Genomic DNA, 144,179 nt, shown 5'->3' with positions numbered 1-144,179 from the left:
CCCAATAATCTTTTTAAAACTTTTTTCATGTGGCAAACCTTTCTGTCTTTGAGTTTCACGTGTCTCTAATGGTTTCAGTTCCCTGAGAGATGAGCAGACAGGCAGGCAGGAGAGAAGATGCTCTCTGTTCATGAGCACATGGCATTCTGCCCTCAAATCCCCTTTGTTGGGAGTTCAAATTCAGAAAAAACTCCCAAGTTGACCAGCAGGCTAGTCATGTGACTAGCTCCTTATATGGAACAGTCTCTTCAAAAATCCTTTGTGGGAAGTGCAAATTATCTGCAACAGCCATAGTCATGTGACTAAACCTGATCTGACCACTTCTGTGCATTGGGACGCAACTGCTGGGGCCCCCATTTGTTTCAACATTGTCTGGTATTATGCAAATGGCCTTCCACTCAGAGCTTGCAATTTTAAGTTTCTGTTCATGCGGCAAAATAATGTTTGCCTCAGCCATGGCAGGTGGGGGTTTGCCTGACAAAGAGTAAAAAAAACAGTTAAGGCTAGAGGTTACAAAAACAATGAAAGGACAGAACTAAAGGCTCTGTATCTGAATGCACGTAGCATTCAAAACAAAACAGATGAAATGAGAGCACAAATAGAAATAAATAAGTATGATCTGATAGCCATTACAGAGACATGGCTGCAGGACAACTTAGATTGGAACCTGAATATTGAAGGGTACATGGCATTTAGGAAGGACATAAAGCTAGGAAAAGGTGGAGGGGTAGCTCTGTTAATGATGGTATTATCACAATAGAGAGGGATGACCTAAGTTCAGGAGACCAGGATATAGAAGCTGTTTGGGTAGAGATGAGAAATCAGAAAGGCAAGAAGTCACTTGTGGGAGTGGTGTACAGGCCACCTAACATTAACCACATGGTAGGACAGGATATAAAGGAAGAAATAATAGCAGCTTGTCAAAAAGGTACAGAGATAATTATGGGGGATTTTAAACTACATATAGACTGGAAAAATCAGATGGGGAGAGGTAGTCGAGATGAGGAGTAGATAGAATGCTTTCGGGATAATTTCTTGGAACAATACGTTCTGGAACCAACCAGAGAGCAGGCTATACTAGACCTGGTATTGTGCTGCAAGATAGGATTAATTAATGACTTCATAGTTAAGGCACCCCGAGGTAGCAGCGATCATAATATGATTGAAATTTAGATTCAGTTTGAGGGAGAAAAGATTGAGTCCAAGACTAGTATTTTAAACTTAAATAAGGGCAATTGTGAGGGCATGAAAGCAGAGCTAGCTGCAGTGAACTGGCAAATCAGGTTCAGGGATATGTCAATAGAGATGCAGTGGCAGACATTTAAGGGGATATTTCAGAATACACAGAATAGATGCATTTCAATGAGAAAGAAAAATTCCAAGTGCAGGACCCACCATCCGTGGTTAACTAAAGAAGTTAAAGGTAGTATCAAACTTAAAGAAGGAGTCTATCATTGCACAAAGATGGGAAGCAGGTCAGAAGATTGGACAGAATATAAAAAAACAACAAAGAAGCAAAAGATTTTCCTGCCTGGAAATGCTGAAAGGCAGCTTTCAGAACCCATTCTTGCATACGAACATATGCACATAAGAACTAGGAGCAGGTGTTCTGTGTGCAGTTTTGACCTCCTTATTTAAGGAAGGATGTAAATGTGTTGGAGGCAGTTCAGAGGAGATTTACTAGATTGATACCTGGAATGAGTGAGTTTTCTTATGAGGAAAGGTTGGACAGACTGGGCTTGTTTTCACTGGAGTTTAGAAGAGTGAGGGGAGACTTGATTGAAGCATATAAGATCGTGAACAGTCTTGACAAGGTGGATGTGGAAAGGATGATTCCTCATGTGGGGGAGTCCAGAACTAAGGAGCACTGTTTTAAAATTAGGGGTCCCCGTTTTAAGACAGAGATGAGGAGAAATGTTTTCTCTGAGAGGGTTGTGCGACTTTGGAACTCTCCGCCTCAGAGGGTGGTGGAGGTGCAGTCATTAAATAATTTTAAGACGGGGATAGATGGATGCTTGTTAGGCAAGGGAATCAAAGGTTATCGGGGGTAGATGGGAGTGTGGAATTCAACGCACAAACAGATCAGCCATGATCTTATTGAATGGCGGAGCAGGTTCTTCTGCTCCTAATTCATATGTTTATATGTAGTAGGTCATTCTGCATTTTGAGGAAAAGAGTTCCAAAGACTCACGACCCGCAGAGAAAAAATTTCTCCTCATCTCTGTCTTAAATCGGTGACCCCTTATTTTTAAATAGTGACCCCTAGTTCTAGATTCTCCCACAAGAGGAAACATCCTTTCCACACCCACCCTGTCAAGACCCCTCAGGATCTTATATGTTTCAATCAAGTCGCCCCTTACTCTTCTAAACTCCAGATGATACAACCCTAGCCTGTCTAATCTTTCCTCATAAGACAGCCCGCACATTCCAGGTATTAGTCTAGTAAACCTTCTGTGAACTTCTTCCAATGCATTTACATCCTTTCTTAAATAAGGAGACCAATACTGTACACAGTACTCCAGTTGTGGTCTCACCATTACCCTGTGTAATTGAAGCATAACCTCCCTACTTCTGTATTCCATTCCCCTTGCAATAAACAATAACATTCTATTAGCTTTCCTAATTACTTGCTTTACCTGCATACTAACTGTTTGCAATTCTGCACTAGGACACCCAGATCCCTATGCACCTCAGAGCTCTGCAATCTCTCACTATTTAGATAATACGCTTCATTTTAAATCTTCCTGCCAAAATGGCACGTTATACTCAATTTGCCAGATCTTTTCCCATTCACTTAACCTACCTATATCCCTTTGTAGCCTCCTTATGTCCTCTTCACAACTTACTTTCCTACCTATCTTTGTGTCATCAGCAAATTTAGTAACCATGCCTTCGGTCTCTTCATCTAAGTCATTTATATAAATTGTAAAACGTTGGAGCCCCATCACTGATCCCTGCGACACACCACTCATTACATCTTGCCAACCAGAAAATGACCCATTTATGTCTACTCTCTGTTTCTTGTTAGTTAGCCAATCTTCTATCCATGTCAATATGTTACCCCTTACACCATGAGTTTTTATTTTCCACAATAACCTTTGATGTAGCACCTTATCAAATGCCTTCTGGAAATCTAAGTACAGTACATCCACTGGTTCCCCTCTATCTACAGCACATGTTACTTCTTCAAAGAACTCCAATAAATTGGTTAAACATGACTTCCCTTTCACAAAACCATCTTGACTCTGCCTGATTACCTTGAATTTTTCTAAGCACCCTACTATGATGTCTTTAATAATATCTTCTAACATTTTCCCTAAGACAGATGTTAAGCTAACTGGCCTGTAGTTTCCTGCTTTCTATCTCCCTCCCTTTTTGAATAAAGGAGTTACATTTGCAATTTTCCAATCTAATGGAACCTTCCCCGAAAGTAGGGAATTTTGGAAAATTAAAACCAACTCATCAACTATCTCTCACTAGCCACTTCTTTTAAGACCCTAGAATGAAGTCCATCAGAAGCCGAGGACTTGCCAGCCTGCAGCTCCAACAATTTGCTCAGTACCTCCCTGGTGATTGTAATTTTCTAGACTTCCTCTGTCCCTTCCATTTCCTGATTTATAGCAATTATGGGATGTTATTTGCATCCGCTACAGTGAAGTCCGATGCAAAAAACCTGTTCAATTCATCTGCCGTCTCCTTATTTTCCCTTATTAATTCCCCAGACTCACTTTCTATAGGACCAACGCTCACTTTGTTAACTCTTCTCTTTTTTAAATATCTATAGAAACTCTTACTATCTATTTTTATATTTCTAGCTAGCTTTCTCTCAAACTCTAATTTTACCTTCTTTATCAATATTTTAGTCATTCTTTGCTGTTTTGTATATTCTGTCCAATCTTCTGACCTGCCATCAATCTTTGTGCAATTATATGCTTTTTTCTTTAACTTTGATACTATCTTAACTTTTTTAGTTAACCACAGATAGTGGGTCCTCCCCTTGGAATTTTTCTTTGTCGTTGGAATATATATCCCCTTAAATGTCTGCCACTACATCGCTATGAACCTATCGTTTAACCTGATTTGCTGGTTCACTTTGGCGAGCTCTGCTTTCATGCCCACATAACTGCCCTTATTTAAGTTTAAAATACTAGTCTTAGACCCATTACTCTCAAACTGAATGCAAAATTCAATCATATTATGATCGCTGCTACCTAGGAGCACCTTCGCTATGAGGACATCAATTAATTATATCTCATTGCACAATACCATGTCTAGTATAGCCTGCTCTCTGGTTGGCTCCAGATGTGCTGTTCTAAGAAACTATCCCAAAAACATTCAATGAACTCCTCATGTAGGCTACCTTTGCCCGTCTGATTTTTCCAGTCTATATACAAATTAAAATCCCCAACGATTATCGCTGTACCTTTCTGAAAAGCTCCTATTATTTCTTCCTTTATATTCTGTCCTACCGTGTGGTTACTGTTAGGGGCCTGTACACCACTCCCACAAGTGACTTCTTGTCTTTATTGTTTCACACCTCGACCCAAACTGCTTCGACATCCTGGTCTCCTGAACTTAGGTCATCCCTCTCTATTGCGCTAATACCATCATTAATTAACAGAGCTACCCCTGCACCTTTTCCTAGCTTCTTGCCCTTCCTAAATGTCCTGTACCCTTCAATATTCAGGTCCCAATCTATGTCATCCTGCAGCCGTGTCTCTGTAATGGCTATCAGATCATACTTACTATTTCTATTTGCGCTATCAGTTCATCTGTTTTGTTTTGAATGCTAAGTGCATTCAGATACAGAGCCTTTAGTTTTGTCCTTTTATTATTTTTGTAATGTCTACTGTTGATTTACTCTTAGATTTGTACTCTCTATCCCTTCCTGTCACGGTCTGTTTATCATTTCCTGTATTAATAACTTTCTCTCTTGCCTTGTCTCTACTCTTTGATTTACCACGTCTTCCCAAATTTGATCCCTTGCCCCCACTATTTAGTTTAAAACCCTCACTACTTCCCTAGTTATGCGGCTTACTAGAACACCAGCCCCAGCACGGTTCAGGTGTAGAGCATCTCAATGGTATAGCCCCCACTTTTCCCAGTACTGCTGCCTGTGCCCCACAAATGGGAATCCACGTCTACTGCACCATTCTTTGAGCCACGCATTCATTTCTTTAATCTTATTTGTCCTATGCCAATTTGCACATGGCTCAGGTAATAATCTGCTTCTTAATTTGGTGCCTAGCTCCTCATACTGACTATGCAGAACCTCCTTCCTTGTCCTGCCTATGTCATTGGTACCTACATGGTCCATGATGACTGGATCCTCCCCCTCCCACTCTAAATTCCACTCCAGCCCGGAGCAGATGTCCTGAACCTTGGCACTGGACAGGCAACACAGCCTTCTGGACTCTCGCTCTTTGCTGCAGAAAACAGTGTCAATCCTCCTCACTATACGGTCCCCTACTACCACTACATTCCTTTTTGCTCCCCCCACTTGAATGGTTTCCTGTACCATGATGCCATGGTCAGTTATCTCATCCACCCTGCAGGCACCACTCTCATCCAAACAAGCTGAAAGAACCTCAAACTTGTTGGACAATTGCATAGGCTGAGGCTCCTGCACTCCTGCCCTCTGGGTCCCCTTACTTGCCTCAACTGCAGCCACACTCTCCTGTCCCTGACCATTGACCAAATCATAAGACCCTATCCTAAGGGGTGTGACTGCCTTCTGGTACAAAATGTCCAGGTACCTTTCCCCCTCCCTGATGTCCGTGTCTGCAGCTCAGCCTCCAACTCAATGACTCTCAGCCGAAGCTCCTCGAGCTGCAAACAATTACTGCAGACATGTTTGCCATGGATCACACTGGCATTCAGGAGTTCCCACATGCTGCAGCCATGACACATCATCTGTCCTGCCATCTTTAATGTGTTTTCATTAACTACTTAATCCTTTTGTTCAATTATTTATGTTCCTTTTTTATATATTTTGTTAACCTTACCACCAGTTCCTGTACTATTTTAAACCTTAGGAATGGCATAGACCTTAACCACCTACCAGATACTCACCAAACAGTTAGCTTCTTCCCCTGTTGCACAGTAAGAACCAATTTCAACAGGGTGAAAAAGTTAGAAAAAACAAAGGAGCACCTCCTTCCCAACTCACCGAACTCCCAGCACACTGTTCAAGTCGCACTCAGTGCTAAGTCACACTGAGATGTATTTATATGTTCTGAAACTAAGGAGATTAGCTGAGCCCCAGGTACAGAAAAAACAGTTCAAGCTAGTTCCCTTAATTAAGTAACTACAGCTGCTCCCCAGTGGATAGCTTGTATAACCCTGCTTAGGCCTCTGATGAAATTTAGAATTTAAACAGTAACTATTAATTAAATATAAACAAAATTAATTTTTTTTAAAAGATTACAATTCCGTCAACTTACCGAACTCCCAGCACTCTGTTCAAGTCGCATTCAGTAGCACAGCTGAGAAAAGAATTTACAACCAACATCATCACAAACAGATCAGCTATATTTATGTAATTAAATTATCCTGGTCAACAAAAGAGATGAGATATATCCCAAAACTAAAGGAAAGGGCTTATGCAAATGCAAAGAACAGTAGAGATTTGACTGGGAGAGATTTCAAGAACAGCAAAGGGATACTAAGAAAATGGTAACAGTTGCAAAAAGGAAGTATGAGGAAAAATTGTAAGGGATATCATGGACAGCACTAAAGGTTTTTACAAATACATTAAGGGAAAAAGGGTGGCCAAGAGTAACAGGGGCCTCTTAATGACAGATGCAGGTTATATTGCAACTGAAAATCAGGAAATGGCAGACATACCAAATATTTGCTTAGTAGCAGTTTCAGAGTAGCGGAGGAAAATAAAATACACGAGATATAAAGAAAACTAAAAATAAATCAAGGGTAGGACCCTACTTGACCTAATAAAAGTAAAAATAGAGAAAATAATGAGAATACAGATAAATGAATCTCCAGGGTAATAACAGAAGTAGGTGAGAAATTTGTAGATGCTCTAGCCATGATCTTCTAAAATTGTCTTGATTCAGGAATTGTCCTCTTGAATTGGAAAATTGCCAATGTCGCTCCATTATTTTAGAAGGCTAGGAGAGATAAACAAGGAAATTATAGACTGATTAGCCTTATGTCTATTGTGGAGCTGTTACTAGAATCTGTTATTAGGAACAAAGCGATAGAAAGCTTGTACAAATATAAACTGATTAGATAGAACCAGCATAGATTTGTAATGGCATGTCAAATGAACCTAGTTGATTTTTTTGAGGAGGTAACTAAAGTTGCAAGTTCCACATCAGGCATTTATATATAATGTTTTCAGGATAGCCCCAGCACTTTATAAGCAATAAGTTGCTTTTGAAGTGGCTGCTACATTGGCAAACATAACAGCCAGTCTGCAATTGGTTCCAGAAGCAGCAGACTGAATGACCAATCAGTCTGTTGATGGTGTCGGTTGAAGAATGTATGTTGGCCAGGGCCTGATGGGCTTCATCTTAGGATCTTAAAAGAGGTGGCTAATGAGGTAGTAGATGCGTTGGTGTTAATTTTTCAAAATTCACCAGATTCTGGAAAGGTTCCATTAGATTGGAAAGTAGCAAATATAAGAGGCAGAAAACAGGTGAGTATAGGCCAGTTAGCGTGACATCTATCATGGGAAAGGTATTAGAATCGATCAATTAAGGAGTCTATAGCTTAGAAAAACTCAAGGTAATAGGGAATAGTCAGCATGGTTTTGTGAAAGGGAAATCATGTTTAACCAATTAATTGGAGTTCTTTGAAGGAGTAACATGCACTGTGGATAAAGGGGAACCCGTTGACGTACTGTACTTGGATTTCCAGAAGGCATTTGACAATGTGCCACAGAAAAGGTTACTGCACAAAGTAGAAGCTCACGGTGTAGGGGGTAACATATTAGCATGGATAGAAGATTAACTGGCTGGCAGAAAACAGAGAGTATGCATAAATGGGTCATTTTCTGATTGGCAGGATGTGACGAATGAAGTTCTGCAGGGGCCTCACCTTTTTACAATTTATATCAATGACTTAGATGAGGGGAGCGATGCGATGGTAGCTAAATTTGCAGATGACACAAAGATAGGGAGGATAGCATGTTGTGAAGAGGACATAAGGAGGGTGCAGACCAATATGGATAAGTTGAGTGAATGGGCAAAAAATCTGGCAGATGGAGTATCATGTGGAAAAATATGATGTTGTTCACTTTGGCAGGAAGAATAAAAAAGCAGAGTATTACTGAAACGGAGATGACTGCAAAATTCCGAGGTGCAGAGGGATCTAGGTGTTCTAGTGCATGAGTCGCAAAATGTTAGTATGCAGGTACAGCAAGTCATAAAGGAGGCTAATGGAATGCTATGCTTTATTGTGAGAGAAATTGAAAATGAAAGCAAGGATGTTATGCTTCAGTTATAGAGGGCATTGGTGAGACCACATCTCTAATACTGTGTGCAATTTTGGTCTCCTTATTTAAGGAAGGATGTAAATGCATTGCAGGCAGTTCAGAGGAGGTTTACTAGATCTGAAATGAGTGGGTTGTCTTATGAGGAAAGATAGGACAGACTGGACTATTTTTCACTGGAATTTAGAAGAGCGAGGGAAGACTTGACTGAAGTATAGAAGATCCTGAACGGTCTTGACAAGGTCAATGTGGAAAGGATGTTTCCTCTTGTGGGGGAGACCAGACTAGGGGAGCATTGTTTTAAAACTAGGGGTCCCCCTTTTAAGACAGAGATCAGGAGAAATTTTTTTCTCTCTGAGGGTTGTGCAACTTTGGAAATCTCTGCCTCAGAAGGGGGTGGAGGTGGGATCATTGAATATTTTTAAGGCAGAGGTAGATAGATTCTTGTTAGGCAAGGGAATCAAAAGTTACCGGGTGTGGAATTCGAGATACAAACAGATCAGCCATGATCTTATTGAATGGCGGAGCCGGCTCGAGGGGCTGAATGGCCTACTTCTGCTCCTAATTCATATGTTTGTGTCTATGCTGATAGGGCACCAGGAGAATTTCTTGTTCACCTTTAAATAGTGTCATAGGTTTTCTTTTATTTGTACCTAAACAAGACCAGGTTTAACATCTCAAAGACAGCACCTCCAACAATGCAGCACGCCCTCAGTATCGCACTGAAATATCAGCCCTATATGCTCTTTAGGCTGCCTTCTCTAATTATTTTCCCCTAAAGGCATTACTGTTTTCCTTTTTGATATTGACACTACTTCCCAAGCCAACCATAGCACTCTGCACAAATGGAATCAGTGTCAAAAGATTTCAGCAACTGTAAACGTATTGATTCTAAGGATGAGTTATCTTCACTCATCCAGACAATTTTAGAATCCCATCCCACCTTGCTATATGCTATGAAGGGATGCGTAGACGTATAGGAACATAGGAGCAGGATTAGGTCATTTAGCCCCTCGAGCCTGTCCCATCATTTAATGAGGTCATGGCTGATCTGCGACCTAACTCCATATACCCACCTTTGCCACATATCATTTAACACCTTTGCTTAAAAAATCTAACAATCTCAAATTTAAAATTAACAATTGATCTAGCATCAATTACCATTTTGGGAAGATAGTTCCAAACTTCCACCAACCTTTGTGAGTAGAAGTGTTTCCTAATTTCACTCCTGAAAGGTCTGGCTCTAATTTTTTGACTATGCCCCCTCGTCCTAGACTTCCCAAGCAGCGGAGATAGTGTCTGTCCACCTACTCTATCTGTTTGCCTTTATATCTTGAAAACTTCAATCAGATCACCCCTTAACCATCTACATTCCAGGAAATTCAACCCTATTTTGTGTAATCTCTTCTCATAATTTTACCCAGGTATCATGCTGGTAAATCTATGCTATACTCCCTCCAATATATCCTTCCTAAGATGTGGTGCCCAGAAGTGCTCGCAGTACTCCAGGTGTGCTCTAACCAGGGCTTTATATAGTTGAATTTAGGATGCACAGGACTAGAGAAGACTACTACTGTCCATCAGTTTACCCTAAAGTCTAGAAAATGGTACCTATCGCTATATTTCTCATCTCAATCACTATGCTCATCAAATATCCATCTAGCTCCCTCTTAAATTTACCATTTACCTGCAAGTTCCCCTCCAAGCCACATACCATCCTGACTTGGAACTATATCGCCATTCCTTCACTGTCGCTGAGTGAAAAGCCTAGAACACCCTTCCTAACAGGTGTACCTACCCCACATGGACTGCAGCGGTTCAAGAAGGCAGCTCACCACCACCTTCTCAAGGGCAATTAGGGATGGGCAATAAATGCTGGTCTAGCCAGCGATGCCCACATCCCATGAACGAATAAAAACAAAATCATAAACCACCTCTGTTGCCTCACCAGACAGTTCATTGCAAACATTTGTCACTTTCTCTGGGTAAAATAATTATTTAACTGCCTGCACATCATTCTCCTAGCACAGACTGAAACCAGCCACTAAGAGGTACAAAATGCAGCTTGACATGATGATTGATCCCCACCCCAATATTTTCCTCTTTCCCTGTGGGAAAGTCCCAAACCATCACCAAATGCTTCCACAGGGGGCAAAATCAGAAAAAAGGTTGCTGGGTAGAACTAGGTAGGGATGTTTTTATTTCATTTATTTAGAGATACAGCACTGAAACAGGCCCTTCGGCCCATCGAGTCTGTGCCGACCATCAACCACCCATTTATATTAATCCTACATTAATCCCAAATTCCTACCCCATCCCCACCTTTCCTCAATTCTCCTCCCACCTACCTATACTAGGGGCAATTTATAATGGCCAATTGACCTGCAAGTCTTTGGCTGTGTGAGGAAACCGGAGCACCCAGCGAAAACCCACGCAGTCACAGGGAGAACTTGCAAACTCCACACAGGCACTACCCAGAATTGAATCCGGGTCACTGGAGCTGTGAGGCTGCGGTGCTAACCACTGCGCCACGTTGCCACCCATATGTCCAGAATTGAAGTATCAATATATGGATTATAAGCCAACCCAACCCCTGTTTAGTTGAACTTAAATGATCCCATGGTACTATTCAACAACAGATATTAAAATAGTAACATTTAAAGGAAGTTACTTAGATGAGCAGAAGCTGGGAAGTGGTGCTCCACAGAGATCAGTGCTAGGGCTACTGTTTTTCAGCATTTCAATAAATGATTTGGAGTTGGGAATTGGAAGGACAATTTCAAACTTTGTGGATGACCCCAAATTGGGAGATAGAGTTTATACTGAGAAAGACAGACAAAATACAAGTCATTAACAAATTTGCAGAATGGGGACATAGACAGCAAATGAATTTCAATATATATAGAGGTGGTGCATTTGGTAGGAGGATTAAGGAAGCCAGTTATTCCTTGTGAAATAAGAGTCTAATCGGAGTAGACGAACAATGGGATCTAAGGGTAGAGACTCACAAATTATTAAAACTAGAAAAACAGGTTAATAACACCATAATTACAGGGCGGCATAGTGGTGCAGTGGCTAGCATGGCAGCTTCACAGCTCCAGCAACCCGGGTCCGGTTCTGGGTACTGCCTGTGCGGAGTTTGCAAGTTCTCCCTGTGACTGCATGGGTTTCTGTTGGGTTCTCCGGTTTCCTCCCACAGCCAAAGACTTGCAGGTTGATAGGTAAATTGTCCCTAGTGTAGGTAGGTGGTAGGATAATGGTGGGGATGTGGTAGGGAATATGGGATTAATGTGGGATTAGGATAAATGGGTGGCTGTTGGTAGGCCAAAGGGCCTGTTTCAGTGCTGTATCTCTCTATGACTCTAATTATTGCAAAACAAAATGTGCTGGGGTTCATTTCTAGAGGAATAGAATTGAAATGAAAAGCAGAGAAGTCATGTTAAACTTATCTAGAACCTTAGCTTGACTACACTTGGAGTGCTGATCTCAGTTCTGGTCAAGAGGATATAGAGGCACTGGACAAGGTACAAAAAAGATTTACAAGAGGATACCAAAACTGAGAGGTTAAAACTATCAGGAAAGACTGAAGAGGCTGGGCTCTTTTCTCTAGAAAAGAGAATGCTAAGAGGTGACCTGATAGAGGTCTTTAAGATTATGAAAGGGTACAATAGATATAGACAAGATGCTTCTACTTGTGGAATAGTCCAAAACTAGGTGCTATAAATATGATGATGATGGCTAGTTCTTTGCAGACGAAGAAGATCAAGGGAAGATTTGGCTCTATTAGTGTTCGTTTGTTCGCTGGTGGCTAAACAGTCTAATTCTAGATCTGCAGGCTCTTGAGCATTTGGGACACAGTAATTCTTGACCTGGGGAAGCCCAGGCAGAAGCAACTTCCTTCAGTTTTCAACATTTCTTTCCTACAGCTTCAAGTTTTAAGGACTTAAACCTGTGCGTAGCATTCCTGATTTTTGAGTGCCAATTGTTCCCGTTGTGATGGAAACCACACCTGCCAGATGGAAATATATTAATTTCGTCATATGGAACATTATTTGAATGCTTACTGGACGTTGAACATAACTTGTATTAAAAAGACCACAGAACAGTGACTGAAAACATGGCTGCATATTTGCATTCTAAAAGGCAGTTGCATGGAGAGACAAAGGGAATATTCCCTGATCCAATTAGCCTGATGGGTTTTGTCTTTAGTGATGATCAAGAGACATTGAGAGTCATTGAATATGTAACAGCCAGCATTCCACCCTTCCCACTGAGAGTGTCTGGTAAGCTGTGAGGGATCCACAAACCTTGCAGGCGAGGCTGTTTCAAGCAAAAAACTGGTCATATGACTAACCTGCTGGCCAACCTGGAGTTAATTGAATCGTGCTCACAGAACAGTTTTGGAAAAGACTGCGATTGAACTTCAAGAAGAGAGTACCTCTCTCTCTCTTTCTTTCTCTCACGCAAAGTTCCAGGGACCCACAGAAGTAACTCAAGCCTCAAGATAGAAGACTTCTGCAGCCTTCTGATACCAGCTAAATAAGTTTGAAAGTATGCACTGGGCCCCAACGAGAACTGCAAGACTTAACTTCAATCAAAGACTTTATATCCAACCCAAAACCAGTAACTGAACTCAAACCTTTCCCCTCTAATTCTTTCTCCTCCTCTGTCTCTATTTGCACGTGTGTTTATCGCATATGCATGCTAGCGTGGTCGCGTTGCTTATTTTTAGTAGTTTTAACTGAGTTAGAGTTTTAAGGTTAATAAACTTACACCTTTTGCCTTTAAATCCGAGAAAACCGGTCTGGTTGATTTCTTTGCAATTACAATTAGAGAGCAGTGAGCAAGGACTCACTGAGGGGTAGCTAAAAACACTGTGTTTTAAAAGTTAAACCTTATTACAGCCAAACCAGAAAAAGGCTGAGAGGGGAGCCCTAGACCCCTTCCTCACCTGGTTGTAACATTGTCAGCAGCTTCCTGCCCCCACATCCGTTGTTCGATGTCAGCCATATATAGAAGATAGTCACTAATAAATCCAATAAGGAATTCAGGAGAGCTTTCTTTACTCAGTCAGTGTTTGGAATGTGGAACGTGCTAACGCTTGGAGTAGTTGAGGCATTTAAGAGGAAGATAGATAGTAACTTGGGGAAGAAAGGCATAGAATGATTTGTCGATAGGATGAGACGCAATAAGGTAGGAGGTGGCTCATGTGGAGCATAAACACTAGCATGGACCTATTGGGCCAAATGCCGTTTCTGTGCTGTCAATTCTATGTAATTCTAATTTATTTTATTGCTGTTTGCACGACATAGTTGCCTATATAACAACAATGATTACAGATCAAGGTAACTCATTGGCTGTGGAGCACTTTTGCATGATCCAAGGATGTGAAAGGTGCTATATAAATGCATGTTCTTTCTCCTTCTCTTACATATTGCACCACTGTGTCATTGCACACTCTGTCACCTGAAATGAAAGCATACTTAGGAGTAAGTTCACCTCTCACAGAAAAAAGGGATAGTATTATTGCACAGTGATCCTCTCAATGCTGTCAACATGAGTTCTGATTAAATGAAAGGTTAGAAAAGAATCTAATTGCAATAATTGTGCCAATTAATCCACTCCATTCATTGCTGGAAGCAACTGATTTGAGCCTTCTCGGCCCACATTGACCAGCAGTTGATCACGCAAGCCTGAAGAATTCATTTAGTTTGTCATGTGGAATTATACTGACATTTGAATGGATCCTGCATTAGCACCAGGTCAGCAATTGTTTACAATGGAACATAGCTATTTAATTTGTGTATATTTATTTCTGAACTGGCATTTAATCTTTCCTTGGAATAACAACACAGAACTGTAAAAGTCTCTTTCCTCCTATCTGACACATAGACGTACATTTTGCCAAACATTATAAATCCTTAAAAAGAACACTGAGCACTTTCAAACGGCTGACTAAAAACTAATCCATAGGGAAAAAAAAGCAAGGCAGGGAAGTAATGTGATACAGTAATAGTGCCACTGAGAAGTTATACATTTAGCTGCAATACAATGGCTAGGTGCTGTTACTTCAGTTAATAGTGGAAACCATGGCTTACCATTCACTTCCTCATCAAACACCAAGCATGTCTGCCAGAAAATTTCAAATACATTCAACATGATCCTGATGTGAGTCCATTTTACCACTCGCATTGAGCTTCCCTACTGACTGCCTTGAAATTAGGCTTTTCATAGGAACACTTTACTACCTCTGTATTAGATTTCTTTGTCTGAAGTGTTAATGGAATCAACATTTAAAATAAATGTGTTATTGCCTCCATTTCAATAGTGGACATGTTTTCCGCAAACATCTTAAGTGTTGACATTGTAATATTTGAAGAGCCCAATTTTAATGCAAAATAGATTTGGCTGTGCCAACTGACAAAAAGAAAATATGTAACAGAGCAAAAATATCTGTGTTGTATAAGTTAATTACAGTGCAGCCCCATCTTTCTCTCCAGTATTCCCAGAACTCTCACTTTATATAACGACTGTGATGTTGCTGCATCATTAACTTAAATCACTGGTCTTAAGGGATAGGTAGATTAAAACAATATACTTGCTCACTTGTTACCATTCAGCCCAGACTGCCAATAGTAATAGCTCTATGTGAAATGTGTTTAGGAAAATATTGATCACCAATGGAAAAGTGGAATCACTGGTCATCCTATTGTTACGACCAGGTAAGAAAGGTGTCTAGGGATCTTTTTCAGCCTTCACCTGGTCTTATTGTAACAGGATTTAATATTTAATTTGAACTCCCTCTTGGTGAATCCTTGTTCACCGCTTTCCAATTGTAAGGCAAATAAATGAGCACAAGCAGGCCTTCTTAGGTTTAAAGAAGAAAAGTGAAATTTATTAACACTTAGACTTAAACTCTAATTCAGTTAACGCCTACAGATACACACCGCGCCCCATGCTGGCATGCATACGCGATATGCATATGCAAATAGAATAGAAAAGAGAAGAAAAAATAAAGTAGAGAGGTTTGAGGCAATATCAGAAGAGTTTCTTGTTTTTTCATTCATTCATGGGATGTGGGCATCGCTGGCTGGGCCAGCACTTATTGCCCATCACTAATTGCCCTTGAGAAGGTGGTGGTGAGCTGCCTTCTTGAACCGCTGCAGCCCATGTGGGTTAGATGCACCCACAGTGCTGTTAGAAAGGGAGTTACAGGATTTTGACCCTGCAACAGTGAAAGAATGGCAATATCGTTCCAAGTCAGGATGTTGTGTGGCTTGAAGGAGAACTTGCAGGTGGTGATGTTCCCATGCATTTGCTGCCCTTGTCCTTCTAGGTGGTTGAGGGTTTGGGAGGTGCTCTCTTTCCATTTTTCTTACGCCCTATTAAGGTATTTATTTTATTTCGAAGGTCTCAGTGAATGAAGCTGGGAATACGGGCCTGAGTCAAAGACTGCAGTGGAAAATAATAGTAACGTGGAGAACAATAAGAGAGCCTCAGATCCACTGATAATCAGTCACCTGCAGATAGATCCTATAAATAGAACAGATAAGGATATTGATGAGTCGGTGTGAAATTGGGAGTAGGCAACCAGATATAAATTTGAAAAAATTGTTGGAAGTATTTTACTGTGCTTCGAGCTCACTGTAGTCCTTTTGAAGGTAGTTCTTGCTTGTAGGTAATTCCTGCTTTTTGTTGGGGCCCAGTATTCTTCTTAAACCTTGTTCACTGTCAGAGACTTTTCTCTCTTAGGGTTCCTGTGTCTTCAATGGATCCCAAAGCTGGTAAGAAACAGATGTGCAGACAGGAGAGAGGTCTTTTCAGTCCAGGAACAAACAGCTTTCTGAGTTCAAATTCTGTTTTCCAATTTAAAACTCCCCTAGTTGGCCAGCAGGTGGTCACATGACTGACTGATTTGACCAGGTTTTTTCTGTGTATTGGGGCAGGGACTGGTTCCTTTGTTCCAACACTCTCTGCTAATGTGAAAAAAATGTTTTTCCAGCCAGGGGCTTGGCAACACCTTGTAATAGGCCTTCTTTTCTTCCCAGCAACTATTTGAAAATTTAATGTCCATGTGGCGAAATATACATGCCTCACAGCCAGGAAAATGAAATGTGATTTGGAAAAAAACCAGTGCATTTCATTAAAAGGTTTGAGAGAAATATAAGATAAAGAAAGAAAAACCATGCATTTCTCTCATTCATTTCCATTCATTCATCAATCTTAAGGCCGATTAAAATTGTCTTTTCTGGGTGCCAGTGCTGCTTTAACTTCCCCTTTTTTGGCATCCCAGTAGCCATGTGGTTCTTTGGGGAAGCTTTTCTTCAGTTTGCCCATTGCCATGACTGCCCAGGGTTTTGTTCCTGTTGAGGTAATGTTTTTTCCAGGAGAGTTAGTAGTGGGCGGGTCTATCCTGAACTCTCTTTCAGTGCTTTGCTGAGTCAAGCAAAGGCTTTTGCCTTCAGGGGATGGGTGGTTCCCTTTTCCTCTGACTGTGGGGGAGTATTCTTTGTTACTCTCCCCTTTGTTCTCTGGGACATTCCTGCCTGTAGGTATTTGTGCAGAGTTGACTGCACTCTCCTGTGGCACATTGACTAGGTGAGGCATCACCCTCACGATTTCTGTGCCCCGTAGAGGTCGCTCTTTGTCTCTGCAATTTCCTGTAAATGCTGTTAGCAACTCTGGGGGGGAGAGGGGTGCTTCTAGTGTCTGCATTTACATAGGAGGATGTGGGGTCTAACTTTTCACATTTTTCGGGGTTGGTTGACTGGACAATAGGAGTTTTCATCCGGGATTCCTCCCAGACTTCCTTTAACCTGCCCTCTTGGTCACTTTTTCCTCTTCTCTTTCTACACTTTTGCCAACCATATGCCTGCCTGTCCCCTTTTTTTCTCAGCAGGGGTCCTTTACACTTCACTAGCCCTCTGCTTGAGGGTCCTCCTAACACTGGAACAGGACTAAGGGGTGCTGGTTTCACTGTGGGTTGGGGTTTCCCCTCAACCTGGCATATGTGGCAATTCCTGCAGTACTCCACCGCATCTTTGTGGAGTTTTGGCCAGTCAAACTGCTGTCTTTTGCAGGCTTTGGTCTTTCGTATACCGGCATGTACAGCCACTGTAGTCTCGTGGACCCTTCTTAATATTTCTCTCCGGTACCTCTATGGCACCACTAACTGGTGAACTACTGTCCACTCCTTGCCCTCAGGTCTGTGAGGAGAACTCCATTTCCTCATCAGTACCTCATTCTTTAAATAGTAGCAATCAGGGACTCCCTGTGCTTTACTTTAAGACTGGGAAGCCTGTGCTAACTCTCACAATACTGGGTCGGCTCGCTGAGCCTCAGCTAGGAAAAGTCCATTTAATTCATTCCTTGGGTCTCCTAACTTTCTCAAGAAAGTCGCGGACAGGCAGACCGCATGGTCATCTGCCTGCAGTGCCAATGCATTCTCCTCTGGGGAAGCTGGTTTGATCATGGCCTGATCCACTACATATTCAGGGAAACTGCAGGGGTCCGTCTCCCACCACTGCCCTGTCTCTCTGACCTCTTGCGGTCTTTCGTTCACTGCTGGGGAAGCTACCACCTTCACCCCTGCCAGATCATTACCTAGGAGCAGGTCAACCCCATCCACAGGCAAACTAGGGACAATCCCTACGGCCACCAGTCCCAAAACTAGGTCGCACTCCAGGTGCACCTGGTGTACAGGTACAGGCATACACTGCCCTCCAATACCATTCACCACCATTTTGGTATTCACTGCACTCTCTGGTCAGGCCTTTTCCCAGTAAAAGGGATCTAGTGGCCTCTGCGTCCCAGAGAATCTCTATGGACTTACTTACCCCACTTGAGGGGTATGGGGTTACTTTCCCGTCGGACACAAAACCCTGATAACTTTCAGGAATCCTATTAAATTTTTCTGTACTGGCCGTAGTAAGCTTCCTGGGTTGCACTCTTACTACAGTTAAAGCCACAGCTTCTTCTGCTGGGCTTTCCATCAGGGTCCCATCTTCACTGAGCAGGTGTGCTTTGATTAACCCTTTCAGTTTTCCCTTTAGTTTCCAGCCCTGCTTTATTACAATGGAAGCACACGGGTCTCCGGGTCTCACTCTTTCTCACAGCAGCTTCCTTTTTGGCTGGAGGAGGGTCCCCTGTGTCCCCTGCTTTCCTTTCTCTCCCAGGACAGCCTGGGCGGATATCACCTTCCTACCCTTTGTCCTTTTCGGATTTGTAGGGGTGATTAAGAAAGGTTTTCCCCATGGAAACCGATTTACAAATTAAAGCAAACTCATTGGCCAGAACAGCCGCTTGCCAGGCTCCCTGAAACCACTGCTCCTCTACATGCATCTTTATTGAGAGTGGGAGAGAGTTTTTAAATTCCTCGAACAGAATTACTTCTTTGAGAGTCTCATAGCTGAGCTGTATTTTAAGAGCCCTCAGCCACTGGTCAAAAGGCAGCTGCTTACTTCTTTCCAACTCCAGATAAGTTTAATTGGCTTGCTTCTTGAGGGCTCTAAATTTTTGGCAATAAGCTTCACGTACTAATTCATATGCCCCAAGGATAGCATTTTTGATCAGTTCATAATTTGATGAACTCTCATCTGGCAACAAGGAATAAACCTCATGGGCTTTTCCAATGAGCTTGCTTTGTATTAAAAGAGACCAGGTCTCAGCTGGCCATTTTAGCTGCCTTGCCAGTTTCTCAAAAGACACAAAAAACACTTCCACATCTTCCTCATTGAATTTTGGAATTAGTTGGGTGAGTTTTAGCAATTTTGTATGCAGCCCTGAATTATGCTCCTCCCTATTGGCCATGTTTTCACTGGGGTTACTCTGTCGCCGCCTAGTTAACTCAAGCTGCTTCAGCTCTCTTTCTTCGGATTCTTTCTGGAATATTCTTTCTCTCTCTCTCTCTCCTGCCTCTCTCTTTCGTTCTCCTGTCTTTCAGTTTCTTCACGTTCCTATTATTTACAAAAACTGCTCTACTTTCCAAACCATAAGGGGAGGTGAAATTGGTCTTAAGCAGCAGCGCAAAATAGGCAATTGCAATTTGGCAGCCTGTCTTATAACCTGCTCGATTTTCTTTTTCACACTCACACCTCGAGGATTTTTAAATGTAATACCATCCTCTTGCACTGATGGGCCACATGTTTTTTTGGAGGGTGTTCAATTGCCAATGTAACAGGCAATTGTGCCATTCACCCATGAGAAAAAAGCAGCAATGAGTGTCTGTGTGATCTTGGGGTAATGGCTGTTTGATGCTTATTGGTAACACACTGACAGAAACTGCCATGGAATTAATTCCATTGAGAAAGAAAGACACTATGAGAAGGATGTACCATCTGTGGCTAACCAGGGAAGTTACAATGGTAACAAATTGAAAGAAAAGGTGTACAATGCTGCAAAGATTAGTGGTAGGCCAGAAGATTGGGAAAAATTCAGAAACCAGCAGAGGATGACTTAAAAAAAAGAGGGAGAAATTAGAGTAAACTAGCAAGAAATATAAAAACAGACATAAAAGCTTCTACAAATATGTAAAAAGGAAGAGAGTAGCTAAAGTAATTGTTGGTCCATTAGAGGATAAGACTGGGGAATTAATAATGAGAAACAAGGAAATGGCAGAGACTTTGAACAAATATTTTGTATCTGTCTTCACAGTAGAAGGTACAAAAAGCATCTCAACAATAGCAGAAAATCAAACTGCAAAAGGGAGGAACTTAAAGCAATCACTATCACTAAAGAAAAAGTAATGAGAAAACTAATGGGACTAACAGCTGACAAGTTCCCTGGATCTGATGGCCTACATCATGGTCTTAAAAGAAGTGGCTGCAGAGATAGTGGATGCATTGATTGTAATCTTCCAAAATTCCCTAGATTCTGGAAAAGTCCCAGCAGATTGGAAAACTACAAATGTAACACTTCTATTCAAGAAAGGGGAGCGTCAGAAAGCAGTAAACAATAGGCCGGTTAGCCGAATAGCTGTCATTGGGAAAATGCTAGAATCCATTATTAAAGAAGTAGTAGCAGGACATTTACAAAATAATAATGCAATCAGGCAGAGTCAACATGGTTTCTTGAAATGGAAATCGTTTTTCACAAATTTATTAGCGCTCTTAGAGGGTGTGTAACAAGCAGGGTGGATAAAGGGAAACGAGTAGATGTAGCATATTTAGATTTCCAAAAGGCATTTGATAAGGTGCCCCATAAAAGGTTGCTACACAAGAAAAGAGCTCACCTTGTTGGGGGTAATATATTAGCATGAAAAGAGGATTGGCTAACTAACAGGAAACAGCGAGTTGGGATAAATGGGGAATTTTCAGGTTGGCAAACTGTAACTAGTGAGGTGCCACAGGGATCAGTGCTGGGGCCTCAACTATTTACAATCTATATTAATAACCTGGATGAAAGGACCAAGTGTATTGTAGCCAAATTTGTGGATGATAGAAAGATAGGTAGGAAGCAAGTTGTGAGGACACAAAGTGTCTGCAAAGAGATATAGATAGGTTCTGTCAATGGGCAAAAATGAGCAGATGGAGTATAATGTGGGCAAATGTGAGGTTTTCCGCTTTGGCAGGAAGAATAAAAAAGCAGAATATTATTTACATGGAGAGAGACTGCAGAATGCTGTGGTACAGAAAGATCTGGGTGTCCTCAAGTAATTAGGAAGGTAAATGAAATGTTGGCCTTTATTGCAAGGGGTATGGAGTATAAAAGTACGGAAGTTTTGCTACAACTGTATTGGCTGCACCTAGAGTATTGCATATGGTTTTGGTCTCATCACTTAAGGAGGGATATACGTGCATTGGAAGCAATTCAGAGAAGGTTCTCTAGGCTGATTCCTGGGATGAAGGGGTCACCTTAGAAGGAAAGATTGAGCAGGTTGGGCCTTTACTCATTGGAGTTTAGAAGAATGAGAGGTGATCTTGTTGAATTATATAAGATTCTGAGGGGGCTTGACAGGGTAGATGCTGAGAGGATATTGCCCCTCATGGGGAATCTAGAACTGGGCGCATAGTTTCAAAATAAGGGATCTCCCTTTTAAGACAATGAGGAGGAATTTCTTCTCTCAGAGGGTCGTTAATCTTTAGAATTCTCTTCCCCAAAGAGTAGTGAAGGCTGGATCATTGAATACATTCAAGCCTGAATTAGAGAGATTTTTGATGTACAAGGGAGTGAAGGGTTATGAGGGGGCAGCAGGAAAGTGCAGTTAAGGCCACAATCAGATCAGCCATGATCTTATTGAATGGGGAACAGGCTCGAGGGGTTGAATGGCCTACTCCTGCTCCTATATTTTATGTTCCTATGTTGCTTTGTGTGTGTAGCTGTCACAGTGGGCGACAATGTCACATCGAAATCTGCAATTAGTTGTCATGGACTTAATTCCTTTTTTTCACGCTTCACTGGGTCTCCCGTTCATGTAGAACACTGTAATTAACCATTAGGCAACATTATGGAATTGCAATATGTGTCAAAGTGGATGCCTGCTACATAAAACATGGTCATTAACCATTCTGGAAAACGGTTTCAAAGGATAACATTTGTCACTTTAAAAGAATAAGTGAGCTGCCTGCACAGACTCAGGTCAATTTATCAAGAAGTTCATGCTACTGGACTGACCTCCAGTTGCTTTCAAATTATGTTTGAAAATCTGGGTTGCCAACCCTCCAGGATTGTTTTGGAGTTTCCAGGAATTATAAGTTAATCTCCTGGACACCAGTGGGGAGAAAAACCTTGGGGCACAAGGACTGTGTGTTTTTTGTTTCATTTTCTTTACACGCCTGTTTACTAATCATAAAAAATATTGGAGATGGATGAAAAAGCTGTTTGACTAGACAGGACAGTTCAAGGCAGTAGGTCATGTGATGAAACCTCCAGGAATATGTCAACCAAGTTGGCAATTCTATTAACAAGTGAGTCTTTAAATGATTTGGCTTGCACTTGTTTTGCTTGCTAATCCCTCAATTGAAATGCAACTGTTCAATCTATTCCAATTGGTAGATTGCCCTCTCTCTTTGGCCTCCTTGTCTCGAGAGACAATGGGTAAGCGCCTAGAGGTGGTCAGTGGTTTGTGGAGCAGCACCTGGAGTGGCTATAAAGGCCAATTCTAGAGTGACAGACTCTTCCACAGGCGCTGCAGATAAAACTGGTTGTCGGGGCTGTTACACAGTTGGCTCTCTCCTTGCACTTCTGTCTTTTTTCCTGCCAACTGCTAAGTCTCTTCAACTCGCCACTCTTTAGCCCCGTCTTTATGGCTGTCCGCCAGCTCTGGCGATCACTGGCAACTGACTCCCACGACCTGTGGTCAATGTCACAGGACTTCATGTCACGTTTGCAGACGTCTTTAAAGCGGAGACATGGACGGCAGGTGGGTCTGATACCAGTGACGAGCTCACTGTACAATGTGTCCTTGGGGTTCCTGCCATCTTCCATGCGGCTCACATGGCCAGGCCATCTCAAGCGCCGCTGGCTCAGTAGGGTGTAAATGCTGGGAATGTTGGCCGCCTCGAGGACTTCTGTGTTGGAGATACAGTCCTGCCACCTGATGCCAAGGATTCTCCGGAGGCAGCGAAGTTGGAATGAGTTGAGACATCGCTCTTGGCTGACATATGTTGTCCAGGCCTCGCTGCCATAGAGCAAGGTACTGAGGACACAAGCTTGAAACACTCAGACTTTTGTGTTCCGTGTCAGTGCACCATTTTCTCACACCCTCTTGGCCAGTCTGGACATAGCAGCGGATGCCTTTCCCATGCACTTGTTGATTTCTGCATCGAGAGACAGGTTACTGGTGATAGTTGAGCCTAGGTAGGTGAACTCTTGAACCACTTCCAGAGCGTGGTCGCTGATATTGATGGATGGAGCATTTCTGATGTCCTGTCCCATGATGTTTGTTTTCTTGAAACTGATGGTAAGGCCAAATTAATAGCAGGCAGCCGCAAGCCTGTCGATGACTCTCTGCAGACACTCTTCCGTGTGGGATGTTAAAGCAGTATCGTCAGCAAAGAGGAGTTCCCTGATGAGGACTTTCCGTACTTTGGTCGTCACTCTAAGACGGGCAAGGTTGAACAATCTGCCATTTGATCTTGTGTGGAGGAAAATTCCTTCTTCTGAAGACTTGAACACAAGAGAGAACAGCAGGGAGAAGAAGATCCCAAACAGTGTGGGTGTGAGAACACAGCCCTGTTTCACGCCACTCAGGATAGGAAAGGGGTCTGATGAGGCACCGTTATGCCTTTCATATTGTCATGGAACAAGGTGATGATACTTAGTAGCTTTGGTAGACAACTGATCTTTGCTAATAGTGTGAAGGGACCACGTCTGCTGACGAGGTCAAAGGCTTTGGTGAGATCTATGAAAGCAATGTAGAGGGGCATCTGTTGTTCGCGGCATTTCTGCTATAGCTGGCAAAGGGAGAACAGCATGTCAATGGTGGATCTCTCTGCTCAAAAGCTGAATGTGCCTCAGGGTAGACACGCTCAGCCAGCTTCTGGAGTCTGTTTAAAACGACTTGAGTGAAGGCTTTCCCCACTATGCTGAGCAGGGAGATTCCACTGTCGTTGTTGCAGTCACCGCGGTCACCCTTGTTCTTATAGAGGGTGATGATATTTGCATCGCGCATGTCCTGTGGTACTGCTCCCTCATCCCAGCACAGGCAAAGCAGTTCATGGAGTGCTGTGAGTATAGCAGGCTTGGCACTCTTGATTATTTCAGGGGTAATGCCGTCCTTTCCAGGGGCTTTTCCACTGGCTAGAGAATCAATGGCATCACTGTGTTCCGATTTTGTTGGCTGTTCGTCCAGCTCATCCATGACTGGCAGAGACTGGGCTGCATTGAGGGTGGTATCAGTGACAACGTTTTCCCTGGAGTACAGTTCTAGGTAGTGCTCCACCCAGCGGTCCATTTGCTTGTGTTGGTCAGTGATTGTGTCCCCTGATTTAGACTTGAGGGTGGCGATCTTCTTGATGGTTGGCCCAAAAGCTCTCTTAATGCCATCATACATTCCTCTGAGGTTTCTGGTGTCGGAGGCCAGCTGAATACGACTGCATAGGTGTTGCAAGTAATCAATTGCACAGTGCCTGGCTGTTCTTTGTGCAGTGCTTCTGGCTACTTTAAGTGCTACGGATGTTACCTCGCTGGGGGCTTTCTGGTAGTTCAACAATGCAGTGCGCTTAGCGGCTATGACAGGTTCCAGCTCTTCAAAGTGAGATTGAAACCAGTCTGCATTCTGCTTCACACGTTTGCCAAAGGTGGTCATTGCTGAGTCATAGATGGTGTCTCTGATGTGGGCCCACTTCATTTCTGCATCCCCTGCAGGAGTGTTTTGAAGGGCTTTTTCAAGTGAATTTAGAAACTTATGTAACAGCTGTGGATAAGATATTCTGTTAGTGTTGATGCTTGGGCAACCCTTCTGCTTGGAGTGATGCAGCCTCTTTGGTTTGAGTCTAACTTTTCTGCACACCAGAGAGTGGTCGGTGTCGCAGTCCACATTGTGGAAGCTGCATGTGATTTGGACACTGTTTATGGAGGCTCGCCTTGTGACGATGAGGTCCAGCTGGTGCCAACGATGTGATCTTGGGTGTCTCCATGAAACCTGGTGACAGGGTTTAGTATGAAAGAACGAGTTGGTGATGCAGAGGTTGTGATAGGTACACAACTCCAGCAGTCTCTGTCCATTCTCATTCATTCTTCCAATGCCATAGTGCTCAAGGCAGGAGGGCAATGAATCATGGTCGGCCCCAACTGTTAAAGTCCCCCAGCACGAACAAATGTTCGGTATCAGGAATGCTGCTAATGATATAATGGAGTTCCTCGTAGAACTGGTCTTTAACTTCAGTTGGGGAGCAGAGTGTTGGAGCATAGATTGCCCTACAGACACAAAATTATAATGAGGAGGTGGCCATTTCACTGAATGGCAATGCTCTAAGAGCAAGTTTGATTGAAAAGAAAGCTACAACTGTTTTGAGATAACCGCCTTTCATTTTTTGGGTTCCAATTTTTTTCTCTACTTGTCTGATTCTTCCTTAAGGGGCTGTAACTTGCCTGGTGAGCATTGTTCACTTTGGAAATTGAACTTTATCCAGTCACCAACTGATATCCTGACACAAGCACTTCCTGACAGGGAGGAGCCATCACTGGATAACAATCAGGAATGGAATCCATAGATTGTTGCTGCTCTGCACTCCTGATATGTCACAGAAGAAGGCCATTCATCCCATCGTGCCTGTGCCAGCTCTTTGAAAGAACTATCCAATTAGTCCAGCCGTGCTGCTGTTTCCCCATAGCCTTGCAATTTTTTCCTTTATAAATACATATCCAATTTTCTTTTTAAAGTTGTTATTGGATCTGCTTCCACCATCCTTTCAGACAGTGCATTCCAGATCATAACAACTCACTGAGTGAAAAACAAATTCTCTTCATCTCACCCTGGAGTTTTTGCCAAATATTTTAAACGAGTGCCCTCTGGTTACCAACCCTACTGCCAGTGGAAACAGTTCCTCCCTGATCGACTCTATCACACAAAAGAATATCAGAACATCAAATCCGGCTTTACTACTTCAAAAAGCAGTCTAATGATGGGTCAGGGGAGTGGGTTCTATGTGGGTCCTTCAATCAGCCCCAGTTTTAGGCAATAGGGGGAAAGAAGAGGGTTAAAAATCCAGCAAAGAACAAAGAACAAAGATAATTACAGCACAGGAACAGGCCCTTCGGCCCTCCAAGCCTGCGCCGATCCAGATCCTCTCTCTAAACATGTCGCCTATTTTCTAAGGTTCTGTATCTCTTTTCTTCCTGCCCATTCATGTATCTGTCTAGATACATCTTAAAAGAATCCATCATGCCCGCATCTACCACCTCCGCTGGCAATGCGTTCCAGGTGCCCACCACCCTCTGCGTAAAGAACTTTCCACGCATATCCCCCCTAAACTTTTCCCCTTTCACTTTGAACTCGTGTCCTCTAGTAATTGAAACCCCCACCCTGGGAAAAAGCCTCTTGCTATCCACCCTGTCTATACCTCTCATGATTTTGTACACCTCAATCAGGTCCCCCCTCAACCTCCGTCTTTCTAATGAAAATAATCCTAATCTGCTCAACCAGCAGTAACCAGTTTCACCAGATACTCACACAGCTACAGCCCTACTCGATACTCAAGGTGAGCCTGGGGTGGTGGGCTTTTGAAGTTCCCACCCAAAGCTGGCAGGAGCTTCATTAGCGAATAAAAATGGAGAGGAAGGGCTCTGTAACATTTGGCTCTAATTGTGCTGAACCCTGAGTCTCCAGGACACCAGTGAAATGTGGCAGGGGACAAGGCCTGAAGCAGACCTCAAAATGGGAGGGCTTTTAAAGGCATACACACTTTCAAAATAAGTGCATTTGGCCTTTTAATGGTCCTTCTTGTAGTTTTTGCTGTGCTCTCAACTGGCACTTGGGCATTCATAAGCCTCAGAGCCTGGCATGGTTATTTATTTTTTCCCAAGTTCCCTCTATTGGTACCAGAAAATGTGCCATTGGGTATCCTTCAAGCAACATGTTTGGAGTAAAAGTGGGTCGATGAAGGATGCCAGGCAGTTCAAGAGGTGCTCTGGACCTTCCCACCTTTAGCCACACACCAACATCTTCAGAGAGATGTGGTAAACCTCCCTTTAGCAGACATTATTGGTTGGAGTTCCTCGTCCCAATCACAACTATCCCAGAATACCCCAAGTGACATGACATTGAGTTTTGAAAGGTTCTTCAGAAGCTTGCTAATCACAGTGAATCATACTTTACATCGCATTGCATGAAAGGAAACTCGGCAGGGTAATCAGTAGCTGGTATTGTCTGTTTGGCCGCAACTGCCAAGATGTTACCAACCATTTCTGTAGGCCCTGGAAACTCCAACAAGTAATAACTGTGGTAATCGGTCTGCTCAGTATCTGGATCAGAGAGTGGGGGAGATGCTGAGCTCTGCCATCTACTGCAAGGATACCACCAGCTACCATGCAGTACAGGGATGGCTCAAGTGCAGGGACAGCAACAGTCAGCTGTAGACTGAAACTCAGTTGTACCTTCTTGTGGGCATGCTGTAGTGCTATGGATCTGTACAGTGAAGTGCACAGAGGAAAATCATCCTTGCAAGCCTCTGCTGCGGCACCACCTCAACTCCAGCAGCCATCAAAGAGTGCTGGTTGTACTGGCATGTGCCTGCACCAATAGGTCCCTTTCCCTTCATCCAGACCTTTATATCATGGCCCTTCATCCCTAGTAAAAGCTGCTGACAGTTTGAGATGCCTTCTAAATTTTGTCTGCCAGCTGTGATGCTTCCCTTTAATTGTCCTCATCCTTTCAAATTTGACTTGCATGCTTACTTTGTCTATTATCAATGGTGCAATCACTAGAAAAGCAGGGTTTGCACATGAAGTGGGGGAACCAACACGAGAGAAGAACATACTTGACCTCGTCCTTACCAATCTGCCTGCCGCGGATGCATCTGTCCATGACAGTATTGGTAGGAGTGACCACCGCACAGTACTTGTGGAGACGAAGTCCCGCCTTCACATTGAGGATACCGTCCATCGTGTTGTGTGGCACTATCACCGTGCTGAATGGGATAGATTTCGAACAGATCTAGCAATGCAAAACTGGGCATCTATGAGGCGCTGTGGGCCATCAGCAGCAGCAGAATTGTACTCAACCACAATCTGTAACCTCATGGCCCGGCATATCCCCCACTCTACCATTACCATCAAGCCAGGAGACCAACCCTGGTTCAATGAAGAGTGCAGGAGGGCATGCCAGGAGCAGCACCAGGCATACCTCAAAATGAGGTGTCAACCTGGTGAAGCTACAACCCAGGACTACTTGCATGCCAAACTGCGTAAGCAGCGTGCGATAGACAGAGCTAAGCGATCCTGTAACCAACGGATCAGATCTAAGCTCTGTAGTCCTGCCACATCCAGCCGTGAATGGTGGTGGACAATTAAACAACTAACTGGAGAAGGAGGCTCCACAAATATCCCCATCCTCAATGATGGGGGAGCCCAGCACATCAGTGCGAAAGATAAGGCTGAAGCATTTGCAACAATCTTCAGCCAAAAGTGCCGGGTTGATGATCCATCTCGGCCTCCTCCTGAAGTCCCAAGCATCACAGATGCCAGACTTCAGCCAATTTGATTCACTCCACGTGATATCAAGAAATGACTGAAGGCACTGGATACTGCAAAAGCTACGGGCCCTGACAATATTCCGGCAATAGTACTGAAGACCTGTGCTCCAGAACTTGCAGCGCCCCTAGCCAAGCTGCTCCAGTACAGCTACAACACTGGCATCTACCCTGCAATGTGGAAAATTGCCCAGGTATGTCCTGTACACAAAAAGCAGGACAAATCCAACCCGACCAACTACCGCCCCATTAGCCTACTCTCAATCATCAGTAAAGTGATGGAAGGTGTCATCAACAGTGCCATCAAGCGGCACTTGCTTAGCAACAACCTGCTCAGTGATGCTCAGTTTGGGTTCCGCTAGGGCCACTCAGCTCCTGACCTCATTACAGCCTTGGTTCAAACATGGACAAAAGAGCTGAACTCAAGAGGTGAGGTGAGAGTGACTGCCCTTGACATCAAGGCAGCATTTGACCGAGTATGGCATCAAGGAGCCCTAGCAAAACTGAGCTCAATGGGAATCGGGGGAAAACCCTCCGCTGGCTGGAGTCATAACTTGCGCAAAGGAAGATGGTTGTGGTTGTTGGAGGTCAATCATCTGAGCTCCAGGACATCACTGCAGGAGTACCTCAGGGTAGTGTCCTAGGCCCAACCATCTTCAGCTGCTTCATCAATGACCTTCCTTCAATCATAAGGTCAGAAGTGGGGATGTTCGCTGATGATTGCACAATGTTCAGCACCATTCGCAACTCCTCAGATACTGAAGCAGTCCATGTAGAAATGCAGAAGACCTGGACAATATCCAGGCTTGGGCTGATAAGTGGCAAGTAACATTCGCGCCACACAAGTGCCAGGCAATAACCATCTCCAACAAAAGAGAATCTAACCATCTCCCCTTGACATTCAATGGCATTACCATCGCTGAATCCCACACTATCAACATCCGAGGGGTTACCATTGACCGAAAACTGAACTGGAGTAGCCATATAAATACCGTGGCTACAAGAGCAGGTCAGAGGCTAGGAATCTTGAGGCAAGTAACTCACCTCCTGACTCCCCAAAGCCTGTCCACAATCTACAAGGCACAAGTCAGGAGTGTGATGGAATACTCTCCACTTGCCTGGATGGGTGCAGCTCCAACAACACTCAAGAAGCTCGACACCATCCAGGACAAAGCAGCCCACTTGATTGGCACCCCATCTACAAACATTCACTCCCTCCACCACCGACACACAGTGGCAGCAGTGTGTACCATCTACAAGATGCACTGCAGCAATGCACCAAGGCTCCTTCGACAGCACCTTCCAAACCCGCGACCTCTACCAACTAAAAGGACAAGGGCAGCAAATACATGGGAACACCACCACCTGCAAGTTCCCCTCCAAGTCACACACCATCCTGACTTGGAACTATATCACCGTTCCTTCACTGTCTCTGGGTCAATATCCTGGAACTCCCTTCCTAACAGCACTGTGGGTGTACCTACCCCACATGGACTGCAGCGGTTCAAGAAGGCAGCTCACCACCACCTTCTCAAGGGCAATTAGGGATGGGCAATAAATGCTGGCCTGGCCAGCGATGCCCACATCCCATGAATGAATTAAAAAAAAAAGTTGGGAAATGTTGTGCAAATAAACTTGCTGGAGTTTTTTGAAGAGGTAACAGAGAGGGTTGATGAGGGCAATGCTGTTGACGGGGTGTACATGGAATTCCAAAAGGCATTTGATACAGTTCCACACAACGGACTTGTGACCAAAGCTGTAGCTCATGGAATAAAAGGAACATTGGTAGCATGGATACGGAATTGGCTGAGGGACAGGAAACAGAGAGTAGTGGTTAATGGATGTTTTTCAGACTGGAGGAAGCTTTGTAGTGGAGTTCCCCAGGGGTCAGTGTCGGGACCCTTACTCTTTATGATATATATTAATGACTTAAACTTTGGTGCACAGGGTACAATGTCAAAATTCGCAGATGATACGAAACTTGGAACAATTGTAAACTGTGAGGAGGATAGTGTAGAACTTCAAAAGGACATAGACAAGTTGGTGGAATGGGCAGACAAGTGGCAGATGAAGTTTAATGCGCAGAAAAGTTGTGATTCATTTTGGTAGGAAGAACATAGAACCATAGAACAATTATGGCACAGAAGGATGCCATTCAGCCCATCGTGTCTGTGGCAGCCGAAAAAACTAGCTGCCCCATCTAATCCCACCTTCCAGCACCTGGTCCATAGCCTTGCCGGTTACAGCACTTCAGGTACATGTCCAGGTACCTTTTAAAAGAATTGAGGGTTTCTGCCTCCACCACCATTCCTGGCAGTGAATTCCAGACACCCACCACCCTCTGGGTGAAAAAGTTTCTCCTCATGTCCCCTCTAATCCTTCTACCAGTCACCTTAAATCTGTGACCCTTGGTAACTGACCTCCTCGCCAGGGGAAACAGGTCCTTCCTGTCCACTCTATCTAGGCCATTCATAATTTTGTACACCTCAATTAAGTCTCCCCTCAGCCTCCTCAGTTCCAGTCTATCCAATCTTTCCTCATAACTGCAACTTTCAAGCCCTGGCAACATGGCAGATGGAGTATAATGTGGGAAAATGCGAAGTTATCTATTTTGGCAGGAAGAATAACAAAGAAGCATATTATCTAAATAGCGAGAGATTGTGGAGCTCTGAGGTGCAGAGGGATCTGGGTGTCCGACTGCATGAATCGCAAAAGGTTAGTATGCAGGTACAGCACGTAATTTAAAAAGCTAATAGAATGTTATTGTTTATCACAAGGAGAATTGAATACAAAAGTAGGGAAGTTATGCTTCAGTTATACAGGGCATTGGTGAGACCACATCTGGAGTACTGTGTACAGTATTGTTCTCCTTATTGGAAGGATGTAAATGGGTGGGCTATCTTATGAGGAAAGATTGGACAGGCTAGGCTTGTTCCGCTGGAACTTAGAAGAGTAACAGGCGACTTGATTGAAACATATAAGATCCTGAGGAGTCTTGACAGGGTGGATATGGAAAGGATGTTTCCCCTTGTGGGAGAATCTAGAACTAGGGGGTCACTGTTTAAAAATAAGGGGTCGCCCATTTAAGACAGAGATGAGAATTTCTTTCTCTCAGAGGGTCGTGAGTCTTTGGAACATTTTTCCTCAAAAGGCAGTGGAAGCAGAGTCTTTGAATATGTTTAAGGCAGAGGTAGATAGATTCTTGATAAGCAAGGGGGTGAAAGGTTATTGTGGGTAGTAATGTGTGGAGAAATCAGTTCAGCCACGAACATATTGAATGGCGGAGCAGGCTCGAGGGGCTGAGTGGCCTAATCCTGCTCCTACTTCGTATGTTTGTAACATGCTTGTAAATCTCCTCTATACTCTCTCCAGAGCAATTATGTCCTTTCTGTAATGTGGTGACCAGAACTGTACGCAATACTCCAGCTGTGGCCGAACCAGCGTTTTATACTGTTCCAGCATTACATCCCTGCTTTTGAATTCTATACCTTGGCCAATAAAGGAAAGCATTCCATATGCCTTCTTCATCACTCTGTCTACCTGTCCTGCCACCTTCAGGGACCTGTGGACATGCACTCCGAGGTCTCTCACTTCTTCTACCCCTCTCAATATCCTCCCGTTTATTGTGTATTCCCTCACTTTATTTGCCCTCCCCAAATGCATTACCTCACACTTCTCTGGATTGAATTCCATTTGCCACTTTCCCGCCCACTCAACCAAACCATTGATATCAGTCTGGAGTCTGTGACTTTCCTCTTCACTATTAACTACACAGCCAATTTTTGTGTCATCAGCAAATTTCCCAATCTTGCCTCCCACATTTAAGTCCAAATCATTAATATATACCACAAACAGCAATGGACCCAACACTGAGCCCGGTGGAACGCCACTGGAAACAGCTTTCCATTCGCAAAAACATCCGTCGACTACTAACCTTTGTTTCCTCTCCCTGAGCCAATTCTGGATCCAACCTGCCACATTCCCCTGTATTCCATGGGCTTTCGTTCTACTGACCAGTCTGCCATGTGGGACCTTGTCAAATGTCTTACTAAAATCCATGTAGACCACATCCACTGCACTACCCTCATCAATCCTCCCCGTCGCTTCCTCCAAAAACTCAATCGAGTTAGTAAGACATGGCCTTCCCCTAACAAATCCATGCTGACTATCTCTGATTAATCCGTGACTTTCTGAGTGGCAGTTTATCCTGTCCCTCAGAATTGATTCTAACAATTTACCCACCATCGCGCTCAGACTGACTGGCCTATAATTATTTGACCTATCCCTCGCACCCTTTATAAACAATGGTACAACGTTCGCAGACCTCCAATCATCTGGTACCTCGCCTGTATCTAGTGAGGATTTGAAGATGATCCTCAGTGCATCCTTTGTTTCCTCCCTAGCTTCCTTTAACAACCTGAGATGCAATCCATCCGGTCCTGGCAATTTATCCACTTTCAAGGCTGTCAGACCCGCTAGTACTTCCTCTCTCGTTATGCTTATCGTATCTAATATTTCACACTCCTCCTCTTTAACTACAATGTCTGTATCAACCCCCTCCTTTGTGAAGACAGAGACAAAAAACTCATTAAGAACCCTGCCCACATCTTCTGCATCCATGCATAAGTTCCTTTGTATGTCTCTGATTGGCCCTACCCTTTCCTTAGTTATCCTCTTACTCTTAATGTACTGATTAAACATCTTTGGGTTTTCCTTGATTTTACCTGTCAATTTTTCATGTCCTCTCTGTGCTTTTCTAATTTCCTTTTTAACTTCACCCCAGCACTTTCTATACTCCTCTAGACTTTCTAAAGTATTAAGATATTTGTGATTGGCATAAGCTTTCTTTTTCTGCTTTAACTTACCCTGTAAGCTTCTAGATAACCAGGGGGCTCTCGATTTTGCAGTACCACCCTTTATCTTTATGGGGACATACCTACACTGTGCCTGTAGTATCTCACTTTTGAATGCCTCCCACTGGTTTGTCACTGATTTTCCTTCAAGTAGCTGTATCCAGTCCACGTTCACCAGGTCACCTCTCAGTTTCGTAAAATTTGCCTTCCCCCAGTTTCGAACCTTTACTCCAATTTTATCTTTGTCCTTTTCCATGATTATGCTAAAAATAACTGTATTAACTATCTCCAAAGTGGTCACCCACTGTTACTTCATTCACTTGCCCAGCTTCATTACCGAAAACTAAATCTAGAATTGCTCCCCCTCTCGTTGGGCTTGTTACATGCTGGCTAAAAAAGTTTTCAAACACAGTTCAAGAATTTCATCCCTTCTGTGCCCTTCACACTATTTGTATCCCAGTTGATATTGGGGTGTTAAAATTCCCAACTATTATTCTCCTATATTTTTTGCACTCAGAAATTTGCCTGCATATGTTCTTGGGGGTATATAGTACACTCCACGTAATGTGACTGCCCCTTTTTTATTTCTGAGCTCCACCCATATGGCCTCGTTTGATGATTCTTCTGGCATATCATCTCTCCTCAAAACTGTATTGATTCCTTAACTAATAATGCTTCTCCCCCTCCTTTTTTATCTCCCTCTCTATCCCGCTTCAAAACTCTATATCCAGAGATGTTAAGCTGCCATTCTTGCACCTCCTTAAGCCAAGTTTCCATTATAGCAACGATATCGTGTTGCCATGTGTCAATCTGTGCCCTCAACTCATCGGCTTTATTTACTATACTCCTTGCATTTAAATAAATACCCCTTAACACTGCCAAATTCCTATGCTGCACACTTTTTAACCTTTGCTTCTTCTGTCTTTCAGAGTCACTCGTTAATTTTCTGCATCCTGTTCCCTGCCCTGAAATTGTCCTACCTAAGACTGCGCTTAGGTTCCCATCCACCTGCCAAACTAGTTTAAACCATCCACAACAGCACTAACAAACCTTCCTGCAAGGATATTTGTCCCAGTCCTGTTCAGATGCACACCGTCTGGCTTGAACAGGTCCCACCTTCCCCAGAACCGGTCCCAATACAAGAAATCTGAAGCCCTCCCTCCTGCACCATCTCTCCAGCCACGCATTCATCTGTTGTGTTTCCCTATTTCTATACTCAACTAGCACATGGCCTTGGGAGTAATCCGGAGACTACCTTGAGGTCCGACTTAGTAATCTCATTCCTAACTCCCTAAACTCAGCCTGCAGGACCTCATCCCTCTTTCTTCCTATATCGTTGGTACCAATGAGCCTTGCACCGGGGAGGCAACATACCATCCTGGAATCATGTCTGCGACCACAGAAATGCCTATCTGTTCCTCTAACTATAGAATCCCCTACCACTATTGCTCTCTTGTCCTTTCTCCTCCCTCCCTGCACAGCTGAGCCACCCACGCTGCTCGGGTCATGACTCTCACTGCACTCTCCAGAGGAACCCTCTTTCCCATCGGTACTCAGTATTGAATAGCAGTTAGAAAGTGGGATGCCATCCGGGGACACCTGCACTACCTGCCTTGACCTTCTTGTCTGTCTGGCAGCCACCCAGTCCTTCTTTGCCTGTGCTCGCTTGAGCTCCAGGCTGACTACCTCCTGAAAAGTGCTACCCACATAGTTCTCGGCCTCACGGATGCGCCATATTGACTCCAGCCACCGCTTGAGTTCCGAATATGGAGAGACAATATAAAATAAAGGGTACAATTCTAAAGGGGCTGCAAGAGCAGAGGAACCTGGGGGTATATGTGCATAAGTCATTGAAGGTGGCAGGACAGGTTGAGAGAGCAGTTAATAAAGCACACAGTATCCTAGGTGGCACAGTGGCGCAATGGTTAGCACTGCAGCCTCACAGCTCCAGCAACCCGGGTTTGGTTCTGGGTACTGCCTGTGCGGAGTTTGCAAGTTCTCCCTGTGACCGCGTGGGTTTCCTCCAGGTACTCCGGTTTCCTCCCACATGCCAAAGACTTGTGGGTTGATAGGTAAATTGGTCATTATAAAAAATTGCCCCTAGTGTACCTAGGTGGTAGGAGAATTGAGGGGAAAAGTGGGGGTGTGAGAGGGAAAATGGGATTAATGTAGGATTAGTATAAATTGATGGTCGGCATGGACTTGGTGGGCCGAAGGGCCTGTTTCGGTGCTGTATCTCTCTATGACTCTAATAGGGGCGTATAGCAGAAGGGCACTAGTTCGGCACCAGCTGGAGCATTGCATCCAGTTCTGTGAGCTGCACTTTAGGAAAGATGTGAAGGAATTGGAGAGATAACAGAAAAGATTATGAGAATGGTTCCAGGGATGAGGAACTTCAATTATGAAGATAGACTGGAGAAGTGTGTACTCTCTACAGGACATACTGCAGACCACACCAAGGCTCCTTCAACGGCATCTTCCAAACCCATGATCTCTACCACCTAGAAGGGCAAGATGCTTGGGAACACCACCACCTGCAAGTTCCCCTCCAAGCAACACACCATCCTGACTTGGAACTCTATAGCCATTCCTCTAATCGAAACATTCAAAAGGGAATTAGACTATTATCTGAAACGGAAGAATGTGCAGGGTTATGGGGAGAAGGCGGGGCATAGCATTAGGTGAATTGCTCATTCAGACAGCCAGTGTGGGTACGATGGGCCAAATGGCCTCCTTCTGTGCTGTAACAATTCTGTGATTCTGTGAAGGTTAGACATATAAATTGTGTACTGATAGGACTTGGGATTCTGGTTGGTCTTCAAGCAGTGCAAAACAAGAATTGAACCGTTTTATACCTGAAGACGAACATCACCCCATCAAATTATCTGTCCTTACCAGAGATGCTGATGGACCTGCTGAGTGTTTTCTGCTTTTTACGTTTCTATCTTCAATACTTCCTTTTGATGTTTTTGAGGTTACTGAATCAATTTAGGTCACATATCTTCAAACACTCAATCAAATATATCCCCCACCCGTAAGTCACTCACTTTGATCTTTGATTTGCATCAATGGCTTTGTTATGCCAATATGTTTTGTTGAATGATAATTTCCTTTGATCCACTGGCAGGAGATCTGAATTTGTATCTTTTTTTAAAAGACATTTTTAAAAGATAAGCTGCCAGCAAAGTCATCCTTTCAGCTTAAGATGATCACCTAGTTCGCTACATTGTATTCTCCATTGCAGAGGACTTTTTTTTAAATTCATTCATGGGATGTGAGCAACGCGGGCCAGCCCAGCATTTATTACCCATCCCTAATTGCCCTTGAGAAGGTGGTGGTGAGCTGCCTTCTTGAACTGCTGCAGTTCATGTGGGGTAGATACACCCACAGTGCTGTTAGGAAGGGAGTTCCAGGATTTTGACCCAGCGACAGTGGAGGAACAGCGATATAGTTCCAAGTCAGGATGGTATGTGACTTGGAGGGGAACTTGCAGGTGGTGGTGTTCCCATGCATTTGCTGCCCTTGTCCTTCGAGGTGGTAGAGCTCGGGGTTTGGAAGGTGCTGTCTAAGGAGCCTTGGTGCATTGCTGCAGTGCATCTTGTAGATGGTACACACTGCTGCCACTGTGCGTCAGTGGTGGAGGGAGTGAATGTTTGTAGATGGGGTGCCAATCAAGTGGGCTGCTTTGTCCTGGATGGTGTCGAGCTTCTTGAGTGTTGTTGGAGCTGCACCCATCCAGCAAGTGGAGATTATTCCATCACACTCCTGACTTGTGTTTTGTAGATAGTGGACAGGCTTTGGGGAGTCAGGAGGTGAGTTACTCGCCGCAGGACTCCTAGCCTCTGACCTGCTCTTGTAGCCACCGTATTTATATGGCTCCTCCAGTTCAGTTTCTGGTCAGTGGTAGCCCCTAAGATGTTGATAGTGGAGGATTCAGCAATGGTAATTCCATTGAATGTCAAAGGGAGATGGTTAGATTCTCTCTTGTTGGAGATGGTCATTGCCTTTCACTTGTGTGGCGCGAATGTTACTTGCCACTTATCAGCCCAAGCCTGGATATTGTCCAGGTCTTGCTGCATTTCTACAAGGACTGTTTCAGTATCTGAGGAGTCACGAATGGTGCTGAACATTGTGCGATCATCAGCGAACATTCCCATTACTGACCTTATGATTGAAGGAAGGTCATTGATGAAGCAGCTGAAGATGGTGGGGCCCAGAACACTACCCTGAGGAACTCCTGCAGTGATGTCCTGGAGCTCAGATGATTGACCTCCAACAACCACAACCATCTTCCTTTGCGCAAGTTATGACTCCAGCCAGCGGAGGGTTTGCCCCCTGATTCCCATTGAGCTCAGTTTTGCTAGGGCTCCTTGATGCCATACTCGGTCAAATGCTGCCTTGATGTCAAGGGCAGTCACTCTCACCTCACCTCTTGAGTTCAGCTCTTTTGTCCATGTTTGAACCAAGGCTGTAATGAGGTCAGGAGCTGAGTGGCCCTAGCAGAACCCAAACTGAGCGTCACTGAGCAGGTTATTGCTAAGCAAGTGCCGCTTTTTGGCACTGTTGATGACACCTTCCATCACTTTACTGATGATTGAGAGTAGGCTGATGGGGCAGTAATTGGCTGGGTTGGACCTGTCCTGCTTTTTGTGTATAGGACATACCTGGGCAATTTTCCACATTGCAGGGTAGATGCCAGTGTTGTAGCTGTACTGGAACAGCTTGGCTAGGGGCGAAGAAAGTTCTGGAGCACAGGTCTTCAGTACTATTGCTGGAATATTGTCAGGGCCCATAGCCTTTGCAGTATCCAGTGCCTTCAGTCATTTCTTGATATCACGCGGAGTGAATCAAATTGGCTGAAGTCTGGCATCTGTGATGCTTGGGACTTCAGGAGGAGGCCGAAATGGATCATCAACTCGGCTCCTCTGGCTGAAGATTGTTGCAAATGCGTCAGCCTTATCTTTCAAATGCTTTCAGACTTATCTGTGAGGAGGGAGACGAAATGACTGCACATCTCCTAGCAAGAATCAAGACCCAGGAAGTTTAAAGGAACTACCTGTTCTCTTAGCAAGCAGAGAAATACTGCTAACTGCTGTGTTTGAATGACTGAGTGACTGTCATGTGACACATCTGTGTTTTTTTTTAAGCTGGTGCTTTTCTCTGCAGCAGAGGAGAAGCAACTGGACTCTGACATGAGTAGACCCTAAGTGGGGGTACCTCTCTCTCCATTCCAGCTCGAAATCTTTCAAATCCTGCCTGTTGACTGACCACCTTTGCCTACTCTGGCGACAATCCAAAATCCCACTGAAGGAAATCATCCACATCGCTGTCTCCAAGACACCCACCACACCAGTCATCCACCTCTTCAAACCAAAAGCCTCAGGACCGCCAAATTCAGTTTGAAGCCAGCTGAATCCCCAAACGCCATATACTGTATACCCCTTTTTTCTATGGACTCTAACACAATCAACCTACCTTTCCCCACTCTGTAACTTATTTGTGTGTGTGTAAACCTCTAGTGTGTGTGTGAGAGAGTGAACGTTGCCGCGTTGTTTATTGTTTTATTAGTTCGGTTTAGGTACAATAAAGTTAACCTCTTTCTTTGTTAACTCAAGGAAACCTGTCCGATCGGTCTTTGTGGATAGGTTGAGTGAGTGGACTAAAATCTGTCAGATGGAGCATAATGTGGAAAAATGTGAAGTTGTTCACTTTGGCAGAAAGAATAAAAAAGCAGAGTATTACTTAAATGGAGAATGACTGCAGAATTCCGAGGTGCAGAGGAATCTGGGTGTTCTAGTGCATGAGTCACAAAAAGTTAGTATGCAGGTACAGCAAGCCATAAAGAAGGCTAATGGAATGATATCCTTTATTAAGAGAGGAATTGAAAATAAAAGTAAGGTGTGATGCTTCAGTTATACAGGGCATTGGTGAGACCGCATCTCCAATACTGTGTGCAGTTTTGGTCTCCTTATTTAAGGAAGGATGTAAATGCGTTGGAGGCGGTTCAGAGGAGGTTTACTGGATTAATACCTAGAGTGAGTGGGTTGTCTTATGAGGAAAGGTTGGACAGACTGGGCTTATTTTCACTGGAGTTTAGAAGAGTGAGGGGAGACTTGATTGAAGTATATAAGATCCTGACAGGTCTTGACAAGGTGGATGTGGAAAGGATGTTTTCTCTTGTGGGGGAGTCCAGAAGTAGGGGGCACTGTTTTAAAATTAGGGGTCGCCCCTTTTAGGACAGAGATTAGCGGAAACTTTTTTCTCTCGGAGGGTCGTGTGACTTTGGAACTCTCTGCCTCAGAAGGTGGTGGAGGCGGGGTCATTGAATATTTTTAAGGCGGAGGTAGATAGATTCTTGTTAGGCAAGGGAATCATAGCTTATCGGGGGGTAGATGCGAGTGTGGAATTCGAGACAAGCAGATCAGCCATGATCTTATTGAATGGCGGAGCAGGCTCGAGGGGCCGAATGGCCGCCTTCTGCTTCTAATACGTATGTTCATATACAGAAAGTAAGTAAGCAAATACCTATTGCTTTGGCCAGTACATTCACTTTAAGAAAGAAATAAACCTGTTGTGGTCAAACAAGGAGAGAGAAAAGAGGGAAGCCCTTCAACTCCTCCTCACTTTACCCTAACAATATATATATATATGTGTCACACATGAAAGCCTCCAAGTCACCCCAATGACCGTAGATGAAGGTTTTGAAATTACTCTGCTAGCTGTTGTGTCTATTTGGACAACCATTGCTTCGTTACACCAATCCCTTAGCCCCCCAACCCCACTGTGGAATGTTTTCTAATTTCACCTCACAAACCAATTCTCTTGTCCCTTCCCCCTCCTCTTCCGCAGACTGGACACATTAGGTTACCTTATGAATGAGATAGTATCAACCTGTTACTGTCTTACATTGTGTGCACTTGGTGAACCAATATCCTGTCTTCATGATAGAAGAACCCTGTGGACATAAAGTCTTACAGCACAGAAGGAGGTCATCGTGCCATCGAGCTATCCAATTAGTTCCACTTCCCTGCTCTTTTCCCATAGCCCTGCAATTGTTTCTTTCCTTTTCAAGTATGTATCAGATTTCCTTTTGAAAGTTACTTTTGCATTTGGGTTGGACTTTACTGCAAGTCACTGTGCTCTGCCTGTCTCCACACAGTCTCCAGTGCTAGAACTGGATATTTAACATTTTTAAAAGATGTATGCATAAAATATAAACACATGTAATAGCACACAAATTATATTTTCTTCACAAACTTCACCAGTGGTTATTATATAAAATTGAAAAGAAACAATAACATAATATTCAACAGTCCAAAGATCTCTTTAGCAATTCCCCCCGTAACTTAAGTGGTCTCCTGGAATCATTCATCCTTATCAATCTTCTCTTTTCTGGTAAGAATAATCTAAATTTCCTAATCCTACCTTTCTGATATGTGCAAAATAATAGCTAGTTTGGAGGGCTGTAATTAATCATGGCCTTTGTTGATAATCATAATTCATAAACCATGACAGCCAATTCAAGCAGCTTATGAATATTAGCATGACTGCAAGACTGAATCACAGCCTCATTACCCTCGCCACCGTTTATTTTAGTCTACAACATAAAAGTGCCTCAGCTTCCCATATTAGGTTTAAGGACCATGGTCTACTTACTGTAGAGTAGCATAGACTTAGAGGCCACCAGATAGAGGTCTACAAAATAATTAAAGGGCTAAGTAGCATGCCTATTGATAGATTATTCCAGTTTAACTGACTGGGGAGGATCAGGGGGAATGAGTTTAAACTAAATAAGAGTAGGAATGGACTGGATGTTAGGTAATTCTTCATTACCCAGAGAAAAGTGAGCCCCTGGAATGCACTGTCAGCTAGTGGATGCTGACTCTCCAAGAGGGAGCTGGACTGGTTCTTGACTGGGGAAAATATCTTATCATATAGAAGATAACTGTCTCTTGGACTGATTTTGATCACCTGAGAGAGCCGGAGAAGAATTTTCAAGAGTACTTTCACTTTTGTTGACCATAGTTTTATGAAAATTATTTTTGCCTTTCCCAGGAGATTACAATGGCTATGGGGGTGGGGGTGGGAGTGGGTTCAATAGTGTCTAGTTTATTCAAAATTCCCCCAAAACGTGGTTCTGCTCATTAGACTCAGAAGTCTTGATAACATGTAGTGCATCGATAGTTTGCTGGTGAATTCTGGGTGTTTTGTCTCGCGTTATGGTGTGGATGATGCTAAAAAGCTTTTCTTTTCATACTTTTTTTTTCCCAATTCAATCTCAGGAGGTGGACATCATGGGCAAGGCCAGCATTTAGTGTGAATCCTCAGTTGCTTTTGAGAAGCTAGTGGTGGGCAGCCTTCTTGACAGTGATGTCAGGTAGGGAGTTCTGGGATTTAAATCTAATGGCAAGGACACCTAATTGTTAGTTTTAATACATCATTAGTAGTGTTTAACTTGTAGTTTTTATTCCTTTTTTTAGTATATTCCCTAGCTGTTCAGTTGCAATTTGTTGCTGCTTAATGAATATGAAATATGAGCCAAACATAAGTGTTACATGAAAATTTCCATGAAAAACAAGTGTGATGCCCAAAGTGTGGCAGACACAGCTGATCAAATTGAGCCTGGTAATGCCCATTTTTTAGGCACTATGCAGCCTCCTGAGCCAGCAGAATGGCATGCTGGAAGCATGCGCACAATTGGGAAATGTGCTGTCCACCATATTGGGTAAAGGTAAACCAGTGGCATCCTTCAGCCATGCCTGAAACACATATTAGACAATTTGAATATGCAGGTACCGGGCCTGACACCTGCTTCAAGTCTCTACTATCACTTTGGTTTACACCAAGGCAACCAGCTACAGAAAAACCAATGCTAAACACCATGTAAGTAAAAAACAGTTAAGGATGACCACAATCGCTGCTGTCCAAAATGGACCCGACCAAATTTAACCACCTCAATGTACATTAGAGAAAAACAGACAATATATGGTTTATAGCATGTACGTAATGGGATTGCATTATCTGGTATGAATTAGAGTTTAATGAGGTTGGTTCACACAACTAGTGAATAAATCATGGAAATTCATCAAAATTATAAAGCAATGCTAATAGATTCTGCCACAATCTAGTTCAAGTGCAGAGAACACTGCTCACAAAAGCAGCAGTTATAAACCTTTTCCCTGTAAACATTTCTCACAAATAGCTTAGATCCCACAGCTTTCAATCACAAGAAAGCCAGATATATGTTCCAAACTGCATGAATCCAGCCAAACTCTAGAACCATACCTGTTGAAGGGAAACACTTTTTTTAAAAGACAACATCAATTAGTGCAACTGGGTTTTTAAGTGCTCTAAAATAACATCTATGTAAAATAAAAACAAAATAATTTGGTAATTCTAGTACATGGTTCACACAGAACAGGTTCAATCACTGGTCTGTGTTGACCTCAGCAAGATGGTCACAGGCAGCTTTTTAAAAAAACATTCTTGAGATGTGGGCATCTTTGGCAAGGCTGGCATTTATTGCCATTCCAAGTTGCCCTGGGAAGGTGCTGGTGGGCTTTAATCTTGAACCACTAAATTGGTTTGACTAAGTGGCTTGCTAGGCCACTTTAGATGGTAGTTAATTGTCAAACATGGGACAGGATTTTCCATTTGGGGTCAGAACCCTCATGTCGGTACTATTTCTGGGTCCCGACCCCGCTCCAAGGGGAAAGCAGTCATCGGATGCAATTTTCCTGGAGGTCAGCCCTAATTGTCTGGAGGGCAAGTTTGGCAGCCAATTAGAGGCAGCAGGCGCAGGAAGGAGGCAGGAGGCTGAAAGTGTGGACCCAATTTAAAGGGATGATGGCAGCCATTATTGTGGCTGCTGTCTTGCAACAAAATGGCAGGGAGAAGCAAGGAGGAGGAGAGGCAAAGGCCAGGCACCCATGGCAGAACAACCCCAAGGTTTAGTGATGTTGCCTTTGAGGCGATGCTGAGGGTGGTGCAAGAAAAGCAAGGTATCTTGTTCCCAGAGAATGGCAAGAGAAGGCCACCCAGTCAAACCAAGCAGGGCTGCTGGAGATGGAAGAGCATGTGAGCAGCTGCAGTATCGTGAGGGCGACCTGGGTACAGTACCATAAGAGGTTGCATGACCTTCTTCATTCTGGCAAGGTGAGCACAACGCGACATCCAGATGACAGGCCTCTAGGTCTGCAGCCACCAGCAGTCACACCAGTTGAGGAGCCTGAGGGTGCATGGTGCTCCTGAACCTGGGAGAGATGTATGCCCAGGATAATTACTGGCCTGTGAGGAAGGCTCAAATCCCTATTGAGGAGTTGGCAGCACTGATAAATGCAGCATCTCATTTAAATAATCCGCTGGAATGGGCAAGTGAGACCAGCATTGCTTTCTCTCTCTCTCTCTCTTTTGTCCTTGCAGGAGAAGAGGGTGTACAATGCTAGGGAGAGGCCTCACACAGGAGGAGGAGTGCCCCAGCTTGCCATTCATATTGCATTGGAGGAGGTGGAACTTAACATCATAAGGGTGGTGTTGCATGAGGATGTGGGCAATAAAGATATGAGACTACCTAAAGGACAGGGCAAAAAGATATTGAATTCTGTAGATGAAGGTGATAAAGTGCACTCCTCCCTGTCTGACAGTATGTCAAAACTTCAACTGCATTGGAAGCCTCAGCACTGCAGAGGCATCTGCTGTTAGAGGAGAGTTCTCACGATCGCCTTCTTTTGTCTCCCACAGGGCCAGTGTTGAAGTGGAGCATGTCAGTGCTACAGCAATATCATTGGGGTCCTCAGACAAGATGGAAGCCACAGAGCCAGCATCATCATATCATTCAAGTGCTTCCTGCACCAGAGCAGATACACTTTCGGTGGGTCTTCAAGCAGGGTGGCACTGGGTGAAGAGCATGTCACAAGTGAGCAGCAGGAGGTGAGAGAGGCAGAGGCAGTTGTGGGCAGTCCCCCTCAGAGGATGGAGGACAGACACAGCCATGCTCAGATGGGTGCAGATGCACAGCCTTAGGATTCACAAGCAAGGTGGCTCTACTTTGACCAGCAGCGTCAGATGTGTACCCACATGTCGGAGTTCCCTGAAGCAGTCCAGAGACAAGGGCTGAGAATGGAGGAGTCCATTGAGCTCACGTGCACCAACATAGCTCAGGGTTTTGAATACATGTGCTCTTCCATTGAGAGAGTGCCCAATCTCATGGACAGCCACAAGTGGCAGCACTCTGAGTGGATGTAGAAATATCGCACTGACATGCACTGTATGCAACGTTCTATAGTATTGATCGGTCAGTGACGCTGATAGCGTAAAGATGCATGGAGTGGATGGCAGGTGTGGCCCAGCTGGTGGTCCCCTCTAGCAATCCAGAGCGCCATCAAAGGGACCCATGATGTAAAGGTCTGCAAAGGAAACCCGACCCGAGCTCGAATGCCGGACCCAGAAGCACAACCCGACCCAACCCGAACCCGACACACGTCGCTGGGTCCCGTCAGGGTCGGGTAACAGGCCTTTACCCATGTACTGATGTAAAGGCCTGCTACCCTACCCGACCCCGAGGGGACCCGACAACATGTGTCGGGTTTGGGTCGGGTCACACTTCTGGGTCTGGCAATCAAGCGCAGGTCGGGTTTCCTTTGCAGACCTTCACCGTGATGGCGGCTGCCCCTGCATTGACGCCAGTGCGACAGCCTCTGGAGGTGCCTCCATTGGCATCTTCACAATGAGACCAACCACCATGGGCATCTGAGCTGCAAGCAGACACATGCGAGTAAGCTGCCTCCACCTCATCTGAGGCCACAAGAGCGAAGGCCACCGCATCATTCGTTGCACTATGCATTGTCAGTAAAAATGGAACTAATCAAGGTTGTGTGTTTAATGGATGTGTTCTCACAGGCAGAGAACAATGAGTGCCAGAGCATGCAGTCCTGCTGCATGATGGTGAAACATGCCTGGACCAGATGTGCCCTGGCAACCATGCTATCCTGATGAGTGCTTTGACTCCTAAGACAGCCCTGGCCACTTCCCTGAACAATATGGGCACCGTTCTACTCTGTATCTTCCTCCTCCTCCTCCTCCAATGAACTGTGTCGATCTAGCACTTCACCCTTTTCAAGGTTCACAACTCTCAGGAGGGCCATTTTATGGAGAGCACAACAGATTACCACACTGCACAAGACCCTTGCAGATGTGTACTGTAGGGCACCACCTGACTGGCCCAGGCACCAGAACCACATCTTCAGAAACCCGATGGGCTGCGCAATGGTGGTCCATTTGAGCAGATGGACTTCAGTTGTAGCACCTCTGTGCTTCTGTCTCGAGGTCACATAAAGGTGCGAGTAGCCATCTCTTCAAGGGATATCCTTTGTCCCCTAAAAGCCATTCACGGAGTTTTGGTGGTAACATGAAAAGCAGTGGCACCTTGTTCTGCTCGAAGATGAAGGCATCATGGCAGCTGCCAGGATAGTGAGCACACACATGCATAAAGCACTTGTGTGGTCGCATACCAGCTGAACTTTTAGGGAGTGGAAGCCCTTCCTGTTGATGAATCTCATTGGATACTTACTCGGCGCCTTGGGTGCAATTGCTGATGTGGGAATCCAGCGATGGAGGTAAATCTAACTGGGAGGCCCCATCTTTTTGAAATTGTGGATCCTGCCAGCTTTCACAAATAGGGCATCTGTGACCTGCGAGATGGAATGTGTGCTGCAGCTTCAGAGATACCACCAAGGTCGCTGCTGATCCATGGAAGAAGCCAGTGGTGAAGAAGTTCATGGCCACAGGTACACTTAAGCCTACTGGCAGGGCATGGCGAGCAATGCTGCGAGATGTGCGGTCTTCCTCAACGAGGGCACAAATCTCAGATACCATCTTCCTGAATAGGTGCAGTCTCCTGCAGCGCTGATTTTCTGACATGTCCAGGCAGCTTCTTTTTCAGGGGTACACTCGATGCTGAAGACATGACCTTTGTTGCCTTCCTGCCCCTCGTTCCTCACCTCTGCCCTCCCCATGCCTGGGGCTCTGCATCTGAGGATGTTGATCCTCATTGCTACTCATCCCAATGTCCAAGTACCTGATCCCATGTCCAGCTGCTGCCTTGCTTGCAGTCAGCTGCACTCACAATGCTTACTGTACTTCCCTCTTATGGCCCTACGATCCCTGGAGGGTCACGACCCCCTCAACTGACCAAGCATTCACTTGCTCCACTGACTCTGCTCACCTGATGGCAACTGATGGCCAATGGCTGAGTACCCCTCTCAACGTGCACTCTTTTTTGAGTCCATCTATTGAATAGCGTAGCCATGAGAGGTTCCCTACTGCATTGCCAGCTCCTTGTACTTGACTTGCTCCGGATCGAATGTGGATCCCGTGCCTTCCCTCAAAAATTGCAGAGTAGGCCTTAACGAGCTGATAACAAGATCATTAACAGGTTTAATCAGTCAGTGATCAGAATCAGGCAGATTGCCAGGTCCTGCCTTCCCCCCTCGTCACAAAAGTCGCTGACTGTTGGAACGGCATCAAGAAACCGGCACAATGGCCGGTGTCAGGATATTACTTGCCCGCCTCAGTTCCCATCCCCATTTGGCCACCAAAATCATGCCCATATCATCACATGTGGACCAGACCGAGTAAGCACAACCCATTAGTGAACCAGTTGGGTTTCTTTCTTAGAATCTCATGTATATGAACCATTTTTTCCAGGATTTTTAAACTGAATTCAAATTCATAGCAAGATTTGAACTCACGTTCTCTGGATTATTAGTTCAGGTCTCTGAATTACTATTCCAGTAAAATTACCATGAAGCTACCGTACCCATATCCAAAAAGAAAAAAGTTTTGGCACATAATGTCGAAGACCAGTCTTACTGTCAATAATGATTAAAAGCAATTTGGATTTATATTTCCCCTACCAGCTCCAAAATGCAATGTTGTTCATTATACACAGAAGGAGGTCAGCCTTAATCTATGTTCTTGGAATTGTTGTCCACAGAGTGCATTCACAGAATTGTGCTGGTGAATACTGGCAGGTTTGTCTCTTGGTGTATGTAAGGTTAGAAACATTAGTTCCAGTGCTACATTCTCAGCTTAGCGAGGAAACAGGCTGTCTGTCAGAAAGAATTTCAAAAGATACTTTGAGCAGCTTCACGCCATTGTCCTTCTTCTTATTATGTTTTAGGTAGCTTACTGATACTTTTGATAGGTATTTTCCATGAGTCCTAATTGTTAGGCTTAGTAGTGCAAATCTTTAGTAGTGCTTGGTTTGTAGTTTTGGATCCTATGTCCCCAAACTGTTATGATTTGCTGCTGTTTTATGAAGATGAAATTTAAGCCAAACAGATTGAGCTGTAAAATCCTGGTCTAGTGAATGAGAAATCAGTTAGGACCCCTTTTCCTGATTGTTTCCCACTGACCCTTAATGCAGATGGACATAATTGAGGAGTGAATTGAGCTGCACTGTGATGCTTTCCTGATAGTCACTTCAATGAAATTAAAGAAAAATGAACTTTTTTTTTACGTTTTCTCTCTGATTTTCTCGCCTTTCTGAAGACATTGATTTCCTCAAGGGGCACAGTTCCTCAGAGAGCAACATGCTCTCCAGGACTCAACCAACTGGCCATGGTTCACATTCAAGCCATGGTGGTGAGTGCCAGCAGACTATCAAATAGAGATCCTGTCCTCACCCAGTACCCACACTTCTGCTGGGCATCACTGCACACCATTCAGGCACCCTGACCCATTTTCTTCTGCCTAACCCAGGAGACACAATGGCCGATAATAAAGTCCCTTACTAGTGCACCCACCTGAGATCAACTGATGCAGCGCTGACCAGGCAGTAAACTAAGGGGACCTTTCAGGTATATATAGCTCAGAGACAGAAAGGTGAATTTTCACTTTTACCACCAGGCGATAGTGGATCGGCCTCCGTTGAAGTCAATGGAAATGAAAATCGAACGGAGGTTGTAAAACAGGAGGCCAATCTGCCATTGCATAGGGGTAAAAATGAAATCCCAGAGACTTTACCTTGTAACCATTCCGCAGCTCCTATAAACTGGTCTAATCCTACCCTTGTCTATGCCATGGACAGAAACAAACACAGGACAAACTTCTGCCAATCAAAATGGAAATTTTAACTGTGGCCAATGCACCAGTTTCCAAATGAGCTGGATTGGACTTTTTAAAAAATTATTATTCCATAAATATTTGTGGTGCCTTTAAAAAATGTAACCACATACAAAAAAAATCTTAAACATTAACAGATACATTCTTTATACTGCTGTGGGACAGATGTCAACATCGAGTGTTTTCAGAAACACAATTATGAGTTGGACTTGTTTCTAAGTAAAGCCTTGGAATAACAACAGTATAAGGCATTCATGAAGAATGTTTAGTAGTTTTAATGTGGGAAAGCCCTCTTGCGTTAATTTCAAGGATCACAGTTCATATTACTAACTGGAAAATCCGTGACATCACATATAGTAACATTTTCAGTTGAAAAGTAATAGTATTTCTTCTATAACCATCAAATTAACTCAGTGTTTCCTGGCACAATCGGTGTAGTGTTTCTTCAGAATCAATGAGTTACTCGAGCTGGCTGCTTTTTGCGCCCTAGAATCCCAATAGGTCTTTCACCAGCTGGATGAAGTAAAGAAAACAATTATGTAACTGCACTCGGAGAAGGAAATAAAACAAAGCATAGTGGCCTGCTTTCAGCTCCTGTCAGTGCGGTAGGAAAAGCAGGTTACCGAGAGGGCTCTCCAGTAAAACTCATTCTTCCAGTAACCGGCATTCCAAAACAACAAAATATCATCTCCACAGTTGTGTATGTGTGTATGAAGTGAAAAACATGTCAGCAGAGAACAGAGATTTCCAGTTGGATATTAAAGTCTATTGAAGAGCTAAACATGGGGTGGCAAATCAGTGGCAATCATTAATGACCATCCTTTCGTACGTTCTGTAAGGACAGGGATACAAAAAATAAAGCACCACAGCCTTTAGACTGAAGCTATGAAAATTTAGTAGACCAGTACATGTGAAGGAGCAAGGCCTCTGTTCAAACCTGTTAGACAAAGATTAAACTGTATAGAATTCAATAAATGATTTCCCATTACCCACAAAATAAGTTTTCCCAATATAGACCATTAACAGATTTCTCTTACGAAACAAGCACAAATAGAAATTCTCATGATTTTATGATTGGACAATGTTTATGATTAAATGAAAAGGATTTTTATTAGGTTAGAAGTTCCAAAATGTTTAATGCTATAAGTTCATTCAGCTGCTCTCCTATATTGTACATTGTACAACATGATATAGTATTGTATGGTTTGGTGTGTGGTATGGGTGTGTTGTATTGTAATGCACTGTGGTCCAATGTGTTGTGTGCTACAGTACTATGATGTGTGTTGTAGTATTGTGAGATGTATTATTCATGACCCTGTGTAGTTTATAGTTGTTTAATACAGAAGTGTCGCATGGTATACTGCGGTGCACTGTATCGTGTGGTACAGTCCCACATCGTGTACCATGGATTATGTAGTGACATGGTAAAATATATGACGTAATACAGTGTGGTGCCATTGTGTTGTACATTTTTGCATGCTATTTTTGTACGATATTTTTGCATTGTGAGTGTTGCTTGCAAGGCTGGTTGCCCTGAGAAGGTGATGGTGGGCTTTCTTGTTGAAGTACTGGTTTGATACAACTGAGCGGCTTGCTAGGCCACCTCAGAAATCAATTTTGGTGCCACGTTGGTTTGGGGCTGGAGTCACATATAGGTTACAGCAGGTGAAAGTGACAGGCCTTCTTCTCTGAAGGAAATTAGTGAGTAAGTCGAGTTTTATGACAATCCGATACCAGAACTTTATTTTCAGATTTGCTTTAAATTAAACATTTGAATTCATGTTTTCTGAATTATTAATCCAGGCCTCTGGATTTCTAGTCCAGTAATGTAACCACTACACGACCATATTCCCATGATATGCTGGATTGTGTCATAGCAGTGTGATGAGGCATGGTACAGTGCAGTAGAGTATGTACATTGTGATATTGAATGGCATGGCATAGTGTGTTAATGCATGCTGTTACAATGCAGTATGGTGGAGTATCATGTAAAGTAATATTGTGTGGTATGGTACAGTGTGGTCAAAATCATGAGACACTTGGGACTGGATTTTCCCTCTGGGGGTGGGAAACAGGAGTTGGGATTATTTCTGGGTCCCAAACCAACCCCCAGGGGAAATAGTCACTCTTTGGGATTTTCATGGAGGTGCTCCCTGAATTGCCTGGAGACAAATTCCTTGTCCAATTAAAAGCGGCAGGCGGGCTTTCGAAGCTGGAGGGCCAATCGGAGGCTTTCCAACTTGAGAGGAGCAGTAGCATGCAATGGATGGTAAGGAACTGAGAGACGGCCTCTCACCAACCTTTTTAAAAACTTTAAATAAAAGCAGACGCAGTAGCCAGGCCATCACTGTGGTGGAATCCCTCTACAGGCGGCCTTTGGCTGCACCCACACCCAAGACAGGGAGGGCATCTGGGCCTGCCTGGATTCCTGGCCCCCCAGCCTGCTGCTGGATGCCCGCCTCAATGCAGTTAAACTGCTCCCGTTGGTTTGGGAAATTGGAGGCCAACTGGAAAATTCCTCTCGGCCTCTTTTACGTGTGGTTAACAAGTCTCTTAACAAGCCTAATTGGCTAACTGCCTCATGGGGATGGGAAGCCCTGCTGGCCCTGAACCCACATCGGCAAAAATAGACAGCACCAGGAACGGGATCTGGAAACCGGTACACTGACTGGCAGTGGTATTTTTGGGCATATCCGCTTATGTTCCCACCACTGGCGCGGCTCAATAATTCAGCCCAGGGACTCTGATGTAACATAGTTAGCTGATGTAAGTAATGTGATTTGTATTATAGGGCTGAAATTCCTTGGGGGCTCAACCAGTCTCTTGCCATAATTTTAGCAAGACCCCAAGGGAAACAATGGAAATGGTTGTTTCCACAGTTTCCTGGAGACCTGCTGGTCTCTTTCTGTAGTTGCAGTGGGGCACCAGTAGGACACTTGCAGCCTACATATCTTGACCTTGGTAATGTATTTGATAAGGTTCCTTTACAGGAGACTAACGGCTGAAGTAAAAGTTCTCCGGCTGAAGGACGAAACTATAAATTGGATAATGAACATTCATGGGGAGGTAACTAGATATAGTAGCCAGTTTAATTGGACTTCTAAAGTTAATGGAAGCACTCCACTTGTGTTAATAAATTAATCTGCTGCTGCTCCTAATAATAATATTTATAAATGACCTCAATGAGAAAATGTGTGAGAAGAATATCTAAGTTTTAAAATGACTGCAAGCTGTGCAAGAAAACAGGTTCAGCCAAATTTAACCCAGTGCATTCAGCAGAAACCGGGCATGTGGGCACAACACCAACTTAGCTCCATCGATCCACCTGCCTTCCCATGAGATGCAATTTTAACCTGCCTGAAAGGCAATAGCGTCCTTCTTTGAATATGCAGACCAGCTCCAGTGACATCAAAGATATCAATTTTAACCTGAGGCCTGCATGGTGGAGCCACAAAGGGCACCACAAGAAAACCTTAGGCCTCCCATGCTCAAGCTTTCATCCACTCACCCCCACAACTTCCCAACCATTTAATTGATGTTACCGGGAGCTGATCTTTCAGATCCAGAGTGGCAGTCTCCTGCCACACAAAATCCTGCTCCTGCCTGTCAACCAGCTAGCGCTACCCATCAGGCTTGGGGACGGGACGCATGGTGCCTATACAGAAGAGGCCTGGGAATAATACTCTGGAACTCACTGAAATCTGAATTGCTCAATGTTTATGAGCACGGTGTTATATAATTGGACTTCTACAAATATCTTCAAATGAGAGACTTTAACCTTTACCTTAGTCACAAATAGCAGCTGTTTACGTTTTTCCCAATTGGTAGCCCTTGGATAGTTGGCTGTGGAATGCTTCAGTTGCCTACATGCATTAAACATCTAAACCCAGTGACAAAAAGGCTTCTTTCTTCCTGACATGACATTTCCCACACTATTTACATGCTACTTCAGCACCTTTCCAAAATTTCACATCTGATAATCAGTTTTCTTTCTCCTCTGTTAAGTGTTGCACTCCTCCCTAGGAGCTTATTTCTTTCAGCTGTTATCGTGGCAGTTCACTAGCTTTACACATGTCAGCGCAAACTTTCAATGTCAACATTGATTCTTGTAAAAGTTTTGTTTTATTACCATAGCACTGTTTCCCAAAAACTATCCATCTCGAGTAGGCTTTCTTCCAGAGCCTAATGTTCGAAAAACATAAGAATAAAAGAAATAGGAAGAGGAATAGACCCTAAGGCCCCTCCAGCCTGCTCCGTCATTCAATATGATCATGGCTGATCTTGGGCTTCAAATCCACTTTCCCACTTGCTTCCCTATCCCTTGATTCCCTGAGAGACCAAAAATTAGTCTATCCCTACCTTAAATATATTCAACAAAGGAGCATCCACAACCCTCTGGGGTAGAGAATTCCAAAGATTCACAACACCTAGCATGAAGAAATTTCTCCTCATCTCAGTCCTAAATGATCAGCCCCTTATCCTGAGACTGTGCCCCCGTGTTTTAGATTCTCCAGCCAGGGGAAACAACCTCTCAGTTTCTACCTTGTCAAGCCCCTTCAGAATCTTGTAAGTTTTAATGCAATCACCTCTCATTCTGCTAAACTCCAGAGAAAATAGGCCCAATTTAATCAGCATCTCATCATAGAACAACCCTCTCATCCCAGGGACCAATTTGGTGAACCTTTACTGTACGGCCTCCAATTTAAGTAAATCCTTCCTTAAATATGGAGACCAAAACTGCACAAAGTACTCCAGATCTGGTCTCACCAAAGCCCTGTACAATTATAGCAAGACTTCTTCATTCTTGTACTCCAATCCCCTTGCAATAGAGGCCAACATGCCATTTGCTTTCCTAATTGCTTGCTGTACTTGCATACTAACTTACTCTGTTCCTTGTACAAGTCTCTCTGAGCATCAACATTTACAAGTTTCACACCTTTCAAAAAATATTCTGCTTTTCTATTCTGACAACCAAAGTGAAAAACTTCACACTTTCCCCCATTATACTCATCTGACACCTTGTTGCCCACTCACTTAACCTGTCTATATCTCTTTGCAGCCTCTGTGTCCTCCCCACAGCTTACCTTTCCATCTACCTTTGTATCATCAGCAAACTTAGACACATTACTCTCTGTCTCTTCATCTAAGTCATTAATATAGATTGTAAATAGCTGAGGCCCCAGCACTGATCCTTGCAGCACTCCGCGAATCACAGCCTGCCAACTTGAAAATGCCCCATTTATGCCTACTCCTTACTTCCTGTCCATTAACCAATCCTCTATACATGCTAATATGTTACCCCCAACTCCATGAGCCCTTATCTTGCCCATTAAAATTTGTGTGGCACCTTATCAAATGCCTTTTGAAAATCCAGGTATACTACAGCTACTGGTTCCCTTTATCTACGCTACTAGTTGTATCCTCAAAAAACAGGAATTTCCTTTTGTAAAACCATGCTGATTTTGCCTGACCATACTATGATTTTCTAACTGCATTGTTAAGATTTCCTTCATATTAGATTCCAGAACTTTCCCGACATAAGAACATAAGAAATAGGAGCAGGAGAAGTCCATGCGGCCCCCCCTAACCTGCTCCGCCATTCAATAAGATCATGGCTAATGTGATTGTGGCCTTAACTCCATTTTCCTGCCTGCCTCGTAACTCTTGACTCCCTGTCTAACTCAGCCTTGAATATATTAAATGGCCCAGTCTCCACTGCTCTTTGAGAAAGAGAATTCCAAAGATTAACAACCCACTGAGAGAAGAAATTCCTCCTCATCTCCAGCTTAAATGGGAGACCCTTATTTTGGAACTGTGCCACCTAGTTCTATATTCCACCATGAGGGGAAACATCCTCTCAACATCTACCATGTCAAGCCCCTTCAGAATCTTAAATGTTTCAATAAGATCACCTCATTCTGCTAAACTCAAATGAGTATAGACCCAACCTGATTAACCTTTCCTCATAAGACACCACCTCATCCCAGGAACCAGCCTAGTGAACCTTCTCTGAAATGCTTGCAATGCAAGTATATCCCTCCTTAAGTAAGGAGACTAAAACTGTACACAGCACCCTAAATGTAGTCTCACCAATACCCTGAAAGGTGGTAGCAAGACTTCCCTACATCCCCTTGCAATAAATGCCAGCATTCCATTTGCCTTCCTGATTACTTGCTGTACATACATGCTAACTTTTTGTGATTCTGTACAAGGACACCCAGATCCCTCTGTGCCAGAGCATTCTGCAGCCTCTCTCCGTGTAAATAATATTCTGCTTTTCTGTTCTTCCCACCAAATTGGACAGCCTGATGTGTTCTGTTGAAAGATCACAGACGTGAAACATTAACTCTGCTTCTCTTTCCACAGATGCTGTCAGATCTACTGAGTATTTCCAGCATTTTCTGTTTTGATTTAATTTCACATTTTCCCACATTATACTCCATTGTCAAATTTTTGCCCATTCACTTAACCTATCTATATCTCTTTGCAGACACTGTGTGTCCTGCTCACAACTTGCTTTCCTACCTATCTTTGTATTGTTTACAAATTTGGCTACAATACACTCAGTCCCTCCATCCAAGTCATTAATATAGATCATAAATAGTTGAGGCCCCAGCACTGGTCCCTGTAGCACTCCACTAGTTAGTTTGCCAACCTGAAAATGCCCCATTTATCCTGACTCTCTGTTTCCTGTTAGTTAGCCATACCTCTATCCATGCTAATATATTACCCCCAACACCATGAGCTTTTATCTTATGTAGTAACCTTATCGAATGCCTTGTGAAAATCGGAATACACTACATCTTTATCTACCTTGCTTGTTATATTCTCAAAGAAATCTAAGAACGGCTGATGTCAGGCTAACTGACCTGTTGTTCCCTGTTCTCTCTCCCTCCTTTCTTGATTAGCAGTGTTACATTTCATAACTTCCAATCAGCTGGGACCATTGCAGAATCAAGGGAATTTTGGAAAATCATTGTTTTTTAACTCTTTCATGGGATGTGGGCATCACTGGCAAGGCCAACATTTTTTGCCCATTCCTAATTACCCTAGACAACTGAGTGGCTTGCTAAGCCATTTCAGAGGGCAGTTAAGAGTCAATCACATTGCTATCAGCCTGGAGTCACAAATAGGCCAGACAACATAAGGACAGCAGATTTCCTTCCTTTCAGGACATTATTGAGCCAGATGGAATTTTATGACAGTTGATGATAATTTCATGGCACCATTATTGACACTACCTTTCAATTCCTGATTTTTATTAATTAATTGAATTTAAATTCCACCAGCTGCCATGGTGCGATTTGAACCTTTGTCCTCAGGGCATTAGCCTGGGCCTCTGGATTACTAGTTCAGTGACATTACCACTACACCACCATCTCCCCAAGTTCTAGGTAAGGTGTACAGCCATCTGGCTGGACTTTTTCATCAGGATCCTTACCCAATTCAAAAGCAAAATACTGCAGATGCTGAATAAAACAGAAAATGATGGAAGTGCTTAGCAGATCTGACAGCATCTGTGGAGAGAGAAACAAAGCTATCATTTCAATTCGATGAGCTTTCTTCAAAAATGAAAAAGTTAGAGACGTAACAAGTTTTAAGCAAATACAGAGGCAGGGAAAGGGGGAGGGAGGATAGAATAAAAGGGATAGTCTGTGATAGGGTGGAAGGCAAGAAAGATTAAATGACAAAAGGGATGATTGTGTAAGGCAAAAAGGGTGATGATGGAACAAGTAGAGATTGGGTGATAGTTTTGTGGAACACCTCCGTTAAGTCTACAAGCAGATCCCAAGCTTCCTGACATTTGAATTCTCTGCTCTCTAATGCACCAATGCATTAGACATCAGGACATGAGAATGTAGTCTCAAAGCCAACACACACAGATCATGAACTTCATCCACAGGAATAGCACATCTTAAAAAGGAACAAGTTGGCTAGTTCCGCAGAATTACACATTATTCTTTTCAAACTCAGTTAACAACTGGTGGTTGGAATCACAGTTACCACAGAATCTGAAATGAAGTCACTGTTTTCAAGGACACATTTCTGCCCTTGGCCTCCTACACGGTTCAAATGAAGCTCAATGTAAGTTTCAAGAACAGCACCTCACTCTTCAATTTATGCACTTTACAGTCTTCTGGACTCAACATTGCATTCAACAATTTCAGATCATAACCACTGTCCCCTTTTTTCCCCAGACAGTTGTTGTTAATGATTCTACTATTCCCATCTATTCCTCAAGACCCAATTTTTATTCCTTTACTTGTCCTATCACCATCTCCTTTTGCTTCACACCATCATCCCTTTTGTCATCTAATCTCTCCTAACACCACAAAAAAAAGATTAAATGATCTTTCATCTCACTGCTGGTACTAAATGGTGTTGTGTTTGATCCATACCAACAGTCACTGACCTTTCAAAATGTAGTTCATATTTTCTGAGAGGTGTGATAAGGTGCCAGTTACAAATTTTCAGTTTGAACTACTATTAATGGTCATTCTCATAAGCATGTGCATTTGTTTGGAAGGCACAAATAGGGAATTAACAAATTTGGATGGACTGTGATGCTCTGGTGCCAATATCCTTTCAAGTGTCCGTGTCAGCTCAGTGATAGTGTTCTTGCTTCTGAACAAAGGTTTGTGGTTTCAAGGTCTTGAGCTTATTATCTACACTAACACTTCAGTGGGACTACTGAATTGTCAGAGGTGTCATCTTTCAGCTGAGATGTTAAACTGGGATTCATCCTTCTGTCTCTCTGGAAGATGTAAACCATAACCATGGCAATATTTGAAGTGTAGGGGAATTCACCTGGACCACCATCAAAACTATCAAAAGAAAATAGATGAAATGTGGGATCTTGCTATGCAAAAAGTAGCTGCCACATCTGCTAGAACTTTGGAACACCCTGAAGATGTGAAAGGAGCGATATAAATGCATGCTATTTCTTTCATTCAGCGTCAAGGTTTGATCGCACTGGGAAAAAGGATGCTTAGCTCTTAAAATGTATACACATCTTTAGGAGCAGAAACCAATAAGCAGCACTAAGAGCTTTCCCGAGGCATCAGAATAGAGATTTGAGGATTGGTCCTAGTCATCTATGTGAAATCTTTAATCATCAAGACTGTTTACGGGAAATGTTACACAATATTAAACAGAGGTGAACTCGACCATATTACTTCATAGTCCCTTCATAATAACCAATAGTACAACAGATTACTTCACGGTTCAAAATTGATATAGCGTTACATTTTAAAGCATTTGGCACCAATGCATTAGACATCAGGACATGAGAATGTAGTCTCAAAGCCAACACACACAGATCATGAACTTCGTCCACAGGAATAGCACATCTTAAAAAGGAACAAGTCGGCTAGTTCCGCAGAATTACACATTATTCTTTTCAAACTCAGTTTACAACTGGTGGTTGGAATCACATTTACTACAGAATCTGAAATGAAGTCACTGTTTTCAACAGTTAACACAGTTGATACTGATGACATAATTGTTACAAATGTCTAAGTCATGATATTCAACATGTTTGTGTAAAGTGAAGACCGTATCTTTCAATATAAAATGAACTTCTCATAAAACATAAGGACAGGATTATAAAATGTCATTATTTGTTTAGTGAATGAACCCAGCCATTTATTTTTCTGGCATTACAAACAGTTCTGGCCAAAACATGTTCATCATTCCTCCAAGTCAATGCGAAGAAAATGTAGTTGCACAGTGCTTGGCCAACTTGACTTCTTCATTACAAAGCTCACAAAAGCTGTTACTATAACAAACCAGAGAGGGGGGGAGTTCTTGAAAAAATTGCAGTTTTGTACTATACGATGAGCTCCTGAGGCAGGGAAGAGCTGCAACAGTAGAAAAGAATCAATTGAAATATTGGAAGTTGCAATTATTTGCCTTTCCTTTGTGAAGTTCCATTGTCCAAGGATTAACAGTTCGGTCTGCCATGATCCACTAACTCGACTAAACAAAGGAGTAATTTTAACCTAATTTGTTGGGCGGGAAAGCCACGGGATTGGGTGGAATGCCGGTTTTACACCTCGCCCAATGTGGAGAGTAAAATCAAGTGGAGTGCAAAAATAGTGTTGCATCCGATCCCTCCCAAGTTTCCCAATGGGCAGGTTAGATGTTAATTGCCCGCATAGCCTCCTGCTTGCTTCAATATGGCACATACGAAACACAAACTGTAATAGCTCATATTTTCAATTAAATAAAAAGGTGACACAAAACATGTGGCAAATTAATGAAAAAAATAACAAACATAAATACAATAAGAAAAGTCTGTAGTAGCTGAATTGCCTTTATAAACAACATTGCCAAATACAAACTCATTTTGTAAAGCCAAAGTCCTGAATAGTGGCAAAGCAAGCTCACTTATTTCAGTTTCTTACACTATTTTTGGTTTATCAATCTGCTATTGTGCCTTATCCCTCAAGTTTGGGAATCTGACTTGAAACACCAGCTGAATCAATATCTTGATTTAAAGTATGTGATTCTCGAATCCAACTCCCACACAACTTAAAAAAATACTTGCCTTTCCTGACCTCCAAACATCCCAAAAAACATCAGTCAATGAAGTACTTTTGAACTGTAGGCACTGTTGTAATGTTGGGAAGTACAGCAGTCAATTTGCACAGAGCAAGGTCTTACCAATAGCAATGTGAAAATGACTAGATAATCTGTTTTTAAATGTTGGTTGAGATATTGGCCAGGACACCAGGGAAAGCTCCCCAACTCTTCTCCAAAATAGTGCCATGGGATCTTTTATGTCAATCTAGTCCTTAAACATTGGTCGCAGAGGTACACGTTCTGACAGAGGTACAGGCAGTATCCCTAGCTTATTTTTCCTTGCCCTTAGTCCAGGGACACAGATCTACCATTATGTTCCCACAACCACCCAACTAAGGTCAGCTTTTGTACCACAAAGCAGAGTTTTATCTGGGACCTTTCTTGGTAATGTATGGCTCAGCACCACAATACCTGCTCAATTTATATATTGAACAACTGGGGAGGCCATTTGCTCAAAACTGTTTCGAATATGGAGAAAAACTCCTCATTGGGGCAGCTGAGTGGTTTGTTACATTGAGTCATTAAATTAGCAGATCAATTGTGAGCCAGCATCCCTCTTTCTGTATGTTGTATTGGAAAGAGGAGAAAATTGGAGTGATTCTGACACCAATGGCTTCTCTGTATTCATGAAATGCTTACATTGCTGTCTTTTTTTAAGACTTTGGTTTGTCAGAAGACACAGACTAGCCATTATCCGTAACTCCAATTAGGATACTCTACTAAGATCTTATGAAATTACCGACCATATAAATATCTTATGTTTTGTAATAGATAAGCTGGATTGTAACAGCAAAAAAATTAAACATTTGCCCAGAGCCTACGAAATAAAATTCTACACCCAAGGAAGATTAACACCTAAACAAGATTAACTGGATCTTTATTTTAAGTAAATGAGACTTCTGTGGTATTTGACTAATCTCATGTTGACCAATTTTTTTTTTTGAGTAGAAACAAGCATAAAGACTGCTCTCACAGTTCACGGTGTTCAGAATCTTTCTCACCAGTGACAAAAACAGTCCTGGCAGTTCTGATAAAAGGTCATCAGTCTGAAAAGTTAACTTTGTTGCTCTCTCCACAGATGCTGCTGAGTCTTTTCAGTTTTTATTGCATTCTCGGCAGTGTTCACAATCATTTCCTCTCCTTTTTCTATCGGGCAGAGCATCAGCCTGGCTAAGTATTATGCACCAGCAGGGAAGCAATGCAGTTAAGATAACTAAAGACCAAGTGATTCTGAATCATGCTATTTACTTTGTGCAAGCACAATGAACTCTTTAACACAGCCAATTCTTCTTTCATACTGCTCGCAAAGAACAATTCAAGAAGAAATCATTTGCATTGATATAGCGCCTTTCATAACCTCAGGATACCCCAAAACATTTCACAGCTAATGAAGTGGTTTTGAAGTGTAGTCACTGTTGTAAAGTAGGAATAAGATCATCGTTTTCTGTGATGTTAGTTGAGGGATAAATATTGGCCAGAAGACCAAAAGAACTCCCCTGCTCCCCGTTCAAGTAGTGCCATGGGATCTTTTATATCCACCTGAGAGAGAAGACAAGACCTCGGTTTAATGCCACAGCTGAAAGATGGCACCTCTGTCTGCACAACACTCCCTCATTGCCTGAATTAGGTGCTCAAGGTTCTGGAGTGTGATGGTTCCACAACCGTCTGACTCAGAGGAAAGAGTGCTATCATCTGAGTCACAGCTGACACCTACCGTGTCAGTTAAAAACAGATCTAGTCATAAAAGGTAGTCTGAAGTTTTTCGTTAATATGTTCCTCTTTACAAAGTTTAGATTTTCATCCCATTTCCCTGCACAAATCACACTGGTGCAAGTAGGGAATGCTCTTCTGAGATTGGAGTTAAGACATTTTAAGGACACATTAGAAAGAGCTTTACCTGTAACATCCAACTAATGCTATGCTAGCATATGGAATGCTTGTTAGCACTGGATGTCAAAGATGGATAAGGTTTCATTTGCCAACACAGCGCTTCCACTGAAATACCATAAAAATGACTCAAACAAATTTTAAAAAGAACAACATGAGGTGACAGGAGAGTGCAAGAAGGGAAGAGAACATAAATATGCCACGTGCTTGTCAATTTACAGCTCCAGAAGAAACCAGCATCAAATAGATAGCTTTTTCTCTCTTTAAAAATATAAATTGGACAGTTTGAAATATGGTGGATGCCTACTAGAGGGAAGGAGGGAATCAGGGAAGGAGGGAAAGACGGGTGGATAGATAAATAAAAAGTACAACACTAAGAAACAGACAGTTAAGGCTTCTAGCTTCATTAATTATATTCAATTCTTACTCTGATCTCTAACCAAAGCAAGCCTATAGCATAGCTGTGTGGCGTGCACAATCATCTCATTTATAACACTGGCACTTCAAGTTACAGCACAGGATATTGCTTGTTCATATAGAGTCTCCTTGTCCTTATTAATGGCTGCTATAATTTAATTCTGTATCCTCCTAGTAAAGGTCTGCTCGGATCTGCAAATGAAACCCAACCCGAGCCCAACAGAACCACATCTGACCCGAGCCCCACCCGGCCCGAGTCCTTTGATTTTTTTTCCCGCGCCCGATCCAACCCGACTACCGGAATAAAGTTGATTATATTAAAGAGGTTGTGCTCTACCTTGGATGGAATCGCTCACTGCTGACTAGCGCGGAGTGTTTCCCACCTTGACTTCCTGGCTGTCACTGTGTCCGACCCGGCCCAACCCAACCCAAGCCCGAATGCCGGACCCGGAAGAGCGACCCAAACCTGACACATGTCGTCGGGCCCGGTCGGGTTCGGGTCGGGTAGTCATGCTCTACCTCCTAGTCTCCTATAATCCTCAGATTTCTCTGTCTGATCTGTGAAGATATTCATCTGATTGCAACACAAATAGTTAGACATTTCCCCTTTTCTGACAATGAAATAAAGATGCAACAAACTTCAATCGGAGACACAGTTGACGAGTTTAGCTATCTCCCAACCTTCCAAATTTCTTTCCCCAGAAAGCATTTTGATGCTGTATTCATCATAAAAATAATTAAAATAATATAGGTCTTATTCAAGGTAGTGGCACATCTCAGGGTTCAGATGACACTTTGAAACTGATAACTACACTTCAAAAAAAGGACTTAATTGGCTTTAAAATGTTTTGGAATGCCCTGAGGTTGTGAAAGGTGCTGCATAAATGCAATTTTTTCTTGCTGTTCTTTCTTCTGACTTCTTCAAAGCCTATAGCTGCATTAACGCAATGTGAAATGCTCCCTAGCAGTTAATTAATGGATAAAGATTTAGAATCAACCTAGGCGCTGGAAATGACAAAGGCACACCCAGCCCAGTTGACCCTGCAAACTCCTCATCACTAGCATCTGGGAGCTTGTGCCAAAATTGAGAGCGCTGACATAGTCATACTCACCAAATCATACCTTACAGCCAATGTTCACGAAGTTTCATGGCAGCTGGTCAAACTTGATGCAAGAAAGGTGCTGATTGCCACTTCTTGTCCTCCCGCAGCTGCTTAATCAGTGCTCCTTCATATTGAACAGCACTTGGAAGAGGCAATGAGGGTAGCAAGGGCACAGAATGTACTCTGGGTGGGGGACTTCAATGTCCATTAATAAGAGTGGGTTGATAGCACCATTACTGACTGAGCTGGTGGAGTCCTGAAGAACATATCTGCTAGACTGGGCCCATGGCAGGGGGTGAGAGAACTAAGAAAAGGGAGAAACCTATTTGACCTGGTCCTCACCAATCTATCTGTTGCAGATGCAACTGTCCATGACGGTATTGGTAGGAGTGACCACTGCCCAGTTCTTGCAGAGGCGAAATCCCATCTTCACACTGAAGACACCAATCACTGTATTTTGTGGCACTACCACTGTGCTAAATGGAATAGATTCAGAGCAGATCTAGCAGCTCAAAACTGGGCAGCCATGTGGTGCTGTGGATCATCAGCAGCAGCAGAATTGTATTCAACCATAATCTGTAATCTCATGGCCCAGAATATCCCATACTCTACCAATAACATCAAGCCAGCAGACCAACCCTAGTTCAATGAGGAAGATTAGATTAGATTAGATTAGAGATACAGCACTGAAACAGGCCCTTCGGCCCACCGAGTCTGTGCCGAACATCAACCACCCTATTTATACTAATCCTACACTAATCCCATATTCCTACCAAACATCCCCACCTGTCCCTATATTTCCCTACCACCTACCTATACTAGTGACAATTTATAATGGCCAATTTACCTATCAACCTGCAAGTCTTTTGGCTTGTGGGAGGAAACCGGAGCACCCGGAGAAAACCCACGCAGACACAGGGAGAACTTGCAAACTCCACACAGGCAGTACCCGGAATCGAACCCGGGTCCCTGGAGCTGTGAGGCTGCAGTGCTAACCACTGCGCCACTGTGCCGCCCTAGGTAGGAGAGCATGCCAGGAGTAGCACCAGACATACCTAAAATTGAGATGCCAACCCGGTGAAGCTACATCACAGGACTACATGCATGTTGAACGGCAGAAGCAGCATGCTATAGGCAGAGCAAAGTGATCCCACAACAAATGGATGTAGTCCTTCCACATCCAGTTGTGAATAGTGGTGGACAATTAATCAACTAACTGGAGGAACAGGCTCCACAAACATCCCCATCCTAAATGATCACAGAGCCCAGCATGGCAATTCAAAAGACAAGACTAAAATGTTCACAACCATCTTCAGCCAGAAATGCCGAGTGGTTAATCCATCTAGGTCTCTTCCTGAGGTTCCCAACATCACAGATGCAGGTCTTCAGCCAATTGGATTCTCTCCACATGATACCAAGAAATGGCTGAAGGAACTGGATACAGCAATGGCTATGGGTCCTGACAACATCCCAGCTGTAGGACTGAAGATTTGTTCTCCAGTCTAGCTGCACGCCAAGCCAAGCTGTTCCAGTACAGCTATAACACTGGCATCTACCCAACAAAGTGTCAAATTGCCCATGTATGTCCTGTCCACAAAAAAACAGGATAATCCAATCTGGCCAATTACCGCCCCATTGGTCTACTTTCAATCATCGGCAACGTGATGGAATGGGTCGTCGTCAGTTCCATCAAGCGGCACTTACACAGCAACAACCTGCTCAGTGAGGCTCAGTTTGGGTTCTTCCAGGGCCACTCAGCTCCTGACCTCATTGCAGCCTTGGTCCAAACATGGACAAAAGAACTGCACTCCAGAGACGAAGTGAGAATGACCACCCTTGACATCAAAGCAGTATTTGGATGAGTGTGGCATCAAGGAGCCCCAGGAAAATTGAAGTCAATGGGGGAAACACTCCACTGGTTGGAGTCATACCTAGCAGAAATGAATATGGTTCTGGTTGTTGGAGGCCAATCATCTCAGCCCCAGGACATCACTGCAGCAGTTCCTCAGGGTAGTGTCCGAGGCCCAACCCTCTTCAACTGCTTCATCAATGAATGACCTGCCCTCCATCATAAGGTGAGAATGTTCACTGATGATTGCACAGTGTTAATTCCATTTGCAACTCCTCACATGCAGCAAGACATGGACTAAAACCCTAGTAACAAAACATTCGCTGTGGTCAATTGGGAGTTGAACAGTGGGGACCACCCACACCCCTCGCCACACTGCCGTAACGCTGTAATGAGGTCTGGGGTCAAGTCATAGAGTCAAAGAGTTATACAGCACAAAAACAGGCCCTTCAGCCCATCATGTCTGTGCCGGCCAACAAGCACCTAACCATTTTAATCCCATTTTCCAGCACTTGGCCCGTAGCCTTGTATGCTATGGCATTTTAAGTGCTCATCTAAATACTTATAAAATGTTTTGAGGGTTCCTGCCTCTACCACCTCTTCAGGCATTGTGTTCCAGATTCAAACCACCCTCTGGGTGAAAACATCTTTCCTCAAATCCCCTCTAAACCTCCTGCCCCTTACCTTAAATCTATGCCCCCTGGTTATTGACCCCTTCGGTAAGGGAAAAAGTTTCTTCCTATCTAACCTATCTATGCCCCTCACAATTTTGTATACCTCAATCATGTCCCCCCCTCAGCCTTCTCTGCTCTAAGGAAAACAACCCTAGCCTTTTCAGTCTCTCTTCATAGCTGAAATGCTCCAGCCCAGGCAACATCCTGGTGAATCTCCTCTGCACCCTCTCCAGTGCAATCACATCCTTCCTATTATGTGGTGCCCAGAAGTATACACAGTACTCCAGCTGTGGCCTAACTAGCGTTTTATGCATCTCCATCATAACCTCCCTGCTCTTATATTCCATGCCTCGGCTAATAAAGGCAAGTATCCCATATGCCTTCCTAACCACCTTATCTACCGGTGCTGCTGCCTTCAGTGATCTATGGACATGTACACCAAGGTCCCTCTGACCCTCTCTCCTTCCTAGGGTCCTACCATCCATTGTATATTCCCTTGCCTTGTTAGTCCTCCCAAAATGCATCACCTCACATTTTTCAGGGGTAAATTCCATTTGCCACTGCTCCTCCCATTTTACCAGCCCATCTATGTTGTCCTGTAATCTAAGGCTTTCCTCCTCACTAGTTAAACCACCAATTTTCGTGTCATCTGCGAACTTACTGATCATACCTCCTATATTCACATCTAAATCATTAATGTACACTACCAACAGCAAGGATCCCAGCACCGATCCCTGTGGTACACCACTGGACACAGGCTTCCACTTGTAAAAACAACCCTCGACCTTTACCCTCTGCCTCCTGCCACTAAGCCAATTTTGGATCCAATTTGCCAAATTGCCCTGGATCCCATGGGCTCTTACCTTGTTAACCAATCTCCCATGGGGGCCTTATCAAAAGCCTTACTGAAGTCCATGTAGACTACATTAACTGCTTTACCCTCATCTACACATCTAGTCACCGCCTCAAAAAATTTAATTAAGTTAGTTGGACATGATCTCCCCCTGACAAAGCCATGCTGACTATCCCTGATTAATCCCTGCCTCTCCAAGTGGAGATTAATCCTGTCCCTCAGAATTTTTTCTCATAGTTTCTCTACCACTGATGTTAGAGTCACCGGCCTGTAATTACCTGGTTTATCCCTGCTACCCTTCTTGAATAATGGTACCACATTCGCTGTCCTCCAATCCTCAGGTACCTCTCCTGTGGCCAGAGAGGATTTGAAAATTTGTGTCAGAGCCCCGGTTATCTCTTCCTTTGCCTCACACAACAGCCTGGAATACATCTCATCTGGGCCTGGGGATTTATCTACTTTTAAGCCCACGAAAACAGCTAATACTTCCTCCCTTTCAATGCTAATATGTTCAGGTTTTTTACAATCCCCCTCCCTGATCTCTACACCTACATCGTCCCTCTCCATAGTGAACACAAATGAAACGTAATCATTTAAAACCTCACCTATGTCCTCCGGCTCCACACACACATTGCCACTTTGATCCCTAATGGGCCCTACTCTTTCCCTGGTTATCCTCTTGCCCTTAATATACTTATAAAACACCTTAGGATTTTCCTTTATCTTGCCCACCAGTGTTTTTTCATGTCCCCTCTTCGCTCTCCTAATTACTTTTTTAAGTACCCACCCCCCCCCCACACTTTCTATACTCCTCTAATGCCTCCGCTATTTTCAGTGCTCTGAATCTGCCATAAGCCTCCTTTTTTTCCCATATCCAATCCTCTATATCCCTTGACATCCAGGGTTCCCTGAACTTGTTGGTCATACCCTTCACCTTTACGGGAATACGTTGGCCCTGAACTCTCACTATTTCCTTTTTGAATGACTCCCACTGGTCTGAAGTAGACTTTCCTACAAGTAGCTGCTCCCAGTCCACTTTGGGCAGATCCTGTTTTATCATATTGATATCAGCCTTCCCCCAGTTCAGTACTTTTATTTCCGGTCCATCTTTGTTCATTTCCATAACTACATTAAATATTAGCGTAAATAAAAGCAAAATACTGCGGATGCTGGAAATCTGAAACAAAAACAAGAAATGCTGGATTCACTCAGCAGGTCTGGCAGCATCTGTGGAAAGAGAAGCAGAGTTAACGTTTCGGGTCAGTGACCCTTCTTCAGAACTGACAAATATTAGAAAAGTCACAGATTATAAACAAGTGAGGTGGGGATTGGGCAAGAGATAACAAAGGAGAAGGTGCAGATTGGACCAGGCCACATAGCTGACCAAAAGGTCACGGAGCAAAGGCAAACAATATGTTAATGGTGTGTTGAAAGACAAAGCATTAGTACAGATTAGGTGTGAATATACTGAATATTGAACAGCAGCAAGTGCAAACCTGAAGAAAAACAACCTGAAAAAAACAGTGGGTAAGCAAACTGAACAAACTAAGATGAAATGAAATAAATGCAAAAAAAGATTGTAAAAAATGTAAAAAGGAATGTAAAAAAAAAGAAGAAAAAAAAGGAGGAAGAAAAAATAACTAAAAATGACTAAAAATGAAAGTAAAGTGGGGGGCTGTCATGCTCTGAAATTATTGAACTCAATGTTCAGTCCGGCAGGCTGTAGTGTGCCTAATCGGTAGATGAGATGCTGTTCCTCGAGCTTGCGTTGATGTTCACTGGAACACTGCAGCAATCCCAGGACAGAGATGTGAGCATGAGAGCAGGGGGGAATGTTGAAATGGCAAGCAACCGGAAGCTCAGGGTCCTGCTTGCGGACTGAGCGGAGATGTTCCGCAAAGCGGTCACCCAGTCTGCGCTTGGTCTCCCCAATGTAGAGGAGACCACACTGTGAGCAGCGAATACAGTATACTACATTGAAAGAAGTACAAGTAAATCGCTGCTTCACCTGAAAGGAGTGTTTGGGGCCTGGGATAGTGAGGAGAGAGGAGGTAAATGGGCAGGTATTACACCTCCTGCGATTGCAAGGGAAGGTGCCCTGGGACGGGGACAAGGTGGTGGGGGTAATGTCTAACCCCGACATGGTCATCAAACCTGCAGACAAGGGTGGTGCTGTTGTTGTATGGCGTACCGACCTCTACCTTGCAGAAGCTCAACGCCAACTCACAGACACCTCTTCCTACCTCCCTCTGGACCATGACCCCACCACCGAACATCAAGCCACCGTCCAAAGGACTGTCACTGACCTCATCTCCTCTGGAGATCTTCCCTCTGCAGCTTCCAACCTCATAGTCCCGCAACCCCGGACAGCCCGCTTCTACCTCCTTCCCAAAATCCACAAACGGGACTGTCCCGGCAGACCCATTGTGTCAGCCTGCTCCTGCCCCACTGAACTTATTTCTTCCTATCTAGACTCTATCTTTTCTCCGCTGGTCCAGTCTCTTCCCACCTACATCTGTGACTCTTCTGACGCCCTACGTCATTTTGACAATTTCCAGTTTCCTGGTCCCAACCGCCTCCTCTTCACTATGGACGTCCAATCGCTCGACACCTCCATCCCCCACCAGGATGGTTTGAGGGCTCTCCGCTTCTTCCTGGAACAGAGGCCCAACCAGTCCCCGTCCACCACCACCCTCCTCCGCCTGGCTGAACTTGTTCTCACATTGAACAACTTCTCCTTCAACTCCATGCATTTCCTTCAAGTAAAAGGTGTCGCTATGGGTACCCGCATGGGTCCTAGTTATGACTGTCTTTTTGTGGGATATGTCGAGCATTCTTTGTTCCAGTCCTACTCAGGCCCCCTCCCCCAACTCTTTTTCCGGTACATTGATGACTGTATCGGTGCCGTTTCCTGCTCCCGTCCCGAACTAGAAAACTTTATCAACTTTGCTTCCAATTTCCACCCTTCTCTCACCTTTACATGGTCCATCTCTGACACTTCCCTTCCCTTCCTCGACTTCTCTGTCTCCATCTCTGGGGATAGGTTGTCTACCAATATCCATTATAAGCCCACTGACTCCCACAGCTACCTCGACTACACTTCTTCACACCCTACCTCCTGTAAGGACTCCATTCCATTCTCCCAGTTTCTCCGTCTCCGACGCATCTGCTCTGATGATGCTACCTTCCATGACGGTGCTTCTGATATGACCTCCTTTTTCCTCAACCGAGGATTTCCCCCCACTGTGGTTGACAGGGCCCTCAACCGTGTCCGACCCATTCCCCGCACCTCTACCCTCACCCCTTCCCCTCCCTCCCAGAACCGTGACAGGGTTCCCCTTGTCCTCACTTTTCATCCCACCAGCCTCCATATCCAAAGGATCATCCTCCGCCATTTTCGCCACCTCCAGCGTGATGCCACTACCAGTTGCATCTTCCCCTCCCTTCCCGTCAGCATTCCGAAGGGATCGTTCCCTCCGCGACACCCTGGTCCACTCCTCCATTACCCCCACCACCTCGTCCCCGTCCCAGGGCACCTTCCCTTGCAATCGCAGGAGGTGTAATACCTGCCCATTTACCTCCTCTCTCCTCACTATCCCAGGCCCCAAACACTCCTTTCAGGTGAAGCAGCGATTTACTTGTACTTCTTTCAATGTAGTATACTGTATTCGCTGCTCACAGTGTGGTCTCCTCTACATTGGGGAGACCAAGCGCAGACTGGGTGACCGCTTTGCGGAACATCTCCGCTCAGTCCGCAAGCAGGACCCTGAGCTTCCGGTTGCTTGCCATTTCAACACTCCCCCCTGCTCTCATGCTCACATCTCTGTCCTGGGATTGCTGCAGTGTTCCAGTGAACATCAACGCAAGCTCGAGGAACAGCATCTCATCTACCGATTAGGCACACTACAGCCTGCCGGACTGAACATTGAGTTCAATAATTTCAGAGCATGACAGCCCCCCACTTTACTTTCATTTTTAGTCATTTTTAGTTATTTTTTCTTCCTTCTTTTTTTTCTTCTCTTTTTTTTTTACATTCCTTTTTACATTTTTTACAATCTTTTTTTGCATTTATTTCATTTCATCTTAGTTTGTTCAGTTTGCTTACCCACTGTTTTTTTCAGGTTGTTTTTCTTCAGGTTTGCACTTGCTGCTGTTCAATATTCAGTATATTCACACCTAATCTGTACTAATGCTTTGTCTTTCAACACACCATTAACATATTGTTTGCCTTTGCTCCGTGACCTTTTGGTCAGCTATGTGGCCTGGTCCAATCTGCACCTTCTCCTTTGTTATCTCTTGCCCAACCCCCACCTCACTTGTTTATAATCTGTGACTTTTCTAATATTTGTCAGTTCCGAAGAAGGGTCACTGACCCGAAACGTTAAATATTAGCGTTATGGTCACTATCCCCGAAATGCTCCCCCATTGACACATCTACCACTTGTCCGGCTTCATTCCCCAGGATTAGGTCCAGTACTGCCCCTTCTCTTGTAGGACTCTCTACGTACTGGCTCAAAAAGCTCTCCTGTATGCATTTTAGTTTTAAGTTTAAAGATACAGCACCGAAACTGGCCCTTCGGTCCACTGAGTCTGTGCCGGCCAACAAATACCCATTTATACTAATCCTACGTTAATCCCATATTCCCTACCACATCCCCACCATTCTCCTACCTACACTAGGGGCAATTTACAATGGCCAATTTACCTATCAACCTGCAAGTCTTTGGCTGTGGGAGGAAACCAGAGCACCCGGCAGAAACCCACGCGATCACAGGGAGAACTTGCAAACTCCACACAGGCAGTACCCAGAACTGAACCCAGGTCACTGGAGCAGTGATGCTGCAGTGCTAACCACTGCGCCACTCTAAGAATTCTGCCCCCTTTAAGCCTTTAGCACTAAGACTATCCCAGCTGATATTGGGGAAGTTGAAATCCCCTACTATGATTACCCTATTATTTTTACACCTCTCTGAGATTTGCCTACATATCTGCTCCTCTATCTCTCCCTGACTGTTTGGAGGCCTGTAGTACACTCCCAGCCAAGTGATTGCCCCCCTTTTGTTTTTAAGCTCTACCCATATGGCCTCATTTGAGGAACCTTCGAAGATATCATCCCTCTTTACTGCAGTAATTGACTCCTTGATCAACAGTGCAATGCCACCTCCTCTTTTCCACCACACGCCTGAAGATTCAATACCCTGAAATATTTTTTAGTTTAGTTTTAGAGATACAGCACTGAAACAGGCCCTTCGGCCCACCGAGTCTGTGCCGAACATCAACCACCCATTTATACCAATCCTACACTAATCCCATATTCCTACCAAACATCCCCACCTGTCCCTATATTTCCCTACCACCTACCTATACTAGTGACAATTTATAATGGCCAATTTACCTATCAACCTGCAAGTCTTTGGCATGTGTGAGGAAACCGGAGCACCCGGAGGAAACCCACGCAGACACAGGGAGAACTTGCAAACTCCACACAGGCAGTACCCAGAATTGAACCCGGGTCGCTGGAGCTGTGAGGCTGCAGTGCTAACCATTGCACCACTGTACCGCCCATATTGAGCTGCCAGTCCTGCCCCTCCCTCAACCATGTCTCTGTGATAGCAATATCATATTCCCGTTTGCTAATCAACGGCCTCAATTCATCTGCCTTACTTGCAAGACTCCTTGCATTAAAATAGATGCAATCCAGCCTTGTATTTTTCACTTGAGCATGAACAGGTCTATATTTGGTCTGCCTTCCAGACTGGTTCCGTTTCTCTCTATATTTGACTGTGCATCACCCCTACTATACCTCCACTCTGTATCCCACTCCCCTGCCAAATTAGTTTAAATCCCCCCCCCCCCGCCAACAGCACTAGCAAACCTCCCAGCGAGGGAGGTTACTTATGTGCCACGTGCCAGTGAGGCTAGAAATAGGAAGATAGTGCAGCTAAACACATGGCTGAACAGCTGGTGCAGAAGGGAGGGTTTCAGATATCTGGATCATTGGGATCTCTTCAGGGACAGGTGGGTCCTGTACAAGAAGGACGGGTTGCATCTAAACTGGAGGGGCACAAATATCCTGGCTGCAAGGTTTGCTAGCGTCACTCGGGAGGGTTTAAACTAGTGTGGCAGGGGGCTGGGAACCAGAGCAGTAGGACAGCAGGTGAAATAAATGAGGGGGAACTAGTAAATAAGGCCAGTAAGACTAAGAGGAAGAGCAGGCAGGGAGATGTTGCGGAGCACAGCGGGATTGGTGGTCTGAAGTGCATTTGTTTCAATGCGAGAAGTATAACAGGTAAGGCAGAAGAACTGAGAGCTTGGATTAGTACTTGGAACTATGATGTTGTTGCTATTACAGAGACTTGGTTGAGGGAAGGACAGGATTGGCAGCTAAATGTTCCAGGATTTAGAAGCTTCAGGCGGGATAGAGGGGGATGTAAAAGGGGTGGGGGAGTTGCATTACTGGTTAAGGAGAATATCACAGCTGTACTGCGGGAGGACAGCTCGGAGGGGTCATGCAGCGAGGCAATATGGGTGGAGCTCAGGAATAGGAAGGGTGCAGTCACAATGTTGGGAGTTTACTACAGACCTCCCAACAGCCAGCGGGAGGTAGAGGAGCAGATATGTAGACAGATTTTGGAAAGATATAAAGGTAACAGGGTTGTAGTGGTGGGTGATTTTAACTTCCCCTATATTGACTGGGACTCACTGAGTGCTAGGGGCCTGGATGGGGCAGAATTTGTAAGGAGCATCCAGGAGGGCTTCTTGGAACAATATGTAGATTGTCCAACTAGGGATGGGGCTGTGCTGGACCTGGTATTGGGGAATGAGCCCGGCCAGGTGGTCGAAGTTTCAGGAGGGGAGCATTTCGGGAACAGTGACCATAATTCCATAAGTTTTAAGGTACTTGTGGATAAGAATAAGAGTAGTCCTCGGGTGAAGGTGCTAAATTGGGGGAAGGCTAATTATAATAATATTGGGCAGGAACTGAAGAATTTAGATTGGGGGTGGCTGTTTGAGGGTAAATCAACATCTGACATGTGGGAGTCTTTCAAACGTCAGTTGATTAGAATCCAGGACCAGCATGTTCCTGTGAGGAAGAAGGATAAGTTTGGCAAGTTTTGGGAACCTTGGATAACGCGGGATATTGTGAGCCTAGTCAAGAAGAAAAAGGAAGCATTCGTAAGGGCTGGAAGGCAAGGAACAGATGAAGCCCTTGAGGAATATAAAGACAGTAGGAAGGAACTTAAGCAAGAAGTTAGGAGGGCTAAAAGGGGTCATGAAAAGTCATTGGCAAATAGGATTAAGGAAAATCCCAAGGCTTTTTATATTTATATAAAGAGCAAGAGGGTAACTAGAGAAAGGGTTGGCCCACTCAAGGACAGAGGAGGGAATCTATGTGTGGAGCCAGAGGAAATGGGCGAGGTACTAAATGAGTACTTTGCATCAGTATTCACCAAAGAGAAGGACTTGGTGGATGATGAGCCTAGGGAAGGGAGTGTAGATAGTCTCAGTCATGTCGATATCAAAAAGGAGGAGATGTTGGGCATCTTGCAAAGCATTAAGGTAGATAAGTCCCCAGGGCCTGATGGGATCTACCCCAGAATACTGAGGGAGGCAAGGGAAGAAATTGCTGGGGCCTTGACAGAAATATTTGCATCCTCATTGGCTACAGGTGAGGTACGAGAGGACTGGAGAATAGACAATGTTGTTCCTTTGTTCAAGAAGGGTAGCAAGGATAATCCAGGAAATTATAGGCCGGTGAGCCTTACGTCAGTGGTAGGGAAATTATTAGAGAGGATTCTTCGGGACAGGATTTACTCCCATTTGGAAACAGACAAACTTATTAGCAAGAGGCAGCATGGTTTTGTGAAGGGGAGGTCGTGTCTCACTAATTTGATTGAGTTTTTTGAGGAAGTGACGAAGATGATTGATGAAGGAAGGGCAGTGGATGTTATCTATATGGACTTCAGTAAAGCCTTTGACAAGGTCCCTCATGGCAGACTGGTACAAAAGGTGAAGTCACATAGGATCAGAGGGGAGCTGGCAAGATGGATACAGAACTGGCTCGGTCATAGAAGACAGAGGGTAGCAGTGGAAGGGTGCTTTTCTGAATGGAGGGCTGTGACTAGTGGTGTTCCGCAGGGATCAGTGCTGGGACCTTTGCTGTTTGTAGTATATATAAATGATTTGGAGGAAAATGTAGCGGTCTGATTCGTAAGTTTGCGGACGATACAAATGTTGGTGGAGTTGCGGATAGTGATGAGGATTGACAGAGGATACAGCGGATATAGATCGGTTGGAGACTTGGGCAGAGAAATGGCAGATGGAGTTTAATCCGGACAAATGTGAGGTAATGCATTTTGGAAGGTCTAATGCAGGTGGGAAGTATACAGTAAATGGCAGAACCCTTAGGAGTATTGACAGGCAGAGAGATCTGGGCGGACAGGTCCACAGGTCACTGAAAGTGGCAACGCAGGTGGATAAGGTAGTCAAGAAGGCATACGGCATGTTTGCCTTCATCGGTCGGGGCATAGAGTATAAAAATTGGCAAGTCATGCTGCAGCTGTACAGAACTTTAGTTAGGCCACACTTAGAATACTGCGTGCAATTCTGGTTGCCACACCACCAGAAGGACGTGGAGGCTTTGGAGAGGGTACAGAAGAGGTTTACCAGGATGTTGCCTGGTCTGGAGGGCAATAGCTACGAGGAGAGGTTGGATAAACTCGGATTGTTTTCACTGGAATGACAGAGGTGGAGGGGCGACATGATAGAGGTTTACAAAGTTATGAGCAGCATGGACAGAGTGGATAGTCAGAAGCTTTTTCCCAGGGTGGAAGAGTCAGTTACTAGGGGACATAGGTTTAAGGTGAGAGGGGCAAAGTTTAGAGGGGATGTGCGAGGCAAGTTCTTTACGCAGAGGGTGGTAAGTGCCTGGAACTTGTTGCCGGGGGAGGTGGTGGAAGCAGGTACCATAGCGACGTTTAAGAGGCATCTTGACAAATACATGAATAGGATGGGAATAGAGGGATACGGTCCCCGGAAGTGCAGAAGGTTTTAGTTTAGACAGGCATCAAGACCGGTGCAGGCTTGGAGGGCCGAATGGCCTGTTCCTGTGCAGTACTGTTCTTTGTTCTTTGATGTTGGTCCCGTTCCAGTTCAGGTGCAACCCGTCCAACTTATACAGGTCCCACCTTTGCCAGAAACAGATCCAGTGATCCAGGAAACTAAAGCCCTCCCTCCTGTATCACCTCCTCAGCCACGCATTCATCTGCTCTATCCTCCTATTCCTATACTCACTAGCATGTGGCACCGGGAGTAATCCAGAGATTATAACCTTTGAGGTCCTGCTTTTTAATCTGCTACCTAGATCCCTAAATTCTTGTTGCAGGACCTCATCCCTCTTTCTACCTATGTCGTTGGTACTAATGTGTACCAAGACCTCTGACTGTTCACCCTCCCCCTTCAGAATGTCCGGCAGCCGCTCCGTGACATCCTTGACCCTAGCACCAGGGAGGCAACACACCATCCTGGAGTCACGTTTGTGGCCACAGAAACACCTATCTTGTACCCTTTACGATAGAATCACCTGTCACTATAGCTCTCCCACTCCTTTTCCTTCCCTCCTGAGCAGCTGAGCCACCCGTAGTGCCCCAACAGTATCCAAAGTGGAAAATCTGTTAGATAAGGAGTTGGACCCAGGGGACTCCTGCACTACCTGCCTAGTTCTTCTACTCTGCCTGGCGGTCACCCATTCCTTTTCTGTCTGAGCAGTGTTTACCTGCAGTGTGACCACCTCCCTGCCCGTGCTATCCACGATGATCTCAGCTCACGGATGCGCCCCAGTGTCTCCAGGCACCGCTCCAGATCCAAAATGTGGATATTAAATAGCTGCAGCTGGAGACACATGTTCACCCTGGACACTGGAAGTGTCCCTGACTTCCCACATTGCACAGGAGGAGCACTCCACGTTGCCGAACTGCCCTGCCATGACTTACCCTTAATTTATCTTCTTAAATTACCCAAAAATTAGATTATTTAAACTCGGGACCTTGATTCCCTTAAAAAAAAACTACGTACTATATTAAAAATGGCTCCAGTCAAACCCAAATTGAGCATCGATGAGCAGTGTATCGCTGAGTGAATACCGCTTGATAGCACTGTCGACAACACCTTCCATCACTTTGCTGATGGTTGACAGTAAACTGATGGGGCAGTAATTGGCCGGATTGGATTTGTCCTGCTTTTTGTGGACAGGACATACCTGGGCAATTTTCCGCATTATCGGATAGTTTTGTAGCTGTACATGAACATCTTAGCTTGGGTTGAAGCTGGAGCACAAGCCTTCAGTATTACAGCCAGGATGTTTTCAGGACCCATAGTCTTTGCTGTATCCAGTGCCCTCAGGCGTGTCTTGATATCATGTGGAGTGAATTGAATTGGCTGAAGACCGGCATCTGTGATGGTGGGGGCCTAAGGACCTGGCTGAGATGGATCATCCACTCGGCACTTCTGGCTGAAGATGGTTGCAAACATTTCAGCCTTGTCTTTTGCACTGACATGCTCCCCCATCATTAGTATGGGGACGTTTGTGGAGTCTACTCCTCCAGTTAAGTTGTTTAGTTGTCCACCACCATTCATGACTAGATATGGCAGGATTGCAGAGCTTTGATCTGATCCATTCGTTGTAGGATGCTTAGCTCTGTCTATTGCACGCTACCTCTGCTGTTTAGCATGCATGTAGTCCTGTGTTGAAGCTTCACCAGGTTGACATCTCATTTTTCGGTATGTCTGGTGCTGTTTCTAGCATGCTCTCCTACACTCCTCATTGAACTAGGTTTGATCCTCTGGCTTGATGTTATTGGTAGAGTGAAGAATATGCCAGGCCATGAGGTTACATATTGTGTTTGAATACAATTCTGTTGCTGCTGATGATCCACAGTGCCTCATGGATGCCCAGTTTTGAGCCTGCTAGATCTGTTCTGAATTTATTCCATTTAGCACAGTGGTAGTGCCACACAACAGTTGGAGGGTGTCCTCAGTGTGAAGAATATTTTTTATCTTGGCAGACAATAGTCTCTGGCATTTGGCTCATGCACATCTATCAAGGCTCATTCATTTAGAGCAAGAAAAACCTCTGATTTAACAGGTCACCTATGTTCGTGACATTTCCAAATCAGTCTGAATATAGGTCTTCAACGTGTCTGCAGTTGGTCTCATATTTTCCAATTATAAATCTCACATCCAGCATTTCCCCACTGTCGACATCACTGCTTATACTACTGGTTGCAGGTTTTTATGCTTTACAGTGTTTCATATAATGGAGGTCTGTTTTACGTGAGGCAGTACTGAGTTCGAATACTGTTTCAAATAGGATACAAAACGTCTTGCTTTTTTTGTAGCTCTTTTTCCTGCTGTCATCTTTTGCCTGTCCTTCCACCCACAACATATAGAATAAAATTTGCTCCTCTAAATTTGAAATCTCTTCATTCAAATTATTTAATAATTCAATATCTTTACCACTAGCTTCCTACTGTGCCATGTTATTTATATTGCTCAATTCAAATGATTGAATAATTCTGTTTTTTAGTTGTTACTGACAGGTTGTAAGTGGTGTGAGTAACTTCCATTTCTCACCTCCCAACTGACTGCAATAGTGTTTTGTTAAAAAAGGAGTTAGTCCCTGAGGGTTTTAAGGGTCAAATAAAGAGACAAACAAGAAGTTTTCTCGTAGGTTTAAAAAAAAGGAAGGTTAAATTTTTATTTAAACAACAAAACCCAAATTGGTCATAACCTTCACCCACTCATGCATTCACGCACACACACAAGAATAGATAGATAGAAAAAGGGTAGGATCCAATTCAAGTCCAAAGTGATGTAAGAGCTCGTGGCTCACAGAAACCTGTTTATCTTCTCGGGAGGAAAGCCTTTTCAAAGGTGCAGGCCTGGTTGTTTGTAGTCATGAACTTGCCGAGGTATTGTAGATTTCTGGTGGTTAAAACTCAGACTGGAGGCAGTGATCACTCTTTTAAGTTCTCTGCTGCAGCCAGTTGAAGTATAGTATCAGCAGCAGGCTTTTCCTTATGCTGGCCTGATCTTACAGCCTTTCGCTGGAACTGGCTTCCTGTGGTCTTTTCTTGATCTCCTCTCTCTCTCCAGAGAGCTTCCTCTTTAAGGTAAAAGTCCATCACATTTGAATCTCTGTCAGGTGTCACAGGGCACTCTCCCCTGGTGTGACCATACAATGATCTAGGATATGGAAACCATTGCTAGCTTGGCATCAGAACAGGATCCATTCTGTTACAATGCTGCTAATTCACACCATTCATCTGGGTTTGGACTGTGGAGTCAGTCTGTCTTACAGAACCTTTGTTAGTCTCATTCCTGTAGGTAAAAGTCATTAACACGTAATGGGCTCCTCTCAATTTCAATGGGTTTTCCCCAGAGCTAATACAGACGCAGCTAATAAGTATTTGCTTTGCAGACAGGCTTGTTGATTGCCAGTACACGAGGGGTCACCTGATCTCTACTCCATTTTGTCAGTAGTATAGATGTGCCCATTTTCATCTGGTTCAATTTACCAGTTGACTTTTAATTGTTTATTTCATCACTGCTCCTTCCGAGCATGACATAGTGCAAAAATAACCTTGCTGCACATGGGCACAGATTGCTTCGGTATCTCAGGAGTTGTGAATGAAATTAACATTGTGCAATCATCAGTGAACATTTCCACCTCTAACCTTATGTTAGAGGGAAGGTCATTAATGAAGCAGCTGAAGATGGTTGGACCTAGGACACTACCCTGAGGAACTCCTGTAGTGAAGTCCTGGGACTGAGATGATTGGCCTCCAACAACCACAACCATCTTCCTTTGTACCAGGTATGACTCCAAACAGTGGAGAGTTTTACCTTTGACTTCAATTTTGCTAGAGCTCTTTCAGACTTGATGTCATGGGCAGTCACTCTCACCTCACCTCTGGCATTGGGCTCATGATGTTTAAAATAGTAGGAAAGTTTTTGCTGGTAGTTAAATTGAATGTAAAGTTGTTTGTATGGTGTGACATTAGTGGTCTGTGATGTTGGTTTTAATTAGGGTGAGTATTGCTTGGCTGAAGCACGTTAAATTTTGATTTTGGAAAAAGAAATCCCACTAATAGCAAGAATCCCTTTAAGCTTTCACATAACCAGCAGCAACCATACAATAAATATGCAGTATACACCTCTTCATACCTTTTCCCTGTATTTTAAAATCTCTTTACTCATTAATCCCAAGTATTGCCTTTGTGAAACTGGTTAACAAATTCCTACTGCTCAGCTCCAACTGCTCTTTGGTTGGTTGCATCCTATATGAGGGACTTCTCCAGCCTGACTGTGTGCCAGTTTTGAAGAAGAGTTAGGTTAATATTTCAAACATATCTTCCTCTTCCAGAAAATTTGCATTTATATAGTGCCTTTAACGTAGCAAAACATTCAAGGGAACTTCACAAGAGCGTTATCAAACACAATTTGGCACTAAGTCACATAATATCATGTGGAAAAATGTGAGATTATCCACTTTGGTAAGAGGAATAGAGGAGCAGAGTATTTCTTAAATGATAGGAGATTAGAAGGTGTAGATGTACAAAGGGTGTTCTCATCAATAAGTCACTGAAAGTTAACAAGCAGGTGCAACAAGCAATTAGAAAGGCTATTGGTATGTTAGCCTTTATTGCAAGAGGATTTGAGTACAGGAGTAGCGAAGTCTTGCTTCACTTGTATAGAACCTTGGTTAGGTCGCACCTGGAGTACTGTGTGCAGTTTTGGTCCCCTTACCTTAGGAAGGATATTATTGCCATCGAGGGAGTGCAACAAAGGTTCACCAGACTTGTTCCCAGGATGGCGGGACTGTCCTATGGAGAGAGATTGGGGAAACTGGACCTGTATTCTCTAGAATTTCGAAGAATGAGAGGTGATCGACAAAATACTTAAAGGAATAGACAGGGTAGATACAGCTAAGATGTTTCCCCTGGTTGGGGAGTCGAAAACCAGGGGACACAATTTCAAAATAAGGGGGAAGCCACATAGGACAGAGATGAGGAGAAATTTCTTTACTCAGAGGGTTGTGAATCTTCGGAATTCTCTACCCCAGAGGACTGTGGAAGCTCAGTCATTGAGTATGTTTAAAGCAGAGAATATCAGATTTCTAAATACAATTGACATAAGGGGATATGAGGATAGTGTGGGTAAAAGGCATTGAAGTGGATGGTCTGCCTTGATCGTATTGAATAGCGGAACAGGCTCGATGGGCTAAATGGCCTACTTCTGCTCTTATGTTCCTAAAGAGATATTAGGACAGATGTCCAAAGACCTGCTCAAAATGTAGGTTTTCGGGAGCCTCTTAAAGAAGGACTTGCATTTTTATAGCGCCTTATATGAACTCAGGACATCCCAAAGTGCTTTACAGCGCGTGAAGTACTTTTTGAAGTGTAGTCATGTTGTAATGTAGGAAACAGCAGCCAGTTTGCACACAGCAATCTTCTACAAACAGCAATGTGATAATGACCAGATAACATGTATTAGCGATATTGATTGAGGGATAAATATTGACCAGACACCAAGGATAACTCCCCTGCTCTTCTTCGTAATAGTGGCCTGGGATTTTTTACGTCCACCTGGGTGGGCAGACTAGGTTTAGCAACTTATCTGAAAGACAGCATCTCTGACAGTGCAGCACTCCCTTCACTGGATTGTCAGTGAGAATATTGTGCTCAGGTTTCTGGAGTGGAGCTTGAAACCACAACCTTCTGACTCAGAGTTCCACCAACTCAGCCATGGGTGACATGGAGGGGAGAGAGGTAGAGAGACAGAGAGGTTTAGGGAGGGAATTCCAGAGATGAGGACTTAGGCAACTGAAGACACAGTTGCCATTGTTGAGTGATTCAAATGTGCAAGAGGCCAGAATTGAAGGAGTGCAGATTATCTCACAGGATTGTAGGGCTGAAAGAGGTTATAGAAATTGGAAAGGGTGAAACCACAGAGAGATTTAAAGATGAGAATTTTAAAATTGAGGTGTTGTTTAACCGGTCAGTGAGCGGTGGTGGGCGAATGGGACAAGAGTTAGGACTCGGGCAGCACAGTTTGGATGAGCTCAAGTTTATGGATGGTGTAAGATGGGAGGCCAGCCAGGAAAACCTTGAAATAATCTACTCTAGAAGAAAAAAAGATATGGATGGGGGATTCAGCAACAAATGAGCTGAGGCAGGGGCAAAGTCAGACAATACTACAGAGATGGAAGTAGACAGTCTTTGTGCTGGAACAGATATGTGGTCGGAAGCTCATCTCTGGGTGAAATACAACACCAAGGTTAGCCATGGTCTGGTTCAGCCTCAGACAATTGCCAGGGAGAGGGATGGAGTCAATGGCTAGGGAGCAGAGTTTGTGGCAGGGACCGAAGACACTGCCTAATCTGCTATAAATCTTCAGAATTTTCTGTTCTTATTTAAAATGGATGCCGGTGGGGAAGGAAATGGATGCTAGTGTGGGGTGGGGATGGGATGTGTGTGCAGGAGGAAGAAACACAGTTTTCATGAGGCAGATTCTTGTTGTTTGCTGTCTGTATTTGCTTAGAAAAACAGTCGGTACAAAATGAATTAAATTTCTATCTGGAAACAGACAAGTTCCCTACGATTGATATCATTTATTTGTGGTAACACTCTTCTGTTTTTTTTTTATTTTAAAATAATATAAGAGCAAATGCAAACTTTGGTAGGATCTAAATCCTCCCTTCCCACAAACAAAAACTGGAGGAGATATTAATGGGTGTGATTCAGCATTTTTGTGTACTGATTACACAACCCTTACACAGCACTTTAGTGTTGTATCACAAACTGATCTAGATACAATCACTGTGAAAGCATCACATTGTTCTCCACATTTCTAAATCAATGGCTGAAAAAACCTCCGTCGAGTCATTTGAGGACATCGGTCTCATCTGCTGTGATAGGTTGGGTCAAGTGTACGAGACATGTTTATGTTGCAGTCTGGAAATGGTCTTAAATGTTAACACATCAGCATATCGAAGGCATGGATAGGATGTTAACAATTATTTCTCAGTGCAGGGTGCACTGGCTTGAACAAGTGTCCAATGAGAGGCAGAAACAGCTTGATTAAAGACTCTTGACTTTATTTCCCAGTCTGGAAAAAAATACAAAATGCTGCTGTAAGTGGTCGATTGCATAGCTGATCATTTCTGTCAGAGGATGGGTCTGGGATAGAACACAGAAATATGATTAATTAAGGCTACACTGTGGTTTTACCAATGGTGATACGATATTTACACAAATGAGCTGACTGAGGCACAGCAACAACAAAGCTATTGAGTGTTATTTGTCCAGTTGGCTCCATGAGTCGTACACATCCGTAGCCATGATTAGTTTTTTACATCACATCGGAGTGCAGTGGAGAATTCTACCAACAGTTTAATTACTATCCATAAGGTAAAAGTTACTCACAGAAGAATTTTAAAAATAAGTACCTGTTTGTTCTGAAGCCATGAAGCACAAGACTTGATTTTTAAGGTGATTCAGCCCCTCTGGAATCTTGGTACAGGATAGTCATCAGTTGGCATTAAGGCACATGACTACAAAACCTTGTGGAAGATTCAAATACGGGATGGGCCTGTAGGTTCAGCCTTGCTCATTCAGTGTTGATGGGTCATCCAAGCATTAGCTCACAGGATCTCTGGTTGGATCAATTTACCATCACTTTCATTTTCTTCTTTATACTATTTTCCTGGCAAAGGGTAAAGCTTTGCCCTTTTTTCAAAATTGGTGAAAACTTACCTCCTGTAGGGATAATAAAAACATCTACAAACACTGGAAATCTAAAATAAACACAGAAAATTCTGGATGTTCAAAGCCAGTCTGTCAACATCTGAAAGGGAATTACAGGTTAATATATGATAAGCCCACCTAACATATTAACTCATTCTCTCTTTCAAATGCTGTAACATAATTTGGCTTTCACAGGGGGGTAATTTTCGACTTACCGCTGGGTTGTAAAACTGGCGTCACGAGTCGGAAGCCCATTATAGAAACCATCTGATTTCAAAACAATCGAAAGGAAAATCAGGCAGTTTCTACAAATGGGGCCAACCTGCACCACCAGCATTGCCTTCCAGCAGTAAGTCAAACATTGCCCCCTTAGAGTTTGCTGTTTGTTAGGAGGTTCACTGATTCAGAACTAAGTCAGAAGCATACAGTCTGTGCTGGAGAGCAGGGGCATTCAATTCATTTGCCTTGAATTCTGGGCAGGATGGGCACAATTCGCTGAGTGCCCATGCTCATTCAGATCGAGGTGGGTAAGTAACATAATTGGTCGACGAAACTCATCTGCATGATTTCAGCATCATTACCTGCACCTCCAGAGCTGGTCTCTTCTTCTCAACGCTGCCGCCAAGCTCAACACATAGCAGGAGACCCTGTTAGCCTTGCTACAGACCACATGATACACGCAGCCTACTTTTTCTTAAAGACAGACTGCCTCTTAAAGGGAAGGTGGAAGAAAAGATTGCTGCAATTGAAATCATAGAACCTGAATACCAGGGCACACAGAGGGATTCAGACAGATCGATGTGATCCTGGAGGCAATAATGGAGGTGGGCAGCAGGAAAGATGCCATGGTTCTGCTGTTCGGGTAGTGGGAGGGAGAGCTGCTGTTCGGGTAGTGGGAGGGAGAGCAGGGAGATCAACTTGATACTCCACCTCATCCTCTCACATCTACCAATGCTGCCAGCCTCTCACCTACCTCTCGCAGCACCCATATTCTCCAGCTATTCAGCTATGGCAGGCATATTACCCAAACACAGTGCTGCATAACCACTGACATTCTGCCCTTCATGTTCATCACAAATTGAGTTTCTGCCATCTTTAGCACTAGTAGAAAAAATATCACACTAGAAACCAGGCCTGGGCACAATTCTGGCCATGCCCCCAGATCTAATTAATCACCAAGGCAGGTTTCCCTAAATTGTGACCATTTAAGGAACTTTGAGGAGGTTCTTAAAATTAAGATTTTTCCTAGATGCAAGGACACTAATAGCCATGTTATAAAAGCCTTTAATTTTATTTTTAATTTACTAAGTGATTACTGTACACCAATGTACATAAATGGTTCTGTATAGTTTTTCTTAGTCATTTTCTGTTATTTAAAATCAGATTACTCACAACCGGCAGACAAGACAACAATGTTCCCTCTAATTTCCCTTCGCTGTGCACAACCCATTGTTGCACTGTGTGGTCACTTTAAGGTGGACGGACGGCTACACGTGCACATGTCTTGAAGGGACCACTTCTTAAATGTGGTCTGTTTGTCAACCTACGTGGTAAGTTCTGGACTGTTGCGCAGCGCGTACCCACGCAGCTTCGAGGGAATGTTGCTCGACACTGATTAAAAATGCTTAATTTTTGTGATAAACCCATTTTCAGCTATTTTAATAAAACTGCACTTGGTTGCCACTATTAAATATATCAAGGAATTTTTTTTAAAGCAAACTTTACTTTAAAAAAAATTCTATCCTAAAATGCTGCCCAATTGCACTGCTGCATGGAAAACTTGAGCAAAAAAAAAAAACACTTTTTGAAACAAGTGTAATTTAGGCCCAGATCTCTCATTCTGCCCAAAGTGAAAATACTTCAGCAGAGTGTTTAACTAGCAATGAACTAGATCTTAAAAAATAAACTGATCATTGCAGGTTGACTATCATAGCATATTTTATAAATGACTCAAAGGGCAGGGCAGAATGCGGCAGTTGTAACATGCTGTCCCACAGATCACACCCTTCATCCTCCCACACTGGAGTGCCTGCTTTCAAGCAGTGAAACCATAAGGTGGTGCTGAACAGAGGCCAACTGCTTACCCATAGGAAGCAGGGGGACTGGAGGGGGTGGGGAAATCAAAGGTGGCAACACTGCAGGCTTCTTTTGTATCCCTCCCAGCAGCTGGTTTCAAAAGAGCATCAGCATAAATCTGGGAGCAGATCATCCAGTCGCACTCTCAACAATGAGTTAGAGTGTGACATGGGGCAATAGAAAGAAGAACGCGGAGAATATAAATACGTTAAGGAGACATCTCCCTATCAAAAAAATTTAAAAATATTTTATGTTTCAAGTTGAAGATATTGCAATCAATAATTGAACCATAAATAACTGCAATGATCTTACTAGCAATTTTAGGCCCAGGAGCCCCACTAGATGAGTAGCGTCAATCGGATGGGACGTTAAATCAGAGCCTCGCTTGCCTGTTCAGGGGAATGCATAAGACTACACGGCAATATTCAAAGATGAATTGGAAAGATCTCCAACCAAAATTATCCTTTAATTAGCTCCAACAAAACTCATCATTTACTGTGTTTGGAAATTGGCTGCCACGTTTACCTACATAAACAACAATGACCCACTAGCTACAATCAAATGAGAAGGGGTCACAAGTCTCCCCTCTTGTCCTTCCTCTTATTTGACCACAACAGATTTTTATTCCTTTTTAAATAGTGGATGTGCTCATCAGCTCAGTGAGTGTTTTACTTTTTACCTTTGTTGGGATCATCAAAGAACCAATCGGACAGGTTTTCTTCAAGTTAAACAAGAGGTGAATTTATTATACTTAACAATCTAAGCCCGATCTAAATAAAATAAAATTATGCAACACATTCATACACAGTCACACAAGAATCACACTCAAACAAATAGATTATAAAGTGATGAGGAGTAGATTTTGCGTTGGGTTAGAGTCCAGAACAAATAAAAATTAATACAGTCTGTGGGGTTGGAGGATTCCGTTGTCTTCCGGCTGATGTTGTGTTCTTGAAATCTTTGGCTGGTAAATGTGCAGTTTGTGGTTGGCCCATCTGGTTCAGGCTTTTCTTGTAGGCAGAACTGTAGGTGGCTTTCTTCCCCTGGTGTCTTTGTCTTGGATCCAGCAACCAGCAGCTCGGCTTTGCAAGCCCCCACCAGGCCTTCTAGAGAGAGAGAGAGAGAGAGAGAAAGAGACATAACCTTTCTGGCTTCTGCCCAGAGTCACTGGCTTGTCTGCCCCGTCCAAGGGAAACTCCCAGCTTTCACAGAGATGGACACATGGTCACATGACTGCCTCAGTGTATGGTCTGAAGCCTTTCTAATGAGATTCAAGTTTAGGAACTTCAGTCCCTTAGGGATATTAACGTCGACACCGAGAAGGGTTGGCCCTTTCAATGTTAATGTGCTAGGATGGCTTTGAATGTCCTGCTAATGAAAGCAATCTCCTGTGGTTCACTCAATAGAGCAAGCCATTATTTTGGGTACAGGTCATCAGACCTGTGTCCCCTCTTTGAGGCCTTGGAATGTGCAAGGTGTTCAAATACAAATTGCAGTGGCCATTTTGGCTGTCAGCTTTTTTTCAAAGTTAACTGTACAATTCCAGCTCTTTCTGTTTCATTAAACGTTTAATGTAGGGTTCCAATGAATGAATTCAAGAAATCCTCATTTGGCATAACTAATTTTCTTGACACACTTCAAAAATAATTAATTGACTATGAATTGCTTTGGGACACCTTGAGTGCCTCTACGGTGCTATATAGGTGCAAGTTCTTCCCTTTACCGCTGAATTCTTTTACTGCTGAAAATCTACCTTTAATGCAGAGCATCTTTAAATTAGATTAGATTAGAGATACAGCACTGAAACAGGCCCTTCGGCCCACCGAGTCTGTGCCGAACATCAACCACCCATTTATACCAATCCTACACTAATCCCATATTCCTACCAAACATCCCCACCTGTCCCTATATTTCCCTACCACCTACCTATACTAGTGACAATTTATAATGGCCAATTTACCTATCAACCTGCAAGTCTTTTGGCTTGTGGGAGGAAACCGGAGCACCCGGAGAAAACCCACGCAAACACAGGGAGAACTTGCAAACTCCACACAGGTAGTACCCGGAATCGAACCCAGGTCCCTGGAGCTGCGAGGCTGCGGTGCTAACCACTGCACCGCCCAAATGCTGATTTGTTTTCTGAAGTATTGCCCTTTTCAATTCCTCCCGAAGTAAAGTTTATGTGGCAGGCATTGATGGGTACTGCGTTGTTGTAAATGATGTCCTCTGCATTAAAAGCACAATGCTTTGTTTTCCATCATTTTCTGTTAACAAGTTACACTGAGGCACCTCCAGAAATCCCATGTATAATGAAGTTCTAACCATAACTAATACATTTCATTATAGTTGTGGTAAAAGAATGGACGTGAATTCACTGTTACCAGACTACTTGTCCAACATTCATCCATGCCTGATGAGCCACATCTTCCTCCAGCTAAACACTGGGAAGACTGAAGCCTTTGTCTTCAGTTCCTCCCCCAGTAACATCATACGCTTGACAAGAAGTCTATCCCACCCTGGCCAGCATCTCAGGCGCAGTGGTTCGCATCGCAGCCTCCTAGCTCCAGCGACCTGGGTTCAGTTCTGGGTACTGTCTGTGCGGAGTTCTCCCTGTGACCGCGTGTGTTTCCGTCGGGTGCTCTGGTTTCCTCCCACAGCCAAAGACTTGCAGGTTGATAGGTAAATTGGCCATTGTAAATTGCCCCTAGTATAGGTAGGTGGTAGGAGAATTGAGGGAAGGTGGGGATGTAGTAGGGAATATGGGATTAATGTAGGATTAGTATAAATGGGTAGTTGATGGTTGGCACAAACTCGGTGGGCCGAAGGGTCTGTTTCAGTGCTGTATCTCTCTATGACTATGATAAATCAGACTGTCTGCAACATTGGTGTCCCATTTGACCCTGAGCTGAGCCTCCAACCCCATCTACAGTCATCATAAAAACAGCTTACCTCCACCTTTATAACATTGCTCTTCTGTTGTAACTTTCAGCCACGGTTTATTACCTCCAGACTCAACTATTCCCATGGTCTCCTGGCCGGCCTCCCATCCTCCACCCTCCATATAATTGAGCTCATTGAAAGCTCTGTTGCCCGCAGCCTAACGCACACCAGGTCCTGCTCACCAAATGCCCTGTCTACCAATGTTTCAAAATTTAAATTCACATCTTCAGATCCCTCTATTGCCTCTCTCTGTAGCCTCTTCCAGCCCTACAACCCTCCGAGAACTTTGCATTCCTCCCCTACTCTCCTCTTATGCAACCCTCACTTCCGTCATTGGCAGGCATGCCTTCAGCTATCTGTTTTATGATCGCCTTTAGAATGATGTCCCTTTAAGATCTCAGTATGCTAATGAAGTAATAAAGTACCAGAATGTAGTCATGTGACCACAAGCCAGAGTCACTTTGCAACTGTAACACGAAGAAGTGTTACAGTGCATACCTTACTGTACATACTAGTTTGGCTGTTAATAAGCCTGTTACAGATCTTCAACAAACTGGATTCCACACATCTCAGTTATGTTGCATCAGACAACATAAAGAACTCATTACATGGTGGCAGCTGTGGTGAAAATACAAAGTCTAAGTTTGAAAACACGGGTAATACATCTGTGAAAACAACCCTTCCGACAGCCACTGAAGAGAAAGTTGAACAGAAATACTGGCCCAAACAGTGGAAAGAAAAAAGAACTTACTTCCATCTGTAGAAGACCGAACTCAGAATGATAGGTTGCAAATAAATTCTTGAGATCGGGTGAGTCATTGCGCCGACAGTCGAGGGATACTGTTTAAAAAAAACAAGCTTTGAAGTGCTTAAAAGATTGATTTTTTCCAAAGTCTCTGTTAAAAAAAAACAGGGACAACCCTATTCCTCTCTCAAGCTGATCGAGGTCGGCGCCATTACTGGAGACGTCAGATAGCAAAAGGCACGGGAATTCCCGAACACTGCAGAGCCTCCATTCACGCAGCCACAGCAAAAAAGAAAACCATTAAACCACTCGAGCGTGAAGAACATAAACAAACTCTCGCAAAAAAAGCAACTGAACTGATTATTGAACAGCTGTGTAAATGGACAAGCAAGATAAACAGAGAACGCTGTCAAACACCTGTTATCCTCTATCCAAGCAGCTAATCTAAATAAGAGAATTTCTGAAAGGGAAAACAGCGCAGAGTGAATAGAACAAGTTTTAAAACCAGTTTCAAACCACAAATAGAAAAGTCATAATAAATAGTGCTGCAGGCACGCACACAGAACTGAACAAAGTTAAATATAGAGCAGAAAGATCCCACAAAGATATGGAAAGCGCTCGAAGATCAGCTCCAATTAAGAGTGAATTTTAGAATTCACCATTTGGAATTCATGTCCTACAGGCAACAGCCACAGGAATCAATAGATCAGTTCGTAAGCAAATGCCATAGAAAGGACAATGAATGCGATTTTTCATAAACTGAGCTGTCAGAGCGACTAGTGGTGTTGGTGATTGTCTCAAAACCCATTGAAGCATTTCAAAAAGACCTCTTGGGGGGAAAAAGAAAGGTCACAGCATTGATGCGCTGCTAGAAGATGGCAGGAAATACGAAACCGTAGTAGCTGGACAACAGCATCTGCAAGCATTAGATGCAGCCAACAGTATCGGCACGATAATCAGGTCAGAAACAGCAAGCAAGCTGTGTGGTAAAAGTGTGGTTTGTCCCACTCACCACAAAGTTGTCCTGCAATTCGAGACCTGTGCAAAGCGTGCAGTGCAAAAGGATACTGGGCCGCCTATGCAAGAAACCTGGCTCCAAAGACGCAGCCAGAAATCACAGTAGGACACAAACAAACAGAAGACAAGCGCAGAAACCGAGCAACAGCGGCAAGGAAAGTGCCAGAGACCTGTATAAATGCAAGTCGATACACCAAGTCCACAGCGAATCAGACCCTGAGACAAGCCTCAGAACGGAGTGATTCTCAGTCAGAAGACAAGCACGCGTTTCACATTGTGAACCTGACACATAGTGTTGAAGTCAAACAACTGGAAGCCTTTGCTACCATTATCACGTGCCCAAAGAAAGCTGTCAAATATACACTCAGGATTAAGATTGGCACTGGAGCTAGTGCAAATATCATACCAGTCCGAATCCTGAAAGATATGTACCGGAGTCGTTGGAAATCAATGATACAACCGACAACTGCAAAGTTATTTCCATACAATGGGTCACCCATTCCTTGCAATTGCATACTGACAATGCAATGCAGCTATGGCAAGTTGGCATGGAAACAGCAAATATTTTACCTGGGGTAGACACAAATAGACCAGCAGTGGCAGGACTACCAGCATCTAAGGACCTCAACATCATAATCATCCACGAGATCACCAAGGTACCCACATTCAGTCAGTCCACGACCTACAGCACATGTACCCAGACAGGTTCGATGCCATGGGAGACTCCGAAGGCGATGCCGTACTGCACCTCAGAGGATGCACTCCGTGTCCAGCCCCCTGATGTCTGAGATTGAGTCACAGTTCCTCCAATTTCTCAGTGGTTCTGGTTTGGAGAGTATCAGCCCCTTCTCAGAGATGCTACACCAAGAGAATGAAGATCTAAATTCAGATGATGGAAGTTCTTTGTCAACAGGCAGTGTTTCTTCACGCTCCAGCAACTCAGAAGAAGAGATTGACATTGTAACCACTGAGAAGCAAAGAGCGGCAGTGGGGAGCATTCCCAAGGGGAAATCTCCAAGGATCGGAACCCGCTCGTGGACTGCAGCCAGCATCAAATGGTGCAGTCTGGAAAACCAGCAACAGCACAACTGTGCCGCTCCCTCACCTCTGCTCTCTAGAGAACCAGCAGCACCAAAACGAGCCAGAACGGACAGGTACCGCCAGGAGGCCAAGTACTCCTCCCCCAATAAGTCCTCGACCTTGAGCCCCAGGCCTTCAGGCGTATACGATGAGGAGAGGCGAAGGACATGCAATGTCCTGAAGAGGTAAAGGAGGAATGAGTTGAAGCATTGTCTCTTCGAGATGAGGTGCCGGAACTTTCCAAGAATGAAAAATGGTCATCCTGAGAAAAGCAATGGAGTATATTTGCAGGATGAAGGCAGAGCAACAGAAACTGAATGCAGAGAGGGAGAAACTTCAGAAAAAACAGCAAACGATGAGCTGCAAACTCCCCAAGCAAGAGTTGTCAAACCACCGAAATGCTGTATGGATGTTTATGCCTCTGCACTTGTAAATTTCACAATCCCTATCCTCATACGTGCAAATCTTATCTAATTTTAAGTGTTTTTACTTGTAGCATTCAAATCTTATGTTTGGAAAGAAAGGAAATGTAGTACGATCGCTTTAAGAATGATATCCCTTTAAGATCTCAGTATGCTAATAAGCTAAGTACCAGGATGTAGTCATGTGACAAGCCAGTCACTCTGCAACTGTAACATCCAGAAGGTTCTGTAAATAGTTTGCTCTGCACATACTTGTTTAGCTGTTAATAAACCTGTTGGAGATCTTCAATAAACTGGACTCCACGCATCTCATTTATGTTGCATAAGACCACATTACACCATCTAGGCCCTAAACTCTGGAATTTCCTCCATAACCATCTCTTTCCTCCTTTAAGACCCTCATTAAAATCCACCTCTTTGACCAAAATGTTCTGTCTTCTTCTTTGGCTCAGTGTAATTTTTGGTCCAATTACACTCCCATGAAATGCCTTGAGATGTTTTCCTGCATTAGTCTGCATATAAATACAAGCTGTCATTGTTGTTGCTTAGATATATTGCTTTAGTGCAGATCTTTCTACCTCCGATGCAAACAAGGAAAATAAATTACAGACATATATGAGATTGCCAACATGTCTAAAGAAGCACACAGCAGGCAAACTCAATTCACTGTGGAACTGCATAGCTCAGCTAGGAACACATACAAAAATCAAAGAAAACACTGTCTGAGAGATACATATGTTTAACAAATCCTGTGGCGTAGGGTTTATAGCGCGTGGAGTTGCTGTATGGTTCTTTTCACGTGCTTCTGTACTCTTCTGGGTCTCAGTGGCATCTGGTCTTCTTTTAGCTGCTTCCAAAACTTAATGGCAATTAAAAATGATCCCATGAGTACGGTGTCACACTGAACCAATGCCTGTAAATACAATGTAGTTTTTCCCTCAGCTGTAAAGCACCTCTTGATCTCTTAATTTTGTAGGGCAAAGATCAATGGGCAAATTACTCAAAACACCTCAACACTAAAAACAAACTTCCCAACCATTAACATTATTAATAAAACCACTTGCAATTCATCTGTTCTTTTTAACCAAATTAAATTCCAGCCTTAATTAACTTTTGCCAAATTATATAATTGGGATTTGGCCTCCATTCCTAACCCCTGTATGTACTACATATTATTAAAATAAACCTTCATCTTTTATCAGTACTTAAAAGAGGCATTGTCACTACTTCAAAATTATTGGCAAAACTTGCTTGTAAGCACCTGGTGTCATTTGCATGTGATGTTGATTGCAATGCTGCAATGAAATTTATATTTTTATAATTAAGTTATAACAAATTTTAATAAAAGATAATGAGAGCCAGTGGCACTGGCGCCTCGAGTTTCCTGCTTGTACACTTGCAATACACTTAGATTAATTTAGGTGGGAATTATACAATGCAACAACTACCTGCAGTGGCTGAGACAGGTTGAAGTGAGGGATTTCTGAGCCTGAACAGGGAGGAGAACTTCTGTTGTTGGGAGAAACTTTTGACAGTGTATTTTTTTTTTTAACTATTCTGCCAACAAAGACCATGACTTGCTTCTCACTGCATCTGACAGTCTGACAGTAGCAGATTTTCACCTCAAACAGCCCTTACCCAGCATGAAGTCTTCTCAGGAAAAGGTACAGCATTCCTTATGGGCATATCCTTGGATGTTGTGATCATGGAGGAGCAGCAACAGAAGGCTGGAGTAAAGGAGAGTCAATGGCATTAAAGAAGGATATAGGCCACCTATCCATAGAATACAGGCAACACACTTCATATGATAGCCTTAGTCGGGAGATGTGCACAAGAATGAGCTTCATCAAAGAATGCAATGGTGCACTCTACCACCTACTGCAGGAGGACTCGCTGCCAAACTCACCTGCCCACACTGCCCTTGCTGTGGCTATGAAGGTGACCATTTCATATTTATGGCACAGGCTCATTTTAGGTTTAATATGATCCAGGCTAGAGTATGGGCACACATTCATCAGGGAATTGATGCACTTGGCAACAGAACTGGGAATCAATCACCTTTGGCCTCTCAGCAAGGCTGCAGCAAGAAAGATAGCAATGCTGGCTTTTCCTGAAATCCAGGGTACAATTGATGCTTTGCAGGCTTACACACAAACCCACTTAACTATCTCTGTAGGAAGACCTTCCTCCTTTGGTGTGTAGATTTTCTATGAACAAATGTGACTCCTACACATCGACGGCAGATAGGCTGGAAATTATTGATGGTGCATTCACCTTTGAAATTCCCGGACATCTTTGTGAAGAAGAAAATCAGGCCTGTGGATAGCTTCTGGGTGACAAAGCTTACCTCCGCTCACAGAGATAATAACCTCCCTAAGAGTGACTCAAACAAACTCTACAAATGAAGCACAAGATTTGCCATCAGAGTCTTAAGATGTTTTTTTCTGTCTGGACAGGTTGGAAGGGGCTCCAGGTCGGGAGTTTTTTTTTAAATTTGTTTGTGGGATGTGGGCGTGGCTGGCTAGGACAGTACTTTTGCTCATCCCTAATTGCCCTTAAACAACGAGCCCATTTCAGAGGAGAGTTAAGAGACAACCACATTGCTGTGGATCTGGAGTCACATGTAGGCCAGACCAGGTAAGGATGGCAAATTTCCTTCCCTGAAGGACATTAGTGAAGTTGCAAGGGCAATAAAAATCTCTAATGTATTTAAACATTTAGTTTACCCAGTGCCCAATATCATTTCCCACAGATTATGGACATGCTTTCAGTTTATACAATGGATACTGGATAAGTTTTCTGCCATCTACTTACATTTTGAGTAAAGGCTGGACAGCAGATGGCATTAATGAAGGATATAGATGTCATGTGTCATACCATCTGAAAATAGGGAGTTAGAAAATACAATCAGCAGAGGCTGGAAGTTGAACCTAGGACTAGCCAGGTATGCATGGCTCTTGACTCCACCAGGCAGTGCCTTTACCCACTGACCATCAGGAAAATTCTCTATCTTATCTCTTCTGCAAAATATCAAATGTTAGCAGCCGATGCATTCAACTATTTCAAGATCGTATGTGATGGAATAATGTTGGAACGGGAGAAGGCCATTCATTTCCTTGAGCCTGTTCAGCCATTCCATTCGACCTTGGCTGATTTTGAGAGTCACAGAAAGATACAGCACCGAAACAGGTCCTTCAGCCCAACGAGTCCGTGCCGACCATCAATCACCCATTTATACTAATCCTACATTAATCCCATTTTCCCTCTCACATCCCCACCTTCCCTCAATTCTCCTACCGCCTATCTACACTAGGAGCAAATTTTTTCTTTTACAATGGACAATTTACCTATCAACCCGCAAGTCTTTGTCATGTGGGAGGAAACTGGAGCACCCAGAGGAAACCCACACAGTCACAGGGAGAACTTGCAAACTCTGCACAGGCTGTGTGCAGAACCGAACCCAGGTCACTGGAGCTGTGAGGCTGCGGTGCTAGCCACCGCGCCGCCCTTTTATCTAAACTCCATCTACCCATTTTGGTTCCATAACCCTAAATAGTGTGCTTAACACAAATCTATCAAGTCCTGTTTTGAAATTATCAATTGACCTAGCCTCAGTTTATTGGGAGAGTTTTCTAGGTTTTTACTACCCTTTATGTAAAGAAGAGCTTCCTGACATCACCCCAGCCTACCTCCAATATTAAGGTTTTGTCTTCATGTTCTGGAATCGCCCGGAGAAAAAAAGTTTTTAAATAAATTTTAAATCATCTGAAAGACTTCCATTAGATCACCCTTTAATCTAATATACTCAAGGAAATACAAGCCTAGTCTATGTAACGAGTCTAGCAACCCATGACATGTGCCCTTGCAAGCTTTCAGGTGACAACTGATTTGCACACTTCATTTTACTGGCTGCAGTCTCTTTTCCAATAGTTGCTGGTTATGTTTAGGACTAAAATAAATAATGAAGTGGAACATGGAAAACACTCCAAGTGATGTCAAAATACAAGCACCGATGGATGAATGAGTTGTCTACTCTAGCACACTGGTAGGTTCATAGTCCATGATTCAAAGTTTTCCTGTTTGATTGCTCCTAGGAGGAGAAATGCCAGTAAGCAATGGTTTCAAGCAGATTTTTTGGTAAATATCACTGAGCATACAATTCAACTGAATCACCTCATTGATCTTTCATCAAGCACACGTTACAACATACACTTCCTCCAAGTATCAAATTGATTTCCTGTCACACCTGCCTTTCATGCTTAAACACTTTTATATTATAGTTACTTCTATATCAATCCTTGCAGTGCCACTGACCTCAGGCTTATTAAAATTCTCCTGTTGCCAAATGGCTCCCCCTGCTGCTGCAAGCTATCCTTTCTGCCCCCACTTCAATTTCCAAGGTGGTCTTTCCTGCTATCTTATTCTCGACCTGATCTTTTCCTCCCAGCTCAGAATAGGCTTTTAAACTTTTTTTTTAAACTTTCTGTGCTTTCACTATCACGGTAAATGTGCAGAAAGTGCTTAAACATAAAGTCTGTCCCTGATTAGGAATATGGCATTTCATGGATGAGATAAAAGCTGCATGTCAGGACCCTGGATGGTTCTTTTTTGTGTATGTTGATAAAGTCATTCAGAAATTACAGATATTCTGGTTCAAGTATTAATTAAGGTTTTAATTGCAGCAACCCCGTATTTGTTAAGAGTCGTAGAGTCATTACAGCATCGAAGGAAGCCATTTGGCCCATAAAGTCCATGCAAGCTCTCCACAAAGCTATCCAGTCAGTCCCACTTCCCGGCTCGATCCCCATAGCCTTGCTAGTCTATTTATCTCAGGTGGCCATCCAACTTCCTCTTGAAGTCATTGATTGTCTCCACTTCCACCATCCTTATGGGCAGTGAGTTCCAGGTCATTATCACCCACTGCGTAAAAAAAATGCTTCCTCATATTCCCCCTGCATCGTTGCCCAAAAGTATTAACTTGTGTCCCCTAGTCTTTGCACTATTGTAAATAGTGTCATGCTAGGCCCCCACCTGCTAAGAATGAGGCACGTGAATTTGGTCATGAACATTGATTTTAAACTGTTACTGGAGTGAAGAAAGGACTTGTTAAACAGATCAGCCGTGGCTGGAAAATACATTTGCATATTAACAGACAGTGATTGGAAGGACAAAGGACCATTCCCTGACACATTCAACCCACAATGGACCTTGATCACCAGGTATTGTGTGTAAGAGGGGCAATCCAGAGACTGCTGTAATCCAAGATGTGGTCAGACCAGTTAGTCACATGACTAACCTGCTTGGCAACCTGGGTTTTTCTGAATTGTACAAACAGTGAACTCAGAGAGTGTGTCGGTTTGCTCCTGGATTGAGAAGATCTCTCCTGTCTGTTCCCATCTCTTTCTCACAAGCCTCTGAATCCACTGAAGACACATGAAGCCCAAGAGAGAAAATTTTCCGACAGTGAACAAGGTTTAAGAAGAATACTGGTCCCCAACAAACAGCAATATCTACCTACAATCAAGGACTCTACAGTGAGCTCAAAGAACCGTAACAAAAACTCTTCAGATATTGCCTCAAACTTTTGCACTTTATCTTTCTTCTGCTCTTTTCTGTCTCTATTTGCATGCGTGTATTGTGTATGCATGCTAGCGTGGGCGCATCGTGTATCCGTAGGCGTTAACCGAATTAGAGTTTAAGTTTAATAAATTTAAACTTTTCTTCTTTAAACCTAAGAAAGTCCATCTGTGTTGGTTGCTTTGCCTTATAATTGAAAAGCAGTGAACAAGGATTCACCAAGGGGGAGCTAAAAACACGGTGTGTTTAAAATTAAACCATTACAGTATGACCAGGTGAAGGCTGAAAGGGAACCTTAGACCTCTTTCTCACCTGTTAGTAAGAATAGCAACAGGTTTTCCTTGTCTAACTTAACTAAGCCTGTCATAATCTTGTACACTCCTATTAAATCTCGACTGAGAACAAATGCAGCTTTTCCAACCTAACCTTGTAACTAAAATCCTCCATCCCTAGAACCATTCTGGTAAAGAGTCCATAAATGCAAGTTTGTTCCTTCCTTATGTATGCATTTGGTTGTTTCTACTGCATTAGTACAAAGGGCCCAAAAACAAAGACTACTCCCTCACCCCTATGCTGTTAACAACAACTTGCATTTATATAGCAGCTTTAATGAAATAAAACATCCTAAGGCACTGTATGAGCGTTATCAAACAAAATTTGACATTGAGCCACATAAGGTAGAAACTAGGTCAGATGACCAAAAGCTTGGTCAAAGAGGTAGGTTTTAAGGAGCGTCTTAAAGGAGGAAAAGGATAGCCATTAAACTCAAGAATTCTTCCCATTCAACACTGCCCCTCCCCCAATGCTTCTAATTCCCAAGATCACCCCATCCAAGACTTTGCCAAACCTCAGGATCTTCACCCTAGTTCTATCAAAACCAGGCCCCACTGTAACAGTGTCAACTCAGAACCCCTCCTACTCCTAGTGCTGACAAAGCTCAAGAACCATGCCCCATGCTCAAAATCTCTGGGCTCCCCACTACAATATTGCTGTATCCAGCACTCTCAACTCAATTTGACCAAATCAGAGGCTGTCCCCTTCACCCATAGTTGTTAAATGCCACTCACCTATCTTCAACCCAGCACCTCGCTGTGTAACATGAGCTTAAAAAGGCAAGAGTAAAAAAGTCTATGTATGTTGTCGCTCATTTACAATTTTCATGGAAAAATCAGCAGCATTTTGATATTCACTCCCCAAATCATTGCTTAAAAATCCCAGAACACTAATAAAACTGCTGACATACTCTCAATAAATTTAGTGCTACAATGCATTGTGCATTACATGGCATAGCACTGTCATAAAACAATGGATCCTGACATTCAGTGAGCATACATGCAGACGTTATACTTTAGGATCCAGTACTTGATGTTGCTCAGCGACAGCCTGAAACTATCAAGATCATTACAATCTGTAACATCGCTTATAATTCGGTGACCAGAAACTCTTATTTCAATAAATGATTTTCTGACCTTAAATAGATAGCCAAGCCTCAATACAGGCTTGCACCCATCAAGCTGTGCAATTAGCAATCTGGCACCAGGTGACTCCTCACCAGAGATGTGGAAGGGGGGGGGGTGTGATTCATAGGGAAAACATCCAAATCCAATCTCAAAGCCTGTTTGTTGGCTACATTTAGATGCAGGAACTCCCCAATCTGCCAGGGATAGTGCGATTATCGAGACCTACTGACGAGAAAATACTTTGTTAGAAAATAGCCCAGTTGACCTTTCACCTGAAGCGGCAGCTTTGCAACAAACTGCAGCAGCGAACAATACAAAGAGTTTTATTTTTAAAAAAGGAATGTTTTCCCTGATGTCAAGTTTCACTTGCTAAACAGTTATGACTTTGACTTTATTAACCAATCAAAAAAGGTCAGCATTCATTTAATTATCTAATGACATAATTTACAGATCATTAATCAATTTATTTTCCACAGTGATCACAAGCACATACCAGGTTCTGTGATCATTACTTGCAAAGTCAAGCTGTTCCCAAAGCTCGACGGGTTATCATCTGAGACTGTCTGGTGTCAGACTGCACGTCAAAATCCCCAGAATGTTCAGCCTTCTAACACAATCCATATGGTCAACTTTGGTAGCTGCTGCGGTGGTCGCAACATCGAGAACTGATAAGAGGGAATCCTTTGTAATGAGAGAAGACGGTCATCATGATCTATTATAGTGTGTGTTTGTGTAGTCCCATGGCAACACACTATATCAATCACTTTACAATTACTCCTTAGTCCTTCATTCCTAATTATGGGTGTTTGGGAATTCTAGCAGTCATGGATGATGTAGCCAGCAATCATATCAACCATGTAAAAAACATTTTAGAATCCTTGATAAGCCATTGGAAGATTGCGTGAGTCATTAATTATATTCGGAACACTAGTCAAAATATTTTTTCTTTAATAAGTTTATAATGATGCTGGTTCTCATATGCCACATTTAAACTTTTTAAATTATTCAGATTTGGTTCTTTAAATTTATATAAAAATTGTATTCTCAATAGACAGTTGAACATGGCACTGAAAATTAATCTTTAAAAACTCTCGTGATTCTGGCATAGATTGAAGGTAATTGGCAAAAGAAGCAATAGCAAAATGAGGAAAAATATTTTCACACAGCGAGTGGTTTGGATCTGGAATGCACTACCCATGAGTATGGTGGAGGCCAGTTCAATCAAGGCATTCAAGGAGGAATTGGATCATTATCTGAAAAAGAATAGTGTGCAAGGCTATGAGGAGAAAGCAGGGAGTGGGACCAGGCGAGTTGCTCTTTCGGAAAGCTGGCACAAACCGGTGCTGTAACAATTCTGTGATTCAGTACCTAACTAACGTTACATTCCACAGACTAAAGTTCTGCCATGATTTAAAAGTGTTTATCAAAGGGCTTAGCTGGACAAGTATTTGTGCTGCATCAGCAACAAAACAACTTGTATTTATGTAGCGCCTGGAGAGATTTGAAATCAAGGATGGGAATTTTAAAATTGAGGCATTGCTTAACTGGGAGCCAAAGTGGGTCAGCGATCACAGGGGTGATGGATGAACGGGTCTTGGGTGTGATGTTAGGACTTGGGCAGTAAAGTTTTGGATGACCTCAAGTTTAGGGAGGGTAGAATGGGAGATTAGCCAGGAGTGCATTGGAATAGACAAGTCTAGAGGTAGCAACAGCATGGATGAGCGTTTCAGCAGCAGATAAGTTGAGGCGGGGTGGAGTCCAGTGATTATGCAAAATACACAATATACCCCAAAAATTCACTTTGATGGAAAATGGCATGCACACTGCTAGCATCAGCTGCAGAATAATTGCAAAGCTACATTTTTAAACTGAACGCTCTTTACGTTTCTATTGATAGGAAAAAGCAATCCAATCTTATCACCTCTTTCCAACCAGAAATTTCACTCACAAGCAGGCAACAGCAAGCAGAACTCCATGTAAAAGACAACTGAGAGAGACAGAGAACTTGCATTTATACAGCGCCTCTCACACCCTCAGAAGGTCACAAAGTGCTTTGTAGCCCATGAAGTACTTCTGAAGTGAAGGCACTGTTGTAAAGTAGGAAACGCAGCAGGCAACTGACACACAGCAAGCTCCCACAAACAGCTATGAGATAAGGGCCAAATAATCTGCATTGGTAATCATGCTTCAGGGATAAATATTGCCAGGACACTGGGATAACTCCCCTGCCCTCCTTGAAAATAGTACCACTGGATCTTTTAGCTTGGTTTAGTGTCAGTGTGGCTCAATTGGTAGCTCTCTCACCTCTGAGTTCGAAGATTGTGGGTTCAAGTCCCACTCAAGAGACAGGAGTCCACAAAAATCTAGGCTGATATTCCAGTGCAGTACTGAGGAAATGCTGCACTGTTGGAGGTGCTGTCTTTTGGATGAGATATTAAACTGAGCTCCCTTAGGTGGACATAAATCTACAGAGGAGTTCTGCCAGGTGTCTTGGTCAATAGCTATCCCTCAATTATCAACACTAAAAACAGATTATCTGGTTATCTTCACATTGATAGTTGTGGGAGCTTGCTTTGTACAAATTAGTTACACTTCAAAACTACTGTAATGGCTGTAAAACAATTTCTGACATCCTGAGATCAAGAAAGGCACAATATAAATGTACATTTTTTCTCTTGTAGTGTCTCAACTGAAAGATGGCACATCTGACAGTGCAGCACTCAGTACTGTACTGAAGTGTTATGATTATTTAACAGCCTGAACAGGCAGTAGAGATTTGCCCTGTTTACTGACATTACACCAAAGCAGCTTTACTGAGGAACGAAGGTGGCCCCTTCTTTTAATTTTATCCAATTTGCATGAAAGTAATTGCAAATTAAAGTGAGTGCAATGGGGTTAATATGAATCCTAATATTTATCATTCCTGAACAGGGAAGACAAAAAATCAATTTTGCATCAGTTCATTAAAGAAATCAATGCTGTATTTTATACAGAAATAACACTTCTATAGAAAGGCGCCAAAGGATACAGCAGTATCATAGATAGAAGAACACAACTACAGAATTTTCACGAGTTTCAGTTGAGTTTTTTGGTTGTGAGGGTAAACCATAAAATTCATTTGTGGAATATTGGCATCTGTTGAGCTGGCATGACTTATGTTGCAAATCGGCAAAAACTGACCCTCCTCCATCCAAACTATGTCTCCTCAGACAACGAAAGGCCCAATTTCTTCAATGTTTCTCCTCCAAGAACTATATAAACATGTTGCAGTGAGCACATACAACCTCACACCTATTACTCGCCTTTAATTCCTTAACAACAACCACAGCAACCATCAAAAGTAAGCTACAGAAATGCCACCAGACCACCAAGCAGCTCAGGTGAGGGGAAACCCCAAAAAGCACAACAAACCTTGCACACAAAGAAAATAGCAGACATGTTGAGTTTGACTTTCACTGACAAGAAGCCCTGAGCGTCCACAGATGAAAGTATTTGCTGAGCAACTAGACATTATAAATGGAAGTGTAATTAAGTCCTGTTCACTAGGACAAAGTCAAATGTAAACTGGAATCCTGACCAGCAATGAAACACCAGTCTTCAGCCTCTCAAGCCATCCTAGCTTGCAACTGGCATGGCAGACTCACAGCCAAGATAATTTTTGTTTCTCCTGCCATTTAACTGCACTATATAAAACTCCACAGACAGCATTAGAACAAGCAGTCGCCCACAGCAAAGCAAACAGATATGCCCTAAAAAGAACTGCACATCAATGTTCATTATACACATAAATTATTTAACTAGACCCACAATGACTAATCCACCATCTCTTTTGATACCTAACTAACCCCATCACTTTGATACATACTTAATACATAACTTTAATCTCGTTGATTACATAACAGCACCTAAAGTTAAGTGTTGTAATCAATAAGAAAAATGGTAAATGTATGTAACCGCTTATTCAAGCTAGCAATGAAAGTGTTGTAAAGCTATCTTAATGAATATGAAAATAATGAAGCCACTATAAACAGAAGCAACTACATTTAAGAGGACAGAGAAATCACACCACCTAAAGTTCTGATAGAACTTTAAATTTCAAGTCTGTAAAAGAGTTTGTGCATTATGTTTACACTGCACCATTTCTCCCCAACTGCCTGCCACCACACCTTGATACCAAGGTGAGAGCTTAGAACAACCTGCTTCTAATGAAGAGCATTAATAGCCACGATGATATCTGATTAGGAGGTTCACTTCTGGTGCTGGTGGTACTTAAGACAAAAGATTTTAAATATAGATTTAGTAATTTAAATTTGTATTACTGCCAAGATGAACTAAGATTTTTCTCTTAGCTTTCCACTCAGCATTCCCTCTCCCTTAAAGCACTGGTGTGCCCTGTTCCTATGACTGCTCACTTACTCCAGCAAACAACTGGAGAACTGGTTGCTACTCCTGTTTCCTTTTAACCAGCTCTCAGCTTTGTTGGAAAGGAGAGGTTTCTCAAGCTTTTCACATAGTGCCTGATCTGTCGCAAATTTAACAAGAAAAGCAGAATGCTTTGCATTATTTATCCACAGAATTCATGCATGCAGAGAAACGAAACGAAACACTGGAACATAGTTTTATCACATAGGGTTTTCCTGAATAGCAAGGCTTATGAACTATTCCAAGTGTTTTTTCCAATCCATGCTAGATTGCAAGTACTTGGTACTAATATCACACCATGACTTTTGGGTAATGTGCACTTTCATTTTCTTATCCACCTTAAATAACAGGTAAGTCTGAAAACACAATATCCAGCACCATTGAGGGATTGGAACACGTCAAATGTGTCTTTCATCACAACTTGCGCAGGGAAATAGTGAAATATTCCAATTCTTTATGGTTTTTGGTTGTGAAACAAACCTGCTAATTCAATAGTTCTTTCAAATTTTATTCAAATTATCACATTAATATATTGGACTGCTGCTGGAACAAAAATGCACAGTTACAATTCACAATTTTGATTCTTTGTGAAAAATACAGTGTACAGAGTAACCCAATAATTTCCTTGGAAGGCATGATCTTTTAACATAACATCTGACCTTAGAATAACTTCATTTTGTTCAACCAATGTCGAATTTAACCTCTTAAATTGACAAGCTGCCAGGGCGCCCTCGCGTGTTTACACATACATTCACTTTCGCAGCTCCCAGAGGATTCTGCGCTGAGTCAGAGACAAACAATGCCCAGAGGTTTGCACCAGTTACTGGGAGCTGGGTTTCCGATCAGCAGACGTCAAAGCTCACTCAAAGCCCACCTTACAACAGAGTACGGCACGATGCATTACAAGAATCTACTCAAATCACTTGTTGAAGAACAGCTGTTGATCAGCAAACATTACACAAAATCAAATGTCCACAGGGGGAACCCCTCACAATGAACAATATGAAGCATTTGAAGCCTGCTGAGCTGAAACTCCTTCAAAACAAAACATCCAGTTCATGCTTGGTCAGCAAGATATCTGAAAAATAATACTTTCTTTTTAAAAAATGCAAGTACAACTTTCAAAAAGTTGTTTCTCTTAAAGTCCAAACCATTCAGTGACGCCTCCTCGACGCGGGTCTGCTTTCTGTTTCTGCTTCTCATCTTCCATAAACTTATTTTGGATTTCTTTCATAGAGCCTGGTTCGGGAGTTTGATCTTTTTGAGGAAAAATGTCTGGAAATTCAAAAGTCTGACCTTGGGCCTAAATGAAACAAAAAAACATTTTTATGCATTAAAAATGTTAAGTTGCATGGAGGCAATCATCTATCACATATTTAACTTTTAGATTGCTGAAACTTTATAGATACGTAGCAAATTAGATATCCCCCATATAATTAACAAATGTTCACATTCAAGTGGTGCAGTGCTGCATAGTTTTGGAAGATGCACCCGCCATTCCTAACATGTCAAGCTCCTATCTCAACAGTACTGTCACCAGAAGGTACTAAGCCAAGTGCCAGTACATGTCATATTTTCTTTGAGAGGAGCTGAGTGAGAGCAAACAAGGAAAATAATTTTTTTTAAAAACCAAGTAATTTCTGCATGCCTCCTAGCAGCCAGTTAAAGTGCAAGGAGATGCAAAGGAAATGAGGAACAAGATGGTGCAACAAACCACGACAGGTAACTCAGAGATTTTGCTTTAGCCATTAAGTTCAACTGTATAATAACCGGGGAATGGAGCAAATTAAGATGGCAGATGCCAAGTAACATCCAACCTCCCTCCCCCCTCCACCACCACCAAGTGACTGGAATACCTTTCGCATCCAAAAGTGTCTGGCAGTCACAATGTATCAAAGTGGCTTCTTTTTCCTCTTTTGGATGGTGTTTGTTAGATTTGCAATATGCCTCTTTGATACTTAGAACAAAATAACTTTTGGCAGTTGTAATTTGGTGGTCATGTGACTGGACCTGAAAGATGTTCAACTGAAAAATAATCACTGGCATTAAACTCCCACAGTAAACCAGATGTGGAATGCAAAGTGAAATACTGTAGCACTCATTATTTCTGCCAATGGTGTTTCTATTCATTAGGAATTGATGACATATCTCTGCTCCAAATTTGTTTCAGGAAATTTACATCATTTGATGCATTCAAGAGAAAGGAATGTTTCAATAGAACCAAAATGAATGGAATTTGCCCATCAGCTTTCATAGTCAGATGTGCTTTTCTCTTTCAGGTAAACTACCTTCATCAATAGCTATATATTAACAGTAGTTTATACTGCAACTATACATTTATAAAAATGGGTTTAATTTCAATATATAATGCATTAGTTCCATTTAAGCCACTCCCCTGTTAATTACATTACTGTTTTTATTATTAATGCTGTATTACACAATAGTCTGACATCCTATACTTCTGAAGTGGTTTCCATTTGCCCAAGTTAATCTTGTTTCAGTCAAGCAGCTAATGGAGAATTCTTCTGCATGTGACAAGTGCACTTTGTTAGAACCTACAGAAGCAGACAGATGTGCAAGAGAGTTGCCTTATTCAAATACAGGGTGGTAACTGAGAATAACGTTTAAAACAAAACAGCAAAGTTAGAGTTAAATTCACCATTAAAGCCAAGGGCCAGGGTTTTATCTGGGCGATGGGGATCTCAACCACTGGCAAAAGCGCCAGCAAGAGCCCCGCATTACCTCCTCTGGGGAAGGTCTGTCACATCTGGGGCCAATTAGGCACTTAGACGGACAGCGGTGAGCCTTCCCTAGGATCAAGGATCCCGGCGGTGCAAGTCCCAGCTGCTGAAAGCTATCAGCAAATCACAGGCTGGCAGCTTTTTAGTTGAGCAGCGCCACCACGGAGGAGGTGGCTGCTCTGGTAATGGACCCACCAGTAGCCATGGATCACCGAGGGACCCAGGCCACAGGTAAGTCAGGGCGGGAGGGGTTTCTCGAGGGGGTGGGGTCATTAGCAAGGGTGTAGGCGTGGCACTCAGCAGGCACCCCCCCTTCCCGATGCTGGGTCGCTCATTCAGGCACCGTGCATTTTAATGAGGGACCCCCACCCCCATCCTGTAGCCGACAAGCAACCCGCACAGGTTTGCTTAGCATGCTCACCATATGGCGACAGGCCCACCCACCGCTGGGCTAATTCTGCCAGCAGCGTGATGAAGCCCTAAACTGGGCATTAATTGCCCACTTAAGGGCCTCAACTGGCGCGGGGCAGGAAGGCTGTTCACAGGCCTTCCCGCTCCAGACTTAATTTGGATGGAGGCAGGAAGGTGGTGGGGTCCCCCGCCACCCCCATCCCCCTCCCATTATATGCTATCTCGCCTCCAAATCCAACACGGGAGAAGAGCATAAAATTCCCCCCAAGGACTTGGGAAGGTATCCTATTAAAGGGAATCAATATTTCTACTTCCACCACGGGATAGGGACCAAGATCTGGAAAATGGGATTAGGTGGCGAGCTCTTTTTCAGCTGGCACAGAAATGATGGGCTGAATGGCCTCCTTCTGTTCAGTGCATTTTCTATGTTTCCATGTCAAAGCTTTCTGCAAACATATTAGAACTTTCACTTAATGTCTCTGCAGTTGGCAAGCGAGTTAAGAAACTGACACCAAATGCTATATACTTGTAAACAAAGCTGATTTATTTGGCATTCTAAGGAGGTGAACATTAGCTAGAACTCCTGTTGCTGATTCAGTGTCCCATGACAATATCAGGTGAGGGCAGGATCAGACTTGAAAATGATGGCGCATTGTGGTCAAAGAGCCTGCCAATGTTCACCAATAAGACTCAGACATGAAGGTAAAGTGATAAATGCGAATGTTTAAAACAAAACAGCAGAGTTATGGTCAAATTTACCATTAAAGTCAAGGGCTGAATTTTCATTTGTGGGTCCCAATCCTGCCATCGGGAGGAAACGGGGGTCTGCAGTGGACACGTGCCAGCTTCGGGACCCAGAGGGCGATTTCTGAGGAGGCAGCCAATTAAGCAGCCGCCTCCAGGAGCCTATACAATTAAGGATGGAGGGCAGGCCAATGTAGGTAGAAGAGAGGGAGGGTGCCTCTGAAAACTTTATAAAAACCTAAAAATTAAAAGGACGCCACAGCTGCACAACCGCTGTGGCTATCTCGGTATGTCAGCTGCGGGGGGAATGGTGGTTCAAACAATGTTTCAGCACTGCACCCCAACCACCCAACCCACCCCCCACCCCAGTCTTCAATTGACCTCAGAAAATTGGTTATAATTCTTTACCAAAATGGGCTGACAGCAGGAACATGCTGGCAAACTGCTCTCCAATGTTCCAGCCCTCCCACCTTCGGTCCCACCTCCAACACAATTCAAATCCTTCCTGAGACCTTGGGCAGAAGTTATCAATAGGAATCAATAATTCCGTTACTATCACTACAGGCCAAGAGCTGGCAAAAGGATTCTGCGCATACTCTAAACAACAGAATTAGAGAAGTGTACAGAACCACTGTTTATTCTCTCATCCTTAAAAGTCTGAGTAAAATACCAACACTGTTCGGCATCCTCACAAAACCCAAAGCTCATTTCAAAACAATTCTACTTAAAGTTTCAGAAACTTCAAGAGAGCGAGTTACATTAACTATTCAATGTATTTAATTGACCTTTATGGTCTGGCACCCGATTGTAAAAGTCAAGGTCTCCAAAAGACAAAATTAGACTTTGCATTCCAGATTCCAAACAAAACTCCCCTCTTCAAAGGCTGGCTAAATAATGCAATACAACATGTACAAAGACAGGTCATCCTTGGAGAGCAAATTGCATTTTTTATCCTTTTATTTTAGCACATCAAGCTCTCCTTTGAGATTTAAGAGAAGCTAAGCCTGCTGAGCTGAAGCAATCCTCTTTACCATACTATTAATCTTCAAGGATGGGGCAGTGCAGTGGTCATGTTACTGGACTAGTAATCCAGAGACCTAGACTAGTATTCCAGTAAACGCGAGTTCAAACCTTACCATGGCAGTTTGAGAATTTGAATTCTAGAAATTAAAAAAAAAGGTACCAGTAAAAGTGACTATTAATACGTTGCATTGTTGTAAAAATCCAAGGGAAGGAAAACTGCCATTCTTACCCGTAAGCGATTCCAGCCCCACACCAAGATGGTTAATTCATAACTGCTCTTCAGTTGTTAGGGATGAACAAGAAATGCTGGTCTTGGCTGCAACACCCACATCCAGAGAATGAATTTTTAAAACACTGCTTAGATGAGTTGGTTAAGTAGCAGACTTAAAAGATATGTGAATCAGCACAATAAACCGGAAGACAGACTTCTTGTGATCAGATGTGCAACTGAAGTCTATTAAATGATATTTTCCTTTGTAATACCATTGCAAACTTAGCACTGATAGTTACATGATTTGCATGTTATGCTGCTATGATTTTGGTCATCGCGATTTCGATACCATGTTAATTCTGAAAGTTCAGTTTAATTAACATTTTGATGATCACATCTACAACAGTACAGTGTAAGATTCTTTCCCATCACCACACCCCCTTTTCAATTTTCTCTCATTTACCTTGCTGTGGGAGGTTTCGACTCCTTATTTCAATGGCCAACTCCAGTATCTTGGCCACGTGATCATTATTCATGTCGGAATCTTGTTGCTGAATATTGCTAGGCTTTTTGACCTTAGTGTGGCATCACAGTCAAGCCTGATCCTGCCCTCACCTGATATTGACATAGGACACTGAGTCAGCAGCAGGAATTCTAGCCAACTTTCATCTCTCTATAATGCCAAGTAACAGCTTTATTTACCAGTATATAGCGTTTTGTGTCAGGTCCTTGAAGTCTCGGCAATTAGCTGCAGGTTAAGTGAAAATTCAAATGAATGAATGTTTATTGTCTGCGAATAGCATGCTGAATTTCCATTATGTGCCATCACTATAGAAAGCAAACATCCTGTGCTCTGGACACTAACAGATTAAACTGCCGAAAATTTTATGCAGAAACAAGCTGACAGCAAGTTGCTGAAGTCACTCCAAATAACAGCAGCTCGAATCACTTCTTGAAATGACTGAACAGACAAATCCATCAGTTGAGTTCTTCACAGATCTTTCAAATGAACAAAAAGGGAATAGCCACCCGATCCATACTGGTTAGTTTTTCTTGCAGCTATACAGGGACAACTATTTACAGAAATACTTGTTGCCTCCACGACTGTTGAAGATAGTTCGAAACAGCAACAAAAGTCTGATTCTTAAATCCAAAAACCTTTTGAAAACACAGCCTCATCTTCAAGTCGTCAATCTGTAAGACAGGTACTTTACTCAAAAACTGGACAGCTAGTTCCATAATATGCACACATAGCATGCTGCTGTTTATCTTTCATGTTAGACAAGTGCTGTCTTTGTTATATCCTGATTAGATCAACAAATGCACATTAATAATTTCTACCACTTGACTATTACTAAACCGAGATTTGCATCTGGGTAAACAATTAACAGAATTTGCTTGACTGGTTTTTTTGTTACATATATCTCTTGCAGAGCCAAAGAATAGAAGCCCTTCTCCCAGGATAGTTGCAGAAGTTATTTTTAAGATGGTAACTCTTAACAGGTTCAATTTTTTTTTAAGCTAAGAAATATATTAAAAGAAACTCCTATTTATAAAGAGCCTTCAATGTAGTAAATCAACCCAAGGCACACTACCAGTACATTACTAAACAAAATTCGGCACCGAGCCACATAGGGAGCAACAAGGACAGGTGACCAAATGCTTGGTCAAAGAGGTAGGTTTTAAAGGAGGGTCTTAAAGGAGGAGAGGTCGAAGGGCAGAGGGGAAATTCCAGACTTTAGGGTCTAAGCAGCTGAAGGCTCAATCACCAAAGGTGCAGTGATGGAAATCTGGGATGCTCAAGAGGACAGAATTGGAGGAACACAGATATCTCAGTTGCAGGTCTGGGCATGGTTACAGAGATAGGGATGGGCAAGGCTATGGAGGGACTGGAAACAGGATGAGTGTTTTAAGATGGTAACTCTTAACAGGTTCAATTTTTTTTTAAGCTAAGAAATATATTAAAAGAAACTTTTAAAATGTTTTAAAATCAAGGTGCTGCCGAAAGCGGAACCGACTTGGGTCAACAAGCACAGGGGTGATGGGTGAGCGGGGCTTGGTAAGAGGTAGAATACAGGCAGATAAAATTTGGCTGAACAATCTTTGTGACTTAAAAGATCTTCAAGTACAGCTACCACAGTTTCAATTTCAAAGGTTAAAGAGTGGACTAGTTAATTAGGTAGCTAGCTTATACTGGTGTCTGAGCTCCAGCAAAGCTGACACATCATTGTTTTCTTGGAGTATAAATTCATGGGACTCTCAGTGCTGCTTATCCGCACTAAGTGCTGCTGGTGGGCACAGAGTGTGAAGAAGGGAGTTTGGTAAATGAATGAGTTCAGTAAGGAGGAGAACTATAACTTAATTAAGAAAAAATAAATTTAATTTAATTAACACAATATAGATGGCAGGACAGGTGATATGTCGTGGCTGCAGTATGTGGGAGCTCCTGGATGCCATTGCAATCCGTGACAAACACGTCTGTAATAAGTGTCTGCGGCTTGAGGAGTTCGGTTCAGAGTCATTGAGCTGCAGACACTGCAATGCATCAGGGAGAGGAAGATTACCTGAACACTTTGTTCCAGAAGGCGGTCACACCCCTTAGGATAGGGTCATCTGATTTGGTCAGGGACAGGAGGGTGTGAGTGCGAGTCAGGCAGGTAAGGGGATCAAGAAGGTGGGAATTGAGGAGCCTCAGCCCTTGCAATAGAGCAACAAGCTTGAGGTTCTTGCAGCGTGTATGGACAAGTGCGAGGGCTGTAGTGTGGATGAGCAGACTGACCATGGCACCATGGTACAGGAAGTCGCTGAAGCGGGGGGAGCAAAAACAAATGTAGCGGTAGTAGGGGACAGTATAGTGAGGGGGACTGACACTGTTATAGAGTCAGAATTATACAGCACAGAAACAGGCCATTCAGACCATCGTGTCTGTGCCGGCCATCAAGCACCTACCTATTCCAGCACTTGGCCCGTAGTCTTGTATGCTATGGCGTTTCAAGTGCTCATCTAAATATTTATTAAATGTTGTGATGGTTCCTGCCTCTACCACCTCTTCAGGCAATGCGTTCCAGATCCCAACCACCCTCTGGGTGAAAAAGTTTTCCTCAAATCCCCTCTAAACCTCCTGCCCCTTACCTTAAATCTATGCTCCCTGGTATTGACCCCTCCGCTAAGAGAAAAAATTTCTTCCTATCTAATCTATCAATGCCCCTCATAATTTTGTATACCTCAATCATGTCCCCCCTCAGCCTTCTCTACTCTAAGGAAAACAACTCTAGCCTTTTCAGTCTTACTTCATAGCTGAAACGCTTCAGCCCAGGCAACATCCTGGTGAATCACCTCTGCACCTCTCCAGTGCAATCACATCCTTCCTATAGTGTGGTGCCCAGAACTGTACACAGTACTCCAGCTGTGGCCTAACTAGCGTTTTATACAGCTCCTCTGTCTCATAGAAACCTATGAAATTCTAAAAGGACTTGACAGGGTAGATGCAGGAAGGATGTTCCCGATGGTGGGGGAGTCCAGACCAGGGGTCATAGCCCAAGGATACAGGGTAAATCTTTCAGGACTGAGATAAGGAGAAATTTCTTCACCCAGAGAGTGGCGAGCCTGTGGAATTTGCTACCACAGAAAGCAGTTGAGGCCAAAATATTGAATGTTTTCAAAAAGGAGTTAGATATAGCTCTTGGGTCTAAAGGGATCAAAGGGTATGGGGCGAAAGCTGGAACAGGCTACTGAGCTGGATGATCAGCCATGATCATAATGAATGGTGGAACAGGCTCGAAAGGCTAAATGGCCTACTCCTGCTCCTATTTTCTATATTTCCCTGCTCTTGTATTCTATGCCTCGGCTAATAAAGGCAAGTATCCCATATGCCTTCCTAACCACCTTATCTACCTGTATTGCTGCCTTCAGTGATCTATGGACATGTACACCAAGGTCCCTTTGACACTCTGTACTTCCTAGGGTCCTACCATCCATTGTACATTCCCTTGCCTTGTTAGTCCTCCCAAAATGCATTACCTCACACTTCACAGGATTAAATTCCATTTGCCACTGCTCCACCCATCATACCAGCCCATCTATATCGTCCTGTAATCCAAGACTTTCTTCCTCACTATTTACGACACCACCAATTTTCGTGTCATCCGTGAACTTACTGATCATACCTCCTATATTCACGTCTAAATCATTAATGTACACTACAAACAGCAAGCGTCCCAGCACCGATCCCTATGGTACACCACTGGTCACAGGCTTCCACTCGCAAAAACAACCCATGACCATCACCCTCTGCCTTCTGCCACTAAGCCAATTTTGGATCCAATTTGCCAAATTGCCCTGGATCCCATGGGCTCTTACCTTCTTAACCTTCTCTGCAGCAAAGAGCGAGAGTCCAGAAGGCTGTGTTGCCTGCCCGGTGCCAGGGTTCCGGACATCTGCTCAATGCCAGAGAGGAACGTACAGTGGGAGGAGGAGGATCCAGTCGTAGTGGTCCATGTAGGTACCAACGTCTCAGGCAGGACAAGGAAAGAGGTTCCGCATAGTCAGTACAAGGAGCTAAGTACCAAATTTAGAAGAACATAAAAGGTAATAATCTCTGAATTATTACCTGAGGCACGTGCAAATTGGAGTAGGGTTAGGGTGAGATTAGAGAAACGAAGGCATGGCTCAAAAACTGGTGTAGTAAAAGTAGGCTCCGGTTCGAGGGGCACTGGCACCAGTTCTGGCGAAAGTGGGGGCTGTACCATTGGGATGGTATACACCTGAACCGTGCTGGGACCAGTGTTCTAGCGAGCCACATAACTAGGGAAGTAGAGAGGGTTTCAAACTAAATAGTGGTAACAAGGGATCAAATTTGGGAAGATGTGGTAAATCAAAAAGTAGAGTCAAGGCAAGAGAGAGAGGTATTAATATGGGAAATGATAAACAGTCCGTGACAGCAAGAGAAAGTGATGATAAATCTAAGAGTAAATCAGCAGACAAGCTAGACATTACAAAAATAATAAGGACAAAACTAAAGGCTGGGTATCTGAATGCACATAGTATTCAAAACAAAACAGATGAACTGATATCGCAAATAGAAATAAATCTCAGTGCAGAGACATGGCTGCAGGATGACAGATTGGAACTTGAATATTGAAGGGTACATGTTTTTAGGAAGGACAGGAAACTAGGAAAAGGTGGAGGGGTGGCGCTGTTATTTAATCATGGTATTAACAGACTAGAGAAGGATGACCCAAGTTCAGGAAACCAGGATGTAGAAGCAGTTTGGGTTGAGATGAGAAGTGATAAAGGCAAGAGATCACTTGTGGGAATGGTGTACAGGCCCCCTAACAGCAACCACATGGTAGGACAGGGTATAAAGGAAGAAATAATGGGTGCTTATCAGAAAGGTACAGCAATAATCATGGGGGATTTTAATCTACATATAGACCAGAAAAATCAGATGGGCAAAGGTAGCCTACAGGAGGAGTTCACAGAAAGTTTTCGGGATAGTTTCTTAGAACAGCATGTTCTGAAGCCAACCAGAGAGCAGGCTATACTAGACATGGTATTGTGCAACAAGATAGGAGTAATTAATGACCTCATAGCGAAGGTGCCCCAAGGCAGCAGCGATCATAATATGATTTGAATTTTACATTCTGTTTGAGGGAGAGAAGAATGGGTCTAAAACTAGTATTTTAAACTTAAATAAGGGCAATTATGAGGGCACAAAAGCAAAGCTAGCAAAAGTGAATAAGTTAAGGGATAGGTCAATAGAAATGTCATGGCAGACATTTAAGGGGATATTTCAGAATACCCAGGATACATTCCAACTAGAAAGAAAAATTCCAAGGGGAGGACCCACCATCCATGGTTAACTAAAAAAGTTAAAGATGGTATCAAACTTAATGAAAAAGCATATATTTGTGCAAAGATGGGTGGCAGGTCAGAAGATTGGGCAGAATGTAAAAAGCAGCAAAGAATAACAAAGATTGAGGAGGAAAAATTAGAGTACGAGAGAAAGCTGGCTTGAAATATAAAAACAGATAGTAAGAGTTTCTATTGTTATGACAGAGGCGGGAGGAGTGCATTGTTTATTCTAGTCCCACTTCTCCACAGGTCACAACATATATTTAAATATTCCCACTTCCCAATCATACTCTATTCTTCCCAGAATAAAACACACCAACCAGCTTTCTTTAAAACACAAAATTATCGGATTATAAAATAAGTCTTAACCAATAATGACGTAAAGCCTAAACACAGATTGAAACACTACAGTTCCCTTTTTTACCTTAGACACACACACACAAACACAGACTGGGATCTTTTAGGACAGTTCTTTTCAAGCAGCGTTGAGAATTAATTTAGCAGGCTTTTCTTCAAAGACAGGAGACGAGATGAATTGACACAGTGGACTTCTCAGGGTCTTTCAGAAAGGTGCTGGAAACCGGAGGTGGGTGTGGCCTCCTTCCTTGGAAATTCTCTTCTCTCCTTGGAAGTTCTTCTCTTCTTCTGCAGGCTTTTTAAAGAGGTGGAACAGGCTGTGATGAGCTAGGGTCTGTCCTTCAGTTTTTGTAAAAACTCCAACCCCTTTTAAACGGTTCATTCCCAACGCCAAACAATTCAAACGTGAAGCCAGAAACAGAAAGTCCACCTTCTGACCTGTCACTCCGCTGCACACATCTTCCCTAGTTACCAGGGTTTCTGTTCTATTTTTAACATGAGTCATGTGACAACCAGTAAATGTTGTTGTCCAACAGTGTTCTCTTGATGACCCTCTTGAAAAAAAACTGGCCCAACATTTCTTCAGTTTGACCATGAATCCTCCAAAAAATATTTTAACAAAACAGAAGCACTTTCGTAACACTACAGATATTTAATAAAGAAAAGTTAAAGTGAGCGTCGGTCCCATTGAAAGTGAGTCTGGGGAATTAATGAGGGAAAATAAAGAGATGGCAGATGAACTGAACAGGTATTTTTCATCTGTCTTCAACAGAGGATACAAGTAACATCCCAGAAATAGCTGTAAATCAGGAAATGGAAGGGACGGAGGAACTCAAGAAAATTACAATCACCAGGGAAGTGGTACTGAACAAACTGTTGGAGCTGCGGGCTGATAAGTCCCCGGGTCCTGATGGACTTCATCCTAGGGTCGTAAAAGAAGTGGCTATTGAGATAGTTGATTTGTTGGTTTTAATTTTCCAAAATTCCCTAGATTTGGGGAAGGTTCCATTAGATTGGAAAATAGCCAACACAACTCCTTTATTCAAAAAGGGAGGCAGAAAGCAGGAAACTACAGGCCAGTTAGCTTAACTTCTGTCTTAGGAAAAATGTTAGAAGCGATTCACAATATATATTAATGATATAGATGAGGGAATTAAAAGTAATATATCCAGGTTTGCAGACGACACAAAGCTGGGTGGGAGCTGTAAGGAAGATGCAGAGAAGCTCCAGTGTGATTTGAACAGGCTGAGTGAGTGGGCAAATACATGGCAGATGCAGTATAATGTGGATAAATGTGAGGTTATCCTCTTTGGTGGCAAAAGCAGAAAGGCAGATTATCTGAACGGCGATAAACTGGGAAAGCGGGGGGGGGGGGGTGCAGCGAGACTTGGGTGTCCTTGTGCACCAGTCGCTGAAAGCAAGCATGCGGGTGCAGCAGGCAGTTAAGTCGGTGAATGGTATGTTGGCCTTCACAGCGAGAGGATTCGAGTACAGGAGCAAGGATGTCTTGCTGCAGTTATACAGGGCCTTGGTGAGACCACATCTGGAGTATTGTGTGCTGTTTGGTCTCCTTATCTGAGGAAGGATGTTCTTGCTATAGAGGGAGTGCAGCGAACGTTCACCAGACTGATTCCTGGGATGGCAGGACTGACGTATGGAGAGAGATTAGGTCGATTAGGCTTGTGTTCGCTAGAGTTTATAAGAACGAGAGGGGATCTCATAGAAACCTACAAAATTCTAACAGGACTGGACAGGCTAGATGCAGGAAGGATGTTCCCGATGGCAGGGGAGTCCAGGACCAGGGATCACAGTCTAAGGATAAGTGGTAAGCCATTTAGGACTGAGATGAGGATTGATTTCTTCGCCCAGAGAGTGGTGAACCTGTGGAATTCTCTACCACAGAAAGCAGTTCAGGCCAAATCATTAAATAGATTCAGGAAAGAGTTAGATATAGTTCTTAGGGCTAAAGGGATCAAGGGATACGGGGAGAAAGCAGGAACAGGGTACTGAGTTTGGATGATCAACCATGATCGTATTGAATGGCGGTGCAGGTTTGAAGGGCCAAGTGGCCTACTCCTGCTCCTATTTTTCTATGTTTCTAACAGCAAACAAAGAGTAAGCATAAATGGTTTGTTTCCCGATTGACAAGATGTAATGAGTGGTGTGCCAGAGGGATCAGTGCTGGGGCTTCAACATTATACAATTTATATAAATGACTTGGCTGAAGGGACCCAAAGGTATGGTTGCTAAATTTGCTGATGACACAAATATCGGTAGGAAAGTAAGTTGTAAAGAGGACATAAGAAGGCTACAAAGGGATATACATGGTTAAGTGAGTAGGCAAAGGTCTGTCAGAGGCTTTGGAACTCTCTTTTTCAAAAGGCAGTGGAAGCAGTCTTTGAATATTTTTAAGGCAGAGGTAGATTACAAGCAAGGGGCTGAACGGTTATTGGCGGTAGGCGGGAATATGGAGTTGAGGTTACAATCAGATCAGCCATGATCTTGTTGAATGGTGGAGCAGGCTCAAGGGGCCAAGTGACCTACTCCTGCTCCTAATTCATATGTTTGTACACTAAGGGACGGGATGGACAGGAGAACAGGGGAGAGAGGGAAAACTACATCTCCATGAAAATCATTCACATCCTACCTGGTCTTTATTCTATTACTGCGCATCTCCAAAACCATATCTGCTCTCTCATGCATGAACAATCTGTATCAAAATCTGAAAATTGGCAGCCCCTGAAGAACTCACCACCATTTGAGACCACAAGACATCCAACAATTACAACGCATGAAACAGTTGTGTATTAGCAAAAATAGTTTCAGCCTGAATCTCCACTGTGGAAAATTGGCTCTGCTGACTGAACTCCTGTTCAGTATAGAGGGTGCTATACTTGGCAACAAAAGATAATGGAACAGGATGCATGCTTACAGACCAATGGTGCAACAAGATCAATGGCTGTCTGCTACATTTATGACAATCTACAATGGTTTCATGGTCACCATTAAACTAGCTTTTAATTTCAGATTTATTAATTGAATTCAAATTTCACCATCTGCCATGGTGGGATTCGAGCCCATGTCACCAGCACATTAGCCTGGGCTCTGGATTACTAGTCTAATGACATTACCACTATGCCACTGCCTCCCCCTTAGGAGTTTGAGCAGAGAATGATGCATTATTCCTCACAAATCCTTTTTTCTAGTCACATATTACTGCTGTCAGTAGCGCACCCAGTTGTGTTTTAGCATCATCAATGTCCATTTGTGTATATTTTTAAAGGAATATTCTTTCCAATTTATGGCAATCTGGGCATTGTATAAAATTACCTTGTTTGCACATTGCTTTGAATGTATAATGGCTCAGCTCAAAAGCACCAAGAGAAAAAAGATTCAAGCAGCAAATGTTCTAAACTTTACCAATAAAGCAGCCATTCAGGTAGAAATTAATACAAGAATGGGACACAGCAAAATAAACCACAAAGATATAGTCCACAAATGATAGTCACAAATTGTCAGCCGCTGCTCAATGGATAACACTCTCTCCTGAATCAGAGGCTCTGGGTTCAATTTCCAATCCATAAAATAGAGCACAAAATCCAAGTTGCACTGTCAGAGGTGTCATCTTTTGGGTGAGATGTTAAACAGAGGCCTGCCCTCTCACGTGGATGTAAAAGATCCCACATTTCTGAAGAGCTGGTGAGTTCTCCCCAGCGTTATGGACAATATTTATCCCACAAACATCACTAAATCAGATGATCTGGTCATTATCTCATTGCTGTTTGTGGGGCCTTGCTGTGTGCAAATTGACAGCCATGTTTCCTCCATTACAACAGTGACTCCACTGCAAAAGCACTTAATTGGTTGTAAAGCACTTTGGGACATCCTGAGGTTGTAAAAGGCACTATATTAAATGCAAGTCTTTACATGTGATTTTTTTTGAACACAATCATTTGCATGTGGCTATTTTTCCAATCTGACTTTCATACATAATGTAGAATTAGAATTTCAAGATGGCACTTAATATCAAAAAGCAATCCTAAAGTAGTTAGCAGCGTGAAAATGCACTCTCAATCAGAAGAATGGGAGACCCAGAAGAGCAGTCAGTGAGAGACTAAGGCTGAGAGTAAAATAAGACAAAAGGAAGCAAGATGCAGACACTATGGAAAACTGAGAGAAAAGAGCACACACAAGGAGGGTGAATAAAGAGAAAAATAGAAGCCAGTAAAAGGATTATGTTTTCTTTTACTAGGATTCAAGATGACTTTTGTTTTAGTTTAATGTGTTGGTACTGAGCACTCTTAGGAATATAGCATCTGCTGCTCCTTTTCCTCACTGTCAACACTTCAACCATCAGGAGCCGAAAGTGGGCTTGATCATTATAACTGGCAGTGTTTGAAGACTGATAAAGTAATCCCAGAAGAATAATAAATTATTGCATAAACACTATTACTTTCCAGTCACACATGTAGCCTAGCATGGAAAAAGATATACGAAAGTGTACTGTGGTCTGTAACGCAGTGTTCCAATCATCACATTAGCCCATGGGAACAGGTGTCACTGAAAACCCTGCCACAATCTCTTGTACACCTCTTATGCATTCTATACACTTACATTCAGAATATGGCCTTCCAGTTACATTTCAAGGACAGGAACAAAAACCAAAAAACAAGACCCTGGTTCCAATGACATTTAATGAAAACTTGCTGTTACTGTAAACAATTGCTACGGTGAAAGGACATGCTAGTAGGTTTGGTCACTTAACAACCTTACTACAATTTTAAACCAATTCACTGTTGCCATGTTTTAAAAGACTACAAAAAAACTGCTCGGAGCTTCTCTTTGTCAAAAAGACATTTCATCATAACAAGGTATTCTCTTTAAAAAATCAATACTGTTGCAGATGCTATGTAAATGAATCCACACTAGAACTGAAGTCTGTCTTTGATTTTAATCATTTAATTTCTACTTGAATGTTTACAAAAAGGCTCAATCTTGAAAACTGGCATCTTTCACAATCCAAACATTTAGCACACTAACTACATGCAGCACCTGAGCTGATGGTCCCTACTCTAGCAATAGGAGAAATGCTTTCCCCCAAATTTTATGGCTAAGCTAGCATGGTTGAGAAAGACTAAACTCCTTCTGTATTTTTAATAAGACAATTTTACATACAAATTTAAACTCAAAGCTGAACGAAATACTTGTGTTGATACAGTATAAAAGATTTCAATTTGAGCAAGATACTGCCCGCATATTTAAATCAAAAATTTAAGATGCATAGAAAAATTGCATTTAATCACCAAGTTTCAGTGCTTGAAAGGGAAATAAAGAACCACATAATAGAAACAGCTGTGATATCTGTAAGTTGGTTGACTTGATATAAGAAAGGTTATGCTTCTGATCAAAACTTGCATCTCTAGTTCGCAGTGTATGCTCTGTTTATCCTCTACATTGACACAAAGCGAGTGAAGAATTAGGTAAGAATGCATCTTTAAAGGACAGGTTTGATGGTGCACTATGTTGCCTTTGTGCTTTGGTTCCAGCTCAACTGAAGACAATGCAATTGCTAATTAAGCTACTGTGGTGTGGGTTTAGAATGATTATACAGCGATTATGCTTTTTAAACAAACTTTCAAAAGGAAAATAATTCCAGTGATTAGAACGTGATGCAGTCAGCCCAGTGGGGCAATGGCTTACAGAAAGCACTGAAAAATAGTTTGTGGAGGTGACACGTTGTGTGTCCCATTCACATGGAACTGGTTTGTTTTGTTTCCTCGGTCTACAAACGAACAGAATGTAAAACTGACATTTGCACTATATTTATCACACATTTGAATAAGAACCTTTCTTTCAGACTCTTCAGTGGAGCCCACTGAAAGTTCCAAGCATCTAACTGGATTAGAGTCTATTATTCACACAGGAACAGATAATCAGTTTCCAGATGAATTATAAAAACAAGTATAAACTGGAAAGGTCAGCATTGTTTTTTTTCCCTCTAAACTTATTAAAGAATGTCAAACTAATAAGGTGCTACATCTTCATATCTGAGTAAGAGTGGGCGTAAAGCAGCACAGAATCCAGTTACTAAAAGAGCGTCTTGGGAAAGGGAGAAGATGGATAAGACACATTCCCTTGGCTCTGTTATTTTCCATTGATACAGATAAGCAGGTCCTATCCTTTAACACCTCACCCATAGAAACACAGCAGTATCCTAATGCTGACACCCAGTGTTAAGATTGACCTCAAAGCCTCTTCAGTCAGACTTTAACTCCCTAATAAGGAGTCAAAATAGCAGCCATTTGCCCATCTCACTAAGACAACCACACACAATCAGGGTGAAGAAGAAACTCCCAGGATTATCCCCAAAAGGCACAGTCATCAAAATGGATTTCCAGCCCAGTAACCACAGGGTTCATCACCATTTACACAGAGCAATGGTCAACAGGTTCAAGTGATGCAACTCCCAATGGAGCAGCGACATATTTTGAAGGTGAAGCTTACATGAATCTTATTCAGCCGTACCAACACTAATAGTAGATACCTGTAAAATTATTTATTTCACCAGTAGTGGGTATTGACTGTGCAAAGTGATTTAAGGTAGGATTACACACTACAGTATAAATATGGAAAGATGGTGTGCTGCTATCTATCTAGCATTGTGAGAGGAACAGTCTGCTTTATGAAAAGCAGGAAATGGGATCTGTTGAGACAACACTGCCACCTAGAGGATAACAGCTTTTTGATCAGTCACATCGGTAATTCAATTTGCAGTCAACAAAACATTCAATGATAAAATTGCATCTCCAACATGCACTGAGAGCTCACTGATATTTTCAGACATGCCTTTTTTGATATATGAATAAACACTGATAAGGTGACTAGGTGTGTAGATGAGGGTAAAGCAGTTGATGTAGTCTACACGGACCGCATTAAGGTTTTTGATAAGGTCCCGCATGGGAGTTTGGTCAAGAAGGTAAGAGCCCATGTGATCCAGGGCAATTTGCAAATTGGATCCAAAATTGGCTTAGTGGCAGGAGGCAGTGGGTGATGGTCGAAGGTTGTTGGGATTGGTGCTGGGGCCCTTGCTGTTTGTAGTGTACATTAATGATTTGGACGTGAATATAAGAGGTGTGATCAGTAAGTTCGTAGATGGCACAAAAATTAGCGGTGCCGTAAATAGTGGGGAGGAAAGCAATAGATTACAGGACGATATACATGGCTGGTAAGATGGGCAGAGCAGTGGCAAATGGAATTTAATCCTGAGAAGTGTGAGGTGATGCATTTTGGGAGGACTACCAAGACAAGGGAATATACAATTGATGGAAGTACAGAGGGTCAAAGGGACCTGGGTCTACTTGTCCATAGATCACTGAAGGCAGCATCACAGGTAGATAAGGTGGTTAGGAAGACATATGGAATATTTGCCTTTATTAGCCGGGTGTAGAATATAAGAGCAGGGAAGTAATGATGGTGCTGTATAAAACGCTAGTTAGGCCACAGCTGGAGTACTCTATACAGCACACTATAGGAAGGATGTGATTGCACTGGAGAGGGTGCAGAGGAGATTCACCAGGATGTTGCCTGAGTTGGAGCATTTCAGCTATGAAGAGAGACTGGATAGGCTAGGATTGTTTCCCTTGGAGCAGAGAAGGCTGAGGGGGGACCTGATTGAGGTATACAAAATTATTAGCGGCATAGATAGGATAGAGGGCAAGAAGCTTTTTCCCTTAGCAGATGTATCACTAACCAGGGAGCATAGATTTAAGGTAAGGGGCAGGAAGTTTAGAGGGGATTTGAGGAAAAATGTTTTCACCCAGAGGGTGGTTGGAATCTGGAACACTGCCTGAAGGGGTGGTAGAGGCAGGAACACTCACAAAATTTAAGAAGTATTTAGATGAGCACTTGAAATGCCATAGCATACAAGGCTTCGGGCCAAGTGCTGGAAAATGGGATTAGAATAGATAGGTGCTTGATGGCTGGCATGGACATGATGGGCCAAAGGGCCTGTTTCTGTGCTGTATAACTCTATGATTTGAAAATGAACTATAATCTATAAGAAACTTTCCATAATATGAACATAAGCAGACATCCAAGCTCACGTGAAAAAACATCAACATTACATAATGTGGTATAATAATCCATGAACCATTACTATAACCCCAGGTTGCCTTTATTAACCCAGAAAAGAAACAACAAAAAACACTGTATGTGGCCTTTGAGAATCTGAATCTAGAGAGCCTTGTATTTCCTAATGTGGCTAAGGTAGAACTATACCACATGATCTGGAAAGAGATGAGGAGGACCCTTGGAGAACCAGATTAGAATATGGAGATATGACACTGTAAAGACTACCGCCTGAATAGCTGTCCAGGACCCAATTCGTCTCTAGGGTCAGGGAACATTAAGAGGCTATGAGGGATGCAGGGCCCATCCTGAAATACGGCACAGAACCTACTTCTTCACAAGATCCATCACATGCTGGTATTTCCCCTTCAGAATCCAATTCCATTCTGATGAAAACTGGCCCACTCACCGTGAGAAGAATTAAGCAAGCAATTAGTTGTGGTACAAATCTTGTGCTCTTATATACAACTCACAGGGAACAGACCATCTCAATGAATGGAGTTGTAACAGTTTAGCTTTTCCACTGAAAATGATGCTCCTAGCCCCAGTGCTGCTATCGTGGAACAGAGCATTAAATGACTTACTTCCATAGCTCCAGACAGAACTCACGTAAGCGTGAACGAGAGAACACAGTTTCTTAATTCTCGAAATTTAAGGGGAATTTCAACGTGCAGCAAAGTACACAGCATTGAGTATTTAAGAGTATGTAAAATAATATCTTAAAAAACTGCCAAGAGTGGTTACACATGTAGAAAAATAGGTTCCTGCCTTGGAAATAACCTCCAAATGCCCCAAGAGAAACCAGAACAAAGCAAGGTGTAACATGAGTGCCTTAAAATGGATGCTCCAAATCACCCACCAGTAAAAATTGTTTATCAGTGCACCATTCCTCAACCTTGGGGTTCAGTGGTGGAATTCATGCCTCCAAGTCAGAAGGTTGTAGGTTCAAGTCCTGAGACTAGGGCACATGACTCTCCAGCACAGATCTGAGGGAGTACTGTCTTTTAGATGCGACATTAAACTGAGGTCCTGTTTGCCTGATCAGGAGGATGTAAATAAATCACATGATCACTGTTTGAAGAGCAGGGCAGTTCTGCCGGTGTTCTGGCCAAACTTTCCCCATCAACCAACACAAAGGATGGCAATGCCTTAGAGGGGGTACAAAGGAAACTTAATAGAATGTCATCAATTATGTACAGAGACTACAGAAATTGGGATTGTTCTCCCTAAAGCAGAGAAAGTTGAGGAGTGCCAGAATGGAGGTGTGAAAAAACAAGACGACTTTGATAGTTTTTCCTTATTTACTCTGTTTCCATTGGCAGAAGGGTCAGTACCCAGATAACCTAGATTTAAGATGACTGGCAAAAGAACCAGGAAATTATTTTTTATGCGGTGAGTTATGATGACCTGGAATGTTCTGTTTGAAAAGATGGTGGAAACAAATTCAATAATAACTTTAAGGGGAACTGAGTAAATACTTGAAAGGGAAAAAGCTGTGGGTTATAGGGAAAGAGCCGGATCCTTCAAAGAGCCAGTACAGGCACAATGGGCTGAATGGCCTCCTTTTGCGCAGCATCATTCCATTGCTATTTGTGAGTCTTTCCTGTGCGCATTACAACAGTGACCACATATCAAAAGTAACCTATTGACTATAACACACTTTTGCAACATCCTGAGGATATACAATGTTTTCTTTTACTGAACAGACAAACAGCAAGGTTCTCATATGATTCATAACACTGCCGCTGTAAGGAACACATATTTTCGGCCTTGGTGTAGGAGTAAAATTCATTCATTTCAGCATGGGTCAGAACAGACTTCAAGGATATTTTGTTCAAACTATTGTACAGCCTAACAAATTATATTATTCAGCTGCCACACAAAAATTTTTTGAAATGCCGCGAGTGTTTTGACTATAATGTTTTTCATAAAGCAGTGTCATTTTTGGACCTATTAAAATGAATTAGAATATGCCTTCCAAACCAGAACTACATGACTTATGAGGAACAAGGTGACATCACAAAAAGGTCACGGTTTGTGGCTATATTCACATTCTCCACTGGGATACAAGCTGCAGATGACTGCAATGCAACATATATATGCCAAAATGATACTTAATAGTAAAATGCAATCTAACTACCGGGGAGCAGTGACTGGTAACATTCTGATTAGAGGTTCTGAGAGGTAACTGATACTGTTACATGTTTCAGGAGGTCATTACACACATCACCAATCCGAATGCTCAGTAGACATCAGCATAGTGCGGGTCACACATTGGAACCTTGGATTTGCTGGCACGCCTTATCCAAACATGCATTAATAGAGGCACATTAGTTACCTCTCCTGAAGTACAGTTAGGCAGAGTAAGAGGGAGGTTCAGGGTGCTGCATTTTAAAAGGTCACTGTCCTGTACCAGGTGCTTGGATATTGATTTATAGTCTCCACCCATATTAACCTGCATCCTCTGCCTGGGAGTTGGTCTGGGTGTTCAAGGGATGGGGTTTGCGTGTTGTCTTAAGATATGGAATTGAACAGGGTAAGCAACATAGTGTGAAAAACTTTAAGTGCCAGCTTAGTTCAATAGGAACACTCTTGCTCGAGTCAGCTCATGGGTTCAAGCCTCACTCCTGGGGCTAGTATCGAGTGAATATGTTGCATTGTTAGTCATGTCATCACTCAGACGAGACAGTAAAACAAGACCCTATTTTGCTCATTCAGGTGAACATAAAACATGGAAATTCCCATGGCCTGGCCAATATTTATTCCTCAACCAAAACAGCTCAACAGGTCATTTAGCTCACTTTTGTCTGTGGGATCTTACTAAGCACAAACTGACCGCCTATTTTCTTACAAAACAGTGACCACTCTTCAAAATAATTCATTGGCTGTGAAGCAGCACTGGGATATTCTGAGGGATGAAAGGCATTACATAAAAGTACGTTTTCTCATATGCATACTCCCAGGTGGACTATGGCCTTTGCCTAGATAACAAATACTCAAACTTCAAAGAAACTTACTGCATGCACAGAGCTTTGCAACACCAGGCTAGATGTTATAAGGAGCTTTCAAAATGCAGGTTCTTTTATTTTCCCCCAACTGTGTAAATGTTTGACCATGTAGTTCCATAGGCTTTCCCCATCACCTAATGTACCATTCCACAACCAAGGGTGCATGCAAATGGCTCACTGCAGTTAATTTATGCTTTGATCTTGCTTCCCTCAGAGAATAATCTAGGTGAACAAATCAGGAAGTCGGTGGTCAGGAGTTATGAGAAACTTTGTGCCCTAACACAGTCAGTGAGAACTTATGCCTCACCAGGCTTACTTAATTCTTAAAAAAATCTTTTAACTCTCTTTCCCATTTTATTGCCAATTAGCAGTCTCTGAAACTGTCCCAGTCCATCATTTGGCAGCTTGTAAACAAGTGAGTGAGCCCAACACTTACTGACCTGACACTCTGCTCCAACTAGCTCGAGGATTTAAAAAAAATAATTGCTGAAGCAAAAATTAACGTTTCCTGTTTACGAAGAACAAGCTGCTCCAGGGAAGCCTTAACCCTCCTCTCCCCGCAGCCACTCATCTGAATCATCTGTCAGACATTTTCACCACTGCCCTGTATCTGGCAAAACAGCTTTCAGCACTGCTCACCACATTCTTTGCACATTTGCTCTCTTACTCAACTGCTGTGCGCTTGAAATACAGAATTTGCAAACCAGCATTCCACCATCACTTCAACTCTCTTCAGTTATGGTTGTACAGAGAGGACAATGATCTTCAAAGAAATGGGAGAAATATAACCTGTACCTTTTAAATCTGCAATTTAAAAAAGTCACCCTTGGATTTGATGACTCAGTAGGTAAAAGCATCTTTAGATATTACATTTAGCTAGATGGGTTGGTGAAGGGATGGGGTTGTTGCATGGTTTCTTGCAGCAAGTCAGTCATCATACAATAATACAGCATAAAAGGAGGCCATTTGGTTCATCATGCCCGTGGTGGCTCTTTGAATGAGCTATCCAATTAGTCCCACACCCCTGCTCTTTCCTTATAGCCCTGCAATTTTTTCCTTCTCAAGTATATATCCAATTCCCTTTGAAAACTACTACAGAATCAGGTAGTGCAGCACAGATTGTTTTATATATTCTTTCATGGGATCGATGGCAAGGCCAGCATTTGTTGCCCATCCCTAATTGCCCTTGACAACTGAGCAGCTTGCTAGGCCATTTCAGAGTGCAGTTAAGAATCAACTACATTGCTGTAGGTCTAGAGTCACATGTAGGCCAAACCAGGAAGGACAACAGATTTCCTTCCCTAAAGGACATTAGTGAACCAGATGAGTCTTTTATTCGGCAACCAATGATAGTTTCATGGTGCCATAACTGAGACTAGCTTTCAATTCCAGATTTTTTTCAAATTAACTAATTGAATTTAAATTCCACCAGTTGCCGTGGTGGGATTTGAACCTGTGATCCCAGGGCATTAGTCTGGGCCTCTGGATTGCTAGTCCAGCAAGATTACCACAACGCCAACATCTCCCAACAATGTGCTCTGTAAAACCATTTCTCATCTCCCCCCGACTTCACTTGACAATTATCGTAAATCTGTGTCTTCTACTTACCTACCTTCCTGCCAACCGAAGCATTTTCTCCCCAACTACTCTAACAAAACCCCTCATCTACAATTGGCCTCAATATCCTGAAGTTAGATATAGGAGAACAAAATATTAACCAGGGCTGCTGCACCCAATCACTAGCCAACACAGGGAGTGATGCACAAATTATCCACAATCTTCTAAAAATATCTTGGAATGAATTAAAATGGGTTAATGTTCTACAGCATTGCACTTCTTTGGAATACACTCCGAAGGTCAGCTTTCTGGAACATGTTCTGACAGAGCTGCCCACTACTATGGAATATGAGGAGGTGCTTAACTTGCTCAAGTTCAGAAGTCTAGACTTCTGAATGAAACTGAGTGCCATGGGTCACTCAAATGGGATTACTGTCAGAAGGTTCATTATCAAGGCTAGATTAGGGCTGCTAGGTTTATTTTTTGACATCAGCTGTAAATGGCAGTAACCATTCTGTTTACAATGGATGCAATTTAAGCACTTTCACACAGAAGAATGTCTCCCACTGAACCCATATTTCCAACAGGTTTTGGCAAGGTCCAAATCCACCAACATCAGCAAGTGTAGCTTTGTGCTAGATTTTATCGAACATTTTAAAACAAAAGTATCCGAAAATGTGCCCATTCCATGCACCTCCCAATGTTTCCATTGCAAACAACACCTCCACAATACAGGGTGCAGCCTTAGATAATACAACTACAAATTTAGTTGCTATGATAAGTGAAATTTTCAGTTAAAGTGAAACATATCACAGTTGGTATTGGAATGCCTTTATTAAACCATCTATGTGCATTTTATAAAGGGATGAAGAGTAAAGAATTCCCAGAAATAACAGCAAAGTTACTTGCTTCTAAAGGAGGAATACACAAAATATTTATTTAATCAATTTTGGGCGGCACAGTGGTTAGCACTGCAGCCTCACAGCTCCAGGGACCCGGGTTCGATTGTGGGTACTGCCTGTGTGGAGTTTGCAAGTTCTCCCTGTGTCTGCGTGGGTTTTCTCCGGGTGCTCCGGTTTCCTCCCAGAAGCCAAAAGACTTGCAGGTTGATAGGTAAATTGGCCATTATAAATTGTCACTAGTATAGGTAGGTGGTAGGGAAATATAGGGACAGGTGGGGATGTTTGGTAGGAATATGGGATTAGTGTAGGATTAGTATAAATGGGTGGTTGATGGTCGGCACAGACTCGGTGGGCCGGTGGGCCGAAGGGCCTGTTTCAGTGCTGTATCTCTAATCTAATCTAATTAACAAAGCTCCCTTCATTTAGAGTGACAATTTAATCTGCACGTAGGCAATTAAACAAGGGGCCTGCAACTTAGGTTAAAAGCTGAAGAGGAGCCAAGCACGGACAGTACTTGAGATCTGCAGCAAATAAGATGAAAAGATGTTGGCCTGCACTTACCAGCTGAACATAGGTGACTTTATAATCAGGCCGCTTCACCCTCTGATTCTTATGATTTCGTTTCTTGTTAGTACCTAAAAAGCAGTTTTGAGGAACCATGAGCCTTATATAATCAGAAGTTGTGTCCCAGTACAGTATCTTTAAAGAGAAGTTACCAGTATTATACCGTATGCTTTCTAACACATTGATCAAATCAACTACATCTTTGTCCCTGCTAAATAAGCTGCTATCAGGTTTCTGATCACACTAATTCAACACTATCACTCAGCCATCTGTTCTTCCAGGCAGGCTTTCCAGCTTTCAACTTAACCTGCCCTCGTGATGCCCATCACAATCTTGCCTCCCTTTTATTCCTCAGGCTCTCACAAACAGGCTTATTGGAGGCTCTGACTTCCTTTTCTGATATTATCCAACCTCTATAATATTCCTTTACACCCTTTCCGCCATCCTCCAGTCCTCTGAGGTCCAATCAGGGTGCTTTCTCTTCAGTCTCACTTTTCATTCCAGTGTTGAAACCTCCATTACTCTTGTTTCTCTTCCTCATTCCCCAGCCATAGGTCACTAAAATCAAACTGAACTGTGCTGTGAGGTTCTCAAATAGTGCCGCTCTACACTTAACACTAAGTCAATTCCCTAAAATATTCAGAAATTACCATCTCTCCAACCTCAACATTTAAACAATTGCCCATAACCCCTTTCTAGAACAAAAATCTGTCTAACTCAGCCTTGAATATATTCAATGACCCAGCCTCCACTGCTCTCTGGAGTAGAGAATTCTAAAGATTAGTGACCCTCTAGGAGAAGAAATTCCTCCTTATCGCCATCTTAAAAGGGTAATCCCTTATTCTGAAACTGTGCCCCTTTGTTCAAGATTCCCCCACGAGGTGGGGGGGGCATCCTATCAGCATCTACCCTGCAAGCCCCCTCAGAATCTTTTATGTTTCAATAAGATCACCTCTCATTCTTCTAAACACCAATCAGAATAGGTCCAACCTGCTCAACCTTTCCTCATAAGACAACCCCTTCATCCCTGGAATCAACATAGTGAACCTTTTCTGAACTCCTTCCAATGTATGTATATCTCTCAAGTCAGGAGACAAAAACTGTGCACAGTACTTTAGGTGCAGTCTCACCAATGCCCTGTACAGTTGTAGCAAGACTTCCCAAATTTTACACTCCATTCCCCTTGCAATAAATGCCAACATTCCATCTGCTTCCTAATTACTTAATGTACGTACATGCTAACTTTTTGTGATTCACGTACAAGGACACCCAGATCCCTCCGTACCGCAGCATTCTACAGTCTCTCTCCATTTAAATAATATTCTGTTTTTCTATTCTTCCTACAAAGGTGGACCATCTCACATTTTCCCACATTATACTCCATCTGCCAAATTTTTGCCCACTCACTTAACCTATCGATATCTCTTAGCAGACACTGTTTCCTCCTCATAACTTGCATTCCCACCTATCTTTGTATCATTTGCAAATTTGGCTACAATACACTCGGTCCCTTCATCCAAGTCATTAATATGGATCGTAAATTGTTGAGGTCCCAGCACTGATCCCTGTGGCACTCTGCTATTTAGTTTGCCAACCTGAAATGGCCCCATTTATCCCAACTGTCTGTCTCCTGTTAGTCAGCCAATCCTCTATCCATGCTAATATATTACTCCCAACACCATGAGCTCTTATCTTGCGTAGTAACCTTTTATGTGGCACCTTATCGAATGCCTTTTAGAAATCCAAATACACTACATCTATTGGTTCCTCTTTATCCACCCTGCTGGTTACATCCTCAAAGAACTCTAATAAATTTGTCAAACATGCTTTCCCTTTCATAAAACCATGCTGGCTCTGCCCGCTTGTATTATGATTTTCTTAATATCCTGCTACTCCTTCCTTAATAATGGATTCTAGCATTTTCCCAATGACAAATGTTAGGCTACAGGCCTATAGTTTCCTGTTGTCACCACCAATCCCCCAACTGTCTTGAATAAAGGTGCTATAGTATTGACGTAGGAGGAAAAAAAACTCCTTCTACAGCTCTTATTGCTAATTCACTGACCAGTGAGGAACCAAACTATACAGAGCAGCAAAGTCCAGATTCAATCCTTGCCGAATTAGCTGTCCTTAGCAGCAGATAAGCCAAGATTGACTCCGATAACCCGACTTAGGACAGTGATAAAAAGCAGGATGGGTTCTCACTCCTGAGTCCTATCCAGTGATTACCATTGAAAAAGCATTTGAGGACCCCTGATGAAGAATGGATTGGGCCTAGTTGTAATGTACCATCCCTACTGACCCTTTCATCGCAAATACATTCTGTCTGCACCAGCTGTCTCGGTTCATTCACGCAGAATAGTCACCTGCAAAAACAACGATACAAGACACCTGACAAAATTGTTCCATCAAGAAATGGCATGACTTACGGCCAATATTAAAGCAAGGTTCATTGCAACAGCATCCTGGCTCTGTTTTTTTATGAGCACTGGCAGTTACTTACAGTATTGTATCCTGGTCCTTACTGCAGCCACTGGGACATTATAGATGCTCTGTAGATAATTCTGCACATCGAATTTTGTCATCCTGTAAAACACAGATTAGAAATATAAATCTAAATAATATTAAAATATTAACGTGTGAAAAAAGAAATGGGAAAATGCTATCACACATCTAGGAGTTAGAGTCTGATTCAAAACAGATGTAAAGAGTTTAGAAGCTTTGACTAGCAGTGGCCAACGAGGCATTCTGTTTGGCAAGCTAGTGGTTGATTGACAGCAAACTGCTGCTGCAATACATTGGTGTGACGTAGAATGATGACAAAAAGCTTACACCCAAGATCATCCAGTATCAGATTCCATGAACTAAAGATTAAACTTTCCCATTTTCAAACGTGGAAATATCTACAGTATCTGCACAGCTCACTCAGGGCCTCTAGTGGCAGAAACTCAGCACTGCAGAGAAGTACTGGGAAAATATTAAACAACACACACACATTTTAACTATCAGGACAGATGCCTTTTGTACAGGTCTCTCAAGATTTCCCAAAAAATTCAGGTGTAATCGATCCAGCAACAGCAGTCACAATAACTCAAAACAGCCACACGGGCCAGTGTCACATTCCTTTGCATCCAGGGCAGAACAAAGCAGGTGGAGTTGAGGACAAGTTCACCATCTAAGTACAGAAGTTCAGAGGCCCAAGGAACCAGAGAGAATATAGAGGCCCTCAAACTAGGACAAAGCACATCAGGTGCACTTGACTTCACTTAAAGACTTAATGGCCCTCAGTTTTGCCAAGTTCATTACCATCCCCTCCGACTTACTCCATGGGAATCCTGAATTGGACTGTATTCTCCGGCTGCTCCCTTCCAGGCCTCACAAGGGTCATAAAAAAGTTGGTTCGAAATATCCTAAGCTGAGGGTTCCCAAGTTGGTATAATGGATAGCTGTAGGACAATAAAAGATGAAATTTAAATATATAACATAATATAAATAATACTGAACAAGATTGCTAGTGGGGGTGCGGGGGCTCGAGGAGAGAGCGGGGGGGTGCGGGGGCGCGAGGAGAGAGCGGGGGCGCGAGGAGAGAGCGGGGGCGCGAGGAGAGAGCGGGGGCGCGAGGAGAGAGCGGGGGCGCGAGGAGAGAGCGGGGGCGCGAGGAGAGAGCGGGGGGGTGCGGGGGCGGGCGAGGAGAGGGCGGGGGGGGCGAGGAGAGGGTGGGGGGGGGCGAGGAGAGGGCGGGGGGGGCGAGGAGAGGGCGGGGGGGGCGAGGAGAGGGTGGGGGGGGCGAGGAGAGGGTGGGGGGGGCGAGGAGAGGGTGGGGGGGGCGAGGAGAGGGTGGGGGGGGCGAGGAGAGGGTGGGGGGGGCGAGGAGAGGGTGGGGGGGGGCGAGGAGAGGGTGGGGGGGGCGAGGAGAGGGTGGGGGGGGCGAGGAGAGGGTGGGGGGGGCGAGGAGAGGGTGGGGGGGGCGAGGAGAGGGTGGGGGGGGCGAGGAGAGGGTGGGGGGGGCGAGGAGAGGGTGGGGGGGGCGAGGAGAGGGTGGGGGGGGCGAGGAGAGGGTGGGGGGGGCGAGGAGAGGGTGGGGGGGGCGAGGAGAGGGTGGGGGGGGCGAGGAGAGGGTGGGGGGGGCGAGGAGAGGGTGGGGGGGGCGAGGAGAGGGTGGGGGGGGCGAGGAGAGGGTGGGGGGGGCGAGGAGAGGGTGGGGGGGGCGAGGAGAGGGTGGGGGGGGCGAGGAGAGGGTGGGGGGGGCGAGGAGAGGGTGGGGGGGGCGAGGAGAGGGTGGGGGGGGCGAGGAGACGGTGGGGGGGGGGTGAGGAGACGGTGGGGGGGGGGTGAGGAGACGGTGGGGGGGGGGTGAGGAGACGGTGGGGGGGGGGTGAGGAGACGGTGGGGGGGGGGAGGAGACGGTGGGGGGGGGGGTGAGGAGACGGTGGGGGGGGGGGTGAGGAGACGGTGGGGGGGGGGTGAGGAGACGGTGGGGGGGGGGGGTGAGGAGACGGTGGGGGGGGGGGTGAGGAGACGGTGGGGGGGGTGAGGAGACGGTGGGGGGGGTGAGGAGAGGGTGGGGGGGGTGAGGAGACGGTGGGGGGGGGTGAGGAGACGGTGGGGGGGGGGTGAGGAGACGGTGGGGGGGGGGTGAGGAGACGGTGGGGGGGGGTGAGGAGACGGTGGGGGGGGGTGAGGAGACGGTGGGGGGGGTGAGGAGACGGTGGGGGGGGGTGAGGAGACGGTGGGGGGGGGGGTGAGGAGACGGTGGGGGGGGGGTGAGGAGACGGTGGGGGGGGGGTGAGGAGACGGTGGGGGGGGGGTGAGGAGACGGTGGGGGGGGGGTGAGGAGACGGTGGGGGGGGGGTGAGGAGACGGTGGGGGGGGGGTGAGGAGACGGTGGGGGGGGGGTGAGGAGACGGTGGGGGGGGGGTGAGGAGACGGTGGGGGGGGGGTGAGGAGACGGTGGGGGGGGGGTGAGGAGACGGTGGGGGGGGGGTGAGGAGACGGTGGGGGGGGGTGAGGAGACGGTGGGGGGGGGGTGAGGAGACGGTGGGGGGGGGGTGAGGAGACGGTGGGGGGGGGTGAGGAGACGGTGGGGGGGGGGGTGAGGAGACGGTGGGGGGGGGGGTGAGGAGACGGTGGGGGGGGGTGAGGAGACGGTGGGGGGGGTGAGGAGACGGTGGGGGGGGGGTGAGGAGACGGTGGGGGGGGGGGTGAGGAGACGGTGGGGGGGGGGTGAGGAGACGGTGGGGGGGGGGTGAGGAGACGGTGGGGGGGGGTGAGGAGACGGTGGGGGGGGGGTGAGGAGACGGTGGGGGGGGGGTGAGGAGACGGTGGGGGGGGGGGTGAGGAGACGGTGGGGGGGGGGGTGAGGAGACGGTGGGGGGGGGGTGAGGAGACGGTGGGGGGGGGGTGAGGAGACGGTGGGGGGGGGTGAGGAGACGGTGGGGGGGGGGGGTGAGGAGACGGTGGGGGGGGGGGGTGAGGAGACGGTGGGGGGGGGGTGAGGAGACGGTGGGGGGGGGGGTGAGGAGATGGTGGGGGGGGGGTGAGGAGACGGTGGGGGGGGGGTGAGGAGACGGTGGGGGGGGGGGTGAGGAGACGGTGGGGGGGGGGGTGAGGAGACGGTGGGGGGGGGGTGAGGAGACGGTGGGGGGGGGGTGAGGAGACGGTGGGGGGGGGGTGAGGAGACGGTGGGGGGGGGGTGAGGAGACGGTGGGGGGGGGGGTGAGGAGACGGTTGGGGGGGGTGGGCCGGGCTTTGGAGGCCGGGGGGGGGCGCGTGGAATGGAGGGGATGGAGGCCGCGGGGGTGGGGGGGGGATGGAGGCCTGCGGGCGGGGGATGTAATGGCTGCTTTATGTGCTGGTGGACTGTTCCGAGCGGGCGCCTGCACTTAGCTGACTGCCGGAGTATGAGGAGCGGTGACTAATGCCGGGCCTGTCTCGGGGGTACATGGTCGCCGCTCACTTCCCGCAGCTCGTACACCGATTTCACCCAGCCGAGGCTGCCTAACGGCCCCCTAGACAGACTACAGCCCCGCGCTCACCGCCGGCCGACCCTAACCCCTCCCCGACAGCTCGGGGCCTGCGCTCACTCACACAACTCTCCGCGCCATCCCTCCCTTTCCACACTGCGACTCCGGCTGTTCCTTCTGGAAGCGGCTCGTGCACTCCCAGGCTGCCGTCCCACAGCAGTCCCTACCGGCACTAGTCGGCATTACACCTCCGACTTTCAACCTTCTTCACACTCTTGGGTAAAATTGTTGACTTATTTTGTTGCATGGTTTAAATTCCCTGAATGTGTTGTCTTCTCCTAAATTTATGCCCTCTAATCCGGGTTCTTCCCCTCCCACAGGACCAAAACGGTTCTTATCAAAGTCAGAAATGACTGTGACTGTGAAAAAGATAAACTATCCATCCTCATCCTTCTCAATCTATCTGCAGCCTTTCACACGATTGATCACATTATCCTCCTCCAACGCCTCTTTTCCATCATCCAGCTGCGTGGGAAGGCACTCACCTGGTTCCATCCTTATCTAATGGTAGCTGGAGAAATGCCATCAAAGGCGTCTCTTCCCCTTCCTGCACTATTAGGTTCGGTGTCCCCCAAATATCTTTCCTTGACTGGCTTCTATTTTTACATGCTGCACCTCAGCAACATCTTTCAAAAACATAGCATTAATTTTCACATGTATGCTGACAGCACCTCACCACCAGCTCTCTCAACTGTCTCTAAATTGTTAGACTGCTTATCCAACAATCATACTGGACGAGCAGAAGTTTACTGCAATTAAATATTGGGAAGACAAAGCCATTGCCTTCGGTCCCCGCCACAAACTCGATTCCCTAGTCACCGACGCCATCCCTCTCCTTGGCTGAAGCTGAACCAGACTGCTTGCAACATTTGACCCCAAGATGAGCAACCAACCACATATTCGTGCCTTCACTAAGACCACCTATTTCCACCTCCATAACAATGCCCAACTCCAACCCTGCCTCAGCTCAACTGCTGCTGAAACCTTCTTCTGTGTCTTTGTTATTTCTAGATTATTCCAATGCACTGTTGGCCAGCCTCCCACTTTCTACCCTCCATAAACTTGAGGTCATTCATCCTTGTGCTTGCTGACCTACATTGGTTCCCTGTTAAGCAACACCTTGATTTTAAAATTCTCATCCTTGTTTTCAAATCCCTCCATGGCCTTGCCTTTTCCTATCTCTGTAACCTCTTCCAGCCCCACAATGCTCCGAGGTATCTGTGCTCCTCTAATTCCAGCCTTTTGAGCATCCCAGATTTTAATTGCTCCACCATTAGTAGCTTTACCTTCATTTGCCTAGGCCCTAAGCTCTGGAATCTCATCTCTAAACCTCTCTGCCTCTGTATTTCTCTTTCCTCCTTTAAGATGCTCCTTGAAACCTGCCCCATTGACCAAGCTTTTAGTCATCTAAAATGACCTAATGCCTCCTTTTGTGTCTTGGTGTCAAGTTTTGCTTTATAACACTCCTATGAAGCACCTTGGAACATTTTATTCCATTAAAGGTACTATATAAATACAAGTTGCTGTTGTTGTTGGTACTTTCAGGAGATGACACGTGGCTAGTTAAGGGTAATCTGGGAACAGCACATCTTGATGGTCAAAAAAGAATTTGAATTCCTTAAGCACCTTTCATGGTCTCAGGATGCCCCCAAAGCGCTTTACAGTCAATGAAGTACTTTTGAAGCGTAGTCACTGTTATAATGTAGGGAAATGCGGCAGCCAATCATGACAGTGGAGAGTGACAACACTCAATCTAATCCTAGCAAGCACCAACTCAGAGACTGGTACCACATATACTCTCGAGGCTAGAGGACTGGTCTTCACGTGGTAACTCACTGGCCACAAATGTGCAGGAGCTAGGGCAGGGGAAAGAATGCCACAGCTACCAGCTGACCAGTGGGCAAAATCACATACTAGGTCTGCTGTAGAAGACTCTGATGTTCACTGTGAGGGCCCAGGTTACTGAAGAAGGCTGGTGAACATACACCAGGAAATGCTAGGTGCACTGGGCAGCCTGCCAGCAAGCTTGCTCACATTGGCTCAGAGCATGGAGCAGTCAAGCTACAACTTGTGTTGGGGCTTTGTGCAGAGGATAGATGTCATTCTGTCCAACATGGACCATGTGACCAGCTCCATGAACTGGAGCTTCTGCACAGCTTGACTGCTCCATTGCAACTCACGCTGTTGCCATAGAAGCTTAGACATCTGCCTTAACTCTAGAGTTTAGTGTTGACAGGCGCTTCCAGAGTGTGTCATCATTCATGTACTCTGTTCTTGTGTAGAGCCGTAGGAATGGTGAGGTGCAGTCCCATGGCCTTAGCTCCAAGGGAAAGGCAGTTGCTGTCCTCCATCAGGAGGACCAGATGCCCGCTCACCTGTAACCTCACTCCACCAGTGCTGTTGTTTGTGCCACACAGTGAACTGGGACAGGCTTCCTAGCAGGGATCAGCAACCTTTTTTACTTAAAGTGCCTTTTTTTTTAAATTGCTGAAAAAAGCTATTGGAAGACGCAATACAAAATTTTAGTATTTTTAAACCAAATACTTGGCAAATTGCCAAGAGTCTCTGGTAGAATGCATAATTTGCATATATAATAAATAAGATGCATGTGTTGAATTTATGTATCAGTAGAAAAAAAATCAAAATTAAAATAGACCTAACTGAATTATCATGTTTTTTTGACTTTTTTTACTATAGTTTTGTCAGTAAAGTCATCTTTAAAACAAGCTATAACTTAAGATGCATAAAACTAAGACTACTTTTTCAGCTATTGATTCTCATGATAAAACAAGCTTCTATTTATTTATTTATTTATTTAGAGATACAGCACTGAAACAGGCCCTTCGGCCCACCGAATCTGTGCCGACCATCAACCACCCATTTACACTAATCCTACACGAATTCCATATTCCTACCACATCCCCACCTGTTCCTATATTTTCCTACCACCTACCTATACTAGGGGCAATTTATAATGGCCAATTCACCTATCAACCTGCAAGTCTTTGGCATGTGGGAGGAAACCGGAGCACCCGGAGGAAACCCACGCAAATAGCACATTCAAAATAATTTATCATCTCAGCTATATTAGAAACAATAATAGTCACAACCATAAACCTGTTGCTCGAACCAAAGACATTAGCCATAACCATGGTGTAGTTGTGCCACTCAAACAGGTTTATTTAAAGCATGATGATGTTTTCCATTAAAATAATCAATTGTAACTGTAAAGTATAGCATAATGATTAGCTTTTTATCCCCACAATGAAAACACAGCTCTTCTCTGTCTTGACAATTTTTTTATAGGCTTTTTTCATGTTAATGCGCTCCAACTGGAAAAGGTTGGCAGCTGCAAATGAGATGTTAAACAGCCAGGTGTGGCTCCCGAACCACAGGTTGCAGACCCCTGGTCCAGCCCCTGCAGAGATTTTGCATTCTGTAGATGGGACATCAAAGCTTAGAGTTGGTCCAAGTATCCTCAATGGAAGCTCAGCAACTTTTCACCTCCCAATCTGTAGCCATTAGGGAAACACATAATAGGAGTACTAGGATAGGTAAACAAGCAAGGGTGATTCATAATTATTTCTATTAAGTATTAGATACAGATGGCAAAGAGTTATTTGATCATTTATTTTGTTCTATATTTGGTGTTGGTATTCATATTTCTCGTGAAATGAGGGTGAGACCAGTAAGTACTGAAGGAAAGCAATCAAATGGTGGTATCGGGACAGTGGTGATAAGGATTATGGAACTGTTAGTGTATTGGTGATGAAAGGTTTGGTTCATGTGAAGCACTCTTAGATGTTCTAAGATCTCTGGCAGAAAGGGGCACTGATGGTTATGTTGCTTCTGCTCTTCCTCTTCTTTATGCTCCTGTTCTTGCTCCTTCAACTTTTCCCCACCTGCTGTACTTCTTGTTGCCCGAGTTGTTGGTTCGTCAGTTACAGAGCATACTGCAGATGTCCACAAATCCAGATACCTGCTCAGGGTTGTACTGTAAAGCTGCTCCCAAATGGTCCAGGCAGTGGAAGCATTGCTTAAGCGCACTGTCTGTTCAATGGTGTTTCTGCTGACAGTATGACTCTCGTTGTAGGCCAGCTCTGCATCTATGCCCAGGCTCCTGATAGGAGACATCAGTCCAGTCTGAAGGAGATAGCCTTTGAAACCTAATAGCCAGCCTACAACCTGACAGCCCGGGGGTACAGGCGAATGGTGCAGGATAAATGACTGCGGCCGTGGAACCAGGCACAGACTTGGATGAAGCACTGCCTGTAATCTCAAACAATCTGGCTATTGAGGGACTGAATTCCCATTCCATTATTAAAGTTGCTAGGCTGGTAATAGGGAGCATGCAAGGCAATGTGGATGCAATCAATGGCACTTTGCACCTTGGGGAAGCTTGCAATGTGGCTAAAGCCACATCTAGCTTTTCTTTGTCCATAGAGAAAGAGATGTAAGTGTTCCTCCAGGCATAGCGAGCATGGGTAACACCCCTATAACAGTGGTGGATTGTGAACTGTGAGATATCACTGATGTCACCTGCTGCAGCCTGAAATGAGCCTGTGGCATAAAAACTAAAGGCACAGTGGCAGCCATTGGCAATGCTCACCATGCCCTTATTTGAGGCTCGAGTTGTGGCTGCAGCAAGTGACACAGCTCAGTGATAACCTCCTTTGTGAAGTGAAGGTCACTCAGACAATCCTCCTCAGAGTTGTTAAGGTAGGAGAAATGCTCCATGAAGACCTGTGTGTGGTCTCTTGCGTATGCCCTCGCCCTTCCACTTCGCACAGATTCTCCTGCTCAGTCCTATCTTCTGTGCTGTCCTCCCTTAGCCAGGATTTTGTGAGGCCATCTGAGGCAGGATCGGAGGTGGGGGTGGGGGGGGGCACAGAGTATTACAAAGGGTGGTGGGGAGGGATGGGGATGCAGAAGGCCCATCGCCTCTCTGTCACCCAGCGATCTTCCCGGGGGCGGGATAGGTTGATGACGGCCTTCCCGACCAGAGGCCGATTGAGGCCCTTAAGTAGTCTATTAATGGCTGATTAAGGGCCTTCCCACCACTGCTGGGATCTTGCCAGCGGCAGGGAGAGCTTCAGCCGCACAGGGAGGACGCCTTGCCACGTGAGGCGCTCTCCCAGCAGACTTGGGGGGGGGCCTCCTTAATGGGCAATTTGGGTCCCATGGAGGACTCCTCCCTGGAACAACTTTACCTTGTCAGACCCCCCTCCCCCTCCCACTGTACTGCACGACCACCCTCCCCCACCTGCCCTTGCCGAGGCCTTCTGGACTCGCCCCAGCGACCCCACCTCACCTACCTGAGGTCCAGGGTTCCACTGCTGGGCCTGGGACCAAAGCCTCCGCAGTGCCAACAGTGGTCACTGCTCCCGGTGACGCTGCTGATACTGCTGAGCTGTTGGCCCTCTGATTGGCCAGCAGCTCTTTGAGAGGGATCCCCATCCCTTGAAAGTCCCACCTCCTAAAATTTGGATTCAAAAAGACTGGAAAATCACTCCGGGGGCAGGGGGCACGAAAAGGCTGAGGTGGGGTTCCCCCTGCCCTTTTGACCCAGCACCAGGAGCCCTGCCTCCAGCACAAAATGCAGCCCCTTGTCTTCCAATCTCAGAGGCAGCTCTATCAGACCACCCATGACTGCAGTAAAACTGTTTTTAAGGCGACCAAAAGTAGTGCAACACCAACAAAAATCAAAATTGTTTTATGAATCAGAAAAAGGACCAAAAAATGCCCAGCAGTTAACCAGCAGCTTAAAAGGTCAAACTAGCAACTAACCTGTGTGTAGAGGATGAGCCCTCTAAATAACACTGCAGAAGGGTCCTTGCTGCCTGATGGCTCCATGAGTTGCTGAGTGAATTTATCATATGGCGTGTCAGGCGCCAGGAGAAGACCAATATTACAAAAGCGTCTTACAACAAGGCCACAATCCTTATTTAAATATTTTAATCTGCATTTAATATACATCTGGCTGGTGCATGCCCTGCGCCTTTGGAACAGCCCAAACTAATATGGCATATTGGAAACTTAGGTGTCCATTTTGCACCAAAAAAATGGGCCTGGTCTCAATTAATTCCTCGGTCTGTATATTTAAACCTAAACAGACACAGTTTCATATTCCTAGATCTGATACTGTTCCAAATATCAGCATTTCATATTTAATAGATGGAAAGGCATTTTTGCTTACATCTACAGGCAATTATTCAGCAGCTTCTCAACTTTGGCAAGCCCTGGTCAAAAAATAAGAATTAGATTCAAAGATGAGTATTGACCAGTACCAATCAAGATCATCCTCTAATTTTACTCCAATGGCCATCAGCACCAGATACTGCTTAATTCAAGCTAAATGAAATGTCAATTTATTCCATGCTGCTCAAAGCACTTCTGATGGGAGTTTACTCCAAAGGTACAAATTGAAGGAGTCACTTTGGACAAAGCACGTTGTTACATATGTTCTAATCATGGTGTGAGATTGTAGAGATCGCCTACTCAGAGCTTTCACAGGGGTTACTAAGGGTAACCTGTTAAACTATACAATGGTAGAAATTACCATTAGTGAGATAGTGAAGAGTTAACAGAGCATTACTGTTTCAGTGTTATCAAGCAAGCTTGTGAACCACAATTTACAGATTTCCTTCACTACAATATAGCATGCGCAATAATGGTCAAACAGCAGGCCATCCAGCCGAAAGAGCAGTTGGTTTTAGCTGAGAGGTAAATATTGGCAAGGACACCAGGGAGAACTACCCTACTCTTCTTCGAAGTAGTGCCATGGGATCTTTTACAATTACCTGAGAGAGTAGACAGAGTGTTAGTTTAACGTCTTATCCAAAAGATGACATCTCTGACTGTGCAGCACTCCTTCAGTACTGCATTGGAGTGTCAGTTTGCATTATGTGCTATAAATCTCTGGAATTGGACTTGAACCCACAATCTTCTGACTCAGAGGCACTCTTGCCTCTATGAACTGGACCATTAATAATGGGATCTGGCATCTTATAATAGCACTGAACTGTCACTCAAATCCTTGAACCAACACCCCAGCCTAACTATTAATTCAGCAGTTTCCCTGTAAATTAGAGCAGTCCAGACAAAAACAAAATTGCTATTTTGCTGATGAGACATTGTTACAAGGAGAGAACGGTAGGAGACGATCCACAGGACAGCTGGCCACCCTCCTTTCTTTCTTCAGCCTCCCTCCCTGTTTGAGCCTGATTCCACAGATATGGGAAGGAACAGTGAGCTTGTCACTGCTGTCTTCAAATTCATAGGGCCTGACAGGAGGTGAGGAAGAAAATGGTGGATATCAAAAATATCAGCTAAAACACATTAAAGCAATTAATATGTATGATGACAAGCATCTGACATCAATGAAGATGAAAAGAAGTCAGCTGTGCCAAACTTCAAATCCTTTTCTCCTTCCAAATGAAAATGAGCATAGAGATGTTAACTAGTGCGGTATTAACATCAGAGAATCAGGGCAATGATTGCTTAGAAAGAATGGGGATTTTTAAATATAGGAAAAAGGTAAATATGACAAGCCTATTCAAAAATGTGTGCACAGCAGCAATTTCAAAAGGGGAGTTTAGCTGATGAATGCTTGGAAGGGAACCTACCTAGCAGGACAATGCCTATTCAATGAAAGCATGCAGTATGCCACTGAATCTGTCTGACAGTTGCCTGCTTTTACCAGTGCTCTATGCACTTTGTGTATCAATAATTTTTTTTGCTTGTAAGGTAAAGTAGGCCTTCCGCCTATGGCAGCAGTGCCAAAGGTGTTGTACCTAATCAATACAAGCCCCGAATCCCAACCCAGAGGGATCCCTTCGAACAAAAAGGTAGGAAAAACATCATAAAATGAGAAAGAACCTGCATTTATAATGCCTTTCACAATTTCAATGAAGTACTTTTGAATTGTAGTCACTGTTGTAATGTAGGAAAGGCAGCAGCCAAGTTGCACACAGCAAGGTCCCACAAACAACAACAAAATTATGTTCAGCTAATCTGTTTTTTAGTGACGTCAGTTGAAGGATAAATATTGGCCAGGACATCAGGGAGAACTCCATTATTCTTTTCAAGATAGTGTCATCGAATCTTTTACATCCACCTGAGAGGGCGGACAGGACCTCGGTTTAACGTCTCATTTGAAACATCGCACCTATGGCAGTGTCGCATGTCCTCAGTATTGCATTGATAAGGTAATAGGATGGAAGGCAGGCAAGCACCTCATCTTCTTCTTGGGCACTTTATTACTTTCCAGACTCAACATTGAGTTCAACAATTTCGGATCGTGACCACTGTCCCCATTTTCTCGGCAGCAGCTGTTGGCAATGATTCTGCTATTTCCCATTCACACCTCCTGTAAACCCAAATTTTGTTTCTTTACTTGTCCTGTTACCATCTCCTTTTGCCTTGCACCATCATTCCTTTTGTTGGTTAATCTCCTGCTTTCCACCCTATCACAGATCTTCTCATGTTGTTTCCTCTTACCTCCCCTTTCCCTGCCTCTGTACTTGCTTAAAACCTGTTACATCTCTAACTTTTTCCGGTTCTGATGAAAGATCATCGATCTGAAATGTTAACTCTGTTTTTCTCTCCACAGATGCTGCCAGACCTACTGAGTATTTCAGCATTTGTTACTGTATTTACAGAAGTTGTGATGCTCGTGACATGGAGTGAGGGATGCAGGATCAACATCCTGGGGGTTACCATTGAACAGAAACTGAACTGGAGCAGCCACATAAATACAGTGGGTCCAAGAGCAGGTCAGAGGCTCCCCAAAGCCTGTCCACCGTCGACAAGGCACAAGTCAGGAGTGTGATGGAATACTCTCCACTTGCCTAGATGGATGCAGCTCCAACAGCACTCAGGAATCTCAACAGCATCCAGGACAAAGTAGCCCACTTGATCGGCACCCCATCCACCACCTTAAGCATTCACTCCCTCCACCACAGTTGCACAGTGGCAGCAGTGTGTACCATATACAAGATGCACTGCAGCAACTCATCACGCCTCCTTTGACAGCACCTTCCAAACCCGCAACTCTTCCACCTAGAAGAACAAGGGCAGCAAACAAGGGCCTACACCACCACCTGTAAGATCCCCTCCAAGTCACACACCATCCTGACTTGGAAATATATCACAGTTCCTTCACTGTTGCTGGATCAAAATCCTGGAACTCCCTCCCTAACCCGCAGCAGATGGACTGCAGCAGTTCAAGAAGGCAGCTCACCACCAACTTCTCAAGGCAATTGGGGATGGGCAAGAAATGCTGGCCTTGTCAGTGGTGCCCACATCCCATGAAAGACTTTTAAAAAAATTTAGAAACCTGTTCCTGTTCTTCAGCTCAATGGGAATAATTTTTACTTAACCCACCAGGTGAGTTGCAGACAGATGCCCATTTCAATGGAGAATAAATTGGATGGGATGTAAAATGGGCAGCCTACCCCAAACTGCCCAGGTGGGTGAGATGAAAGTTCCCCCATAATCTCAACCCTCAAGCAGCATGTTTTCACCAGCACAAGCAAAGCAGTGCCAACAATTCCAGTGAAGCAGTGTATTCTTCCACAAGCTCTGTGTCATAAAACCATACAGTAATTTCACAAACATATGTCACTTGCTGATCACAACTAAAGAAAATGAACTGAAGCCAAGATAATCCCATAGAAGGGGAATGACATCCTGTAAACCAACACATCACATCTGACCTTTGGAAATGTTAATTTATTGAATTACATTCCTTAGAGCAACAGGGTAGCCAGACATTAAATTCTGACCGATAGCAGCTCGTTTATTATATACAGAGTAAAGGATACGTGGACCACATACAGCACATCTGTTAGCTAACCTTACTGTTCACTTAAAAGCTGATACAACACTTAAAATAACAAGCAGTGTCCAGAGTGTGTGGGTATAGGAGAGATGGGTACATTAATAGCAGCCTGGGTCACACTGTGCACAGCTACTCTACCTATTATCAACTTCAAACTAGTAATTTGTTTTTTTTTAGCTTAGCTTTTTATTGCATGTATACGCTTGTTTTAAGTCAAAGTAAATGTGACATCATTAGTTGAATTAAATACTCTTGTGGGCCCAAGAACAAATCACACAGAGAATCTACTAGTAAGTTCTAGGAGGAATGGGAGTTCAGAATGGAACTCGGATTTATTGCTTTCGCCACA

The 144,179-nt window shown here is 43.8% G+C and overlaps 1 protein-coding gene across 7 annotated transcripts; it reads right to left on the bottom strand.

The window, feature by feature from the left end:
• Positions 1–60,655: 60,655 nt before the first annotated feature.
• On the bottom strand, positions 60,656–134,152 carry mrpl23 (mitochondrial ribosomal protein L23). 7 transcript variants are annotated; one of them, XM_068046036.1, is made up of 7 exons: positions 134,054–134,152; positions 131,290–131,412; positions 130,470–130,552; positions 127,964–128,037; positions 103,620–103,771; positions 92,648–92,736; positions 85,554–85,911 (listed from the first exon to the last, which is right to left on the bottom strand). In XM_068046036.1, the coding sequence occupies exons 1-6, from the start codon at positions 134,068–134,070 to the stop codon at positions 92,664–92,666; spliced, it is 522 nt and encodes a 173-aa protein (XP_067902137.1). In that variant the 5' UTR covers positions 134,071–134,152; the 3' UTR covers positions 85,554–85,911; positions 92,648–92,663. The 7 variants fall into 7 exon arrangements, with proteins under 7 accessions (XP_067902141.1, XP_067902137.1, XP_067902142.1 ...); XM_068046040.1 differs by lacking the exons at positions 85,554–85,911; positions 92,648–92,736 and adding an exon at positions 60,656–60,680; XM_068046041.1 differs by lacking the exon at positions 92,648–92,736 and having other exon boundaries at positions 85,557–85,911.
• Positions 134,153–144,179: the final 10,027 nt, after the last annotated feature.

This window comes from Heterodontus francisci, chromosome 14 (assembly GCF_036365525.1).
Source record: "Heterodontus francisci isolate sHetFra1 chromosome 14, sHetFra1.hap1, whole genome shotgun sequence".
Taxonomy (NCBI): domain Eukaryota; kingdom Metazoa; phylum Chordata; class Chondrichthyes; order Heterodontiformes; family Heterodontidae; genus Heterodontus; species Heterodontus francisci.
This window is presented reverse-complemented; position numbering and strand designations above follow the sequence as displayed.

Coding starts and splice junctions, on each gene's coding strand:
- mrpl23 (XM_068046036.1), bottom strand. Junction 130,553..131,289: donor CAATTCAGGATTCCCATGGA/GTAAGTCGGAGG, acceptor TGTGTTTTACAG/GATGACAAAATTCGATGTGC. Junction 128,038..130,469: donor AAGGACCAGGATACAATACT/GTAAGTAACTGC, acceptor ACTGCTTTTTAG/GTACTAACAAGAAACGAAAT.